Source organism: Carassius auratus, chromosome 35, assembly GCF_003368295.1.
Source record: "Carassius auratus strain Wakin chromosome 35, ASM336829v1, whole genome shotgun sequence".
Classification (NCBI taxonomy): Eukaryota; Metazoa; Chordata; class Actinopteri; order Cypriniformes; family Cyprinidae; genus Carassius; species Carassius auratus.
The window spans coordinates 10,344,922-10,467,873 of record NC_039277.1 but is presented as its reverse complement, the minus strand read 5'-3'; the positions used below and the strand labels follow the sequence as shown (position 1 = coordinate 10,467,873).

Genomic DNA, 122,952 nt, shown 5'->3' with positions numbered 1-122,952 from the left:
TTATATCTCTGTCTCTCCTTCCAGTCTTATTTCAATACAAATATAATATGAACTCATAAACTATCTATTTGACTTTTAATGTACTGCATATCAGTTTAATATCTAACTCTTCTGAAAGCGTAAAGTCCTTTTACTTACAGCAGATGGCGCTTCATAGCAGTGAGTGATTTGAACAAAGGACTGGCTGAGGAAATGTCTATATTGTATTGTTAAGAGAAGATTCCAGTGATAAATTCAGAAAGATTAGATAATGTGATTGATTTTAGTATATATATATTTTTAGGTTTCAACCCCCCTCTCCCCCCTTTTTTTCTCTCTCCTTATTTTTTTGAGAGTTATATATTTTTGGGTTTAAAAAATCAGCTTTTAATGCTTTTTACCCTATTATATTTTTAATATATAATAGTTTCATTTAAATTTTTATATAATTTTTTTATTGTTTTCAGGCTGTAATGACAAAATACATTGGACCATATCCATAATGTTATTTAAAACTGATCATATTCATTGATGTAAGCTAGACATAAACAAATAACAATTGTTACATCACCTGTTCAGATGAGAGGCACGGGCAAAAAAATAAATAAATACAAAACAATGTTAGACCTCTCCTGCTGAAGTGACAGTAACCTTGAGTTGCATGCTGAATATGATTTTCCTTCCTTTAAATCTCATCAGATTTGCTGGCTAGCCATTCAAGGTGTCAGCTGATGATCTGTGATTGAAATTCAGCTGCAATTTTCAGCCGTTTTAAAAAGCTGAAGATGTGTTTGATGTCATTCTTTGTCTGAGCGTAATGTCTCATTTCCCCACCGTACACTCACACTTTCTCTATCAGAGCTCCCTTAATCAGCTTGTAGGTCAGTTACCATGACAACCGGATCTCTCGTGGATGTGGTGCTTCATGGAGAGGAAGATGATCACCTGCCCTCAGGTGTGTGTCCGTGTGTGTGTGTGTGTGTGGTTACATTTTGCCAGACCCCTACTGACATCCCCTCTTTACAAATTTATGATTTTTTTTTTCTCATCTGAAATGGAGATTATGTGCATCTGCCCTTCAATGAGGTCACTAAATGGCTTTTAGCAGAATAAAAACATGCTTACATAATTGCCACATCCCTGCCATATCATACAAACATCTCAGTCATCTCCATATTTGATTGACGGATTTCTTGCAGTTGTTATGTTCAGCTGGTATCCACTTCTGTCTTACAAAACAACTATATAATAATGGCTGCTGTAAATTAATAATTACTTTGCGCAGTGTAAGTATACAGTAAAGACAGTTGGGTAGATGGATGGATGAGCAGGTTAATGCTATAGATATAGGATAGATAGATATATAGACAGATAGATAGATAGATAGATAGATAGATAGATAGATAGATAGATAGATAGATAGATAGATAGATAGATAGATAGATAGATAGATAGATAGATAGATAGATAGACTGTATGTCCTCATTAAATGTGGACAGATGTCTTTATTCTCTGTAGTTTTGTCCTCAGGGAGCTTCTCTTACACTCCCATTACTTTCGAGTGCTCCACCTTCACACTGCAGTTATTAAGCCTAGACTTTCCATTATTTTACAGTGGGTCGTCAACACATCTCTCAGAGATACACAGTACAGCAAAGCACCTTTATGTGCACATCATTATGCGTTAATTAATGTCAGCTTCCTGTACTTTAAATGTACATACATTAGCATATATCACACATGCTGGGCCGACTGCACAAGGTTGAGTCCTATTGCCTGCTATTGACTGACTTCCCTCCAGAAGGATTCTTTGATGAAAAGGAAGCGGGCAGCATGTCACAGCTGCTGCTTGACCTTTTGGATTGTAGCAACACAAATGCAGCATTCAACACGAAATATGAACATTCTCATGTCTGGAATTAGCAGTCAGATGTTAGACTATTAGGCACTTTCTTTCCATGAATAGGGTACAAACACAGGGCCTGAAATGTTTGGGAAATGGGAAAGTCATTATTTCAGGAGGTAATTAACCTTTCGAAGATGATGATTGTCAACCTCAGGAAGTCAAATAAAATTTTATATGAGCTGTTTTATTTTCCTTTTAAATAAAATAAGGAATACAATAACAAAACTAATAAAAAATAAAGTATATTAAAAAAAGTATTATTAAATATATGATATAAAAAAATACAGCAGTATTGAAGGAATAGTTTAGCCAAGAATTTAAATTCTGTCATTAATCACACTTAGATTTTTTCCAAACCTGTATGAGATTCTTTCTTCTGTCGAGCACAAAGATAGATATTTTGAAGAATGTTGGTAACTAAACAGTTGACTGTAGACATTGACTTCCACATGGAAAACAATAATAAAATATTATGAAAGTCGATGGCTACCGACATTCTTAAAATATCTTCTATTTAAAAAAATTTCGAAAGAAGAAAGAAACTCATACAGGTTTGGAACAACTTGAGGGTAAGAACATTATGACAAAATGTTCCTTTTTTGAAAAACCATGCCTTTAAATGTAATTTAAAACTAGGTAATTTTCAAAATTGAATGGGGAATGTGATTTTCAAGCCCAAAAAAGTGCATCCATCCATCATAGAAAAGTGCTCCACACATCTCCGGAGGGTTAATAAATGCCTTCTGAAGCAAAGCAATGCGTTTGTGTAAAAAAAATATCCATATTTAAAACATTATAGTCCTTTCTAGCTTACGCTAACTTTCATACTCCTGTCCACTAGAGAGTGGTGTTCCAGCATATGTAGGACGTAGACATAGCGTAAGCTCCGGTGAGAAGTGACCAATGTGGAAGCAGAGAGGAGAAAGCAAAACAAAACATGGCTTAAGAATTACAAATACAAAACAAGGATTTGTGAAGAAAAATGTCTGAAGATTTTGATAAAAGCTAAGAGGAGACTGGTTTTCCTTTGCTGTGAACAAGCTTGGTTCCCCTGAGACTAGCATTCTCACCAGACATCCTACGTCATCCGCTGGAATGCTACTATCTCATTAATGCTCTGCTATATGCCTGGTGCTTATAAATAAGTGCACAACAACAAAGAAATAATCCACAATAGTCTTATATTGTAACACAGGGGAATCACCAGAACCAATGTTGCACAAAACGTAGATACAAACAACAACTGGCACCAGCTGAACAGAACAGAGAGTATAAATACAAAGGCAAGCGAGGGACTAATGACTTAATTAAAACATAGGTGAATAGAATGACATAATTAGGACAGCTCAGGAAAACTAGGTCACAACAGAGAGAACCAAAAATACAATGAGACAGCAAATAGAAAACCGCAGATACATTACAATTACAGTTTATAAAGTTTTAAATATGGATCTTTTTCTTACATAAATGCATCGCTTTACTTCAGAACCCCTGGAGATGTGTGAAGCACTTTTTATGATGGATGGATGCACTTTTTTTGGGCTTGAAAATCTTGTTCCCCATTTACTGCCATTATAAAGCTTGGAAGAGCCAGGACATTTTTAAACATGGCTCCGGTTGTATTTGTCTGAAAGAAGAAAGTCAAATACACCTAGGGCTTGAGGGTGAGTAAAGCGTGGGATCATTTTTTCATTTTTGGGTGAACTGTCCTTTTAAAAATTTGCAGGAACAACAGAATCCATGTGGGATGGGATTGAATTATCCTTAATTATTGTAATGCAATGTAACTAAACATACTGTTTACATTTCCCTCTAAACAGGCCAAATGAATTTAATTGAAATATGTGTGAAAACTGTGTAATTGCAAATAGTGTAACAGGGAATACTGTGTAACAAAGGATCGGCAGTGTAGCAGGGGATTTGTTTTTCTCTCTTAAAGTCACAAATCACTCTGCATTTGAGTCAAGGGTCGACCTAAAGCGTCTTCATACCTTAATGTAAAAACTCAACCACATCTTTAGAGTGACAAACAGCCTTGTCAGACGATAAACAACTCAAAGAGGTTATTCATTTATTTATTTTGACCATTTTATCTCACACTTTAATTAGCAATAACTCATTGTGATATGATATTTGCAGCTGCTTAATTGCACATTAATAATTCAAACATACTGATGACAACATTGTCTTCCTTCATTTTATAGCACCTGCTGATAATGCAGATGAGGTCTCTGGAAGTATAACGCTTATGAATCTTATGAATGTAAAAGAATCTGCCGTGGCTCCATCAGCATGGATGGAAATCCAGAACCCCCCGATCAAGCCCTCGCTGTCTTAAAGAGCCGCTCTCCCTCAGTCTGGGTTTGTGCAATGGCTGTGTGGGGAAGATAATCTAATTTAAACCATATCATCGTGAAGACTTTTCATTTCAGAACACTTACATACAGCGCTGAGTGAATGAATGAATACAGGAAATACATCAACAAAATATCTGGCAACGATTGATTACATAAATGATCTAACATGTAAACTCAGTCTGGAGAATTGATGAGACTGTATGTAATGTTTGAGGGTATAATAGGTAAATGTATGAGTTGACAGCTGTCTGTCTGTGTAATCTCTCCATCTTTACCCATAAATCCCTCTAGCCAGTAGCTTCAGTAATCAGACTGCTGTTGTGGTCATATGGGTTTGCGGGTCAGTATATGTGTGTATGTCAGTGAGTGTGTGATTTAGGAGAGTCTAATGTGTTTCCCTTGTAAGGGATTTGATGGGCCGCTGTGTGCCAGGGTTCAGGAGGGTTTGTGTGTTCCTCTGTAACTGTAAACCTACTTTCAGCTGCTGCACACGGTCATGCTGCTATAAGGGGTCTGTTGATGTTCATGCACCTGTGTGTGTATGTGTGTGTGTCTGAGAAGTGATACAAGAAGGTCAAACTGAGGTTAATACAACAAATATTTCTTGGTCTCACTCCTAATGTCACTGGATACAAATCTACAAGTTTTACATGTGCCATCAGACACTGTTAATATTCCAGCAGTTTGCTTAATTGTCACTTAATTTAATAGTTTACAATGAAGTAATTGAAAATTGCCTAACCGTATGACTAAAAACTGATGTAAAAAATGTTTTTTATTTGTGATATACTGATATTTTCCACATAAAAAATGTTAATTTAGAATTGTTACACAATAAAAAAATAAAAAAATAATTATAATAATATAAAATACGCGTATTGTAATATGGTATTATTATTATTAGTAGTAGTAGTATTTAATAGGCTTTAATAAGTTATTTTTGTATTTAGTGATTTATTAAATGTATATTTATATATTATAATGGTTTAATAATGTACTATTTAATTTTAATAATCTGATATTTAAAATTATTCAATTATTGAATGTTATTTAAGTCCTCCTTAAAGGCCACAAATATCATTAAACAATTGAATAATCATTGAAATTTACAGTCTTCCATGAACCAAACAAAGTCTGATGATGACTTGATGACTTTTTTAAACAAAAATATTTGAATATAAAATTCATTTATTATTTTAATTTATTAATAATATAATATAATTAACAATAATATCAGTAATAAAATAATAATCTGAAAAACTGAATTTAAATAACTTAAACATCATAATAATAATAATATTTTTGGGTAATTGTATTATTATAGGGCAATTATGTTATTGTTGGGTATTGTTGTTGTTGCTGCTGTTCCTGTAATTTCCTATGGTGGTGAACTTCATATTGAACAGCAAGTAAACAGGAAATAGAACAAGGGAAAATAACTGGCAACAGTTCATTGTGGTGTGTAAGTATTGTGTTCTTATATGACTGCCACTGAGTTTGTATCATATGAGCACAGACATGATGAGAAGAGAGACTTAATTTGAAACAAGAAACAAAAGTGTGTTTCCTGCCACAAGCCACAACACCAAGAGCCAACACTTTGAGCTCTCTTTCTCAGGCCCACACACACACACACACACTTACTTTCTGTCTCCTCTCTTTTCACAACCCATTTTTGTTAGAAAGTGCCCTGATATTCAGTCTGTCCACTGTGCGTATGTGTGTGTTGAGTGTGTGAGCATGACTCCAGAGACATGCCACGAGTGTGTATCCAGAGAGTAATCAGGTAATTGATCATACAGACAGGTAATCATTCCTGTGCCAGACTCTCTGGCTGCGAGTGGTCGGGCAGCATTAGAGAAACATGTCCTCAAACAGTACACAGAGAAAATCTGTCAGGCATGCCGGCGGCAGAAAACACTGAGAGAGAATTCGACCGAGGACACATTACAGATATAGAATCCCTAGAATGATTTGCAAGGCCAAAACAATTCTACGAATTCTACAAGTGCAAGTTACAGTCTAGCCAACAGTTCTTAATCATTAGAATGAATCATAAAGCTTCTTTGACACCTCTTCTGTGTAATGTTCTGAGCAGATGGCTGGTGAACCTAAAAAACAACCTCTTTTGACTATGGCAATATTTGTTCCGTGAAATGCCATGCACTTCTTTAAAACATTTGCTCAGATGAAGCAGAACAGAAGGCAAGGTTTTATATGAGTCGTTGTGGAAGAGATCTTTAGAGAGCTGCTGAGACCGAACAGTGATTTACATCGATCGATATTCCAGCAGAGGTTTATTTTAACAGCTGCATCAAACATTCCCATGGATGATAATGATTAATGTTGTGGTATCTTGGCAGTCATTAAATATTACATGATTTAATCGCTCAGGATAGGACTGTAATGGAAAATGATCTAATCAGACTTGAGTGACTGGTAAACCTGCTTTTACTTGAAGTGATACTCAACACACCCCAGTGACTAAGATATGCCAATATGAAATTGTTATGTGCAAAAAAAAAAAAGTTAATAAATCGATGCTGTATTTTTGCAGAACCTGACATTTACCCAGACCTACATTATTACTGAAAGAACTGAAGATAGAGAGGAAGAGTATATCCTCTCTATCTTCAGTTCTTTCAATAATAATACTAATATAGTTGTATAACAAAAACAGATTTTAAAGGTAGATTTATCTCGAGGATCCAGGCGAACTAGGCAGGCTTAGGGGAAGCAAAGTCTCTAGATCCCCAAAACTGAAAAACACTCACTTACATCCCATCATACTACATGAGAATTTCCTCCGGCTCACACAGTTGGTCAGACGCATCATCAGCTCAATGGCAGGTTCAGTCACTTCTTCTTGCGATGGCTCTTCATTTGCAGTGGGCTCCGGCTCTCCATGATCTATGCCATTACTTCTTTTCTTTTTGGATCTGGACATCTGTCACAGCTTTGCTGTTAACAATAAACGCAGGAATGTTAAGTCATCTTATTTCGATAATGCATCACTTTTTAAAGATTTAGATAGTAATTTAGGAGATGTTTATAGTCAAAGATGAATTGTATGGCCTATACTGTACATCTCCCGATTTTAAAAGCAGCCTCACACTGATATTTCCCCTGTGGCCTTAAGCATTAAAGAAGAGATCTGCTGGTTTCTCCATCAGCCCACATTTGCCCTGCATTTTTCCAAAGGTAAGTGAGACAAGCAATCTCAGCACATAGTATATTCAGCCTGCTGCATGCCTTATTTACGAACCACACGAGTGCAGCACTGCCCCATTTGTTTCTTGTCATTTCACTGTCTGTATAGTTCGGATGCCTTTATGTTCTTTAAGGAATGATTCAGTTCCTGGGGAAGGGTTTTTACTCTTACTGTCGGAGGTGAGGATGTATTGTGCGCACCATAAAAGACTTAGTGTGAATTTATAGTATATTCCTAGCTACTATTGTTGCCAGTATTTTGTACTTATCTTCACAGTCCAACACAATGTTTGTTAAAGACACAGATTAGAAGGAAGAAGGTATTTTTTTCAGGTTTTTTTTGTTAATAAGTTTGTATGTCAGAGGACTAGTTTTTCTTTTTCCCCTTCTTTTTCATCTTATTAGAGTTTTTCCTCATTCAGTCTCTCTCTCTTCTGGCACAGATTCCCACTGGGAGCATGTTCTTACAATATTTGACTGCAGGATAAGATCACTGTCTGCCAAACGGAATTGGCAAGTCTAGCATGAAACCAGGGCTATGGACTAATCACAAAGTTGAAAAGCAACAAAAGGAAAAAAAAAAGAAAGAAAGCAGCGCCGTCAAATTAATTTAGCCTCAGCATGCCGCCGCTGCACACAGGAGGGAGTAAGAATTTAGGGTTCGATAGGAGATGAAATATGGGTGACAGAAAGAAAAGGAGGGAGAGGGTGAGAGAATGGAAGATATTGAAAAGGAGTTGCTTTGTGTCTGTTCAGTCTGAGACGGGGGGAGAGGGCACCGGGGGGTCGTGTTTGTGTGTCATGAGAACCCTGTAGACGCTGCCCACTGGGGGTCTGAGACAAAGTTGAAAGGAGTGATTCCCTGTGTGTTCAGAGAAATAGCACACTCTTCATTAATTATGTATTTCTCTTACAGAAAGCCTTGCAAACTCACTCAGACACCCAGCACTAAGCCGACTTCCTGTAGCCATAAAGGAGAAGCAGGAAGAGTAAAGTAGATCACAACAGCTGAATAGGAATGTGGAGAAAGTGACTTTTGTAACCTTTTACACTCGTGAAAAATAATTGTAGTACAGTACAATCTGCCATGCTTTCACAGTAATTTTAAGAGTATTATTTCTACAATTTATTGCAATTAAATACCGGATGTAAATTGTGAAATCCATTATTATTAATTCAGCTTAACAATAAAAACAATATTATATTTTTTTATGTTTTCAAAATAAAATGTAATGAATAGTAATGCTGTATTATACAGTATTGTTATAATAACATTTATTTGATTATTACATTATATATAATTTACTGCAATTAAATGACACACATATTTTGAAACCCATTTTCTCTTCAAAGTAAAAAAAATAAAAAAGGTGTGACTTTATTTCTGACAGTGTGACAATTTCACTTTTATCTGATGGTTTCATTTATTTTTTATTACCTAGCCTGCAGTGATTTCTTCCAATAATAATAAATAATAAAGTTTTTAATAATAAAGATATTATCATTTAAGATTTTTTATTACAATGTTGTCAATATTATTACTAAAACTATATTTTATTACTATGTTTATTTTGCTATATGTTTCATAAATAGCTTAGTTTGATGATTTAAATTTGAATATTTAATATTTAAACAGTTTTTCAAAGTGAAGTTCAATAATAAGTAACTTAATTCATTTCACAAGAAAATACACTGTTTTATTGTAAGAAATTATTGTTAATTTTTTTTTAAGTATAATGCAAGGAAACAATGTTCTATCCGCAAGAAGAAGCGAAATAAAAATATAATAATCAGGTTTTGATGACAGGTGAGTTGTGCAATGCAGATCCACCGTGCAAAAGTTCCAGTGCTGCTGGAAAACAAGAGGCTGGGAAGATGAATTGTGCCCACAGAGGACGTGTTTCACCATATCCCTGACATGTTAAAGCCATTTGCTTAGAGGTTATTAGAGATTCCACTTTTCAAGGAAGATTGTACTGCCCTTATCTGAAAATGTTGTTCCCGTATCTCTGAGCTGCGCTTCATGCTGAAATGCGTGTGTCCCTCGAGCAAAAGTAATTGTTATGTAATCAGACCCACATTAATGGTTTGAACATGATCTGCAGATCCTGGCTGTGGACTGAACACTTCAATTGTTCATCAAAACTCTTGCAGACTGCTGGTGCTTCAAATCACACACACACACACACACACACACACAGACACACAAACACACACTGATGTTTTTGCTTGAGGGCCTTTCAGACTCACAACTTTCACAGAGATGGAGTTTATGATTTTTTAGGTTTTGTGTGGAAATGCATTTGAAGTAACTGTCAAAACATCATAAACATCCTGATGATGCAAATGGGAGTGAAAGCTTTATAAAATAATAATAATAAAAGGAGGAAATGCTGAAAAGAGAGAAGTTTTTGCTTACCTGCTTAAATAACAATAATAAAAATGAATATTTATCTAAAATTAAAATTATATAATTTATTAGTAACTGACATTAATATTCTTTAACCATTTTTATTATTACTGTACTAATATAACTAATATAATAATGAGAGATGTTAATGTTGTTGTTTTTGTAATAGTATAATAAATAATAGTAATATAAATAATAGTTGTAATTATTTTAAATATTAATTTTAATTGTTATTATTATATAAATATTATTGTTATTGGGTTAATAATAATTATACATATTTTTTATTATTCATATATTTTATATTTAGAATCAGAATTGTATGAATACAAATAATAGTTATTATTCTAAATGTATATTTTTAATTATTATGTTTTATTAATAATATATTAATTATTGTAAATTATTTTTAGAAGTACAAATTAGTTTTGTTAAGCTATAATGCAAATATAAATAAAATGTAAATTATAATCGTATTTAATGTAAGCTGGTGAAATGCATAAATTCTGAATTATTATTAATGGTATTATTAATAATATCAGCGTCAGAATTGTTTATGTTTGACTTTAGTTTAGTTATAATGCAAATATTACAATTATTGTTTTTATTATGTAAGCAGGTAGAGTCCATAAAATCAGACAGTACATTTTTTATATCATAAAGATGAACTCGGATTACACACACACACACACACACACACTTATATCATCATATTTCTATCAAGTTAGTATGAATTAATATCAAAGGTGACTTTACTCATGCAGTTATTAAAGCAGCTTACAGTACAGGGCTCTGCTGCAGCACTGATATGATCATGCATTATTCATAAAAGCTGAGCAAGTGTGTAAATTGCTTTGCCAGGGTGCATGTAGAAACAGTTTATGGTATATCTCTCCATGGCTAATGCTATAATACCCATATTGATTCCAACTGTTTTCAATTTTACACACACAGCATCAGATTGCAAATCCTTGCCATATTCTCCACAGAGCATATTACTATTTATCATCAGTGTTTATTGCACACTTGTCACACTTTATAGCTCTTTGTGTTAACACCGTTATATTGTGTCTTTTGCTATTGTGGTTTGACTCTTTCCTGCGGCCTGGTGCACAAGAAGTGTTTCACTGATTATGTGTGTGTCCACTGGCCTTTCAACTCCTTAAAATAAATACTCCAAATGTAATATAACAATCTTACAGTTCTACAGCAATTTAATTTGGGACACTACAAAAAAAAAAAAAAAAAAAAACTGTGTGAAAAAAAGAGGCAGCAGAGGTTGCAAGAGGGAACATTAAGTTTAAATTACATTTACAGTAATATATCTATAAGTAACCCAATTACTAAAATCAGTTTTTACCATTATAATATACTAATAGCCACCTTATAACAATGAAAAATTTTAGAAAGAGTTTTCACTCAGAAATTGCTAGTAAATTTCACAAATTGTTACAGCAACAAAGATACAGCAAGTTTCTTAAACAAACAAACAATAACAACAACAACAAAAATGAATAAGTATTTTATTGTAAAATGTACTGCAAATATTCCTTGTTTTATCCAAAATTGTATTTTTTATTGTATTATTTTGTTAAGTGCAGATGGATCAGGAGTATTAGGAAAAGCCAGGGTAAACACTAATTTATAAAAGGTGTCATACACAAATACGAGCCATGCTAACACACGACACTAAAATAACACTAAATGAACATCAGAACTATACAGACAATTAATTCACTGTACATTATAAGATTTTTTTTTTTTCCTTCCAAAAATTTTGTATTTAACAATGTTTTACTGTAAAATTACTCTATGTATTTAAAAAGAAAAAGATGTTTCCACAGGATACATTTATAATAAAATAATTTTTCAGTTTTTCTACTTCAAAATGTCATTTTTAATTCAGTGTAATCCATGTTGTTTCTTTGCAATTTCTGTTCTACACCTTTTTTTTTTTTGTTCATGAAATGTCCCATTAATCTATAAACGGTTTTTCAACATATAGAGTAAGAACTTACCTTTCATTTTAAATCTTTCTTTTACAGTTTAAATTAGAATTATTTTTTAGCTGCATGTTGGGCATTTTCCATTGTATTGGTGGATAATGCTGGATCATTCAGCATGCATCTCATATTGAAATGCTGTACGACTGTGGTCAGATGGCCAAACTGTGGCCATGTCCTCTGTGGCAGCCTCTGAGCACATAGATCCCGGTTCCCGGCTCCTCCTATAGCAGGCCTGCTTCTCTCACGCCTGTCCTTGAGGATAACCTGGCAAGGAGACGGCTACCGACTGTTTCATTACTAATTGGCAGCCCCTGTACCCAGACACAAGGTAGAAACTGCAACGTGTGCATGCTTTGATTTAAGACAGGACCGTGGTTTTCATTTGTCATTGATTCTGTCCTTTGAGACGAACGGAGGGAAAGCAGGGCCAAATTGTGTGGGTGGCTGATTTCTCAGTGTCTTGTTCGTTGTGGACGTCTCAGCATGTTTGGACTTCTGCAGGCTTGCCGAGGTGATGCCCACGGTGTTATTTCTGGATTCCACAAAATACTTGATGCGTATCTGTTCCCGAGTCCCCCTAGAGACTGCTGTTAAAAATGTAAAAAATTAAATATTCAAAATTTGAGGTTCTTTTTTATTTGACAAAAACTTCCATGTTGTTTCCCTATTATAATGCAATGCATTAACTTCATGCAATACTGGAGTCAATTCATGATGCACAACTATTTATACTTTAACTACAAAGAAAAAAAATGTTTTTGTGCCCATATTGTGTCAGATCTAAGCGTTGATGTGTTTATTGGTTGGAACTGCAGAGGAATGACAGAGTGAGCTGCCACAGAGGAATCTGCAGAGGTCAAAGTCGGTCTGCGATCCAGGGGCTGTTTCTGCTGACTCCCGCTTTTCAATGGTGCTCCTTACAGCTCCTCAGACGACAGAAAACACAGCTGAAAGGGAGGGGGAGAGGCTCCTTTCATTAACTCTCTATTCATATTGAATTTATTAATCTCATGCTGTTTCTGCAGCTTAACTAAAAGAAGCCGTGATACTGCCACTTTTCATCCATCTGCTCGTGGAGAGAGGGGAAGGGAGCGGGTACGAGAGGGAGAGAGAGAGAGACGAACAGAGTGACATGATTTCTAACAGTGCTGAAACGGCAATAGACTGCAGAGAGAGGGAAAGTGTGTCAGATTATTTGGCGGCAGGGATGTTCAGTTGTAGTTGTTTGCCACTGGGAGAGGCAGCAGCCATGCAGAACACCCCTCGCCCTGCATCAGGTGAACAAAAAAAAAATCATCTGTCATGTCTGCATTTGTGTACAGGGGAATGTTCCTGCTAAGCTCCTGTGTGTTCAACAGTGTTTTGAAGTCTTGCGACACTGGCTTCTACTGTATACCACAGCAGAACAAACAATCCAGGCTCCTAATGCTAAGTAATAGACACAGATGGAATCTTTTTTTTTTTTTTTTGACTTTCTGTATTGATTTGAGGAGCAAATCTGTGGAATTCTGGTAAAATTTGTCAAAGAAAGCTAGGATACACTGTACTCTTGTTTAAAACCGAACACATTAGGGTCAATGAAATTATGCTCTTTTTGTGTGCCTTCTATTCAAGGAATAGTTCATCCAAAAATTAAAATTGCTGAACATTCACTCACCCTCACCTTCTGCAGTGAATGGGTGCCGTCAGAATGAGAGTCCAAACAGCTGATAAAAACATCACAAGTAATCCACACAACTCCTGTCCATCAATGCATGTCTTGTGATGTGAAAAGCTGCATGTTTGTAAGAAACAAATGTTCAGCAAATTTTAATTTCATATCCTTTCATTTATTGATTCATATATACCATAAATTGTATACACCTCTTTTACAATAAGTATCTTTTAAATTTTTTAATTAAAAATCATTTTGAGTTTTGTTTGTTTGTTTGTTTGTTTTTTAGGTGTGCATAAATTCAAAAATGTCTGTGTGATGCATTATTGACTGTCATTTTTTTTGATCAGCTTCAGTATTCTTGATGAAGAATTGTTTCTTTTCTTTTTATAGAAAAAATACTAAATTTTGAACAGTATATATATATATATATATATATATATATATATATATATATATATATATATATATAATCCGATTTTAAGCTGTATGTATTTAAAGTGTAAAATATCCTATGCTTTATTGCCAACAAATATTAAAAGAAAAAACAAGGGGCTGAAAATGAGTGTTGTTTGTGTACCAATTCTAGTGATAACAGACAGACCAAAAAGTGAACAATGTTCCTCCTGCTCCTTGTGTGACTGAGTGAGATCTTGCAGCAACAAAAGAGAAGGCTTTCCCAGAGCTCAGCTGAAAAGGTATTGAGCTTGACTGACACAGTCTTACACGGTTCAGGGGAGGTTTATGGTCAGAGGCAGCTTCCGTCTGCGGGTCCTCTCTGCAAACAGAAACATTTTCAGAGATGAGAGGGGCAGAGATGCTTGTTCAATCCTTCAGTGTTTCTAAACAAGGACATCCAGCGGAGAACTCAGCCAGGGCCACAATTACCCCCTAAATGACCCATTCAGTGGTTTGGAGCTCTTACCAAAATAACCGTGAACCCTTATGTACTCTGGTTCAGCTTGAAGAGCTAACAGGGTATTAGGCTGATTGTAGTGGTGGGAAGAGCAGAGAGGTCCTCACCCTTAAGGTTGTCTCTGGTGGCTGATCCACGCACCTGATGATGGGAAAGAGTGCAGCTGAGATCTGACACCAAAAACCTTCATGAGTTACATGCATAGAGGATTATGCTGTAGCATTTGACAAAACGAAGGAAGTTATTCAAATGAATTAATATATGGCTTATTGTGAGAATAGACTAATTTCAAGCTGTTTTTTTATTTTTTGAACATTTAAACTACTGGTCAAAAGTTTGTAATAAATAAATAAATAAATAAATAAATAAATAAATAATAATGAATAAATGAATATATATATATATATATATATATATATATATATATATATATATATATATATATATATATATATATATATTAGTCTCTTAAGTCCATTAAAGTTGCATTTATTTGATCAAATATACAGTGGAAAGAAAACAGTAATATTTTGAAATATTATACATTATTTTGAATAACTGTTTCTATTTTAATATATTTGAAAATGGAATTTAGTCCTGGGATGCAAAGCTGAATTTTCTGCATTATTACTCCCGGTCTTCAGAGTCACATGATTCTAATATGCTATTTTGTTGTTCAAAAAATGTTTCAAGAAACAGTATTTGATATTTTTGTGAAAACTGTTATTTACATTCAAAAGTTTGGGCCATATAAGATTAAAAAAAAAGAAAAAAAAAGAAAAAAAAGTAATGTAGTGCATGGTAATATTAATAAATTGTAATGTTTTGTTTGTATATTTCTGTGCAGTAATGGATGCATGTCTGCATACATTTTTAAGTGTGTACTGAAAGAAGCAGTTAGACTGCTTCTGTATTTACACACATTACCCTTTTTGAACTTTTTGCTAAAAGGTGCAGGAAGGATATAACCACTTAGCCTGTGTAAACAACAGATCTGCTGTTGAACTGTGGCACTGAAACTCCTATTGACACACATTCCACTGACCACTGATGAGTCTCATGTCTGCTAGCAGTGTGTTTTTATGTGCCCTGCGCGACAGAGAGTGAAAGTGTATCTGGCTTTAAAAGGAACCTGTCTAGGAAGGACAGGACAAAAAATTTACATAAAACTAATAAATATGATAATAAAAAAAACATAATCAGAAGTAAAGAACAAAAAGAATTTGTGATGCTCAAGTCCCTCACTGTACTGTGCAGTTGCTTTAACTTTAATTACATTTGAAAACATTCAGAATTTATCACAATTTCTTAAAAATTGCAATAAAAATGAATATATATATTTTTGTCAATTTTTAAATAATCATATATGTTGCAAAAAAATCGATGTAATGGATGAAGAATGGGAATATATTAGACTGTGAAGGAAAGATGTGCATGCCATTCTTTGACAGATCTACTGTACTGCGTGACCTTGTAAATCAGTGCAGCCATCAATCCACTTAATTCTCTTTGGATCCATCCTTCCTCTTCACATCAAATGCCTTCATAATTTTAGCACTGACAAATATGCATTATCTAAAGTAAAAGTGTTTAATTTAGTGGCCGTATTATTTAAATATTTGTACAAATCTATAGACCTAAAGTAATTTATTGTGAAGCACCAATGTGGCTAATAGGTTTGTCTGCTCATCAATGAAGTTTTCATTTTCTAAATGCACTTCAACTAGACAAGCACCACTATACCATTAGAAAAGCAGCGAATGAAGCTGGCATCTGATTATAACATCCGTGGGAATACATCTCACTTAAACTCTTGAGTGAAAGTAATCTCATTCAGCCAGCTGTGTGTCTAACTACGCCTAACACTCCACTGTGTATTATATATTTTCTTGAAAAAAAAAAATGCAAGGACACATTCAAGGAGATGCTTAACTTTATTGTGCAGTTACTTCAACCTATTATGTTTCCATGACCATTTCCATGTGTGACTGAAATGAGTTAAAAGTTCCTATTAATTAAGTTTCTTATTGATGATTTTTTTTGTTTTTTTTACAAAGAGTTATCAACAAAAATACAAGTCAAGACTGTTTTGATTTAATGTGAACATTCCAGGTGTAAATACTCACATGAAGATATTTATAATTCCATATTGGGTACTTTTAATGTAAAATAATAATAATAAATAAATGAATAAATAATAATAATAATAATTATACTATTATGTATTATTATAAATATATACATACATATAAATAATAATAATAATAATAATAATAATAAATATTTAAAACGAAAAACATATATATATATATATATATATTATATATTATTATGAAAAAAAAGATTAAACAAAAGGGAAATATGCATTTATTTTCCCCACATTTGCGTTAGTAGAATATAAAAATAATGTGCAATTTTAATTTAAGCTTGATTAAATGGGTTAAGTGACCACTAGGTGGCGCAGGGTTAAAGTCTGCCAGTTGTAGTTGTGTTTGCTCAGCGGCGCCCCTAGCGGCAGCTCCCGTCACTTTACAGTGTTGTTACTCCCCTCATGACCGCCGAGCAGCCAATGGGCTCCTGGAGGCAGAGTTCTCCCTGTGGCCGCCATTAGAGAAAGGAATCCATGAATTCAAATGGAAACCAGCAGGAACACAGATCGAGTATACGCTTTTAAATGAAAATGAGCCATTTCGTGTAGTTTCTCGTCACCTTTCGACGCTTTCAACGCGGAATGTTTTTCGTTTTTAAACAGCTTTCGGCGGGGATGGAGGTATAAGAGAGTCGTTTTTAAGCTAAAACCGTTTTTAAGCCAAGGGGGAGGGGGGAGAGTTGCCTCTTTTTGCTTTCCTTTTTTTCTATTTTAACAGCACATTCCTCCTCTATTTTTACATGTAATCTATTCCCCCACAACCTCGTCGACGGTTGAAGCCGTTCTTTTTTTAAATTCTAATTCGGGCTGGACGCGGGAGGCGCGAGCGATCGAATGGGGCTGTTGAATTCCATTCCCCCACCGATTGTTTAAAAATAATTCCGTTCACATTCGACTCGAAATCGGAGAAACCTTTTTCTTTTTCAATGGAAAGCCCGCTGATGGGATGTTCGAGCGCGCAGTGAAAGGATGAGTTCTTGTTTCGTACCGAACGGGGCCAGCTTGGAGGACTGCCATTCCAATCTATTCTATCTGGTAAGAGATTTAAAAACTAAAAGGAAAAAGCAGCCATTTTTAGCCGCCTAGCATGCTAACATCAGCCTCAGTGGTTAGACAGAGCAGGATCAGGCCCAGTGTATGTGTGTAATTCAAACACACGCTGCTTGTTTATTTGCTTATTTGTAAGCTTTTCTAAAGAGATTACATGTTTGTACTGTTTTGCAGCAGATGGCTTAACGCAGACCGACTGTATGTTTTGATATTGTGTGTTTGGAAATTGCACGCAGCGGAGAGAGTTGACGGAATGAAAGTTAAAGTTTCTTTTTTAGCAGCAGTTTGTGCAAGTATAAATTAACGTTACTCTGCTGTTTTTTTAATTGATTGTTTTTAGGAAGTTTTTAAAATATATTATTTTAGGAGTTCAAACTCCACGTTGTAATGTTCGGCGGTGTTTACATAAATGTTTACACGCGTCTCCACAGGCTCATTTTCTGTCATTCTCCAAAAGCATTATTTTTTTGCCTCTCAAAAGTGTGACTTTAGCAATGAAAAACTATAATCAATTTAAAACACACAAACATTTTAAAAAAAATATTTATCATCTTCCATGTGGATGGTTTGTTTTGCCAACTTCTTGCTATATTGAAAAATATGTATCGTTAATTTTAATGTAATATTATACCTAGCATATAGATTCTTCATATATATAATAATAAAAATAAAATTTTGGACGCAACGTATTTAAAATAAAATACTATAAAAAGTTGTATCCAATGCTTAACTGTTTCCAACATAACTTCAACTTATTAAAATGATGTGCAGTCCTATAAATCAATATCATATCGTCATATTGACTTCTATATTTCATTTGTGTTTGTCAGTAGTCATGTTAACTTAAATATGAATACCAAGCAACTAATTACTGGAAATTGGATATTTATAGACTTGTCTGCATTAAATTCTCCATTAAAAATAATAAACATTTTGCAGAGTCATGACATTGAGACAAACTTTGACTTTGCATTTAAGGCAAAACTATGTTCCAGCATAACACGTAATACATTGTCAACATTTAAAAACGATGTTTAAAAAAGAAATTACAGTTTTTATGGGATCACCCTGTCACACCTGACAGTTTTGACAGATTTGATGTGTTTGCATTAATTGTGTGAGCCATGCATCAGTAGTTTGGCTTAAAATAACCAGTGCTGGGTTTGGGGTTTACCTCATGTCTGCAGTAAGAGACACAGGGTTTGAAATAGATGGGGCATTTCTGGAGCCTTTAGAGTTATTTACTGCACTTTTTTCCTGCTCTCTAAACACACATACACTTTTACACACATACTGGTGTCCCATTGACTTATATTGTTCTTCGATTAAGCTAAATATAATAACTGTGGACCAGCCCTGCAAAACAGATGTTATTTGTTCTGTGCATGCAATTTGTTCTATATTTGACGTGTTCAGAAATGTGTCCTTCACTAGTTTAACAAAACAAGTACACAGACACACTCTCATGAACAGTGTCAAGGCCTTGTTGTGAATTATATAACTTCAGCTTATCCAGTTTAATGCCTGCTCTGTTTTATTACTGTCACAGCACAATCTCTGATATTGTCTGAAGATTGATGGCTCCACTGGGAGCTTGTTTGCACACTTTGTTTGAATGTGTTGTTTGATTATTTGAATATGAATAGTTGCAGTTTTTTTGTTTAGTTACAGGTGGCCAACTTTTTTTCTTTTCCTCCTCACGTTTTCCCCTTAATGTCAGTTACATTTGTTTTATGTGAGGTCTGTGAAATGTTCAGATAATAAAAACCCCCACTGTATGATCATGCAGAACAGCCCATGTGCATATTTCTCTGTACATGTAAGCTCTTAAAGTGTTTGACCCCGTTTTGTTTTGCTTGGTGTAATTTTAGCACACCACTGTAAGGCTCAGCTCATGGGAAACTCTGTCTCACCTCAGCACACACATTTGCTGCCTAATAACACATGCTCATCTAAGTTTTAGTGCATAATATTAGCCAAGCAGGTGGTGTAAATATGATTTTAAAATTGAGCTAAGAACTTTTTTTTGTCAATAAATTAGTTTATTCACTTTATTTATGTCTAGCATTGCAACAAAAAATGTTTGCCAGAGGTGAGCTTTAATGTTGTCGGTTGCACATTTTCATGCAATACGTTGCAGATAAATTGTGGCTTCCTGAGAATGACATTTCACGTTTTGTTATACTGGTTGGGTTAGTGAGGTTGCTATGCTTGTGAAAATCTTTTGAAGATGAAATCTTTCAGTTAAATGGATTGAAAACAGTCACAGTTTTTATCTTGAGTACATGTGAAGCTATTTTCCTGTCATTGGATCGTCTCCAGGGTGCTATTGGTCTTCGGGCACTGATTGACTTTTGTGAGTGGCTGAAGCAATGTGAGACAGATGCTATTGATAATCATCTCTTGGGAGCAAGAGAAACAGAAAAGGCGTCCAATAGTTTGGGGCCATGAGACGTCGATTGTCTTAAGCAGGTTGTTGGTGTGACTTCACCTGTAGCTCAGCTGTTTGCTTTGATTCTCCTGAGAAGCATCTGCTGTCGTTCCTGGCAGCGCTCAGAAGAGTTCTTGTAAAACTCTAGTGAAAAAGGGAGAGAGAGGAAGGAGAGATGTTGTGACAAAGGGAGAAGTTATGTGGAGGGCCATGACCCAACCAACCACTCAAGTTTAAGTGGAAAGTCAAAGGAGCCAGATTCTACAAGCCAAACATGACTCCTGCCCTTAAAACAATCTTTCCATTGATGTTTTTGCATATTGTGGTTGTTTCTAATTTTATACCATATTGTATTCCCGCAAAAAAAGTCTCTTTTTGAAAAAAAAAAAAAGAATGTTGTGTTGGGCAAGTGGAGTACTTCATGAGGTTGTTTACATTACAGTTAAATTTCTGCCAATTTCTTCTTTATGCTTTTAAGGCCATTCTGACCCCCCCACCCCTCCATCAGCTGTCAACGGTCTACACTTCGACCGCTAGACCGCTTTGTCCCATTTTTAGTTTCAGAAACAAGTGTGTAACAGCTTTTGCTGCCTTATTTTATTTTCAGTGCATCCTCTGCAGATGTTCTCTTTGCATATTTTGCAGGTGTTTCATCTGCACTCCTAAGTCAGATGGAAATATTTCCAACAGCTGCAACAAGTTTTACTTTGTAACAAATGAGTATTATTGTGAACATGACTATAAACAACTGTCTTTTTCCATCTCTGTTTTTAGCTGGCAATACACATGAGAAAAACACAAGTCGTTAGTAAGGGTGTGCCGATCTGGTTTTTTGGAGCCGATCACGATTATCTGGGCATGTTTTTTTTTTTTGACATTTAAAAAAAAAGATATAATTCTCCCCTAGTATATGTTTGATCATGCAGTGCGTTTTTGTTTTTTACAGTGGGGAATTTGCTGCACAATAGCTTACACACAGTACAAGCCTGATTTTGTGAACTGTATGCGAGGCAGCCTAATGTGTGTGTGCTTTGTGTGTGTGTGCATGACGTCTCTAGAAGAGTGCGCGAGTGCTGAATGGTTTAAACACTGGCAAAACTTAAAAAGAAATGCAAATTATAAACTTTGGTGAAGATGCGACACTGCCTCGATTGTGCAAGTGACAATTCCTGTGTCAACTGTGCAGTGTGCAGCTTGCTTAAAGTGCAGACGCGATGTGGTAATTTGAAGCCATTTGCGCAGGATTGGGGAAGGATTGTGAAATTACGCCTCGCATAAAGTTTTCAAATTACTTTGATAGTTATTTAATAAATAGATAGGAATTGTACCTCACCTTCAGCATTATAATTATTATAACTGTGCCATACAGAGATTGAGTAGGGTGCCACTGCATGTCATGTCAAATCTCTTATAACATGCTGGGATGTCATCAGCTTGAGTTCGGCCTTGACAGAGACGGCCGATCAAACTTCCCAAAGTGATTATTGGCTGATAGCAATCAGTAGCCAATCAATTGTGGCACCCCTAGTTGTTAGGCTTGCCAGTGGTTAGGGTTTTCAGATTATAACAATTAATGGTTGTTCGGTTCACTTAAATGCAGCCGTCCGGGTTTATAAAAACTGAGGTCTGGTCTGCATGACCTGTCCTGCCAAGTCAATTAAGGATGTGCATTACATCACTCCATGTTTTATTTGTTAATTTGCTATTATACTGTGATTTTTGTTTTATCCTCTTCCAAATTTTTTTGTTCTTTATTTATTTTTTATTTTTTATTATTAAAGGCATGCTTGCTTTGGTCTTAAAACACATTTATTTTTAAGCCATTTTTTTTTTATCTATCCTATGCTTCACTCATTGTTTTTCTGTTCTCTCCTATCTGTATCGGTCTGAATGTGGCTGAGCATACAATGGATCATTAAGGCAGGATTAACTCCTGGGCTGGGGTCCATTAAGAATTTCATAGCTTGAGCGCTGCTGGTCTAGGATCTGTTCCATCACATCAATACCGTTTATCTTCGGTCTTAAAACCAGATAATATATCAGCACTAAGACTTTTAGATGCTGCTGAATATGTGTCTTTTCGAAAGTGGTGAGTAGCCTTACTGACAAAAGCTAACACTATCTCTATTTCTCACAGGCTGATTTGACAGGGATAAAATGGAAGAGGTACGTGTGGCAAGGTCCCACCTCGGCACCCATTCTGTTCCCGGTCACCGAGGAGGACCCCATCCTCTGCAGCTTCAGCCGCTGTTTGAAGGCGGATGTGCTGAGCGTGTGGAGGCGGAGCCAGAGGCAGGGACGCCGGGAGCTGTGGCTCTTCTGGTGGGGTGACGATCCCAACTTCTCTGAGCTCATCCACCACGAACTGACAGGTAAGCTTTTGAGCATAACTAAGTTTGTTCCAAAACCTAGTTGAGATGGTAACTTGGATAGCTTTTGTATCAAGTTAATATATACATTAAAAAAGTACCTTTTCGTGCTATCTAGGTAGGCAGCTCTCCATGTTTCACTGACTAATGAAAAAAAGTCCTTTTGTTTTGCGTTTTTCAGTTTCTTTTTTCCTTTTCGCCCACTAGATCTCTCTTTCTCTATCGACTGTGGTCTCTCTGAATTTCTTCCTCCTCCTTCCTCTCTCACACCCACACACTCTTTGCATGTGCATTTTAGTTACTTGTCATCAAAATGTGCCGTAGGCCCAAGCGAAGATCTTTGATTATTGTTTCTACAGTGCCAGTTTAGCAGTCAAGGTCTGTCGCTTGCGGATAAACCTACGACGTGTGCCATTTAGTTTATACATGCTACAATATTTTTAATGTTTACAAGAGCTGTTTGAGTGACAAAAATAGATCAAGAGCCTTCTGCTTGTGTTTGAACTGACTGGTCTGAAGGTGTTTAATCTCTGTAGAAGTGATCACCTGTGGATCTGTGTGGAAGGAATGATGTGAAATGCCTTTATAATTGTGTTTTCTTTTAAGATCAGTTCTCGCTCTGCTAACCTAGACCTGAGGGTTGTTGTTGTTTTGGGTTAGTGTTGCATTGTATGAAACAGAGCAGTAGAGTCTGTGTGATGCCATCACATCTCATCTGATGTGTGAGTGCAAATCCCTTGGTTTGACAAAAGACAGAAATAGGAAATATCGAAGAAGTTTGCCTCATTTTTATTTCTTAAGCTCTTTGAAGGATGGAATAATAATAAACATTTAAGCATGAATGAGCAAAGAGCATCATTGATGTCTGCGGAAAAGCTTTCATTTTCCACCTTTCTTTCCTTTTCTGTTTTTTTCACCTTTCTTTTATGGACCATGGAGATGGACCTGCCCCATCTTTATTCATGCTGCCTTTTACAGTGAGAAACAGAAGGAAAGAAAAATGGGATGATATAGAGAAATAGGAAGAGGGTTTTTTTTCCTTTGTCTATTGACCCTCCCTCATTACCGTTCATTGTGCTGGAGGATGGACAGAAATGGAGCCTTATGGGCAAAAGAATGACCAATTCACCCAATCTATAATATCCCTCTCCTCAAGGGATATTGCTGTATTTTTCATTTGTTTGTGGAGATGTTTGCTATAATGGCTGCATCCCAGCTGTGCCTCATGACTCTCAGAGAAGAAATCAGACACATGCTTTTCTCTTTCGCTTGATACCTCTTGTTTCTTTCTTCAATTGTTGGTCTCCAGAAAAGGGCTCACACAGTTCTGGAGACCACAAATATCAAGAAATTTTTTTTAGGGTGATCTTACATTTTTCAAGTTAAATCTAGTTCTAAAATATTTATTTGGCAAGAGTTTACTGATTGTGAACAACCAGAAAAGACAAGGAAGTTTTTTAATTGCATATAAGGTGTAGGGATGGAAAACTGTCAGAAGAGCTATGTTCAAGTGTAAATTTTATTGCAGATTAATTTGCATTTCATTTTATCTGAATGATAATCCAGATTTTCAAGTGTTGCATTAAGCAGTGTACTTTTAATTTGTTCCTCTTGTAGGCCTCTGTGGCTCTCTGTTCATCTAATTCAGGATCAGATACAGTGTCAAGCAGCCTGTGTTTCAGAACTAAATGTTATGCTTGCAGTCGTCTTGAGATCAGCAGGGTCATAGCCACTTGACCTTCTCTCCTTGCAGCAGACGTGTGAACCTGCTGCTCGTTCAGCATCTCTCTTGATGTCTTTCTCACACACGCATGCAGTCGTGTCTCTGCTGGCTCTCATACAAACACAACTGAGGCCTACAGGATGCAATAAACTTAAAGCTCTTAAGAAGCACACGTGTAAATATATGTGCTTGCGCTGGACCACAGAGCACCTGAATTAGATCCCTACTGGCACCCTGGCAGTGAAGGTGTGAATCAGTGAACAGCAGGTCCAATGAGACTTTAAAGGGGGTAGAGAAAGTGAAAGATGGCACTATCAGTTCTGTTGTACTGTTTACATGTCTCGCATGTCTCAGAAGGTTTCAAGAAGCAAGTGGATGGGCTGGAATTCATGTGTCCTGCCACAATTAAGTCTTGTTATAAAAATACATCACAGGAGACTCATAAAAGCTTGAAAATCTGAAGATTTGCATTCGACATAGCCGCTAGAGCTGCATCACCATATTCTCCACTCTGTCTCAGCTGTTAAAACTGTTTACACCTGGTGTTAACATGCATCTCAAATACATCTCTTGTGACCACTTGTCACATAATTTGGCAGTGTTACTTGATGCTGATAGTCAAAACATACTCTACCGTACTCAAAAGGTTTGGGGTCTGTAAAATTTGTTAAATGTTTTTTTTATTTATTTATTTTACGTTTTTTTATGCTCACCAAAGCTGAAATTCTTTTAATCAAAAAAAAAAAACAATAAAATTGAAATATTACAATTTAAAATAACACTCTTTTTTTCCTATTAATATATTTTAAAATGCTATTTATTCATGTGATGGTAAAGCTGAATTTTAAGCAGCACAGCCATTTTTCAATTTCTTACAAATTGAAGAGATTTCAAATGTTTTAGTCAAGTTCTTATATTAACTTTCTGAACACTGAATGTTTACATTACAGATAACCGTGTGGTCACATGATTTATTTAACTTTCTTTGAGTGTGGTTTCAATAATGTGATCCACAAATATTTTGAACCGTGTTTACATTTGTATTCAGCTTGGCCCACTTGCGATTGGTTGTTAATACAGTAGTGTAACTCAGAGGCTTTGTCTGGGGCTGTTTCAGCTCAGATGTTGGTGTCTCCACATGTTTATCTGTCCATGTTTGTTCCTTTTCATAGTTTACCCCTTCGTCAGATCTGTAGCTTGTTAAAAGTCTTAAAATTTTGTGGCAAGTGCCATTCCTGTCTGCTAACTAATCACACCCGTCCCAAGGGAAGAGCAAGTGAAAGAAGAACTTGACGGATCTTCTGAAGCCTTGTATTTAATCACCAAGCGAGTGGAAGGAAACATGGAGTGCTGTTTCGGAGATGTAATGAGACAGGAGACCATTTGTCTGATTTTTGAGAGGCAACTTTACCCTACTTTGAATGGAACGCAGGAGAGAGAGTCAATCCCGGTGCTCCGTTTGCAATGTGATGGAATGATCTGGAATAACTGAACTGCCATTGGAGTAAATGAGCATCTCCTCGGTAGACCACAGCCCTCTATTTTTATGTAAATGTCCGATCGCCTCCCCTCCCCCTTCCTGCTCTGTTCCCGTCGGTGGCGCTTGCTGATGTCAGTTCTATCCAGGGGCATCCACAGAACGAGACATGAATAAGGTCTTTTTTCCCCTCCTACTTTGTCTCATTTTCTCCCTCCCCTCTGCTTTTCCTCTCTCTCCCTTTTGCCTCCCTCCTTCTCTCTTTTTTTTCTTTCCTCTCTCTCTGATCTTTTTTGCATAGAAATTAAGGAGCTGTAGTCTGTCTGTAAGGGTAATTGCTGTAGGGCTCATTTCTTCCAAATTTTTCCTCTGACACTCGTCTGCTACACTCTCTCGCTCCCTCTCCCGTCTGCCAGTCTCCCTGTGGTGCGAGTTGTGCTGGCAGCTTCTCTCTCCCTCTCTTTTTCTTCCTGTTTTCTCTGTCTCCCTCCTCTGGGTTTTTTAGCGAGGGCTACCTGTTTACTGCATAGCTCAAAGACGGCTGCTGGTGATAACACATTATGCTGAAGGCTGATGGGCTTTCAGGCTGCAAAATTAAGGCTCATATTCCTACCACAATTTTTGTGTAAATTACATGTTTAAATTTATGATTTCAGGAAAAAGGAGAGCGCTGTTTTTTACTAATAGAGTACATCCATTTATTACTTTACAAAATAAGACAGTATACAGAAATTGGTTAAAGATAAAGTGTGTTTTATGAGGCAATAGTGGCTCTAAGATTTTTTAAAATTTGTTTCCCACCAAAATTAATCTTTTTTTTTTTTTTGGGCCTGACTTTCTTTTTTATAAACTACTACTATTACTTATAATTATTATTATTATTACTTTTACTGTTATTTTCTTTCACAACCAAATCATTTTTATTATTATTTCCATTATTTATTTATTTATTTTTACAACCAAATGTTATTTTAATTATTTATTGGTATGAGTTATTTTATTGTTTTGTTTTGTTTGACAACTATCCAATAATTCATTAATAATAGGGAAAAATATTGGGCAAACATGTTTTAGGTCAGTCTTAAGTTTTGCTCTGTGGAGCCACTATAAAACTAACTCTACCACGTAATACAGAAATTACACATTGGACCTTTAGTATGTGTGCTAGTATTAGTCGGAGCAGCCGAGAGCCTGTCAGACGCAGTAATTACAGATTGGCCTCTGAGAGTCTCCCACCAACATAACGACACAAGTTGTGATGAACGCACTTTATTTAGTATTTGTCCGAGTGTCACGTAGGCCATGACTCTGACTCTTTGGCACATTGGTGGTGTGCTTGCGGTTGGATTGGAGCTGTTTGTCAGGCACATGAGCCGTGCATTTAAGAGCAAGAATCTTTTATTGGCAAGCTGTGTGTAGTGTGAACCCTCTGGGCACAGAGCTGAGCCGCTCAGAGAAAAGGTTCTTTGAAAACATGTTGGATCCCATCGACACAGAGAGAACTGAGTGCGCTGGAGGAGATGATGTCTGCTGTTGGCTTTCTCTGACATCACTGCGTGCCTGAAGAGTGTAGGGGCGGTTGTGAGTTCATCTGAGGAAGGCCATTTGTAAATCCTCAGCATGCTTCAACCTTTGACCCGTGGCTGGAGAGCTTTGCCTCCAACAGGAAATGATGTCAGATACAAAAGGAAATAAAACAAGTTCCTTTGCTTCAGAAGGTGCTTTGTTGTCATTCTCAATTTCCCCCAACCTTCTGCCATTTCCTCAGTTTTAAACAGACTTTGGATACCATAACAGTCAAGCAACGTCATCAGACAGTCACACATTGTGCCTGATGTCTACCAGAAAACAGCATGGGTCTTGTACAAACACATTCTGTTTAATGATAAAAAAAAACATTTCTGGGTCACCTGATATTGGTGTTATTTCATTTGTTTTATTGAAGGAGAAAGATTTGGGTTGGTTTACACTGCTGGTGGTTTGCTGCTCGGCATAACGCGCAAAGCTCCTCTTTGTTCTTCTCACCGCGTGTGTGAGGTGAGGTCTGATTTGTATTTTTCCTTCTGTTAATCTTGTTGTGTCGTTTGACAGATAAAGGGCTTTGTTGCAAGACTGTGTGTTATTTCTGTAATGCAGGGCTTTGGTTGTTTCTGTTGAAATGTGCAATTGCTGTTGTCAATAACGATCTATTTTATGCCCTTACCAGAAATGCTTGCAAACATCAGTTTACATTGTGCTTGAAAGTTGCTTGTGTTTGTTAATGGTCAAGACCTGCAGACGTGAAATAGATCAATAATTATCTGTCCCTTTTAGCATGAATGAAACCTGGTTAAAACAAGTTTATGGTGGTTTTTGGGCAGTCGATGAAAAGCAGTTTCAATAGAGATGCACCAATACAGAGTTTTTGGCAATGCTTAGATAATTTTTTCCCCATTATTCTTTAAAAATGGAAAGTATAAAAGAACAGCATTTAATTGAAAAATATATTTTTGTTGCATAAAAGTCTGTACTGTCACTTTAGATCAAATTAATCTGTCTTTGTTGATAAAAGTATTCATTTCTTTTAAAAAACCATACTAACCACAAACTTATGAGCATGACATAAGTAAACTGACCGAATCATAACCATTTATTTATATTTTTTTATTTGGTGACAAACTAGAAGTGGTAATTTTCATAACTTATGAAATATGTTCATAATAGAAGAACTAGCAGAGATGTCATAAATGTTATTGGCTGTAATCAATATTGATGATTATTGTTTTCATTAATCAGTCTCTGAAATGAACATAGAATTTTCTGTTTGTTGTATCTGTGCTGCTGTAACTGGAGTGGTCAGACTTGTTCACCCTGTCCCAATGATGCATTGTCTTTTGTTAAATAGTTTTTAATTAATTTCTTAAACCAGGAAGAGGGGGAGCCCTTCCTACTCTTCCCTCCATCTTTATGCTTCTCTTTCCTTAGCATTTCTATCTTTCTTGCTGTCCTCACCTGTCATCTTTGGAAATAGTTATTAGTAATTGAAGCTCTCTGGTCCTTATAATGCCCTGCTCTCAAATTCAGAGAAAAAAAAAAAACAACTGCAAAAGAGAAAGAAAGGAAAGCCAAGGGCACAAGGAGAAGAGAAAGGGATGGGGGTGCATATATATATATATATATATATATATATATATAGAGAGAGAGAGAATAAAGACAGATTACAGCAGAGGATGAAAATGAGCTAGAGATAAATAAAGAAAGATGGAGGGAAATGGACAACAGTGAAAATAAGCAGGAAGAAAGAGAAGAGGCTCCTGTTGCGTACATCTCTTGCTCTTCCCTGGTCTGGCTCAATCCCCTGGGGCCAATGGTTGAGCAGACATTAATCTCTCTGTTTAATGACCCTACAGCTGATCTAATGACTCCTGCATAGGAACCTGTGGCTGTAGGGAGCAGCTCATTGTCCTGCTACTATGAGCCCATGTGTCTGAGGGATGATAATATGGTGCTCACTGCTAGTGTACTGAGGCCATCCTTAAAAATATTCTTGTTTGCCGTAACCTGACTGACCCTGTCAATTTAGGACTCAATTTCTTTTTTTTCTTTTTTGCTTTTAGTCCGACTGACTTGCCAGTTGTAAATTTGCGTTAAGACAGACCAATTATTTTTTTTACTCTTCAAACAACTAATACAAAAGCAATAAAATAAAATGATATATATATATATATATATATATATATATATATATATATATATATTTTGTAAGCATTGTAAATGTATAAATTGCCTAGGCCTTCATACAAACAAAGGCTACGTTCTTTAACAAAAAATGGAAGCCACGCGGTAGCGACGCGCAGGTGAAAACAGGCGTGTCCGCAACGCATAGAGTTAAAAACATCTCAACTTTTCAGAATGCCGCAAGCGCACCGCGGGTCATGTGACAAGAACTAACCAATCAGCTTCACCCTTTCCCTTAACAATGTTTGAAAGCTCAGCTAAGATGAAGGAACTGCTGATCATAGCTGTAAATGGATTGCCATTTTGAAAATAAGTAGCAGAGCTACTGAAAGCGATTTTTAGTGCTGCAAATTCATTTATCCTTTCCTGAAATTTCCGCGTCTTCATGGAGGGTGCACGTCATGTTTGCTTAGCAACGGCAGACATCCCACGGCACAACTCTTCGAGCGTTTTGGAAAGAAGGAGAAAGCGGTGCGACAAAATTTTTTACACCCATTTCTAAGTGCGATATGTGAACAGCCCCTAACGCTTGTTCGAAACCCGCAGCAACACAGACTTACTTAATTTTTTATTTTATCCTTACTTCAGTCGCTACGGGTGATCATACCAATAACTTGTTTACAAGAATATCAGAATCATGCAATGAGCAAGTCTGCGTTTATTAGACACTTAATAATATCACATCAGTTTGTACTTTTAGAATTGCCGGATCTGCTGCGGTCGTTCCATCACATCTGCAGCAGAGACCTGAACCAGGAAGTTGGTCACCAGATCACATAGTAACCAGTTAAACCGTAACACCAGAGAGCGCCAGGATGTTTTCCTCTGAAGTGCTCGTGCATCGCAGTTGTGCTGCCGTGGTACACCATAACGGTTTTCAAAGGGAACAAATGTTATGTTAAAAATTTTATTTGGCCTCTTTTTGAAGTATTCCCATACTTTTGATAACGGTGGTCTCTGATTTTGTGATAGAATGCAACTTTCTCCATTCCCAGTATGCCACTACGTGAGATGAAAACAGTGTGACACGTATTTTTGTAGTCGACGACGTCAACGTGTCGTTGCAGTATTACTATATAGCCTGCATCAAAATGAGGTTTGCAATTATGCGCCTGAAGGCACGGGTTGAAAACTCAGTCAGTGACCGCACGATATGCTAATTTGTTTAAATTCATACCTACGCAATCACCATCACCAAAATTTACTTTTTTTTTTTTTTTTTTTTACATTGAAACGTGAAAAAAAAATAGACATACCTACTGACCCTTATTTTTTTTTTTACTGTAACTTAGGCCTGTCACAATAACAAATTTTGCTGTACGATAAATTGTCCAAGAAATTATCGCGAATTGGTAGAAATACGAACATGTTGACTTTGTGTGGCTTAAAATTAATACATTTTGTATGTTATATTATGTGTGTATGCCAGTTAGGGATGCTCATATTGACCATTTAACCGTTAACTGAAAGTAAACATTTTGTGAATGAAGGGTGCCTGCTCATACAAAGCAACTTTACAGAAAATTACATTTCTACAATATTTAGTATAAGCTTAATATTTAGTAGTAGCTTAATATAATTTTATTATAATCATTTTTATATATTAAATTATATATACAAACTTTGCAGTTATTAATTATTGTAATAGGTAATATTTTAAACAGAAATATTGTGTCCAGTAGAATGAAATTGAATATATAAAAATTTAAATAATGTTTTATTAAATAATTAGCTTATTATTTATGTACAATTTTAGGAGTGATAGTCAAATGGTCATTTTCCATTTATACTTGTTTTTGGCGCCTAGTGTACTCTAATACTGTATGTACATAATATATTTTATCTAATGAATACAATTGTTTTACATTTTTATTTTCTTTTAAAGATATCTTCTTTCTTATATTTACCTAAATTTACCAATGATTACTCTTGCTAGACTGTGGGAACGATGTGGTTTGTGTGTGTGTGTGTTGTCCTGAAGTGGATTCAGTTGTTTCCTCTGATAACTTGAACTTTGAGTTGTTAAAAAAAGTTTCAGTATCTTACCCTTAAAAAACAAACTTAAGATTTAATGTGCACTCTTAATGTAGATTCAGTATGAATATGCATTTATCATAATGTAAATATACCTTTAGAGACAGAACTGTTTATGCATTTATGAATTACACCCTAATATTGTTTTGCTCTCCAAGCTTTCAAGGGTGTTTTAGTGCATTCTTGCAGTCTTTTGAGTGCTTGTTTCTTTGTAGGCTATCTTCCTCTCTTTGTGTCCTGTGTTATGTGGGCATGTAGTTACACCATAAGAGACAAGGTCGTAGGGAACGCTTAATAGAAACCAGGTGCCTCCTTTCCACAGTAGATATCGTGAACATGATGGTTTGGATTAAAGGAGGAGAGAGTTGCGATTGACACTTACAACAGCAGATTTTATGACAGCTGTTTATATAAAAAAGTGAGACACAATATTTGCCGTTATTGAAAGTGACAGTGACGCCTTAATCAGTTTTCCATCATCTTGATGCCATCAGGACATTCTACAATCTGAGAACATGCTTATTGACTGTAGCTGAGATTTCATATTAAAACATAACATTTTAAATCAAGGTTGTCATCTAGAAAAAGTGTGTAATTTCTATGCCATTTCTACATCATTCAACAAAATGTGTGTCGAATGCTCCATTGTAAGGCCAGAGGCATAATTATAGGTGTCTTTTGCGTATTAAACTGGGTTTTAAGAAATTACCACCTTTTAAATGGTAGGCATGAAAAGATCAATGCCTTTAATTTTTTTTTTTTTTAATGTTACATAAATGGGAGACTTTCATGAACTACGAGGTTAACATTTCTTAACATGAATGATTCTGTCAAGAGCGTATTTCTGTGTAAAGGTATAAAAGTAGCTGGCCCTGTACTTAGGTTATTGAAAAATGCATGAGACAGCCTAAACCACCTAATTTTTTTCTCTCATTCTCTTCCTCTCTTTCTGCTTTGACAAAAGACAAGGTGTTTCATTGTTGCCAAGCTGTTAGTCAAATCAATGACTTCCTTTAAAAATAAATTTGCTGCTTGCTGCCTTTTCAGAAGACATCAACGAATTATAGATTTGCCTTCTGGCCTGTTTCCCATCTCTTCACATGCGTCCAGTCTGTGATTATTTCACCATATGCAGACACACACTGACTGATTGCCCTCATGATTTGGAATACAATGTATCTATGGTGAATTTGTAGGAATTACCTAAATGTACTGGACTCTTAGGCTATGTTCGGCAAATGTGGACCAAATCCTTTTTTTTTTTTTTTACTCATATTGTGACTCCGTTTTTGTCATGACAGTGTGAACTGTACAAACCACATGGAATCTGATATTTTCAGTTCTGATTTGTGCCACTTCCATATTTGGTACTAAATCCCATACAGGTCAGATGTTTTGGAATGTAACCATTCACATGGATGGAGTGTGAACAGTCATATCGGAATTCCTGTGACTTTTACATCACTCTAGATCAGGGATTCCCAAAGTGTGGTACAAGCACCCCCAGGGGTATGCGAGCTGCCACCAGGGGGTGCGCGAGAGGAAAAATATAATGGCGGTCTGTTTTTGTTACGTGGGATTTATCCATACAATAAAAAACATGAACATTAAACATTTCCTTTGTAATTGCTTTTATTTTAAATAAACTAATTTATTAGTTTTTGATAAAAATGTAGAAGACAGCTGCTGTCTTTTTCTGCGCAATGCTCTTCTTTAAAGGGTTAGTTCACCCAAAAATTAAAATTATGTCATTAATGACTCGCCTTCATGTCGTTCCAAACCCGTTAGACCTCCGTTCATCTTCTGAACACAGTTAAAGATATTTTAGATTTAGTCCGACAGTTTTCTGTCCCTCCATTGAAAACGTATGTACGGTATACTGTCCATGTCCAGAAATGTAATAAAAACATCATCAAAGTAGTCCATTAAACATCAGAGGGTCAGTTAGAATTTGTTGAAGCATTAAAATTACATTTTGGTCCAAAAATTGCAAAAACTACGACTTTATTCAGCATTGTCTTCTCTTCAGGGTCTATTGTGAGCATCGCTCACTGCAGTGTCATGATATCCAGTTCGCAAACTAATCACTCGATGTAACCAGATCTTCTTGAACCAGTTCACCAAATCGAACTGAATCATTTTAAACGGTTCCCATCTCCAATAAGCATTAATACATAAATTACTTAAGCTGTTAACTTTTTTAATGTGGCTGACACTCCCCGAGTTAAAACAAACCAAACCACAAAAGAACCGGTGAACCAGTTTATTGAATCGAACTGTCCGAAAAAAACGGTTCGCTGAAAAGAACCGAACTTCCCATCACTACTGGTGATCTGAAAACCGATGCAACTAGTTCTTGACTCGAGAACGAGTCGATCTTTCATAACACATCCTCCTCCCCGTCTCCCACCCTCTCTCTCTCTCTCTCTCTCTCTCTCTCTCTCTCTCTCACACTACAGGCTGAATGAATTTTGCGCTACACTTGAAAAGTTCCAGATGAATCCTCTTTTAATTTTTTGGATGTTTGAGCCTATGCTCTTTGTTGCTTAATTATTAGGGGTGTAACGATTCACTCGTTTTCTGGATGCATCGATTACAAACCATGATGATTCATATGAATCGATCTTGAAACATGATTTTTGAATCGTGAATCGCCGATCTCGGACAGTAATCAATTTAAGACGCTAAGAATCGAATGAATCGTGATTTCTATAGCGATTCAATGCTTTCAAAATATATACACATTCAATTACTACATGCAAAATTAATGGAGACCTTGAAAAGTGTTTGTGAATCGTGCCTCTAATCTGTCCTTCACATGCTCCACTGTTTAGCACCTGAGACTGTCACAGGATTGTGCTCACGCTCCGTTCGCTCCGTTAACAATGCGGATGAACTGAAAATATGAGTGAAGCACTTCATTAACGAGCACAAGGTTTATCTGATAATCAGATGCATGAAAGTAGCGTTTGTTGCTATAGAAACAGACATCAAGCACGTTTTCTCTCAGAATCATTCGATGATGGAGAGGAAAAGTTACAACAGCTACTATAGCCTACCATTTTATTCAAAGTTTACACATTGAAAGAGAAGTGATTTCGCTCTCTCATAGACGTGCCAGGCTATATCTGCAGCTAAACTGAATAAAAGCAGAAGGAACTGATGAAACATTAAGAAAAAAAAACACAAAAAATTTAATTTATGAATGATGCAGTGCTAATTGACATATCATTTATTAAAGTACAGAAACTATAAAGTATATTTTCTGTGCAGAAAATTTTAATAATAGTTAATTAAATGTAGTAGCCTATATAAAACAATCATTAAATTGTCTTTAGGAAAAAAATATAGATTACAAAGTATTATTGTCGAGCAGTGTATTTGATTTCTTATAGCAAATTAAAAGTCATAAAAAAAGAAGATAATTCATTGTAATAAATAAATAAAAATAATAATTATGAAAATACATAGGCTACATACATAAAATGATTTTATTTGACATTTGTCACTACAGAAATGATGGCTACGCCCTTGGTGTGATAAAATATTAGTTGATACATAATACTTGAAAAGCTCTTTTTTTAAATCTTGGCTTAATTACATTTTGCCATGCCATAGCACCATTAAACTAGCATCTAACAATGGACAAAAGTTTATTTTTATTTTATTTTATTTTTTTATATAAAGGCTGCTGTGTAATTTGCCCCCTAACTAAGCATTTAAAGAATTTAGGGGAAGCATTGAAATAATCCTGTGAATGCACTTAAAGAACGCAGAATCGAACCGTTACAATCAAATCAAATTTAATTTAATTATGAATCTAATCGAATTGAATCATTCTAAATTAGCAAAAATTGTTCTTGAATCGAATCGAAAACCTATGAATCGTGAATAGAATCAAATCGCTATCTAACCAAAAATTCACAACCCTATTAATTGTTGTGGATCGTGTGTAGGCTAATTTTGTCGTCGCACTTGAAAAGTTTCAGATTTGATCCTCAATTTTATTTATTTTATCTATTTCAGAGCTTATTCTCTTTAATGTTGTGGATCGTTTGTAACTTCATTGCAATTTAATTCAAAGTACTGTCATTCTAATTTTCATAACCGTTGTGTTATGATGATGATGATGCTAGCTCCATGGTCATTTAATAGGCCTAGCCTATTGCTGCAATGTTTCTTTTACATGGCTGAAAATAACCATGCTTTCTGTTACTGAGCCTGTGTCTGTCACTCGTCCTCTTAAAAGTGGAAGCTTGTGCGTAGCTTTGTTGCATTATATTGAAACTTTGTTGATGTTTTTGTTATTATCATGCGTGTTCTGGTTATTTGCCTATGATTAAACTTTAAATAAATAAGAGTCTTTATATGGCGATAAAACAAAGCTTTGTTGCAAATTTTATTTTATTTTTTAAGTGGGGATTGGGGGTGTTCCAACCCGGTTGGGACATAGAAGGGGGTGCACAGGAAAAAAAGTTTGGGAACCGCTGCTCTAGATTAACATTCATCACAATTTTGCGCTCATGGGAGTCACTCCAAAGATTTACATACCCAAAGTTAAGACAGTTGCAAAAGGCAGTCAGTGGATGTACAGTGATGTCAGAACTCATAAGTATTGCAGTGCAACTCTATATACAAGCAATACATAAGGGCTTGTATCATAAGTTTGTCACATCCTTGACTTTATTTTTCATATTGCCTGTGCATAATATCACTGGCTTCTGCAGCAGATCACACTATAAATAAATACATAATCGCTTACTGTATGTCCTCCGTAGGGCTGTCACTTTTGTGAAAAAATTATTTTCGGTTTTTAAGACATAAGTGTTAATTGAATCGAATTGAAAATCGATTTTCCATGTTTTTAAAAAAAAGACGTTTCCTTTTTTAATGCCAAATAACGGACGAACGTAAAGAGAGCGCTGGAAATGCACAAGTCAGCAATATTTCTTATTTATTGGCATGAAGTTTCGTGCAGAATTCCAAACCGCAACAGGAGTGCAACATTCTCGAAAAAATAGATATGCAGAGGGGACGAAATCTCCAAGATTATTTTAAATATTGATTCAATCCATTTCAAACAACTGTTAAAAAAATTTAACTTTTTAAATGAACTTGAGAACAGGCCAAGTGTGTTTTCATTGAACGTATCCCACACGAAGACTAGGCGGTACTAGGCAGGCAAAATTAAATGCGCATAAAAAGGCTAGGGCCATTACAAATTTATCGGATAGGACAATAAGTCGATCAACATTTTCAGGGTTCAGAGGAGGTTTTTATGTCCAGCTGTTGAGAAGACGCGCTCCGACCACACTGATGTCCCAGGGACACACAGGTACTTAGGGTATTACTGCCAATTTTCCACCACCAGAGCTGGTCGCTGTCAGCTGGCAATAGTGGCTTCTTTTCATAACTCAGCATCTCCTGTAACTAGATACGCGAATGAGACGAATTCACGTCTACCGCGGCACGCTAAACGCCTAATTCGCACCGCGAGACCTCCAGACGCTCGTAAACGTGTCTTTACATTGCCTTCACATTGAAATCATTCACGGCAGATGCTTTACTGGCATTTGGTGTGAACACAGCATAAGAGGTTGCTTTCGACGTCACTGGGTCTTATAGGCGCGTAAAATTGCTGGTATTTTTTGTCTAGCATTCGCAACGCTTACTGCACTTTCGGAATTCTTTTTCTTTTTCTGCTTGTTTGTGAGTTTTGTTATATCTATATTTTTTATTGTTTAATTCTTTTAAAATTAATAGTGTACATATTTGCTTAAAATCAATTCCCTATTTTCATTTTCAAAACTTTTTTTGTTTGGTCCGATCGATTGTGCAATCGATTTTCGAACTAAAAGTGACAGCCCTAGTCCTCCGTGTTTTGTATGACAACGTGCTGTGCAAATGTTTCCAAGTCCACAGTATTCCTGCAGAATTGGGTTACTTTTTCATTGTTGCCACGGGTTGTTTTTTAACTACGTGGGTTATAAAGCAACCCCACTAAAGCGATATATAACCCCCAGAACGGGTTATATTTGAATTGGGATAGTTTTGGACTAGTTTTGAGAAGCAATTGGTCAGATTTTGTTGTGGAAACCTTGCAACCCTGTTCGTACTGTTCTTTTGCCATGCATGTCAGTTTAGAACCATGATCTGTTCACACTGGAAATCTGATATTGGCCACAGTTAAAACAAGCATGTGTACAGTAGGGATGCTCCTATCAGGATTTTTGCAGCCGATATTGAGTAATGATTTCTTGTCATGTTGATCGGCCAATATCGATGCAGATTGAATGTAGCAGCAAAATCTTCTCATGTAAAAGTTATTAGAACTTTGTCTAGGGACAAGCTGGCCATCACACTGCTCAAAACCTTATCATTCATTCATTCACTTTTATTTATAGAGCACTTTACAACTGCACCTGCAGACCAAAGTGCTGTACAATCAAAAAACACTTCATTAAAACACACAACTTAAAACAAAACACAACATATCAACAACAAAAACTAGCCCACCCTCTCAAAGGCTAAAGACATGTTGTTCTTTACTTTTTTACTCTTAGTTACTGAGGAAAACTGTTCCAGAGCCTCGGCCCCACAACAGCAAAGGCCTGATCCCCTTTTAACTTTAAATGAGTACGAGGCACAGTAAGCAATAAACTATTATTAGATCTTCGAGACCTAGGTGCTTGATGAACAGCAATGAGCTCAGACATGTAAGCAGGGGCCAACCCATGCACTGCTTTAAAAACATACACAAGAGTTTTATATTTTGTCCTGTAGTTCACTGGTAGCCACTTAAGAGAAGGTAAAATAGGAGTGATATGATGACTTTTCTTAGCACCCACTAGCAGCCTAGCTGCTGTATTCTGAACTAATTGCAAGCGTGAAATAGTGGTTTGGGAGGACTCCACATACAACACATTGCAATAGTCCAGACGAGACAAAACAAAGGCATTAATAACCTTCTCTAAGTCTTTTCTTATCAGTCTGTTTGTATCATTTAATTCGCTCTTGTCGCTTATGACAGAATGGCTAATCACGATGATCTTGTCTTTTGGAAAATATTATTTTACTAGCTTATGTCAGAAATAAAATATCTCTTTAAAAATTGCCTGTTGTTTTCACTCATTGCATTGTTTTAATTTGTAAAAGTTGCACCCTCCAGCTGGTGATTGACACTGTTACATGGACTCACCAATGCTGATTTTTACCCTCATTTGGTGCTTGGTGAGTGCTCGTTTTAGGCCCTGCATGCAAATAATCAAGTGTGTTTTTGTTGTCACCTAAAACTAAATGTGTCTGATTTAGTACACTGTGGCAGCAAATATATTGTCAGACGTCTGCAGTGTCGGGGAATCCTATCAGAGTTGTTTGTTACTGTTTTATCTAGTGGATATGCTGTGTTTCCATCTGCAGACCAGCGGGCGGGCAAGTGTGGGTGGGTGGGAGGTGTAATGTGTGCAGCCCCTGGGTGCTCATGGGAGCTGTGCTGCACAGAGACATGTTTGAAAGGAGCTTAAGAGCTGCCAGCTTTAAGCAGTGACTCCTAATGTGATTACTGAAGCATGGAGGCCACAGCCAAACGTGATCCAGAAACAAACCAGCACTCAGATTTACAGCCTCGTTGGACACTGTACCTGCAAGACTATTTGGTGCAAGGCAAGATGGCATGTGCTAGGATCAGTGCATCGGATTAATTAAGACTTGGGTAAAATTAAAATACAAGTAGAATTCTTTGTGCTTTAAAGTTAACTAGAGCTTCAGATATCATTTTCTTTTTTTTAAACTATAGGAACGGAGGCCATTGTTAAAATCAATTAATGGCCAAAGCTTTTAATTGATAAAAAATTCAGCAGGACCTCTGGATTGTGACTGACTGATTGGGTGTTGCAATGTTATTTATATTGGTCGACCGATATCAGTTTTTGACAGCTGATGCTGATATCTTGGAAAGCAGGATGGCCAATATAAAGCAGATATAATCTTTTTTTCATATATATAAAATCATATATATATTTTTTTCAAATAAAGCCAAGGTAACACTCATTTTACATACAGCACACAATGAAAATGACATGAATATGACAGTGGGCAAATGCATAACGAACAGCCTAATTTGAAATCACATGTTTGAAGTTTGTTGATCGGGTATTTTCAGTCAAGCAGAACTCTCCTCCTGTTGGCATTAAATTTACATGGACCAACTCTTACATGTGATCATGCAGGATACAAATGAATGCACACTTCACAAGATCTCAACTAGATCCAACTAAGTCTGCAAGTTTTGTGAAATTAAATGTTCATTAGTCATTCAAAGATTTGTTTAAATTATATAAATGCGTATTTGCTGAATGCTGACCGCAAAAGATTAAGTATTATAATGTTTGCCTTTCTATTACTAATAATACTAAAGCAATAGTTCAAAAAATTCCCTCCTCGAACACATCGACCAAAACCGATATTTGAAAAATGGCAGATGTTGCCTGATATATCAGTCAGTCACTAGTTATTTAGACTTAAGAAACAGCCCAGTCCAGCTGGTGTTTTATGCAACAACAACATTCATCCTTTTGCTGTATTGTAGTAAAAGATTTAGAATGGATTTTTGCCCTGGGATCTAGTTTATCTTCTGGCCAGTTACAAATTTTGGTAACACTTTAGAATAAGGTTCCATTAGTTAATGTATTAATTAACATGAACAAACAATGAATAATACATTTATTACTGTATTTATTCATCTTCGTTAATGTTAGTTAATGAAAATACAGTTATGGACCTTATTCTAAAGTGTTACCCAAATTTTAGCTATTGGTCTTTATTCTGGTGAGGTAGAATACATTTTTTTTGCCTTTTTGTGTAAAAAGAATAATCTGCTTCCTTTTTTTGTGTGCGTTCTTTCACTCACTTCTGCAAATTGCTCCCCCATATGAAAGGTACGTATGATGTTTATAGACAGCAGCAGGTTGGTGACCAGGTCTTTGTGTGTCCTCTCCACAGGCGAGGATGATGGTGTGTGGGAAAGCGGTCTGTCCTACGAATGTCGAACTCTTCTCTTCAAGGCCATTCACAATCTGCTGGAGCGCTGTCTGATGAACCGTAGTTTCGTACGCATTGGAAAATGGTTCGTCAAACCCTACGAAAAGGACGAGAAGCCCATTAACAAGAGGTAAGAATACTATTCCTGTTCAGATGTTCTTTCATTTGCTCACATTGTCTAAAATTGATTTTACGTTATCTGTAACTACAAGGATTCATTTGATCACTGCTTTGATAGAGCTTGCAATTTTTGCATCCTACACTGAGGTACTTGCATTAGAGAAGTGCTTGTTTATGAAGCTCAGGTTTCTATACTGAGTAAGATCTAGATCAGGTGGCCTCAAATCAACCACGCTTGCTTCTCAGTCTGACACCAAAACATGAATATCATTGCTCTCAAAGCATATTTACACACCATCTCAGTGGGGATTTGAATACAGAGATTGGCTACTTGTGCAATAGTGCAATAATAATTTATTTTAATGCCGTTCTCAGGCTGCAATATGCTCTTGTGTGTTTGTGTACATTAGCTTCTTGCAGGCGCGCAAGTGCTCCGTCTCCAGCGCTGGATTTCTCCCTGTCAGCATCTGTGCTCTTTGATAAGAAACTGAGATGACGTGTGTAGAGGTGGAAAAAAAAAGAGCAGCTTGGCTTTTCTCTGCCCTCTGTCACAGTTCTATTCTCACAGCGTCATTTATTTGTGCTTTTCTCTTATCTTGCTCAAGGTCATTTATGCACTCTATTAGCACAGCCAGACAGCTTTCAAGTAGGTTTAGAATACTTTTTTCTGTCGTGCAACAATTCACAGCAATGGTTGAACATCTTCAAATGCAAAGCAAGATATGTATTTGAGATATGTATACTGAAATTAATATTTTAATCCTAGAGTCTTTAAATTGTAAAGGATCAGAGGCTGTTTGTTAAACACGGTTAAAACACACATTCCTTTGAGGTCTGTTAACAAGGCTCTAACTGTGAGTCTGTGTGTTTTATTGCTCTGTCTGTCTGCAAATCACTGTGAAGTGACAGAAAAAAGGAACAACAGCGCTTCCTCCTTCAGCTCACCCTCTTTCACTCACACACTGGCACTTTCCTTCCCTCCCTCTTTCTATTAGTAGTTTCCTTTAGTCAGTGTGTTGAAGATACAAGCAGTCATGCAGATTGACTTTCTAATTTACTTACATTTTTTGTCACTAGCATTTGAAACCAAATGACCGTCATGACTCGACATGTTAACCACATCTTACAGACTCATTAATTATTAATTGAATACATGCATATTTCCCACATACTTTCAACTTCTTGTCTCTCTCTCCTGTTGTTAACTAATAAAATGTATAGATTATCATCCACCTAGATGATTGAAGCAAAGGTATGAAATTCAGAAATTTAATGTGGGGTTTGTAATATTTGCTGCTTACATTTATTGTTCAAAAGTTTGGGGTCTGTGATGTTTTTAAATATGTGCTGATTTGGAGCTAAAAAACATTTCTTATTATTCTCAATGTTCAAAATAGCTGTGCTGCAATAATGTTTTATACATATATTTATACATGTATTTACTGTCACTTTTAGTAAACATAATAGACTTGGCTGAATAATTAATTTCCTAAAAAAAAACAACAACTCACAATTCAAACCGCAAATGTTTGAACGATACTTTAGACAAAACCATTTATGTCAAAGCGGTGCATGATTTCTTTGTGTGAAAGTTTCTGCAGAGTCTGTTCTGTGGTCAGATTTAATTCATAACACCTAATGTCACAGACTGTGTGGTAAAACATCTTAATGTGTGCAAGTGGGTGTTTTGTACTCCCTATATCCCTATGACAAGATAATATGAACTGAAGGGATCTGATTCTCAATTTGTGCTCACTGAGCCTTTTAAATAACAGACTCCGAGGCATAGGAGCGGAGAACAAGGTGTAGTAATGGACTGTTTGGTGATTAGCATTTCTGCCTGCCACACTGATTCCCAAAGCCTGCTTGCATTTCTCTTGGTGCCAAATCCCTCAGTGATGGCTTGTGTGTTCAAGACTTAAGCATGTGTATTTTTTTTCCACCAAGGAGGCGTTTAATTTTGTCCCCTAAGAGCCATCCTAGCAGAACACACGTGTCCCTTAGAGGATATCACCTGTCACAAATATGGCAGTGGGTTCCTGCATGCCATAGAAACTCAGAAAACGTCTTATTCTTCACAGGCCTCCATTCATAAACTGGCAAGGGCATCTTAACAGATCCTTTTTCAAACCAGATATTATAATGTTCTGATTTCAACATTCGTTTGGAGCTCTGATTGATTTTATTTTTAAAAGTTACAAATTTTTGGAAAGTTTTTATTTAATTTAAGAAATGAATGCTTGTATTTAGCAAGGACACATTAAAATGATCCAAATTGATTGTAAACGCACAATAAATAAAAATAAAAATAAATACTGTTCTATTTAATTTTTACATTTATTGAAGTTTACAACACTTACAAAAATGCAGGCTTATTGAGCAAAAGAGACTTCTTTCAATAACTAATAATCCTACCAACCCCAAACTTTTACACCGTAGTGTAAATGTTTTCTGATTCATTGTTTTTATATTGTCTTTAACATCTGTGGACGTTTAGATTAGGTAAGGTGTGTATAAGGAGTGGAGCAGTGTAGACATACACACTTGTGTTCTCTTTTGAGGGATTACCATAGTAAACCTGTTAGACTTCTGTGTTGTCCCTACCCTTACTTCTCCTGACGCCAGTCCTATAGATCCTTCCGCAAGGAAAACACAGACAGCCTCTGCAGCGCCGCTGGCTTCCTCTTCCTCTCTCTCTCTTTCCCCGCAGGTTTTTTAAGAATTCCAGCTCATGAATAGACCCAAACCCTTCCTGTTCTGTTCTGCGCTGTGTTGTCTTGCATATGAGCTCACAGAGTTTTGTGGTTTCGCTATAATTAGAGAATCTGTGGGGAAGGGAGCTCAGAAGCTATGCTCGGAGAAATGCCAGGGAACTTGTTTTGTTGTATTAGAAGTGTGTATATATATATATATATATATATATATATATATATATATATATATATATATATATATATATATATATATATATATATATTTATATTTATATATTTATATTTACTGATAAATGGTTGGCACACTCTAGCCATATATAGAAATGCATAGTTTATGCATGTGTTTGTTGTAACTATGCTCAGTCACTAGGCAGTTATCTCATTGGCTGGCTGTACTGTCACACGGCACTGCTCTGTAACCAAACCCCCCCGATGTGTTTTAGCTGCTTACATCATCCTTCATACAGGTCAGAGCTGTGATCGTGCGCGCTCTCTCTCTCTCTCTCATGGTGGGTGTGAGTAGCAGATCTGTTACCATGGCTAATCCACAGATCCAGTGTGTTCTTTTATGGGCAGTGTTCACAGGGGAGCTTTGGTGATGCGTGAGGCAGTGCAGAACATGATGCATTCCCTGCACGTCACTGCACATTACTCAACAATTATTGTGATGTAATGTCGCAGTCATACTGTAAAGGGTATTTAAGATGCATCTGTGAATACTTTTTTTTTCTGTTTGTTTAGTAGGGTGGCGGAGGAGACAGACTGCAGCTGCAGTGCTGAATATATCCATTAGGATACCTGCATGCATGAAACCGCACACATTTATCCACATCTGTACACACCCACAGAAATGTCACCTAATAAAATCATGCGCTTACATGGGCACAAAATGATTTGCATGCAGAAATGCATGCACTGTCTCCCTTGACATGCAAACCCATGACAGACTACAAGCTAGGATGCTTTTATAGGGGTATGTACACAACTGTCACAAATGCATTCACACTCCACCAGATGCAACATCTTTTCAGTGACGGGATTCTGTTGAGAAAGAAGCGGCATGTGATCTGGTGTGTTAATCTATTATGAATGAACTTGCTGTAGCTATACTGCTAAAAGGATAAATTTGTCCACACCAGGTTTCTTGGGCACTCACAACCAGGCATGCTGAGAATCTTTGCTCTTATGTTCACGGAATTGGGACATCTTTAATTTGCAAAGTTCAATAGATCCAGTCTCCTAAAGAATGTGTTCGTTGAATTGGCTGAAGGCTGAACCTGAAAATACATGTTATATGATAATCAATTAGTCAAATGTATTTAATAATCAACACTAAAAAAAAAAAAAAAACAAAAAAAAACATGAGTTGTAAAGGCATTTAAGTTGACCGTATGGCCGTTTTGAAGGGTTAGTTCACCCCAAAATGAAAATTGTCATTAATTACTCACCTTAACGTTGTTCCAAACCTGGAAGACCTTCGTTCATCTTCGGAACACAAATTAAGATATTTTTAATGAAATCAAGAGTACTATCTGACCCTGCATAGACATCAATGCAACTAAAATGCTCCCAGTTCCAGAAACAAAGTAAATACATCGATAAAAAGATTTGGCCGATATTTTAAAGCCAATACGTAATGCATTATTTTCTTCAGAGACGCTTCAAATGCGTGCTGTTCACCATGATGGATGTTAATTGCTTGAAATATGATTGGAATCTCTTAGAAAAGGAAATTGCAGTCAAGTGCAACATGTGCAGGGCAAGTCTTTTATATTTTCTACATAAAATTATAATAAGCACATGTACTGTAAAATAATCTTTGTGCACCGGTTTGAACTTTTAAATATAAAGATTTATCTGTAAACAGCAAAATTGCATTCCGAAAGGTGCATCCCTTAATATGTAAAAAAGTTTCTACTAGTTGTTTTCTAGGCTATCAGGCTTATGTTGACTGTGTCACGAGAGTTGTTAATGTTTTATTACTTTTTATTTTTAAAAGTCAAATTAAAAAACAATGTGCATTGGTGAATCATTCACAATAACATGCATTTAGAAAACGCAAAAAAGAAAGAGGTCGTTGACTTTTAGTTACCAGTAGGAATTTGGTTTAAATACAGTTAACATAAGGCAACAGACTTCCTTCCTATAATGTGAAGTGTTTTTTTTTTTTTTTTTGCATATTCTGTCTGGGCTTTTCCTACCATTGCAGTTTGGATGGGAAATAAACCATAGATCCAGTGTGTGTGCGCACAGTTGTTTCATGCTGAAATTTCAAAGGCATGGCCAGATTATATCATTTATATCGTCTGATAACCTTTTTTTACCCATCAGTCCTAGACAGCCTCAGATAAACACACTATAGTAAATCTGCCCTGACGTAAATCTAGAACCCTGCTCAAACTGCAGCTCGTAGATCCTCTGCTGCTTTCTGAGCTCAGTTCCACAAGTCTGATCTGAGATTCCTGACATTCCAGAACTCCTACTCTCTCATTTCCCATTTCTGTTCTCCACTCACACACTCAGTAGCTGACACTACACACTGGTCATAGATGACAGCCAATGCTGAAATGTCAACTCTTTTTCTCTCTTTTTCCTGTTTCTTTGCATTTTCATTCACATTCACATGCTCACTACACTCTAACTCGCCTTGATTCTGTCTTCATCAGAAGCTCCTTTCTTTGCTGTAGTGGAGATGTGTGCGAATTCAGAGTGTGTCTTTTGGAGAGATTTATGATATGTGGAGATGTTCTAGGGTCTCTGTTCTGGCACCTTCACGTATTTTCAAAAAAGCATGTTGATTAAAATAGTATGTTTTTCCTGTAAAATTTCGTTTTGATCTTGAAAAATAAATGGGCAGTATATTGAGGTAGTTAAGGTGGAATGTCTTTTTTTTGAGGGGTGTGTTGACTCGAGGAGCATTATATAGTAAAGCTTGGATGAAAAAGTCCACCAAAAAAAATAAAACAGCTGTGGGAAAAAATAAGCAAAAGGGTCTGTATTTTTTAACCTAAAAAATTACAACATTTAAAGCTGAATACGTTTTTTTTTTAGCAAGCATCAGTATTTATTTTCTGTTTATTAGTTTTAAAAACAAATTTTGTTTTAAAGTGTTCTTCAAAACCCATCCATGTGCGGCTGTTGTGATAATCTTTGTAAAGATTGAGAGTCTCCAAGGCATGCAGCCAATCATGTTGTCTTTTAGTTCAAAATGTTGGCTTTGTATTTAGTGAAAGGCTGTTACATAAGATCAATAAAACATTTAATTAGCATAAGTGACTGTTGACTAACAATGTTTTGTTTGAGAAAAGTCTCGCCGGGTTTGTTCAGCTGTTATGACGAGGCAAACAGTTAAAGCGCGCAGAATACGAGCTCTAGTTATCGAGTCTAGAGGCTTTTAAGTTCTCTTATTGACTCTAGAGCGCTTTAAAGGCCACGCTTTATGAATGAATGAGACGGATGCTCTCTTTTGTGTGTATAAAGGCTTTGTTTGGAGGACCTTTGATGGATGCAGTAGACAGTGTATGTTTGTGTGTTAACTGCCATTGCTCTGTGGTCGACTGCTTTAATCTGAAGGTATTTCAGAGAGTCTCAGTTCTCTATTTGTGGCAAACACGCTGCTGTTAGTAATGCACTTCTTTACTGTGGCTTATGTCTTCCAGGGGTATGGTTTGGAGAGAGAGGGTGTGTAACGTCATGTTCTACGGTTGATCACCTGATCTTTCTACTACTGTTGGTCAGGTGATGGAAGACGGAGAGTTTGTCATGTGTTTTAGAAATGTGGTTTGTCATAGGGATAGTTCGCTCAAAACTAAGTATGATGTGAGGAATATATGACAGAATTTTTTGTCCTGACTGTTACCACATAATTTCTAGTTTAACATTAACAGACCGGTGTTTTTAAGTGTTTTCTATATACTATTACGGTGTTTGTTATTTTTTTAATTAGCTTTTATTTTTTATTTTCTGATTCTATTTTTTTTTTTTTTTTTTTTTGGGTAATTCAGCTTAAACTTATTTCAGCTATTTCGTTTTTTTTAATCTAATATTTATATTTAATTTCAGCTTTATTTCAGTTAACAAAAACTATTTTAATAGGTTTAGCTGTAGCTAACATTAATCACATTGTAACACACTCATGTGACTAAAGACAATGCAAGACAATTAGATGTAAATTGTTGGATGCTATTCAAACAACTCGGCCAAGGGGCTGCAGACACCTCCTGTTCATGTGCCTGGGTGTGATGTGTGTTTGTTAAGTCGTTGACTTGAGGTATGAAGTGTGTTTGTGGTTTTCGTAGTAGGAGTTTGCTACACCCTGACCAGAGCCACTGCTTTCAGGAAGTCAGTAACAGCCCAATACTACAGCTGTGGAATGTTACTTCTTTTGCTCTTATTTTCTCATGCTGTTTTTCTCATCACAAGCTGTTACTGCTCGTTATCTTTAGTCTAGTCCTTTTTCCCTCTAAACCTCACAAATAAGTTAACCTGTACCTGTACGTGGGTGCACTGAACTCTCTTTGTTTGCACGTGTCAATGTTTACGAATAGATTAAATGAAACAGGACAAAATTAATCTGGACAAAGTATATATATCATCATAAAGATCTAAGCCTCAAGCATTGACAACAGATTGCTGTTTTTTCCAATGGAAAGCTTATAAAGAATGTATTTGCTAAATTTGTGTAAGCAGTACACATCAAAACATGAAGAATCACAAAGCAGTACATACCAGATTTGTTGTAATAACGAGTCATAAACACATCTACAGCTGTAAATCCCGGTTTAGTTAGGAAAGTAAATGTCTACTGAACGAAATCTCATGGAGCACTTTTAGTCCAACGAAGCAATAACGTTGTAATATATCCTTTGTTTACGTTTCAGTTCTTAAGTTTATTAGGTTACAGTATTGTTTGTGTCCGATATGGAATAACTCCCGCTCAGAAAACTGTGACTTGGTAGTAAAAAACAGCATGGTTTTGTAGTGTACAGTGCCACAAACAGAATGAGACGATCCACAAAAAAAAAAGTGATAGGCTGAATATTGTTTATTTGAATTCTGGTGCTCTCTCGTAACAGCTTGTTACGCGCTCTGACGCACCTTAAAGTCCAGCAGTTTAACACTAATATTGGGCATAAATGAACACGTTAAATATAAAGTATTTAAAACAGGTAAGTTCATATGTTTGGAGTAAGTTTAATTGAACTGATGCATCAATCATACAGCTCTCCGGATCGCGTGCCTCATAACGAGACCGACGCACCGCCACAGAAACAAGAATGAAATGCGTTCTAACATAACGGTGGCATTAACTCAGTTAGTGAGGGCTCGTTTAAAATATTGCACATATATAGGCCGTTCAGATTACTTGTTAAAGTGCAATGAAATACCTTATGTCTGGAGACAATGTACGTCTGTTTGTGGATGGAGACTTTGTAACGGCCGAAACGATGCATCACATTATAGTTTGGAGTGCATGAAAATAATAACAAGGCGACAGAGCGAACTTATGGATGATAAATTTGCTCTGCCGCCTTGTTAATATTTTTTCTTTATTTGTAACGCCAAGAAAGAGTTAATCTCTCACTTTTGAGAAGAGCGTGATGCCGTGTAGCAGCCATTAAACTTACTTTAAACATCCTGTGCTCGCGGTGTGTGCGTGTGTGTGTGTGCGCGCGTGCGCGAAATGCGGGGATGAAGTGAAATAGCTGGGCAGTTTTATAGCTGAATTATAATAAGCAGCCTAATAAAAATAATAGTTATTATTATAATCTAATACATTAATAGGAGAATGAGCCTAATATCGTCTTGAGTATCGACAGAGAAATCTGCTTATGTCGATATCTCTGACTATCGTCGATACACAATACAATCGTCTATCGGCACAACCCTATGCTTAATTTCTAGCAATCTCAGGATGTAGACATAGTCTCAAAAAAATGGTTACAGGAATCTCATTTTTCATGGTATCTTCAGTTTTGAAATAGAAACTCATGACACACGTGACTTTCAACCCATTACTTTTCTAGATTGCTCCAGGACTGATTTCATGTATTTTTAGATTAAAATAAAATAAAAAATCAGCGTGGTAAAAAATGATTTTTAAGGCACTTGACCATGTCTATAACTTTTCATATTTTTGAGCATTATCAACTCAACAAATCAACGAAAAAGTAAAGCCTTCTTTCCAAAGAGACCAAAATTATGTATGTAATACTGAAGTGAGGAACGGTTGCAGTTTTAAGTTAGGTAGGGCACTTTCAACTGCATGTCCCATAATGGGGGGTCTGGTTAACAGGTAAATGTATACCGCTCCTCTTCCTTTCTTGCTTTTAAGCTGGAGATGTGCTGTCATCATGATTATCTGCTGTTATCACGAGAGGTGGTGTCCTGAGCTCTATTTTTGGTCTCTGTTGACTAGTGCGCAGACCATAAAATTGTTTTGCAGTTGCATTTGTGACACTGCACCACAAAACCAATTTTTAGCAACAGCCAACAAACATTGTATGGGTTAAACTTATAGATTTTTCTTTTATGACAAAAATCATTAGTATATAAGGTAAAGATCATGTTCTAAATTTCCTACCGTAAATATGTCAAAACGTAATTTTTGATTAGTAATATGCATGGCTAAGAATTCATTTGGACATCTTTAAAAACTATCTTCTCAGTATTTTTATTATTTTTTTCACATCACATCTACGACATCAGTATCATGCAGATACTGGCCCAGAACGCGAGATCAGAGGGGAGAAAAAAATGATCTGATACCTATGTCCGATACCTATCCAACGCAAACCATGGGAAAATCTAGTTTAAACCATTGCCTAAATGCTTGAATATTAGCATTTCCCTTGCTGTGACATCCAGGTAAGCGCGCAGCCTGTCACATGATAACAGTAGAAGCCAATCATAGTCGCATGAGTATGAGAGTTAGCTAACTTACAGAATAGCCATGTCAGCGGTGTGGAAGTATTTTAACCTTAAAGAGGAAAAAAGTCCAACGGTCATATGTAAAATTAGCGGCCCTTGCCCCTTTTAGGTCCGACGCTAAAGTGCTCTTGCGCTCGTTCTGCGTTTTCTTCCGAGGGAAGGGGTGTGAGATATGAATATTTTTGATCATGGACGATAAAAATGTCTCCACAATCTGCTTTTGGAGAAATATCATTGTATTATGCTGCAGCGCACATTCTGTCAGCTGCAGTTCTGGCACCATGGAATGAATATACTGCGACAGCCGACATATCCAGTTATAGGCAGGTATTTATGTCTATGTCCAGTACCACTGCTCCCTATACACAGAGTACGCAGGCACCAACTCCCAGGGGGGCACCATCCCAGTTGCTCAAAAAAAAAAAAAACTTTAGTTTTATATGTATATTAACGTATATGTAAATAAAAATTTACAGACGACTCACACGTGACGCGCCATTCCCGCAGCCGCTCCTGCTTGCTTGCTCTCACTTCATGTTTGCAGCTGTCGGCTGACTGCAAATGATCATAACTGATGGATAACTTTGCCCTGGAAAAAACAACCGTAGTCTGGCGCCGAGATGAGGGAAAGAAAAAAGTCCAAGATCAGGCCCATGCATCACTTTTAGGTACTTTTATAATCCTGTTAATCTTTTTTGGATTTTGATAACATTAAGTTAATAACGTGTTTTGTTTTAATGTCGGTGATATCACCGCAGCATCTGCCTTAATATCCTCTTAGACTTTCAATGTTCCGTTTAATTCAATTCAAATATCGATCTTTTATTTTTGGCCACCCCGTTTTGCGATAGAAAAACTAGCCTCTATAATTTCTTCAACAAAAACATGTGGACATCACAATCCCAAAACTAATCCTTGTTTTTATTGAAGTAAAGTTTTCATGTGTGTAATATCTGAATGCTTGAGACTATAAAATTAATCAGACAACAGTATTAGTAAAATCATAGCCATAGGCAACTTTCTAGCTACAATTGTAATTTTTACTTGTTCATTAAATTTTTAAAATGCTAAATAATATTGTACCTGCAAAACGCTGTTTATTTATTTGTGTATTATGTGTATTTGTAATGTGTATCTTTGTTTTATTGTTTTTAATAGTTAAAATAATGACATAGATTTTTGTTTTTAGGTGGCTAATTGAGCAAAGTGCTTCCTTTTATTTTATTATTATTAGTATTAATTCAAGAATAAAATGAAAATATCGGATTGATATCGGAATCGGTGATATCGGGACGAGTGGTATCGGGACATCCTTAATCACATTTTCAAATAGTTGTATCTCAGCCAAATATTGTCCTATCCAGACAAACCATAAATCAACTTAATTATCAGCTTTCAGGTGTTGTAAAAATCCCATTTTTGAAAAATTGACACTTAAGACTTGTTTTGTTGTCAAGGGTCACATTTGTTAAAAATACATAACCGTTTAAAAAAGTTTCGGTTTGGCACGATTTAAAAGCAAAATGTTTTTGGGAAAAAGTATCTCATGCTCAAGACTGCATTTATTTGATCAAAAATACAATAATTGTGAAATATTATGCAATTTAAAATAACTTTTATTTTTGTATTGAAATGTATCTTGAATTTTCAGCAGCCATTACTCCAGTCTTTAGTGTCACATGATCCTTTAGATATCATTCTAATATGCTGATTTGCCACTAGGGATGTAAACGATTAATCGATTATCGGTTAATTGTCGATAAGAGATGCGATCGATTAAGGTTGTCCTTGGTCAGTTAACTGGCTGTGGGACAGATACAACTCCTACAACTTGTTAATTCGTTCCTACGACTTAATTTGTGGCAATTGTCCACGTTTCATTTATTTTGTTCCCTAAATAACCCATGATTTAACTGAAATAAGGGAACAAATTAATAAATCGAATGAATTCTTAATTCATGAAATTTTTAATTTCCCTTCCCATGTTTACCGCACACCATAAGAGATGCAATTAAAAGTTAAAGATGATAAAATAAACCTGCAAAATTAGAGGGTTAGACTGTGAAGATATAAGAAACCAGAACAAAGCCACATAAATTAAGGCTATATCTCGAACGGCATCCAGAGGCATGGTACGATCTAACATTTTCCTAACCCTGCGAAAAGGTGTTTCTCAGCTGTTTCGATCGCGTCAGAGCCTGGAGCAAACGTATATTCTAGCGATTCAAACTTGCATCACAGTCTGTTCATTGTCAAAATAAAGTCAACTAAACATTTAAAAGGTTACAGTGGTCAGTTTAAATAGACCGTTGTATACCAGTTCACCCTAATCTATTCCGTCTATGTGTGAATGTGTGAGTAGTTTACATTATAAATAGTGTTTAAAAATTCAAATACATTGCAAATATGTAAACATTTGGATTTGTGTCAAATGAGACATGAGCAATAATTTCCAAATAAATCTAGCCAAAGCTCGTCCTCGTATGCAAGCATGCACTGTCATGATCTAATGCACTTGTATGCCAGATTTTTAAAAACAAATAGGCTAGGCCTACCGGAACGCAAAAATTCAACAACAGTGTGTTTTTGCTGCATCAGTGCCGATGGACACTGTTCGCAGTCGCAGTCACAGGCGCATCACAGTTACGTTTGGGATAATTTTATTTTAAATGTCATAATGTCAGTTGAAAACATTGCTATTGCTTTAAAATACAACAACGAGCACCACAAAAACCATTTAAAGAGGCTCGTTTAGCGGTCTCCGTGCCAGAAAACGGTCAACAAAGTAAACTTCAAACGTATGGCATGCTCTCTTCAATTTTTACAATGCTCATAATCACATCTATTCATTTTATAATTCTGCTACTAGCATTTTATTCAGACTAAAAGAGCATTTTGTGTGTGTGTGTGGCTTTTGCATATCCTATCATGCCGTTGACTGCGTGCCTGCAATAGATGGATTAACGATTAATTGATTAATTGATCGTTAATTTAAACGACAGTCGATCATAGAATTAATCGATATTTTAGATCCCTATTTGCTAAAAAATATTTCTTATCAATTGAAAATGGTTTTGCTTAATATTTTGTGGAAACCGTGATGATTTATTATTATTGTTTTTTTAAGAACACACTCAAAAAAATATTTAACCCCAAAAGTTAAAACTTATTTAATTCAATTAGATGTCAATTTTCCATCCAATGTAATCACATAAATCCAACGCAAAAGTTAATATTTGTTTATGCTTCACCTTTTCATGTTCAGTTAACATAAATGAATTAAATACATTTTATGAAAACTGATGAACTGTGATTTAAGCTTGGATAATACATAAACTTTACTCATTTTCAATAACTTATTGTTACTTGCTTTATATAAGCACCTTACATTTTCTTAATTATATTTAATAAATGGACAAAACATGTTACATTTTCAAACCTTTATTGTTGTAATTGAAAGTGACAAAAGTGAAAGTGACGTGACATTCAGCCAAGTATGGTGACCCATACTCAGAATTTGTGCTCTGCATTTAACCCATCCGAAGTGCACACACACAGAGCAGTGAACACACACACACACACACTGTGAGCACACACCTGGAGCAGAGGGCAGCCATTTATGCTGCGGTACCCGGGGTGGCAGTTGGGGGTTCGATGCCATGCTCAAGGGCACCTCAGTCGTGGTATTGAAGGTGGAGAGAGCACTGTACATGCCCTCCCCCCACCCACAATTCCTGCAGGCCCGGGACTCAAACTCACAACTTTTCGATTGCCAGTTCGACTCTAACCATTGGGCCGCAACTTCCCTATTTTTATAATTTTAGCTAACTTGGCAGGTCCTCAACCCAACCACAAGCTCCACACTTCACCACAACGGTAACTCGCACAAAATACACCAATATAAAGTCTTTTAAAATGCCCATATAATAGAGCATTAGACATGAAAAAGTCTCCTTATTATCACATTTTACTAAAAACTGCATAAAATAACACTTTATTTCAACATTTTCTCTCCCCATATCCAGTCCTGTGCAAAGCATGATGGGAAGTGTAAAACTTATTTTGAGGTACTTGATTGAAACATGTTCTTTCAAAATGAAAACTTTATGTTAAACCAACGAGTCACAGTTTTAAGTCAGTTTAACATGACACAATCATGTTGAACTGAAAAATAGCCAAAATGGCATTAATTCAACATGAATTGTTCAGGTAAAGTGAACAAATGTGAAAAATCATTTTTTTGAGTGCAGCGTTTATTTGAAATGCAAATCTTTTGTAACATTGTAAGTGTCTTTAGTGTCTCTTTTCAACAATTTATCACCTCTCTGCTGAATAGTAGTGTTCATTTCTTAAATTAAAAATACACTGTCCCTAAACTTTTGAATAGTAGTTTAAGTATTTTTATTTGGCATTGTTTTTTCTCTGTTTATATGTGACAAACAGCACAGTTGAAGATGGAATTTTATTAATCTTTTGTATCCTCTGATGATGAATTGCGCAGGGATGAGGTTTCTTAAAGTACTACATTATGCCTTTTCGACTGTTACCTTTCATGTAGTGTGTCATGTGGCTGTATGTGAACATAAACTATCTGCAAAGTTGTGAAGTCAACATTGCACAATAGATTAAGTTATTGTCTGTCAAAAAAAAGTCTGCTCTCAATTACCTAAATGAGTTGTCAGGAATTTGAATCTTATTCTGTTACTGCTCTATGTAACAAGGTAACACATTTGCATAATGTCTGCCCATGTTTTACATCGCCAACTTGCCTGCTCACAAATCTGTTTTCTGAGAAAAGTAACATGTTTTTTTGACCTTTGCATGCATGTAAACTTGTTTTAGAAGGCTTATAGAACAATATTAGCAACCTTAAAAATAGCATAATAGGGGCACTTTTAAGTTGCACAAGTTGATGAGTGTTGCTCCCTTTATTTTCTATTTTCAGTTTTTTACTTTTATTTATTGTTAGTTTTGGACCCTGGTCTGGTGTGAACTCGGGGAGGAACAGTGGTTACAGGTCATGTTTTTGTTTTGGGGTTGCTCAGGGATGCGCACACTAATTGCTCTGTCTGCCCCTGAATAGAGAACTTCAGGAGCATGCTGTTATTGAGCTCAGTGTGTGTGTAGACCATGTGATCAGATTTGATGGTGCAGCAGTATTGAGCTTGCTCAGAGAGCCTACTTTTATGCGTTGTTGTTGAGAAAGTTTAAGACTTGTGTGCGCCTGAAATAACTAATGCAATGGCGCCAGATTGCAGTTGCTATAATATCTCTACGGGGGCAGCCTGCTGTAAAACATTCTCAGAGTCAGAGAGCTGTAGAAATGCATGGGGTCAGTGTGGCGTGTTTACTCTGTCTAGATGTGACGTAGTTGCAAAACAGTGTCTGTCTCTGTGGGTTAGTGGCTGAACCTCTTCTATGGTTCTCTCACTCTCTAAATGCAGATGTTTGGCAAGTGTCCATACTGATGGCATGCTGCCTGTGCTTTTTTTTTTTTTTTTAGTGAGACTTTGTGTAATTTGAAGTTTAATACTTAGTTTCAGGGGGCTTGTTCAGATGTCTAACCTTAAGTATGAGTAATAGTTAATGCAGAAATTGTCATAATAAATGTAATTAATTCATGGAGGAACTTGACTTTATTTTACGAGTGTTTCCTTTTAAAGCTTCCTTTTCATGTAAATACAAGAGTTTTTCTGGTTTAGTAATTTCGCAATGGACTAGTTTTGCTTTATGATGCTTTAATGCCTGTGATGATTCCAGATCAGCAGAGCAACTCTAATGCGCCGTGGAACGAAGGATTTTAAGCACATATTAGGAAGCTGTCGTAGTTTGGACTGATTTTCACAGAGCTCAGGCTTTACAGAGTTCAGAGTGTGACTAATGTAGAAGAATTGTTATTGTCCTTTTACATACTAAAGGGCCTCATGCATGTTAATGAGGAGAAGGGTCAAACACAGTGTAATCCTAGAGGTCAAAGAGCAAACACTTGCACCTCAATGATGTGTGATGTTTCTCACGTGTTTGAGATTTTAACAATACTGTTTTTTATAGTTACTAATGAATCAGATTCTATCTTAGACATGTAATAATCACATCAGATGGTGATCAAAATGATTCACAAGAGTTCAGAGTTCAAGAAGAGTTCAAATCCAGTCAGATGATCCATAGTTGTTGGTTAATCCATGTTGTTGTTTTTTTGTTTGTTGTTGTTGTTGTTTTAGGCACATGTGCTGCTGCTTAACACTTGTCTCTCTCTCTTTCTCAGAGAACACCTGTCTTGCTCTTTCACGTTCTTCCTGCATGGAGACAGTAATGTGTGCACAAGCGTGGAGATCAACCAGCACCAGCCCGTGTACCACCTGAGTGAGGAGCACCTGACACTGGCCCAGCAGGCCTCCAGCCCATTCCAAGGTGATAGAACACTCTTTTCTTGAGATGCTTTGTAATATTTTTTCCCTGTCTGTCCTTCTTTGTTTCTCCTTTCCCTTTTTCTGTTTCCAGCATTTCCTTTCTGATCAGAAAGATGAGGTGTATTATTAGTAAAGCCCAGTGACATTCTGTCTGCCCCTCTGTATCTTGATAAAATTTCTAAATACAGAAATAGTGTTAGAGAGATTTTCCTGTTTTAGGTGTTTGAGGAAGAGGAAAGTGTTCTTCATTACTGGTAACATGAGCGATGTGGTAACATCCTTAAATCCTGAAAATGCTTAAACTAGGGCATGGAGATAAAAATCTGTAAAAATATTTAATCAGAATCACATTTTTTTCATGATATTGTTTATAATCATTTGTTAACTTGCTGTTGATATTGATGTATAAAATGATATAGCCATATTTCCCAGCCTTAGCCTAAACAGAAAAAAAACTGCAACTTTATTTTTATTTAACAATCTTTTAAAGGGGGGGGTGCACCGTTTTATTTTCTAGTCTTGATTGTGTTTTTGGGGTGCACTCTAACAAGTGTTAATGCTTTGTTAAAAAAAAAAAAAACACACAATATTTTTCACATAATTTACCTGTATTCCACGCCGCTCTGTCCCATCTCTGAGAAACATGCAGATTATGTCCTGCTTTTATGAAACCCCTCCCTCAGAAATAGGCGATGGGCTTTGATCGGTTAGCTAGTCCAGTGTGTTGTGATTGGCTAAACCTCCTCCTAGTGTGTTTCTAATCGTCCCACCCCACAGCTTAAACGGCATGTCCTCCGGTTGTATTGTAAACAATGGCGTTGTTAATAACGCTTATCAGTTTGAGCCCGATTGAGAAGCAGAGGATATTATTGAAGAGGATTGTGCAGAACCTGTATAAGCATGACTTTTAATGGTAGGCATATGTTTTTTGTTTGTCATCTCATACTTTTAGATATGCTGTTATTTGTAAATGCTACTGCTTATGGCTTTTAATACACTGTTATATCCTGATTAAAGCTTTAATATAGCATGCACATCCACGTTTAACTCTTCTCATAGCTGATTGAGAGAGAGAGAGAGAGAGAGAGAGAGAGAGAGATGCAGAGCAGGGGGATGCAAGGAACAGTATTAAGAACCATGAACCCGGGAAGTAACTTGTTGTAGTCCCTACCAGCCGTTTTTGTAGGCATTAAAATGTCAGAATTTTAAAAGATATCTCCTTTTGCATTAAACTTTCAGCTTCATAACTTTGCAAATATTATGCTCAAACAGCAACATTACACATTAACTAACGTTAAAAAAGTGAAATCACAGTCTACCACGACTTTTTTAGTAAAATTGTGTTAAGTTGGATCTCCAAAGGCCTTTTAGTGATGGGCATGTTAAAGAAAGCATTTATAATTGTGTGTCCCCTGAGTGGCAAATCCTTGCACTTCAGGAGATTTAGGCCTGTTTAAAGTCACCATAAAATCAAAATGGACAATTCTTTTTCCAGTCACAAAATCTTCAATCCAAAACAATAACTTCCGTTCCCCTCAACACCATCTCTTTTCTGATGACTTGTGTTGACTGGTGTGAAGGCTGGGCAGTAAATCCTCCCCTCCAGCAATCTGTCACTCACATGAGATCACAGCAATTAGCAAACCACAATGATCCAATCAATTACTGATGGGCAAAATCAAGTCCTACCCTCCTTTTTTTTTTTGGAAGCCATTTCATTTGGATTTACCTCACTGTAGGGAGGAAAATTCATTCACAATTTCCATTTCATGCTAGGTTTAAGACTTTTATGTGATATCATAGCCCCAAGTTGTTCTTGCGTATCCAAGGACTATCAGTGGGAAATATTCCTTATAGTTTTTGTTTTTTGATGCTCACTTTTAAATGAAATTCATTCAGTTAAATTAATTTTAGCTTGGATAGAATGCTGTATTGAACAATCTATATCCACAGCCGTGCACTAGATCACATCTGCCATTGTTTGTTTAATTGAGATTGTTTGCGGTTCCTGCAAATTAATGTTTTAAAACATAATTCATCCTTTTGATGGGGAAATAACCTTTGCAGTGAATCGGGGATGTGTGATGTGTCATTTGGAACCAGCTGACCTTTTTCTTGCTCGCCCGCTCTCTCTCGATCTCCTTTGGTCTGCTGCTCACAGTTTCTGACAGTCTCGGATTAGTTAGCATGCAAGTGTTGCGACTGTGACCTCATAAAGAGCAGTGAGAGGGGTGTAATGAACTCATAGCTCACTTAACCAAGCAGGAGAGTGAGTGAGAGAGAGACTGGTAGTGCACAGATTGCTTGACAAAATAAATGGGAGGTGAAGAGTGTGATATTGGAATACATTTGTTTACCTGTTTGTCTGAAAATTGCTTTAAAGCTGTGTGATGCCCCCACTCAAAAGCGGACCGGAGCAGCAGACCCCCTTTTAATGTTGGCCAGCTTGTTGATACCTCTTTAGTGGATTCAATACTTCAAGCTCCCCTGCCATGCAAATTCTGATCTTCTGCCTTACCGCCTACCTGAAGAGCTCAACGCTGGTCTTTCTTCCAGAGTCTTTTTTTTTTTGATGCATTGGGACGAGCTGGACATCAGAAGGCCAAACGAATTCCGCCCCCTTCAGCTTGGCTCGATCTAGGATCTGTCAGATATTAACGGCGACGGTTTTGTCTGCAGAGGTGGTCTGCAAATGAGCCGTGTATGTTTTGTGACATCTTTACAGCTTGTTTTTTTTTTTTTTTTAAATAATGCATTTTGGAGGTTTTAAATCCAGCATAACGACCTCTATTAGAGTGTTTAGATTTAAGATGCCGTAACTCATTAAAGATGAATTGTACCTCTTTCCATTTGTATGGCATTCCCATACCCCCATTCCCTCTTCCCATACCTCTTCCGGATGGATGGAGGTGTTCTTTGTCATTGTGGCTTTTATGGATTTATGTGATGAAGGCCATGGAATGAGCCGGCTAATGGAAGGACACAGGATGGATTCATCCACTGACAATCCACCCCCAACCTCACCCCCCCACCCCGACCTTTTCTCCCTGGAATCTCCTTCTTTCTCCTAAACCCTAATATGTGGATCAATATATCAAGGCAGTTACAGAAACACACAAGTACAGAATGACATTTCCTTGGGTAAATTTGTGACTACCTACCTCAGTGTTTAGTTATTTTTTTAGGCTTGCAAAGCAGCATGTAACAGAGAGGATCTTGAGAAAATGAGGTGTTTTGGTAAGATACCAATAGAGTGAAAAATTGATGCTGTTGCTTCCACATTTGTGCTTTACCTTGTCTTGCATACTGTCCTTGTCTTTTTTCACCCTGTTTCTCTCTCTCTCGCTCTCTTTCTCTCTCTCTCTCTCTCTCTCTCGCTCTCTCTCTCTCTCTCTCTCTCTCTCTCTGAGTGACCTGTTTATTTAAGTTGGTTTATGGGCTCAGAATGAGTGCTGCTTGGCAGTAACTGGAGGCTGTGTTGATATGAAAGGCTTTTGGAAAGTGTCTTGAGAGAAAGGAGGAAGGAAAAAGACCCGGCTGCAGTGGAGGAGTCATTTAAGACCACAGTTAATGAGGAACAGAAGTGGAGGGAGCGGTTGAAAGAAAGCCAGGCGGGAGTGTTTGTACAGTGTTCCCCGCTTCATAGACTCATTTGCTTTGGCCCTGTTCTGATTACATGCTCCTTAGTCTTCATGTATTTTTCTGCTACATACGCTGGGCTTTCCACGTTGTAAGAACCAGTTTGGGGCAACTTTCCAAGGACAACTTTAGATAAATGCCACTTTATTGTATTTTGTAGCAAAGGTTCTTTTGCCACTGTCATGTAAACACAAGTACTTGGATGCATAAACATAAACTAATTAGAATAATACGATAGAAGAATTACTCGGGCAAAATGTTTCTCCAACGATGCATGTTCAATATCATGACTGAGGTGCCTGATTAGGGTTGGAGCTTAACTTTGCAGGACAGTCGAACGCAAGGAGCATGTAAATTGTAAAATATTTAAATATTTTATATAACTTAAAAGTAAATATAAATTGTAAAATTTCTGTTGGTAATTTATTATTTTTTTACTTGGATGGCTCTTTCCATGAACACTGTTTAGTCTGTTTTAATTGTATTTTTGTAATATAATAATAATAATAATAATAACAACAGTAATAATTGTTAGTAGTAGGAGTAGTAGTAATAAATAATTTCCTTAAATTATAATTATAAAATTCCCTTATTTTAATGACAATCTGTGATTGAGATTAAAAGAGCACAACGATTCTGATTATTTCAAATAATCTCAGTTAGATTAAATAATCTTGACAGGCCTGTGTCCCAGATTCTTGACCTTTATGTCACTGCTGCCTTAATATCTCCTGTTCTGTTCTGTATGTAGTGTGTATGACTGAATCACTTCTCTTATTTTCGCTGTAGTGATTCTGAGTCCATTTGGACTGAACGGGACATTGACTGGTCAGTCCTTCAAACGGTCCGACCCTCCGACACAGAAGCTCATTGAAGAATGGAACCAGTTCTATCCCATCAGCCCGACCTCCAAGGAGAGCACAGAGGACAAAATGGAGGACATCGACTGGGAAGATGACTCTCTGGCAGCAGTGGAAGTGCTTGTCGGTGAGTTGGAACAAAATATATTTTACTTAAAAGGCTGGTTAATAAACCAGTTGCATTGTGGGAACATTACATATTCACTGAAATTACTGGTCAAATGTAATATATAGTGTGCATATAGTTTTCATCTGTAGTATTTTTTTTTGTTAATTTGTGGCTGTTTCTCCAGGTGGTGTGCGCATGGTGTATCCTGCATGTCTGGTGTTAGTCCCGCAGTCAGGCATCCCCACTGTAACACCTATGGGGTCCTCGCACTGCACTGCTGTCTATTCAAATGGCCATCAAGTGCCTACTTCAAACCGTGACCCTGCCATCTCTTCAGTGACCCTGACTCCTCCCACCTCACCTGAGGAGGCTCAGACAGGTAAACATGCCTCAACCTTGACACAAACCCATGCCCATCTCATGGCCAGCATTACACTCTCAAACTTTTTGTCTTTTTTTTCTTTCTCTAGTTCACTCTCACTCTGCACAGAAGTGGATGCGGTTGCCTGTGGCGATGGATGGATTCAGTGTTGACAGCACCAGTCATCACGGTGGCAAGATTCCACGCAGGATGGCAAGTCAGGTGGTTGAGAGTGTTTGGCAGGAGTGCAACATCAACCGAGCTCAGAACAAGTAAGTGTGCTCGGAAATCCTCAGAGGAGTTCAAAGTAAATCTTAATCAGATAATCACGTTTCAGTCATGATAGATCTACAATGCACTGTTACTGGTACAATGCATATCTGAGCCACATAATGTTTTATTACTGATAACTGAGGGGAGAAACAACAATTAGGAGTGATCAAGATTAGTTGTCACACAGGGAACTTTTCACAAGGGCTTTGTCTGTAAGGTTTAAAGTCAGATTTGCACAAATGTGTGAAAGGTTTGTGATGGTGAAGAAATTTTCCCACCGGTTAATCGGCATATGACAACACTGGCAATACCGGTATCACCATGGGGGCGTTCCCTCTTTTCCTCCGCTTTCAAATGGCTTTAAAGCGCCGTGTGCATTTTACTTTCACTTTTGAATTAGCGGCAGTTTGGCATCAATTGATTGAATGCAACAACAAAATACAACATCAAACTTGCTTTAGCCTATTTATAAAACATAGAGCTTACATTAACCAAACAAAAAAAATACACCCTGCTATATGGCAGGTTTTGCCTAATATAAAATAACAAATAACCTGCATAGTTTAAAAATAGGTATACAAAACTGGAAATAGGCAAAGTAAACATGCATGATATACAACCAAATAAATAAGAAGCGTAGAACGTTTATGAGCAAAATGAGGAATAAAGCTTGGAGGCACGGCATACATCAATAAAATACACAGTTTAAATACAGAAGAAGAAAAAAATCAGCAAACGTTGTGGAACCAATTAAATAAGAAACTAATGTTTTAACAGTCTTCCAAAATCACCTCAGATAAAGGGAAAAAGTCAACAGCTATTCAAAATCCAAAATATTGCCAAACAGGTGCTTTTGCATTTCCTAAATCATCCGCCATAGTCTTGTCTGTCTCACCTCACTCTTCTTGTCAGTCAGCTTTCCTCACTGGATACTGGTTGTTCGGCATGCTGCATTGAGCAACTGCGTTCAGTTTTTACTTGTAGTGCCTGTTCTTTACTGAACTAAATTATTTTTATTACTATAAAAAAAATCTAAACAATGCTGGGGGTCGGTGACGCGGTGGTCAAGTGATGTAACCACAGTGTATCTCCATCAGCATAGTCTATCGCAGCAAGCCTAATGTGTGATTGTTTAATATGCTTTTAAACGTCAGTTCAATCCACTTTGGGAACAGTTTTTGAAACTACAAGTTAAGCTGATAATCTTATCATTGATTGTACTACCTATAATGGCATATCTGCCTTTGTTCAAAAAGGTTAATGTGTTCAATAAAATCTTTTTTCCTGGGTAAATATTCATAAACATTTGTGTAACTATAACTTAGCAGTATGTATACAGAATTTGACATTCAAAATTAAACTGACGCTGGGAGATATTTACTGGAGTAAAACACAACTAGCCTCAGCAAAGTACCATAGATTTTGTGATTTAGAAACCATTCAGAAGATTCAGAGAGTTTGAATCCAATCTTGTTTCATTGTGTCTTTGCAGACGGAAATTCTCTGCTACAGCCTCCAATGGGACCAGCGAGGAGGAGACGCTGATGAAAGTGGGCTCCTGGGACTTTGTCGACTCCACACAGAGATCAAGCTGCAACTGTTCGAGGTACAGACATGAACATTTACTCAGTCCTGTATTCTCACAGGCTGTCGTTGTTTAACCATCCCACACTGCTGCTGCTGTTGCCACCACTAATCACTTTTCAGCCTGTGTAGTGTCTGTCACTCTGAAAATGACAGGCAATACATTTGTCACGGAGTATTAAATATGCTCTTTGTGAAAACCGAGTGATGGTGTTAAGGTGTCATAAGCTCTGCTCTGATTTATTTTATTTGCCTTTCTGATAAAGAGAAGAAATTAGCTTGCTTAGATATTCATAGTCTGCATGTGTTGTGCAGAAACAAGAAACAAATTAAATTATTGCTTATTTAAAAAAAAGAAAAACGCTCGAACCTCTCTTTTAAATACATGTAAAACACTGTGAAATGTTAAAAACTGAAGTTTTCTGTCTTTGTGATGTGAGTGCTTGTTGTGAAAGCCTTGCGTTTTTATGGGAGGGTTGAAAAGCGTGTATTTAAAGCCTTCATTTATAGCTACAGGCTTGTGTGTTGAGATACTATGGAGCTTGAGAAGGTGACTGCCTCTCAAGATCAACATTATAAACAAGACATTGTACAAGGAAAGCCACAGGGAATCTCTGGCAGCTGCTGTGCTTTACATGTCTGATAAAGTGTGGACACACGTTATCAGGTCAGACAGACTCTGATATTAGAGGAGCGCTTGTTGTTAAAAGGGTGGTTTCTTAAACCTGTCCTTGGACTCGACAAACAGAGAATCTTTATTCAAACTGTTTTTTCAAGGATCCAATAATAGTTTGAAAATTCTAAATAATGAGCTAATTAACAAACTGTTACATTTTCCTGTTACGAGTCTCAAAACATTAAACCTGAAAAGAAATGTTATGAACTCTCACAGTGAAAAGAGGGGAATATAAAATAAGATTTCTGGTAATAGGTTTCTTATTAATGATGTCATCAGTTCATAATTCATGTATCTGTTGTTAAAATATTTCTTTATCTTATTAGGCACAAAACGCTGAAGCAGAGAGCAGGCAGCACGCCTGGTCAGCCACCCACTGCCGGACAGACGCAGCAGTCAACCATCAAGCACAAAGCTGGGGAGAAGCCCGAAAAGGGCGACAAGCAGCAGAAACGCCCGCAGACGCCCTTCCACCATCGCAACTCAGTCTGTGAAGATGTCTCCATGGAAACCGATGCTTCTGCGGGCCAGCGGTTGGCTCTAAGAGGTCAAGAGGGTGGACGGTTTCCAGGACTTCGCCCAACTGATGTGAGCACTGGCTCAAAACCTCCACAACTGCACAGCGGGGGCGGGGCTACCATAGATAGCAATGGCTCGACGGAGATGGTCGGCTCTCCTCAGCCACCACCACTGAGCCCTCACCCTTGTGAACGTGGCGAGGAAGCCTCGGATGGCATTAAGAACCCCTCCACACCACACAGCCAACATTTTTACCCTCCTTCCGCAGAGCCATGCCTCCTGCCCCAAAAAGGCCCAGATGATGCCCGTTTGGAGCCCCTCACCCAACCTTTTCCCCCTGCATACCCTGAGCCCCTGGAACCCACCCCGTACATCAGTGCAGCAGTAAACCTGGATGACGATGGGAGTCACGCGCCGTGGAGATTCTTCAACCTGCCCCGTAGGAAAGATGCAGAGGTTCCCACGCCATCACTACCAGGAGATAAACTCAGAGAAGAGGTCTCACTTGGAGCTGAAGGGATTATGTCTGTTACTGAGTGAGTATCACAGATTATTTCACACACACACTTTAATGCACTTACTTGAAGGTAAATAATGTAATTTCTGAGCCACCGAGCAAAAAAACAAACTCTTCCCTCTGTCTACCATTGATTGGGCGAACAGACAACTATATGTAAATGATTTCTGGTATGATTAGACATTGTTCAACAGGGTGAGCCAGTTTACTGAATACTGAATCGATGTTGATATTGGGTTGTTATACCCATTGATCTGATAACCTGATTTCTGAACAGTCCATGTTTGCAGCTCTTTGATTGGGGAGAGACCTTTTGTGATCGTTGTGATTTTTGGCTGCAATGTTTTCAAAAGAACAAGGAAAAAAATTATGTTTTCCTTCATATATCCCCTTGTAGACGCATTTTGTTTATATTCGCTTTTAAAACCTCCCTGAAGTCTCAAACAATGCAGCGAGCTGAAAGTGCATATCTTTAGGATATAGAGGTCTTTGTAACCTGTAAAAAGCCAGGGGGATAGCATTGTGCATTTGCGTTGTGTTATAATGGCTTAAGTAACAGTGTTTCTAAGTGAGAGTGGGACCACCCTGTGGACCCCCTTAATCCCTTTCGCTCACGGCTTTTTATTTCCAGCAGCCAGAGTTTGAGCCCCCAATACCAAACCCCAAATGCCCTTGTCCGTTTATGAACTGTTTGTTTGAAATGGCTATGATGTAGCCTCGTGCTCTGCATGCTCAAACAGACACATAAACACACTCTTGTTTTGTGTAGATTGCTCTTTCTCTGAGTGCACACACCATGTTAATCTCTCATGATGCGCCCTTTTGACATCATACTTCACTAATGTGCAGGCCCAGCACTGTTGTGAACTAGGAGATTATGGGCCCATTTCACACATGCATACAAACACTCAGGGGTTTAAGTGGGGATTTAGAGTAGAAATGAACATGGTATATGTTTAACTAGGAGTGGAATGGTACATGTTTTTCACTGTTTGTTTCATGGTTTAGTAGGGGTGTGACGGTTAGTATATAACCGTGAGACCGACGGTTATAGTTGAACACCGTCATTGGAACTCTATAACCGCCAAAACCGTGTCATTAAAATATTTTTTACAAACATTTTTTATCAAAAATTATTTTCATTTTTTAGATAAGATCATAAGATATATGATATATCGGGAGACATGGTTTTTACCACTTAATGAAGTTTTGTAAATCGTCAGACATGATATTTACCACTTCATAAAATTTTGCTTTGTAGAAAACCTTTCTTAAAAACGAATTTCGTTTTGTACAAATTTTATCTTAATTTTAATAAATGTTTCATCAACCAATTGCATGTATTTTAATAAATAAAAAGCAAGTAAAGCAGACAATGATAACCGTGACATGAAAGCACCAGCGCGCCGCGTTCACTTGCACTGCACTGTGAACTAGAGCGCATCTCATCGTAAATGAAACTCAGCGTAGGCCTATGCCTCATACTTTAGCATTAAATATCTTTGCTGCATCCTTTCTAGAACAGACAATGGCTTTTTTTTTTTGCGGCTCGAATCAGCAAAGCATTGCATCGCCATAGACCGCAAAACAAGCAGCGGATGGCGGGCGGGTGCGGCTTTGAAATTTGCTCTATGATTTCCATGAAGCAAAAAACGAGGACGGAATCTCGAAATCCAGTCATGAAAATGAAACTTGCATTTTAATATGGACAGTCATGGAATTTGCCAAAGTTAGCATAAAATAATCAAATCAAATCTCCATATGGACCAGTATCTGTAAATGTTAAGCCGCAAAAGTTGTTTAAAATATAAATCCGTGTTCTGTGCGTCTCTGTGTGAATTAATGAATGGCAGAGACGTTGCAGGTTTGTTTACTACATAGACTGAAGCGCATGACGCTTGCATTAATTTCAGCATCTGAGCTTCAGAGTTCTCTCTCCTTCAAGCGATCTGAACTTTTCAGCTCATCTCAATGGACAGACAGCGCACATGTATTTGACACTCTGTAAACTCTTTGTGAATGCGCATGACTCACCGTCACTTTACTGATAGCGCTGTTTCTCACACATGCAAAGAGAGAGAGAGCGAGACTCTTACCACGCTTAAACAACACGCTATATGTAAACTATTCTTTGTTGTCTTCTCCTGTCAAAATAATGGATTAAATTTAGAAATATTCATATTCATTTTCGAACAAGCAGAAGACATACCAGTTTCTCCGGTAATGGGCGGAGCTAATGGGCAAATGGCAATGGCTTTTTTTTTGCGGCTCGCATCAGCAAAGCATTGCATCGCCATAGACCCCAAAACAATCAGCGGATGGCGGGCGGGTGCGGCTTTGAAATTTGCTCAAAAAACGTTGGTGCGAATGATGAGTTTTGTGACAGATCTCCTTAATAAACGGAGGTCTGAAATCTCTGCCCCTTTACCGATCAGAGCGCGCGCTGACACGGAGTTAACCCGCTATCTCCAAGAACAACCAATTGACTTGGACCCCCCCCCGACGGTTATGTTATGAACCGTCACATTTGACTCACGTCATAACCGTCATCACCAATTCTGAAACCGGCACACCCCTATGGTTTAGAGTGACTGTTTCGGTACGGTTTGGTATGTGCTAAGTTTATGGAAAAACTATACTAAAAAAAGGAAAGAATAGTCTTAACTACAAGCAACAACACAAATAAATAGTAGAGTAAAGATACAAATAAAATAACCATGATTTTCAGTGTTTTTTTTTGTGAGGTCTAGCATTAGTTTTTAGGTACAAAAATGTAGTCATTTTCAAACAAGATTCAGCCAGCTTTGTGCCCGTTCTGAGGTGTGGGTTTGCGCGCTTCGGATGAGCGCACGCACAAATGTGAAAGTAATTTTTTTAAAAATTTTCTTGGAAAATAAAAAATCACTTTAACTTCTTAAAGTGACCAGCAATTTTAGCAGTAAATAAAGTAATGTCGCAAATCAGAAAATGTCATTTTAACATCAGTGTGAACATACAAACAAACAAAAAGATAATGACACTATAATTTTATATCATTGTAACTTTGCTTTCCATACACTAAGTACCGTGTTTTCCGGACTATAAGTCACACTTTTTTTCATAGTTTGGTTGGTCCTGCGACTTAGTCAGGTGCGACTTGTTTACCAAAATTAATTTGACATGAACCAAGAGAAATGAACCAAGAGAAAACATTTCCGTCTACAGACGCAAGAGGGCGCTCTGTGCTGCTCATTGATCCTCTAGTCTACCACTGAGCAGCATAGAGCGCCCTCTCGTGGCTGTAGATGGTAATGTTTTCTCTTGGTGCTTGGTTCTAAATAAATGCGACTTCTAGTCCAGTGCGACTTATGTTTTTTTCCTCATCGTGACGTATTTTTGGACTGATGCGACTTATACTCAGGTGCAACTTATAGTCCAAAAAAATACGGTAATTCTTCATATACCACAGCAAAAACTATTACACCAAACATGATTAAAGTGAACAGTCAATAAAAAAGCACAATTGACAAGCATAGATAAAATAAACAGTAGTATTCAGCTATAGAAATGTAATAATTAAGTGTACAATTACACTACATTGTACACTGTATTAAATTCAGATTAATCTTTGTTATAGCGGTTTTGTTATTTGATTAAAATTGACATATTCAGATGCATTTATTTATAGGGTACCGTCCCTTTAAAACTGACTGCAGGCATCCAGTATAATGATACACATCTGATTTCCGGAAACTTTTCATGGATCTTCGTCTGTGGAATTTTGGAAATATTCCAAGCTGGAAACTTACCAGGAATTGATGGGAATTTTGGGCAATGTATGGGAATTAATTGGGAATTTTGGGAAATTATATACAAACATGAATATAAACATTTTGTTTGATCTAAGCTGACATGCATGCAAACTAATACAAATTTTAAAAATAAAATCTTTGGGTTTTTGGGGGAATCTGTGATGCTTTTTTTCAAGATTTATTGATGAATATAAACGTAAGAATAGTGTTTATTCAAAATAGAAATCTTTTCTAAAAATGTTAGTCTTTACTCTTTTTATTAATTTAACATCCTTGTTGAATACAAGTTATACATTTCTTAAAAAAAGAGGGAAAAAAATTATAAATATATTTTTATATAAATATATTCTTATATATTCCCATTGAAAGTTTCCAGTCTTGAAAATTCCCATAATTTTGCAACACCAGTTGGGATTGATGTCAAAAGTAACATGAGAATATAAAGTCGATATGTGTGAAATGGACCTATAATTGCATAAGGGCTAGTTTTGGACTAGTTTTGAGAAGCAAGTGGGCAGGATTTTTGAAACCCTGGCAACCCTGATCTGAACGCACGTTTCTAATCACAGGAGCGCCTTTACTGACGAGATGCGTATGATAATCGCATTCGATTTTTTGCACAGCCATATTTATAACCGTAATCTTGGGGGGTAGACTCATTTAAAATAATGCACATATCAGGTTTTAGCCAGGTTTCTGTCAAACAGAGCACATCTAGGTTATGATCAGTGATCGTACCATTTACAAAAAGTGCTTTCGTAGAAAGGGACCTGATATTCAATAAGCCAAGCTTTATCACTTGTTTATCTGAATTGCATCTGTTTTTTATTTGTTGAACATCAATTAAATTGTTACTCTTAAATTGGTTTGGATGTTTTTTTGTATTTGTCCACAACATGGCGGCAGTGCAAAAACAATACTACAGCAAGAATAAAAGTCACGCTGCCTACGCTGGAGGGGGTGTGGACAAGTCTTAACTTTTATAAAGAATGTATTTTAGGATTTGAGACTCTAGTCTTTGGAACTTTACAGATCTTCTTTATGCACAAAAAGCTTGTAACACTCCAAAGAGAAGAGAAAAATTGAAATGCAGTTTCCTTTAATAATAAACAGTGCGAAATAAGGTTATGTTCATATGCATGCTCAGCACTAGGTGCGTTTACATGGACACTTTTTGCTTCCATTGGAATGAATTCATTCTGATTGACGAATTCGAATGTAGTGTTTACATGAACACTAAATCAGGTTTATATGCACATTTTTCACAAGCTTATGATCGGATTTACTCTTTTGACATGATCACACTGCATGAATATACAGAGTTTCCCACTGTTGTCACTTGCTGTTTTAAAAAGATCACGTGATATTTATATACTTGGGGTTCTAGTTAGGCGACAACCAGCACATGAACTGTTGTGCAGTGCTGCTTACTTAAAAAAATAAAAATAAATAGTTGTATGTTGATGAGAGTCTTATGCTGTGTTCACACCAAACGTGAATAGAGCGTCTGGCATGAATGATTTCAATGTTAAGTCAATGTAAAGACACGTTAACGAGTGTATGGAGGTCTTGCTGCACGAATGAGGTTTTTAGCGTGGTAGGCGCGAATTTGCCTCATTTGCGTGTCTAGTTCGCGTTATGTGCGAATGGTGCATTTGTGCAATTTATGTGTTTGACGCGAATTCGGGTCTGCCGCCCGAGTTGAAAAATTTAAACTTTGGCATCAATTTGCGCCGCGTTAACCAATCAGGGGCCTGCTCAGGAGTCACTCATTCAACATGGAGGAACAACTGATGTTGTCAGTGAGCAGTCAACCGGAGCTTTATGACACAAGTATCACACACAAGTTCATATTTCAGGAATAAAAAAGACCTCGCTTGGAAGAGTGTGTTGTAAATACACATTTAACTTTTGAGTCACGTACACGTTTATCGACCCGCGGCCTTTCCGCTGTTTTTTACAACTATTTTCCCCCTAATATAGCCTACAGCTACTTTTGGCTAACAAGATATTTATTCAGAGGATGTGTGCAGGAAAAAGTGGAAAAGCCCTGAATGCTCTATCAACATCAGCAATCTTGCAAACAGACAACTGCCTAGCACTTGCCCCTCCCACAAGAAGCATATTTCGTCTCGGACGCGCGTCAATTTCGCTTCAATCTTTTGCTTATTACGTGCGTCTATTTTGGTCTAGACACGCGAATGCATTCAAAATGTTCAAGCGGCAAACTAGATGCTAATTTGACGCTCTATTTGCGTTTGGTGTGAACACAGCATTAAACAAGGACTCTGGTGGAATGTTGTCCTGCTCCACTTCACAAACGCTGAGTGAAAGGAGAGTTTTATAATGTCGGGATACTTATTTATAACACTTCATTCACCAGGAAGAACAGCTTGTTCCGCACGTCATATGTCATTACGCTATTTCTACATCACTACGCATGCACAGTACTTTCCAGTTTCGGTTTTCAATCCGATCAACTGTTTAAATGTCCTCTCGCTCAGAATACTAAAGGAATAAACCACCCCTTAAAATCAGATAAAAATTTTTGTTGGATCTAGCCAATTCAATCAGAATGAAGTGAGACTTTTTTTATTCTGATTGTGCTTCTAGTCCTATTACAATCGGATTAGTAAGGTCCACGTAAACACAGCTACTGACACTCTTGCAACATGCACCAACCCTTCAGACTTCCAGGAAAAGCACCAAGGGAACTTGCCTCCCATGCGACTACTTTGATTTAAAAGCACAGTCATTTGACACCGGTGCCAGTGCTGTTTGATGACAGTCTCCAACATGTCACAGTCATGACATGTACACGTCGGCAGATATTCTTCACGCAAGTAAACATCTTATCTGCTTTCTCCAGAAATTTTAATCATTAAACGGTTACCCATACTGCAGCTTCCAAAAAACGTTAACTTGTTTTACTGCACCTTGATCTGTATTTGTGCTAATATGCATGATTAATATTCTTGTGCCTATACTTTTATTACTATATTCTGTGTTGCTTTGTTTCAAAAACAAAAACATTAGTTTTTTCATATAGTCCAAAATGTCACATCTATTAACATTAAATTGGGTTTGCTGAATTGGTTTAAGGGGGAACATTTGTTGGTTGTACTGATATTGGCCCTGTGTGAGAGTGTTTGGACACATTTCTGTGAATAATGTTTGTGTAGTATCAACTTTTCCTCTAAACCATTGCGAGTGAGTGCTATTGAAAGCAATGACTTTAGGCCCTCATAAATTCACCAAGCAGCAGTGTTATGACACAATGAAGCGTACACATTGCTCAGTCGTGCCGTTGTCTTCCTGGAAGAATTCTTGTTGATAGTATTAAGTTAAAAAAGAAGTGCCCCTAATCCCTCACTAGAAACAAAAAATGTCTGGTTTGAAAATGTTTTAGCATGTGTTCTTCATAAATATTTGATGTTTTAAATAATTCACATTCCTTCAACAATTTAAGATGTACGTTAACATTCCAGTACTTTGCATCTATAAGATTGTTGTTTGCCTGGAGTTGCCCAAGATCAGGAAAAAGTTTAGAGAGCTGTCACTGTGTTGAGATGTAATGGTATGCAGTGCAATCCCACTACGCAATTGGCTAGTGTCCTCTTTTGTCTGTTCTGCTGTTAGATGGCCAAGTGTAATCCCTGTGCTCTCTGGGGCCTCAAAATGGGTTTAATCTCTGGCCAGCACCACTGTTCGCTGTCACCCCCCATCAGAGCTACAGTGGTCTGATCTGTGTGAGATACATACCAATCAACCAACACAGTGGGATTTTACATAACATACATACATTAACAAATGAAGATTTGATGAGCAATAGAACTGTTTTTAGAATTTTAAAACTTGATAAAACTTTAAAGTGTTTAGACAGCATTATAATTTAATAACAGAAAACTGATATAGGTTTTCTATTATGCTATGAATGTTAATTTCACTAAAAAATAATCTTTTAATCCAAAATATTGCCCACTTGATTGGTCTGAGTAATATCACACACATCATCAAAATGTTTTTTTTTTTTTTTTTTTTTTTTTTTTTTTATGTATCAGTCGATATCAATAACTGTCAGAATAAATTTACTTTTTCTCTTTCAAGTTTAAAGTGAAAATTACCTGAACATTAATTGTGGTTTTGAACTACTATTTATGGTTAGGACACAACACTTCACATTTTATTTATTCTTTACACTCTTCTTGTCATTAAAAAAAAAAAAAATCTTACTAGAAAAAAAGGATTTCTTAGTTCATGCGTGTTTTGTCAGACAGCACAACAGGTTTGTTTTGCCTGATTTTGACTTATATCATCAGCAGTTTGCGGTGCAGGCTGCAATATAATTATATTTTTTGTACCTCAGAAATTAGGGATGCAATGATTCCATTTTTCAGAACCGATCCGATACTGAAAATTCTGAGTATCTACTGATACCAATTCAATCCGATACTAGCGCTTTTTTTTTTTTTTTTTAATCAATGTAGAATTTCTATACTTATCTGTGTTGACCTGATCACCACTCTTTGGTGTTAATCACAATCTACTACATATAGACAAATTAATTTTAATGAAAAATAACAAATTAAAATATATATATAATTATAATCTATGACAAAAATACTATACAGCAGCAAGAGATACTCTATATTCTAGAAAAGTCACGGGTGCACAATAAGTTTATAAAATCTGGTAAAATGTTACACATTGCTCTTTGTATTGTTGTAAAATACATTCATATAAAAACAAGTATATACATTAGGGCCGGGACTCGATTAAAAAAATTAATCTAATTAATTAGAGGCTTTGTAATTAATTAATCGCATTTTAATCGCAGATAAATATTTGACCTGAGAACAGTGAGAAGTAATTTTTTTTCACATGGATTTATAGTATACCATTGAATAATGACTGAATACATAAGCTTAAGCAACAAAATATTGTTTATTTTTGTTCAACCAAGTCTAGCCAGACCAGTGCAATTTTTGCCATGAAGTGTAGCAATAGCATATTCAGAAACAATTTAGAAATAGTACAGTTCAGAAATTCAGGAAGCTTATTGGTGCTGGAACCTTCTGTAAAGTGTTTTTTTTTTTTTTAAGTAAAACACAATACTGTCAATTACATTCAGAACATTGGAAACATTGACTATTAGAAAACATCTCTCTGTTGCTTCAGAGGCCATAACATACTAAGTCCAACTCTCAATAAGAGTTCAACATAAACTGTTGCACCAACAAAATAATACATAGTTCAACATAAAGTGTAAAGTCCACGCTAGCTGCTAAATGTTTTGCGTTGAGGTGATACTTGAGGCTCGATGTGCGCTGCGGTGATATGCGAACGCTAGTTGGTGCTTCAGTATAATCGGTCCGCCGAAACGCATCCAGTGAGAAACGTTCCGCCGTGCAAAAATAAGTTATTAAAAAATGCGGGAATTTTTTTTCTGTAATTAATTAATCTTAGTTAACGCGTTATTTTTTGTGTAATTAATTAATCTCAATTAATGCGTTAAAGTCCCGGCCCTAATATACATTTATATAGAAATATAAAATTTTTCTTTTAAATGTATAGCACAGTAATAAAGGCAGCAACATATCATAGATAGGACAGAACAAGAAAGACTATTAATAATCTTTGATTGCATATAAAGGTATTATAATACTAAAAGCGCTAACATATAGTGGCACAGAGCGCTTATGCGCATGCCGTGCTTTCTGTAGATATATTTATCATGTGTGTGAGACATGTTTTCACTTAGGTTTATTTTTGTGCTCTTGTTAAAGATGAGATGGTAGAATGCACATTGTGTTTGTATTCTTTATTTTATTAAAGCACAACATTTTGTTTATATTTTGAGTGCACTCAGATAAATGTAGACCCTTTGCAGTTACGAATGATGTATTACTCTTATGAGCAAAAATTACGGCGTATCCACTGAAAAAAATGCAAGTGATCACGCACATCTCCATGTCTTGATGTGTCTCCGCACAAACTATTGCTTATAGCGCACATTTATCTAGGTTTAACGTTTAAACATTGTAATATGCTTGACTGTTTTATATCTATGGATTTTAAGGCAAGTCATGATTATTTGAGAAGTCTAAATTGAACAAACATAGGCTCACTGTCTGCCGCTGGCTGCTTGGTTGTTACTTGGTAGTTGAAAATTTAAAGAAAACGTATATTTAACAACAAAAAATGCTCCAAACGTTTTTCTAAATTAACTAAAAAAAATAAAAGAATCACTTTGTAATTACACAAAACAGATATATTTTAATAGCTGAAACAGTAGTATAAGCTGTTAAGGAACTGTTTAGCCATACAGACCAGACACTAGAACATCCCTTCATTCAGACACAGTGGAAGATCTGATAAGAATCAGCGTAGAGGGGCCGAGTCTGGAAGAGTTAGCTGCCAGAGAGTGTGGCAAGCTGGTTTAGCCAAGGCCAAAGATCAAGAAGGCCAAAATACAGAGGTTGGCCATCCTAGGGGCATATGACTGCATTGGAGGATAGTCTATAAGATATTGAGCCATGAGATGTTCAGTTTGAAGCCCTTAAAACTCTTAATTTCGATTTTCTTTTTATTTCATTTATCTTGAGATGTTTTAAGTTTAAATTTCAGCTTAGTGAAGCACTTTTAGCACCACCACTTTTTCAGTAAGTTACCTTTCTTGTAGAATTGTGCTTCAAATAAAGAACTTTATGTTGACCAGAATGTTAGTTAATCATTTAGGCTAAAAGACAATATTGCCTATATGGACAGCGATCTAAAAAAAAAAAAATTCCCTTGTAAAACTGCGGTGTTAAATGCGATGAGGTCAAAAATTTGTGTGAACCCAACTTTTGTGCTGGTGTACCTAAGAAAAAAAAGTTTGGTGCAACAGTGCAAAAGGTTAGTCTACAACCCTAATAGATTTAGATCATGATTACCACTGTTAAAACCACACATATAGCACCTCAAAACCATGGTAAAAATTTTTACTACTGGTTTCAGGTGTTTGTATAAGAAAAACAGTAGTCTAAATATATTTAGTATAAATGGGTAAACACTATAGCTTAATCTAAAAATATATTATTTTTATATTCTATTGCTCATTAAATAAATGTCTATGTTAATGATATAGGCCTAATAAAAATACAGTAAATCTATGTTAAATGATGGCGATTTGTAGATTAAAAGCCTTAAGACTGTATTGCCATGGACATTGTTTCTCCTGTTTATCAGCATGGTTTCATCTGGCTTTAAACTAATTTAAATCAACGAGTCATTTGTGTTCTTCTACAAATTTAAGTGCTTCACACTAGATCCCACAGCGATGTTTAGTGGTCGCTTGACCGAGACACATCAAGTAAACTCGTCTGCTCTATTAAACCCGTGCTGCACTGCTGTTTGATCTTTGATCTGAGTGGATAAATGGTCCGTGGGGCAAACTCTTGTTATCGTTTTGAGTAAAATTATAAAGCCCTATGATGGTGTACAAGAAGTGTTATAATATTTTAGTCTAGGTTTGATCTATTTTTCTTTTGTCCTGTCCAGGTTAATGGTTTCCTCCAAAAGACCGCTCAAGGTCTCAGATGAACGGATCCAGACGTACCTGCAGCGACAGAACCAGCACCTGGCTGCAGCCATCACAGACGGCGACCATGAGCCTGAGGTCGACCCCTACGCCTTTGTCGATGGAGATGTTAAGTTCACCTTCTCTGATAAGAAAGACAAAGCGGGGGGAGATAGAGAACCAGGGAAGAAACACAAGGTGAGCAAAGTTTTTTGCTAGAGATCCCATTATGGACTACTTCTTGGGTTAAACTAAAATTTTGGGGTTAGTAAGATTTTTTTTTCACGGTATTTTAAGCTCACAGAGGCTGCATCTAATTGATTAAATATACAGTAAAACAGTAATATTGTCAAAAATGATTAAAATGACAATGTTTTTTTAATTTTTATTTATTCCTGTGATGGCAAAGCTGAATTTACAGCAGCCATTACTCCAGCCTTCTGTGTCACATGATCCTTCAGAAATTATTCTCAAATTTTGATTTGGAGCTCAAGAAACATTATCATTGTTGAAAACTAGTTGTGCTGCTTAATATTTCTGTGAAAAACTGTGAAGCCGTTTAAAAGAACAGCATTTTTAAATATAAATCTTCTGTAACATTATAAATGTCTTTACTAGCACTTTTGATCAATTTAATGCATCCTTACTGAATAAAGGTATTAATTGAAAAAAATAAACGTAAATGTAAGGGTGCTGTTACTTTTCACAAGTTAGTTTCATTTTCCATTTGTTACAAAAGTAAAAAGGGTTGTGAATACCATTTCATCACATGGACTATTGTTCTATGCAAAAAGGATTTAGACACTGCAGATTCTCCATTGACAGTGTAGCATGTAATATGCTGGCGTCATGTCTGCTGTCTTCAGCTCATGGGAGATTCCCATCTGAGATCTGAATCTGACACCCTCAAATGTGGAGGGAAGCATAGAGGGGGTGATCAAGTCTCTCCCGTTCCAGTTGGATTTTCACACATACTTAAAGCGTCTTTTTGGCAGCTGCGTAGGATTAACAAAATTCAGCTTTGTGCTTCTGTACTCTGTTACTTTTTGGTACATACTCTGACCTACACATCATTTGTATGCCTTGGTAACCTTATAGCCACTTTTTTTCTGTCACTCGAGAGGTTTAAGTAACCAAGGCCATATGGTGTTGCACAAACTCATTTATAACACACGTGTTTCTGTTACGCGTAAACATAGCAGCATTCATTTGTTTAAAAAAAAAACAGTCTACATAGAAAATTGGCTTCTAAACTCCTGTACTCCACCTCAGGGTTCTGCTATCAATTACGGGGTGGGGGGGGGGGGTGTGATTTGCATGTATAGGCTTTTATTACGGAGTTGGTCATTATTACGTAAAGTGTGTGTACAGAGCAACAGATTACACTCTTTTTGCAGAGAGATGGCCTGCAGCATAATGAAATTATGCACGGCGTAATGAATCTCTGCATAGCATGCTGTTTGCATTGTAATGGTTGCTCTGAGATGTGGAGGTTGCATGAGGGGCATGTTAAGGGTCTGTGGTGGGTTTGTAAGGTGCTGAGGGAAAGCTGCAGTCTCATTAGCATGCGCTGTTATCTTATATTACAATGTTATTTATTCTGTGCTTGGAAGATATAATTTGGTGGTAAAATATGAATATGCTTTCACTCTCTCTCTCTCTCAACATCTTTTGTTTCTTTCTCTCTTACTCGTCGTCTTCCGTTTCTCTCTTTCACACTCTCCCTCACTCTTCTTTCGCTGTCACTTTTTCTGATATTTTGGCTGCTTCTGGGTGATTGTTAACCAACATGTGATCACAAACTGACACACTCTGGACGGTTTTATCTTATGTTTTGTGGAAAAGTAAATCAGTGTGTCCCTAATTCTTAAATACTGAGGACTACTTTGTCAAAAATGTCGAAAATATGTAAAAAAATATCACCTAAATACATTAATCTGTACCAAACAGAACTATTTTAAGGGTTAAATCAAGTATAAATAGCTCTTTAAGGTAACATTTGGAGGTCACCATTTTATAGTGTATGTTCTAGTTTTGTCTCGACTCATTTGCGATTAAGTTTCAAAGTACGTTTTGGACCCGGCATATCTAATATGCATAACTTGCGTAACCTTTGTGTGTCTGTGCATTATAATGTGTTATTTTAAACCTTTGCTTTTCTTTTGCTCTCACAGGGAGAAGATGGCAGTGCTGCACTATCAGATGGTAAGGACCGTCCTGTTACACTCCACTGACTCTCTCATGAACCCCTCTCAAACCCTGAGTCCATTAATTTTATTTGAAATTGTTTCCCTGTTGACAGGCTGGGCCACTTTAGTGTATTGTTACCCATAAAGGTTAAATGTGTCTGCTGAGTGAGGAATAGGGCTCGTCCTGATATGGTCTCAAGCCCAGGCTGTGGTTACACTAGATAAAGCTGGAGAACAAGCTTGTGTGTTAAGCTTTCACTCTCTTTCTCTCTCTCAGATGCTCAGCGGGCTGCGGCCCATAACCGGGCTGCTTCCACCAGTCTCATACATGATTCAGACCTTGCAGTCTCCTTCAAAGACCTGGACAACCTCTTCAACTCAGATGAGGACGAACAAACAGTTAGTATCAAGCTGTCTTTCTATTATCTCTTTCTGTTTTGTGCCCACTTTGTGTCACTGTGTGAAAATACATTCTGCTGGATTGGCAAATTTTCACAATGACTTCTGGGCATGGAGCTGATTGCCTTACAAAATTAGATGTTAAAATATATCATCAATATGTAATTACTGTTAAAACTACCATTGCATGGCTATTTGAAAATAAGGGTATGTTGCAATGAAAATGTGTTTTTGCCCATTTTAGAGAAATTGCTGTAATTTTAATGAAATCATAGCTCAGATTTTTGGCTAATTTGTGTATTTCTCCATAGCCTGGAGCACGGAGAGCTGTAAATGGAGCAGATGAGAAGTTTGGCAGCAAAGAGTCGAAGCCAGCCACACTGGACCCTGTCTCCTGTATAAGTGAGCACAGTCTCTGTCTATAAATATACAGGGTTTACTTCTTCATTCAAACTCTGTATACTGCTCTCTGCTGGCCATTGTGATAACTCTTACATTGCTCGGAGACAAGCAGTAACATCATGCACATATTTCTTTGAGTGGGAACAGGGGTCTTTAACATGCAAAAATGAAGGGTTCAGAAATTCTATACGCTTTTTAATAAACCAAATCAAAACTTACAAAAAAAAAAGTTAAGTCCCCTGCATCCTTCCGTTTACATGCCATCTTTCCCTCTGCTCATCCATCCCTCAGGCACGGCTGATCTACACCAGATGTTCCCTACGCCTCCGTCTTTAGAGCAGCACAACATGGGTTACTCTCCCATGAACAAAGAGTATGGATGTATGGAGCCAGGCTCTGGCCTCAACACTCTAGATGGCCCTACTGCTCTGTGTGGTCAGTTTAAAATTGAGGTGGAGGAGAGTTTCTGCAGCCCCAAACCTTCTGAAATCAAGGTGAGACGAGTATGAAGACTGCTTCGCCATGTTCTAACCATGTGCAGTGCTGAACGTATCCAGTGCCAAGTCTTCATTGACAGCGAAGTACTTTGAAGAGCAACACAACTACAGCCAATCAGAATGCACTTTTTTGATATGAGTTTTTTTTTTCTTTTTTTTTCTAGTTAAATGTATGACCTCTAAACTTGTTGAAATTAGCTTGCATGCATTTAATTAAGTACTTTAATTCATTTGTTCATAGTTGCTATAGAACTGGAATGACTGGAACAGCAAATTGAATATGGTTTTCTCTCTCTCTACCCAGGACTTCTCATTTGTGTACAAGCCTGACTTGTGTCAACCGTTTGTGGGCTGTTCCATGTTTGCCCCCCTGAAGTCTTTGCCCAGTCAGTGCCTGCCCCCTATCAAACTGCCTGATGAGTGTGTTTACAGGCCAAGCTGGACAGTGGGAAAACTAGAGCTACTCAACTCTGTACCTGCTATGACCATTTTCAGCAAGGATGGGTAAGTTTCACATTTGGGGTGAAATATACTTATCCTACTTTATGAACCACATATATCTTTACTTTTGTATGCCCTCAGAGGGTCTCACTAAGAAATGTCTGGGCCATATTTCCCCCCGAATTCAAAATGAAGATGATAAAATAAAATGTATTGTGCAATTAAGATTTTGTTCATTCTCACAGTAAAGCACAAAGCCTTGACAAATTCTCATTCAGCCGTCTATTTGTCTTTAATTGTCATAAATGATGGCACAATGAAAAAAAAGTTTATTTTCTGTGAAATTTCTTTCCATTTAGATTTTTTTAGATTCATTGTATGTACAAACTAATGCTCTGTGTAATCAGTTGCGCCCACACACCTTTTGTTTTTTAGTAATGGTGAATAAAGAATAAAAGCAAAGAACAGGTGCTAACGCGGGTAATTAGCCTGTCAAATCCATCTGCTGCCACTGTCCTTTTATTCTCTTATATTTAGAAGCTGCTTATCTCAGAGCTTCTTTATTGTCTACACTCAAGCTACTGTTTCTCGTGGACTGGTTGATTTGAATAGATAGTATTAGCTCAGATGACCACATCTGACTGTTATTCACGTGGTTTTAATTCATAATCAAGTGATGTTATGAACCTGTGTCAGGGTCAACTTCAGAAACACTTTCCTTCTGTTAGTCTAAAGTTAGACTTGAGTTATGCTGCTTGTATTGTCTCTATACTGCTGCTATATAAAAGAGATGAAAAAAAGAATCTCAGACAGCAAAAAGAACACACTCTTCTTAAACATTATTTTTGATGTCGGTAGAAATTCAGTGAAATCGAGAGAGGAGGGGGGTGTTGTGAATGGTCGATGACAGGGTGATAGGTCTGGTCGTAAAGTCCACATTTGTTTAAGTCAGTCCAAAAGCCCTTTATGTTAGTTACCTTTTATAACCCACAGCAGCTGGGGGATTGGGCCACGACTTCAAATAGGGACCTTCAAACACCTGCCTGTTTTTAAAGGCCACACTCGGCATTCTCACACTCGCGCACATACATACGGTCCATGTGGCACAAGATGTGCTTTCATTTCTTGCACAGCTGCCTGTTGGACCGTCTGCCTAAAAATAGTTTCTCACTTCCTCCCCCCTTGAGGTCTTCTTAGGATACAAGTACAGTAATGCAGCTCATGATATATGTCCACTCTGTAATACTCATAATCTATGGTAGTGAGAATAGATTAGATGTTTTAAATGTTGGTTATTTGTTGTAGGGTTTGACTTCAGTAATGTCCCAATTAACCTCTTGTCTTTTTTCTGCTTTTTGCACTCTAGTGAATGCAATGCTATGGAACAAGAGTACATCCAGACGTATACCCCTCAGACCCACACGCCATTCTTGTCCAACAGCGCTCCGCCAAGCAACAGCGGCACAAGCATCCTACCATCCCCTGCCACACCTCGCTTCTCAGCTCCCACCCCTCGTACCCCAAGGACACCCAGGACCCCCAGAGGCCCAGCTAGTGTGCAAGGTTCTCTCAAATATGAGAACTCGGACCTGTACTCGCCAGCCTCTACACCCTCCACCTGCAGGCCGCTCAACTCTGTCGAGCCTGCAACGGTTCCCTCCATCCCCGAAGCCCACAGCCTATACGTCAACCTCATCCTGTCGGAGTCGGTCGTGAACCTGTTCAAGGACTGCAACTTCGACAGCTGCTGTATCTGCGTCTGCAACATGAACATCAAAGGTGCTGACGTGGGCATTTACATCAACGACCCAAACATGGAGGCCCAGTATCCCTGTGGGTGTGGCTTCAGCGCTGTCGTCAATCGGCGCTACGGTAATGGCTCTGGCCTTTTTCTGGAAGATGAGCTGGATGTCATTGGACGGGGTTCAGACGTGAGCCAGGAGGTGGAGAAGCGCTTTGAGGTGATACGGAGCACGTCGCTGGAGAAGACAGGGGGTGGAGGCAAGGATCGAGTCCCGGACGAGCTTCTCTCTCTCCTGCAGGATCAGTGCACTAATCCCTTCTCCCCTATGCTGGCTTTGGACCCTGAGGGTCTGTCTTGCCAAGGGCCAGGGGGCACCACTGTACCACCATGTGTGCGTGTGGAGGAAAGGGACTTCCACAATGACTGTTACCTGGCTCTAGAACATGGGCGGCAATTCATGGATAACATGTCCGGTGGGAAGGTAGATGAGACGCTGGTGAAGAGCACGTGTTTGCACCATTGGGCCAAACACAGCGGTGAGTAATTAGCACATATTCGCCATTTGTTCACACTTCATTTCTATTTACAACAAAAATCAATACTCCTCATTAAGCTTAATTACCACAGATAGAATCATAAAAGAATGAATGCATTCATATTTACAAAAGAAGATATTTATTTATTTATTATTTACTTTTAGGGCAGGGTTTAGGTTATCGTGTTAACGCATTAATTGACACAGTTTTTTATTATTATGAAAGTCTGTTGCTAACTGGCTCTGAAAACACATACAGACAAATCATGGGTCACAGGAGGGGATGCTGCCAATCAAATTTTTTAGGCTAAGCATCAGCATTCACAAACATCTGTCCACTGTTATTTTTAACAAAAAAGAATGCAACGAGCTTGTAATCATGACTTAAGTTGGAAATGGGAAGTTTCCAATAACACGTGAAAACAGCAGAGAAGCGCTCTCACTCAACACAGTGGAGTGAATCGTTATGTTAACTTTGTGGTTTGTTATTTTGAGTCATATGGGACGCGGTAACACACTTTTGTAGCTCAGAAATATTCCCTTCAATCATGCAGCATGTATGAGAAGATCTGCGATCCGGCACGGTTAGCGCTCACACTCACTGATCTGTATATAACTGAACCGCGCTCTTTTCCACCTCTTCTAACCGAGACAGGCACTGCTAAACGGAATGATCACACTAGTCAAATGAACCAGACTTTGGGGTTAAGACTGCTTAGTGTGAGCACACCCAAATTATTCTCCAGCATCTCACACACTCGAGTCTAAACCCGCACATCAAGTGTTGTCCCCTGCCGCACTCTGCTGCGATGGATCCCGCGTATGTGGAGGTTTTTAATAGGAAGGTGGCTATTACAATGTTATGATCAAGTCTCTTGTTATGTCCCGGCAGTGACAAATAGCTTATTTTATGTTTAATTTAATTTAATCAATGTTATAAGTTGAGACTCAGGCTACAATAAATATTTTAATACTGCTGTAAAAAGCACATTTTTTGTTTAAAGTGTTTGCAAACAAATTATTACACTTTTGTTCATTTAGCAGTAAGCCTACTTTAAATGAAAAATGTGCATAATAGAATACTTTTGAATGCATTATTAGTTTTGTGCAAAACAATGCGTTTAATTGCTATTAATCGCAGACAATAATGCGATACCGATAGCTAGGTTGGACCACACCGATATGATTAATCAACCGATACTTTTTAAAATTGATTTTGAATGAAAAAAGTACTAAATCATACATTGTAAATGAATAAAAATATTAAAATTAAATACTAATGATATATGTTACCCTGGACCACCAAACCAGTCTTAAGTGTCAATTTTTTAAAAATGAGATTTATACAAAATCTGAAAGCTGAATAAATAAGCTTTCCTTTGATGTATGGATTGTTAGGAGGACAATATTTGGCTGAGATGCAACTATTTGAAAATCTGGAATCTGAAGGAAGAAAAAAAATCTAAATACTGAGCCTTTTGAATTTCCCCAAATGAACTCTTAGCAATGTATATTACTAATCAAAAATTAACTTTTAATATGTTTACAGTAGAAAATTGACCAAATATATTCATGGAACACGATGTTTACTTAATATCCTAATGATTTTTGGCATAAAAGAAAAATCGATAATTTTGACCCATACAATGTTTTTTTTGGCTATTGCTAAAATTATACCCCAGTGACTTAAGACAGGTTTTGTGGTCCAGGGTCACATATTGATTATAAAGTTCATAGTTCATTAACTAATATTAACAGTATTCTTAATGTACACAGGCCAAAGCACTGAAATAAAATATATTTTATGCATACTCACACTTTATTTGCTTCTATTTTAGAACACTTGATGATTATCTAATCAAAATAACAAAATATGGCAGTTGCACAAATGGACAAAATGTGCAGCACTGCTTCGTATATAGGACAATCACAGGTATCACACACACCGGAGGTGTTGCATTCAATTCAAGCAGCAGCCCAAAACGGTTTATTTAATCACCAAATGGGCAAAAGAGCACTTCAGGAATTAACAAAGTGGCATTGAGTTTGAAATTCAGTTTTTGAAACAAACAAAAAAACAATCTGTAGCTCTCTATATGAAGCAAACAGACTTTATTAGTGCCACAGAAAGGTAATATTTTCACTGAAAAAAATGCACAATACACAGCCTAGGTTACATACATTAACAATGATTTGGGATGAACATAATGTAATTTAATGTAAAACTATGAGTGGCGCCGCAGGATTCCTTTCAGCTGTATTCATATTAGTGTGCTTTCTCACATCACTAGATGTAAATATGCAATTTCGCTGGGTAACAAATGCATTAAAGTAACCAGCTGGATAGAAACTAATGCAAATAGATAGGAACAATCATGACATTAAGTACTTGCGTGTGTTTTGGTCACATTGTTTTAACCTGTTTGAGGTGCTGCTAATGTTAGCTTCCTCTCACCCTGTACAGCAAACTACTGCTGTTCTTTCTCCTCTAATGCAGAATCTAGTCAAATTTAATGATAAGAAAACATGCACTATAGTATACTGTATACACACCATTTCGTTGTGTCTAAGTATTCCACTTGTCACAAGTCTCACGTGTCAAAACAAACCGCATGAGGTGTCAATTATTTTGCCTCTAGAGGCCTTTCTCGTACTGTATAATGACAGCGGACCCTTCTCACCCGTTCTAGCAACGGACACAACCTGGCCTAGGTTTTTGCTGATAGTTCCAGCAATGGACTATCGGTGCTGATTAATCAGTCAAAATCTATTATATGTGGTAATAAATCTTGAATATTGATACATTTGAATGTATATATTAAACACCCTTTTTATCTCTCTCTGTCTCTATAGCAGTGGATGTGAGCGGGCTGTGCTCTCAGGATGTGTTGAGAGTTCTCCTCTTTCTTCAGCCTGTTCTTCAGGATGCCATCCAGAAGAAGAGGACTGTTCGCTCATGGGGAGTCCAGGGGCCTCTCACATGGCAGCAGTTTCACAAGATGGCTGGAAGAGGGTCTTATGGTGAGCAGCAAGGGCAGTTGTTGAGCAAAAAGATGATCAAAAAATGATCAAAATTACACATTAACAAAAGTGGACTTTGAAATTGATGCCAGGGGCTACCTCGATACCACTCACCTCTTAACTTTCACTCAATGAACTTCTTTGCTCTTCTCTAGGCACCGATGAGTCTCCGGAGCCGCTGCCCATTCCTACTTTCTTGGTTGGGTATGAGTATGACTTTGTTGTGCTGTCTCCCTTCGGCCTGCCATACTGGGAGAAGCTACTGCTGGATCCCTTTGGCTCCCAGAGAGATGTGGGTTATCTGGTCCTCTGCCCGGACAGTGATGCTCTCCTCTCTGGAGCCAAGAGCTTCTTCAGAGAGTTGACAGTGGTCTATGAGGTGAGAGATTATGTCAATGGTTAGTTTTCCAAAAGGAATTTTGTCTCACATGTTCCACCGTACTTTTCAACACCGAAGTAAGCTATTTCCTGTGAATGGGAGAGACTTCCTATTCATTAGCCATAAGGGTAAATAACTAGAAGAATGCAGCAAACAGCAAACCAGTGTGCTCATGATTACAACAATAAATAAAAAAAAATATGATAAATGCCAACATCAAGCAGCATAACTGAATGTTGTTGTACGGCCAAAAATAACTGTGTAAATGTAAATCAATGAAGTGGTTGACACTGGAAGCCTTGATAATGTAAGTAAAAAATAAGGTGTATATATACAGTAAATACATGCTGCACACTTTTTTTCCAGATATGTACCAAAATGGATAGTTAATGATTTTATGTCGCCTGCACTTTTTTTAAAAACATTTTCTGGCTTTTCTGTGCTGCTTTCTGATTGGTCTTTTTTTGTTTCTGCCCAACAGTCTTGTAAGCTTGGTCAGCATCGACCAATCTCCAAAGTGCATGCTGATGGCATTGTTAGGGTGGGTGGAGCTGCTGCCAATAAGCTCTCAGAGCAGCCAGTCAGTGATTGGTTCCTGAAAGCAGCTGGTGGTAGCAGTGATGCGTTTGCCAAGCTGAAGCTGTTTGCCCAAGTCTGCAGACATGACCTCGGTAAGACCCATGTCTCTCTTTCTCGGTTGTCCCTGCTGTCATGGAAATATATCAAAGAGTATAAGAGTCTCACTAATCTTCATCTTGTTCCCTTTTTCTTTAGCGCCATACCTCGCTACACAGCCATTGGACAGCACTCTCTTCAATCAGCCAACCCCTGTCCCTTCCTCCACCCAGTCATCTTCCTTGCAATCCTCAGGCTCCACCTTATCCAACTCCCACACCTCAATGGCCTCCGGAGGCTCCGCCCTCAACAACAACAGTGCTGCCAGCAACAGTGGCTCAGGCCTTCCAGGCAACACCAATAATACCCCCTCCTCCTCAGGCCCTCAGGGCAGCAGCATCCAGTCTGCCAAGCCCAGCTCGTTCCCTCCCTTTGGAGGCATTGGAGTCCAAGGTAACAGCTCCCAGTCTGGGGCTCTGGGCCAGCAGGCTGTCACCCAGAACTCAAGCCTCTCTGGAGACAATTCAGCCGACAGCAGCCAGACTCAGGGGCCATCTGAACCACCAGAGAGGTACATAATGTATTTGTTGCCTTTTCCTGTATTAATTATGTATAATTTTAAGTTGGCAAAATGTGATGTAACGCGTAAAATTTTTAAAATACTCTGCCTCATCAGGTTTGGGTTAAAAGCACATTAAAGTCCTTTTCTTTCCCCTTTTTCATCAGCACTATGGGGAGAGAAAAGGTCGGAGTTCCTACAGACGGAGATTCCCATGCCATCACCTACCCACCTGCCATTATGATTTATATTGTGGACCCTTTCTCATATGAGGAGGCGGAGCCAGGGGTGTCACAATCTAGCATGTGGACTCTGGGACTCCTTCGCTGCTACCTGGAGATGCTGCAGGACCTTCCAGCTCACGTCCGCAACTCTGTGTTTGTACAGGTAGGTACAACAGCTGATACATTGCATCCTTTACAGTGGACACATCTTTAAAAGTCAGTTTAACATTTCAGGGTGATGTTCACATGCATATGAATGGAAGCCAATGCAGCAAAATGTCTAGTGCAGTGGTTCTTAACTAGCTCGACCCAAGATGACTTGAAATAAGACAAAACAAGCATTAAAATATGCTAAAAAAAAAATTATTTGAAGATCCAAGGTTCCCATTGTCTTTAACCTGGATATGACAAATACTAATTTTAAAAGTCATTAATCAAGTCATTAATTAAATATTTAAAATTCCATGGGAAAAAAATTAAATTTTTCGGGTTTTGAATTGCAAGTACAAAACAAATAAAAACCAGTCTTATCCATTAAATTATGAACAACTGGAAAAGTCAGGTAAATTCATTGGTTAATGAGAGTAATAACCATGGAAAACATTTAGCTCTAAAAACTCCTGAAATCCTGCAGTTAAATATATGAAACTAGGAGTTTTGGGTAAATATTGTTGTGAATAGTGGGGGGTCTAGAAGTCAAAAGGTTGAGAGCCACTGATCTACTGTGACTTCATTTCCTCTGGGTTCAAATAGACACCTATAGGAAAGAGCAGCAGACATGATGTAAAGACAATAGTAAAACAAATCACTGTTTTACAACTGTTCACTTGGTGTTTTAGATTGTTCCCTGTCAGTACTTGCTCCAGCCTGTGAAGAATGAAGAGAGGTACCTCTACTCCCAGCACCTCAAGTCTCTGGCCTTCTCCGTGTTCACCCAGTGCAGAAGACCTCTCCCAATCTCCACCAATGTGAAATCACTGACGGGTTTCGGCCCCGGCCTCGCCCTCGACACTTCCCTCAGGAACCCAGATGTGAGTGAGGGTTCAGCAGATTGATTGGTTGGCAAATTCAAAAGCAGTTGCCTTTTGTATAGAAATTGGTAGTTCGACAGTCTCCAAAGTATATTAAGTATTAAAAATAATAATATACGTTAGCATTGCTGAAGCTCTGCCATGTTGAAGTGCCAGTCCCTAGTGCCAACAGTGTAAAAATGAACACCCTTTTTTGAGGCTCCAAGAGCACATGCTTCTGACCTCCTCCATAGAGCTTCCGCCCTGGCAGCCCATTCAGGCTCTTTAATGGCTCTCAATGCTGTATGAGAACTCAGTGACGTGTGGAGACTGTTATACTGACCTCCCTGTCCTGGAACAAAACCAAAGGGGAACTCGCACAACCCAACAGTTCTCTTTCCATTATCTGCTTGGGCAGCTCCGTGAGACCTCCCTAATGGGATCCAGCTTGCATGTTTTGGCAGAGGAATCCGAAAGCTCAACTTGCTCTCCTTTCTTCACAGAACTATTTGTAGAATCCAATTTTCTCACTATGCTCACTAGCACTGTTTCTCCCACCCCACTTCCTTACAAAGGAAATGTGACTACTGTGTGGGGATTATTGATTTCATAAGAGAGGAAAAGGTTATGTTGATATGCCCAGGTATGGTCACCATTAGGCTGAGGTTGATGGTTTGACCTTAGCCCTTCATTTTTGTCCTCTTGTCCTGATATTTGCTGTTTTTATGGAAAAAGTGACAAGTTCTGACGCTATTTTTCTATTTTAAGACATATGACTTTCTTGCCACAGAGACCGGAGTGTCTGCGATTTTACACGCCACCCTTCATCCTGGCTCCAACAAAAGACAAGCAAACGGAGCTGGGTGAGACCTTCGGAGAGGCATCTCAGAAGTATAACGTCCTGTTTGTGGGCTACTGCCTGTCACATGATCAAAGATGGCTGTTGGCTACCTGTACGGACCTGTACGGAGAGCTGCTGGAAACCTGTATCATCAGCATAGACGTACCCAACAGGTGAACTAGCCAAAAGTTTTCACTTTCATCATTACAGGTGGTGCATAATTTATGCAGAATTAATTATTCACTCAACACATCAGACAATTTTAATATTTGGAACTGTTATCACCACCATAGCCATGACAAGTGAAAGACCTGACACGTTTGTAACACTTTTACTTTCATCTCAATGATGTACCTTTAAATGTTATACAAATTTACACATTTAGCTAGTTTATAATTTAATTAAGGATGTCCAAAAAACATTTGAAGATTTTGTGACTAGAGGTTTTAAATATGTTCGTTTTTTGTTATCTCAGAGCAAGAAGGAAAAAGGGATCTGCCCGGAAGCTGGGCTTGCATAAGCTCTGGGATTGGTGTCTGGGTTTGGTTCAGATGACATCATTGCCATGGAGAGTGGTGATTGGCCGGCTTGGACGAATAGGGCATGGAGAGTTGCGAGGTAATGCCGATATAAATGTTTTCTTAGGCCTTTAACCTTGACAATACTCACAATAGAGCTTTAACAAGTTTAGAATTGCTTTTATAAAATGATTGCTACATAAATGTTATTTATAATATTAAGGGAAAATTAATGAAATTCATTAAGTGGCATACTTTTAGCCAACTGACCGATCAGTGTCCTGGAATGCCCATCCAGTGGACACACTGAATTTATTTTGTTCCATTTTATTTATTTTTTTCTTATCTCAGACTGGAGTATTTTACTGAGCAGACGGAATCTGCAGTCAGTGTCTCGGAGGCTGAAGGAGAACTGTAGGCTGTGCGGAATCTCAGCAGCTGACACTCCCAGCATCCTTAGCGCCTGTCTGGTTGCCATGGAACCCCAGGGCTCATTTGTCATCATGCCAGGTAGAATCACGCTTCCTGTTACTCTCCGTATGGTGTGCATGTTGTCATCCTTATTTTTATGGCTAGTTTGAGGCATTAGCTGTAATTAGTGTGCATAGTTAGTTTCTGCTCTATTTGTGGCACAAAAGGGAATTGTAAAAATAAAGACTCTTTTTCACACAGGTTTTCCGAAAACTCCCCACTTCTGCCATTGTTCAAACTCCTTATAAAAATGTATATTCAACCAGATTGGCATAGGATAATCAAACATCAAAAATGTACCTTTAAAATATAACCCCACACTGCTGTAGTTGCAAATCTCTTGCTTTGGATGTGAACGATAGCCTCTGTGTGTCATAACGCGTGTGTCTCCTGTCCCTATCTGATATACACTCCTGTGCGTGTCTCTATCTCATAAAACACTTTTCTGCACTCCTATTGATTCCTGTGTTGGTGTGATGATACTGAAAATCGATGACTTTATTTGACAAAAGCTTTTCATTCTGTCATAGTATCAAGATGTATTGTATCTGATGGATTTTGCCCATCACTCAGAGCTTAGAGAGTGACAGTTTTCTTTTACTTTTTTATTATTCCATATTAGAATGCCTATACAAGGAAAAGCATGTATAATTCACATTAGATTCATAGCTAGAACTTATTAGAAGCGATTTTCAATTTCAGTCAAACCTGATTACTAATGAAAATACCATCGTTTTCTATTTACCAGCTAATAATAGCTTGTACTTCCATCCACCAGTCCTTGTTTCTCTTGATGTCATTTTCAATCTTTTAAGTCTGTCATTTTAATCTTTTCTGTCTCTGTCCTTTGTCCAGACTCTGTGTCAACAGGTTCAGTGTTTGGTCGCAGTACAACTCTGAACATGCAGACGTCCCAGCTGAGCACCCCGCAGGACACTTCTTGCACACACATCCTGGTGTTCCCCACCTCTGCTTTTGTGCAAGTCAACAGCTCCAACTACCCACACGAGAACATTGACATTGCCTTTAACCCTTGCAATGGTGAGAATTTTTTCCCCCAAGTCTTTTTTACTTGGTAGCCTGTGTTTTGCCATATTAATCATTGGCTTGTCGATATAAATGAATTATACTGAATCCTTGCTTCATCTCCAGATGGATCAGATCTTTTTGACCTTCTGGAGCAGGAGAATGACCTGGTTGATCCTGACATCATAAATATCCTCCCTGCCTCACCCACCACGTCACCCGTCCACTCACCTGGATCCCAGTACCACCATGGAGGAGATGGGAGCAAGGTAGCTGAGAATCACCACTAATAAGGAATATTTAAAGTATTGATCCTCTGCTTTTTGCTTAAACACGAAGACCTCGCAGACTATGCATGACCACATTAAACATTTTATTGGACTTATCCCAGTTTTAATGCAAGTAGAAAACTCTATGAAGTACGCTCACTCAGGGACTTTAGTAAGATTTGACCAGAAAAGATTTTAGATTTTTTCATCACGTAAATTTAAATTTCAGTTTCTTGTCATCATCATTTTAACTGCTGTATTTTTGTGTTTGGTTGGTTTTTATTTTGTTTGATGTAACTTGTATTATTAAAAAAATATTCTTCTCCTTCATGTATTTTTGGAGCTCATCATATCTTTTCTTATTTTTCAGGGTCAAAGTACAGAGCGCATGGAGCCTCATGAAGAAGCTCCCAATATCCTCCAGCAGCCATTAGCTCTGGGCTATTTTGTGTCCACGGCTAAAGCAGGTCCACTGCCTGACTGGTTTTGGTCCGCGTGTCCTCAGGCACAAAACCAGTGTCCCCTTTTCTTAAAGGTAATTGATCTTTGCTCACAATATATAATTTGTTTTGCTTGGGATATGTACATTATTGCTTCACATTTACTTAGAAAAACTTGATTCATCCCCAAGAAATACTGTAAATTAAGGATGTTCGGCAACCGAAATTATTCGACCGAAAAAAGCAAAAGGCTATTATTATTAGAATAAGTGAAAAATAAGACAGAATAAATTGTACCTAACAATATGATGTGATCAAATAGCAACCAGCGAAGAGTCAGAGGCGTGCACTCTTTATAATGCAGCACATATATGTCAGCTGTGTAAGCATTTAAAACTGTCAAACAAGCAAAAATCATTACAAGCACCAACAGCAAGACTGTTTGGGACTGCATCGCATGTCTTTTATGAGAAGAGGAAGGAGTGTTTTGTTGTTAGTTACTGTATGATGATTGAAATCGCCAAATGGCCTTTAATGGCTTCTAAATATACTGCCATTTTCTACTGCATGTATTGCATGTATTCTGACAGCGCTGCTCATGGCGCTATCTGCTTGTTAACCATGGTTGAAAGTCCAAAGCGCAAGGAAAATCTGCGCTGAAACTGTTACTCGTCAGTTGCTCAGTCACATTTTTATGAATTTTTACAAGGCATGTGATGTGACAATGTAATATGTACAAAGTATTCGTAATGAGACTTGTAATGAGATAAATCTGCTATCAAGTAGTTGTAGTACTCATAAAATTTCTTCATGGTTGGCAGGTATGCAATAATAATGATACTAATTACAACAGCTCAAATATTATTTTACCAGCTTAATTTTAAATTAAATTGTGCTTTGTTGGTATAATGTCTGCTAGAATGTTAAAACAACTTTAGTGTTAAATATTCTTAAATTGTTGTTTTGTAATTGATTATTTTTCTTTGAAAAGCAAGACAAAACAGTAAAAAGCACATTTTGGCCATTTAATTTATACAATGGGGAACGAAATTGGCAAAATACATGGGGAAAAAACATTTCATTTTGTTCGGCTTAGGCCAAAAAAATTGGCATGGTGTGACTGCACCTATATACCTGTCGTGCTTTGTCCAGGTCACATGACCTTTTGTTTCCTCCTCATGCAGCATTCATAGAGAATCCTGCAATGGATTTTTAATAATTCATTACGCAGGGATTGTGCCAGACTGCTGTTGGTGTGTGCAAGAAAGAGCAGGAGAGAAAACGGACTCGCAAAATGTGTTGTCATGAAAGCAAAGCATTTGATTCGATAAGAAGCTCTTTGTTTATTTCTGACTTGTACACAATTAAAAAGTCTGCAGCAAACCGTTCCCTAATAAAGGAAACTAAATGGATATGAATGTTTCTGGCGTCTCGTGATACCCCATTTATGGGCTTGTAAATTTAATTCATAACATGCCCTGAAAATGAGAGGAAATGCTCGGCTTTGTAGTTTGTTTTGGGTGGGCGTAGATTAATGGATTCTGTTGACTAAAAAAATTCCTCTTGCCTCTTTCTCTTTCCCAACTCCCAGGCCTCTCTACACCTCCATGTGTCTTCAGTGCAATCGGATGAACTTTTGCACAGCAAACATTCTCACCCTCTAGACTCCAATCAGACCTCTGATGTTCTCAGGTAATGTTCCAATAAATGTCCGAGAAGCCATTTTCTAGTGATATAATTCATTTTAATGATAGTGAATAGTGAATACTGAATGTTCCAAAATGGTTTCCCTTCAAAGATTCGTGTTGGAGCAGTACAACGCCCTTTCCTGGCTGACCTGTGACCCTGCGACCCAGGACCGCCGCTCTTGCCTGCCTATCCATTTTGTGGTGCTCAATCAAATGTACAACTTCATTACGACCATGTTGTAACACTCAAAGAGAAGAACTGAAAGCAGGATCTTATCAGGGAATGAAAAGGAGAGGAGAATGAAGAAAAGGTGGATCTGAAAACAAGCCAACAGATAACTACAGTGCTGGACTTTATATGTACCCGAGTTACAGCGGAGATGATCTGGGTAGGCCATCACTACACCTGAGACCCAGCACTGTGGAGGAGAATCAGGTGTCTGGTGTTTATAACACTCACTCGACTAGAAAGAGAGGAGAAATGAGGCCTTGAATGAGTTTTCAGCAGTGTGGAGGCCAAAGAAGGAAGACGGAAGTGCTGACTGGTGGTGTTCTACATCCTCGGATAGCATGGATTTGGCCAGTTCTATAATCAGTGTGTATGGAGAAGTAATCTGTATAGAATCTGATGGAAAATGACTATGATGCTCTATGAAATAAGAGAATGAAATCTTGGTTTTAAGACCTCTAATTCCCTGTTTCTTTTGGATTGGATAATATCCAAATGAAATGCCTGCATCTGTCTTATTTATTGTACGTTTTTAAATGTATAATTTGTCTGATTTCTTAACCTCTTTTATATATAAAAGTTCTAGAAGGTTTGTATCGCCTTCCTGCTTTAAAGCAATTGGTCAAAAATAAATGTAATCGTCTTAATTACAAAAACAAGCCAACAAAAAACCCACTAAAAAGATGAATAAAATAAAGTCGCTGTAGGTTGCTTTTAGAGTATTATTTTTTGTAAGGGAGACAGATTATTTGTATTGTCACGATGTACAGAGGAGACCGGACGGGGGTTTCTGTCCACGCCTTTGCGTGTGGACACAATTACAGCTAAGCTTTAGCTGCACGGGACTTGTACAGCAATGAAGTTCACTGTGTTTAAAAATAAAGAGGTACATTGTCGTATATTGTATTTTATACCACACATTTAGACACAAAAATGAAAAACTGCAATATATAAATAATTATATATGAATGCCGCACCATCCTTGGGTGGCACTGCTTCTGTTTTAGGAATAAAGAGTCAACTTCATGTTTATTCTGTGCTTGTGTTTTTTGGGGGGAGGGACTGTGGCGTGAAATCTGTTTGTAGTGATGGAGACTTCAGCTCTGATGAAGATATCAAAGACCTATAATATACTTCTAGACCCCCTTTAGAAGTTCATCCATTTCACTTCACCTCACCCTCCCTGATTGGCTCTCCTGTCCTGTTTGCACCATTTCCGAGTGACACTGGACACTTTTAGACCAAAATCACTTTTCTTTTGAGTGTGACAAAGAAATGTGTGGTGTAAATGAACTTTTCAACCCAACCGTATATGGGTGCCCATTGGAAATGCAGTGTTTGTGCACAGAGAAAGATCTATTACCTGTATCTTACTCTGTTCAGAATAAACTGTATGCTGATATTCAAAGACCCTGGGATTTCTCTTACCTCCCACACCAGTTCTACATGCTTTCCAAATGCAAGTGCGTGATGTACAGCATGTAAAGAGCTATAGGGTCGAGGACATCTCAAGGTCAGAGTTTACCCTTACGAAAAATAAACTACAGACAGAACTATATTATTTCAAGCAAAGAATTCATATTTTAAGGAAATAGTGATAACTGGTCTAGTAATATTTTAACAATGCTCTTTTCATGACACATACCATATTTAGCTTTTATGAAAGAATATAATTGCATTAAATTTTGTGTACGTAGGTTGCATCTTTGTTTACTGCAGTCTTATTGAATTGTAGTTGAATGCTGCATTTAAAATATAAAATTGTAAAAGCATTATAAAAGGTAAAAATATATGTTCTATAATTAAATAATTGTGATTATCTGGAATACAATAGGAAAAATAGTTGAATAGGAAAATGTTTCTGAAAAAAAAAAGTGTTTCTTGCAGCTACCATGGTTAAATAATCTTCCTTGTTCTCCTAATTGTCTCAACCCTTAGAGAGCTTTTTTGGGCATCACAGACACGTTGGATTTTTTTATCTTTGTAAATATTATATTTTATATTTATTGCAATGTACCATATTTGTTGCGCTGTTAGGATAATTTAACTATGAACTTGCCTGTGGTTGCCAAACAATCAGTGGTGTCTAAGTAGGCGGGGCTCACTAGGTTTTGAGACGCAGCCAGTCAGAGTTCAGTACGCACAGTGAAGGCAGATGAGCGCTAGCGCTTGACTTGTCCTAAAACAATTCACCATTATACCTTCTATAGCTTGCTGTTCGTAAACAGTCTTGGGGACGTAGATGTTTTTATACAGAATAAGTCAATTATGTGAAGCATATAATTATTATTATTGGAATTATAGTGCTTTAAATAGTTACATCTTGATGAATGGATCTCCAGAAAAAAGCTCCAGCACCTAGCCTGTTAGCTTACCGGTGAACTGAACTACCTTGAACGGCGACGCTCAACTTCCTGTAGGCGTGAGAATCACGAAAGACCGCGGTCTCGCGGGCCTCATCGGGGTTTGTGTTTGTGTTTCTGTTTCTGTTGTAGCCAGCGGCTCTGGTAAACTTCAGGTAGGTCGGTTCCACTACTGTTCTACGGTCCCTAATGATACAAAATGACATTTTATTAGATTCTGTTAAGAGTTTGATACATTAAGTATACTTTTTTGATTGTGCTGTGCATCTAAGGGCAGTTCTCTCCACAGTGAGCACTTAAAAGTGTTTTAAATAGTATTTTTTTTAAAAAACATTTCTAGAGCAACCAATGTTAAAACTAATGCTGGAATACTGGAATAAACAGTACTATAAAAACACCTAAAATCTAAATAAACTCTTTATTATACTGTGGGATTGTTTCATTACCATATTCATATAGTATTTACCGACGTATACCATATTCTTTGGATATAATATTACCATCGCGCACATCCAGACCATAGTTTTGCCAAAAACATGTTAATACCACAATGGTGTTTTTGGTGTGGGGTTTAGTCCTAAATGTAATTTTAAAATAAATAAATAAAAATAAATGAAACAAAATAATCTACTTGACTGAAAAAAAAAATCATTAATTATGATTTTACAGTAATAGCAATAGTTGTAGTAACTAATATTGTGTAAAGTATGGTTTTATATATAAATATGTGTGTGTGTGTGTGTGTGTGTGTGTGTGTGTGTGTATATGTATACATGTAAACAAAAGTTTCCTTTCTCGGTCTTCCCCTTCATTCTTTGAAGCAGAATGGTGGACAGTGCCAGTCTTCAGTTTGTGAGCCCATTTGCATTTGAGGCCATGCAGCAGGTAGATGTGGCCAGATTAGCAGCTTTAAGTGACCCAGAGCTCCGGCTCCTGCTGCCCTGTCTTGTGAGGATGGCTCTATGTGCCCCTGCAGATCAGAGTAACGCCTGGGCGCAGGACAAGAAGCTCATCCTGCGACTGCTGTCTGGCGTGGAGGCGGTGAACTCCATTGTTGCACTGCTATCTGTGGATTTCCATGCTCTGGAGCAGGACGCTAGAAAAGAGCAGCAGCTGAGGTGGGTTCAGAAGCATGAAAGCTTTCAGGTAGCAGTTGTGTTGGTTAATTTAATTGGCATGATAAATCTAAGTTAATCTTGCTTTGAGACACTGAAAGATATTTTGGAGTGAAGTTTTGGTTAAATATCTGATGATTCTAATGATTCTAATGTGTTTACAGGCATAAGGCTGGAGGCTCTAACAGCGAGAGCATCCTGGTCTCTCAGCTGCAGCATGGTTTGACTCTGGAGTTTGAGCACAGTGATCCTCTCAGGAGACTCAGACTGGCTCTCAGTGAGCTGCTAGCCATTATGAACAAGGTTTGGAATGCAATTATTTACTTCTGGATAATGATCTTTGCTTCAGTTTAAAATCAAATTGTCATTTTTTACATTTGAAAATACTTTCCTCTAGATGACTGTTAGCCCATAAATATGTAATTATTTTAATATATATGATTTCAGAACAAATATATATTCCACAAAAATATTAAGCAGCACAACTGTTTACAAAATTGATGATAATAAGAAGTGTTTCTTGGGCAGAAAATCAGCATTATTAGAATGATTTCTGAACAATCGTGCAACACTGAAAACTGGAGTAGCTAATGGCTGCTGAAAATCCGCTTTGCCATTGCAGCAATAAAATATAAAATAATATTATTTAAAATATATTCAGATATGTGTTATTTTAAGTTAAAATAATATTTAACAATATTAATGTGTTTTTGTTCAAATAAATGTAGCCTAGGTTGACATGAGGCTTATTTTCAAAACAAATGATATAGGTATTGTGATCCTTTTAACAAGCTGAAAGAAAGGAAGACCTAAATTAAAAGGCTACATTCAAGTTTTCCTCAATGTTTCATAAAGATCTTTCATAAAAATGTTATCCTTAATTTATTCTGTCACTAGGGATGTAACGATCCACTCAATTCATGATTTGATACGTTTTACGATACTGATTTCACAATTCGATTATCTCACAATTTTTTTTTTACAAAATTAGATTTATATTATACAAAAAGATTTCCTTTTATTACTGTTTGGACAAAATGCTGAACATTTCTTTGTGAATTTGAAACGGGGATGCAAACTCTTCAGTGAAATCCGCTGTTTTTTAATTCAGAATTGGTTATTTGTGCGATTCGTGGAATGACAAATGTGAGTGTAAAAAAAAAATTATGCAAGTTGCTAAATTGCTCCGCAAATCATTGCTTTGATTGACAGTGATAACATCTGACAAGTCAATGTCAAAATAGAGCTGTGCATTAAGGGATGTGGAGTAATAAAACTACCGGAGCAACAAATGTGTTGGCTGAAAACTTAAAACACTCTTCTTGATGTGCCCTTTTTTAAATTACATCTAATACATTATTATTTAATTGTACTTGCTATACTTCAGTATAATAAAAGTACAACATCTTTTATAATAGTAATTTTATATTAGCTCAAAATGCTAAAATCAAACAAACAAAGGATTCAAAATGGCAACTGAGCTAATGGGTGATCTTCTGCTGCCCTCTACTAAAAATAATAAATTCATGTCATTTTCATTTCATCTTTGTTTTACACTACATTTTTTTTATGTCATCTTCATGTATGAAAAGTGAATATTTAAAGTGAATTTCACTTCACAATTGTAGAATAAAAAAATACATTGTTGAAATATTATGTGTTTATTTTTTTATTTTATGTATTTTTTTATTTTATTTTGCGGGGGGTGGGGGGGGGGTTCTTGGAAAATAAGGCTTTGTCTGTGCTCTTTCCATTCACTTGGAAATCACTCGATTTTAATCATGATCCAAACAGATTCTGCGTTCGTGCTGCATGCTGCAGTTTTTATTCTAAATAAGATTGTACAATTTCGATATTCGAAGCAAAAACAGAATGGTCTGACTTTAACTTTGTGAAATTATGCTACGTGAAACATATGAATGAGACAAAAAACATCAGACGGGCTGAACGAGAGCGCAAATTCACTCTCTGACAGCAGGTGGCACTTATGGAACAGCAGCAATACATGGTTTCCTTGGTTAACACTGTAAACAAAGCAGTGCAGTTGTTGAACAAAGACGCTTTAATGCAAGTCATGTCACTTGGTGGCCATCTACAAACTTCTCTCGGGTATGTAAGTGCAGCTCCTGTTTCTTTGTATGGGGAAACATAAAATTCTCCAAAACTTTTCACCAAGCTTAAGATTAAATTTCATTTTTTAAAACACCAATGAAATCTGACAATAACGGTCTCATAAATGTTGTTTCTTTTGCTCAAATTGTGTTAAAAAAGCATATTTTTCAGGCTAGACCAGCCAGTGCACATGCACAGTCCTGAAATCACATCTCAGAATCCTGTTTCTATCCACCTTTTTCCTGCCCTAAAAATGGGTGCCGCCATTTGTAAATTCTATGGGTCTAGCTTCCGGTCTCATTTGCCTCCAGCTATTTTTAGATGTACAAAACAGTTTGTTTTGTTGCTTGACAATTGATGTGTCCTATCGTATTTTAATCTGTTATCTTAATGAAGAACACACTGGTTTGTACTGCAAACAGTTTTACCATTTACTGCACGTTGTTATTCTCCTAATAGCGGCTAATGAAATGGAAGTCTTACCCATAGACTTATTTCCGCGTTCGGGAAAAAGGTGGATAGAAACCGAGACTTCTAATGGCAGCTGCAGTTACTGTACAGTTAGAGATTGGCTATTTTACTCTTTGTTCGATAGCGGCCATATTGAGCTTTGCATTTTACCCCTTTCAGAACTATACGAGTGACATGTCTTGGGTATTCTACAGTCTTTGGCTTGACCCTATTGATACCCTACTGCTTTCATATGCATTATACAGTCAAGATGAAAAGAAAAAAAATTAAAATTTTTCTAAAGACAGCCAGTTCCCCTCAGAGATACATTCTTAAACTCCTACCCACAACTGTATTGCGATTTGTTTAATATTTCAACCAATTTGAATCTTCACATCTGCATCGATTTTCATGCATCGCTACATCCCTATCTATCACACATAAAATAGTGTTAAAATCTTTTCCTGTTTTTAACAGGTGACTGACTCTAATGGAGAGTTTTTCCTCAAGTCTTCTGAGTTGTTTGAGAGTCCCGTGTATCTGGAGGAAGTGGCTGATGTTCTTTGCATCCTACAAGCAGGTAAATGGTGTAACATTTATTGTGTAAAAACTTTGCTCGAAGCAATTGAAAAAAAAAAAACACCATTAAACTGTGCTATGACACAATCATCTTTATATCAGTAAACATTTCCCTCAGCATGACAGAAATGAAATCCTTGGTAAAATGATACTTTAGCTGCCTCAGTTATGTCTTTGATGTTTTGTTCTTAATAAATCCGTCTTAAACATTTTTTAAATCAAATTCCTTCTTGATTTTTCTGCTTTCAACAGAGTTGCCTTCTTTGCTGCCCATCATTGAGGTGGCCGAGGCCCTGCTTCACGTGAGGAATGGAGAGTGGTTCCTGTGCCTGCTGGTGGCAAACGTCCCAGACAGCTTCAGTGAGGGTATGTCCGTCATCTGCTCAAATAAAACAGTTATACATGTAACCTTTAGTCCATTAGCTTTCCTGTTCTTTTAAAGACAACATAAAATCATTATTACTAATTACTGGTCTTACTGTGCACATTTCATCAGACATGTTCATTTTGAAATATTCCACATTATGAATATTTATCCAGTTGCATTAAGGTGTTTCTGGGTTTTGGATCAGGGAAATGTACAATTGTTTTTGTTTTAATGCAACAAAATATAATATTTCTTTTTTCTTCTCTCGCTAAAAAGCCACATGAAACTCAGTTTTATTTTACATTTTATCTGCCTTATGTGGCCATTGCATGATCATCTGAGAGGCACTGCATTTCCATTTTGATGAGTCTGATTATGTGCAGTTCGGGCATGGGTGTGTTTGTGCGCCTCTTTATGTGCGTACGTGGGTTTTCCACACAGATGCTCTAAATGGAAATAAAAACATCTCTGAGTCTCTGCTATCTTTCATCACTCCCAGGTCCTTGTTGAGTCAATAGCTTATTTGTGTGAGGCTCCATTCAGAGCCCAGTTTGAAATGTTTCATATTACTGAATGGCCAATTCTCAAGGCTCATTACCTAGACAGGATCTTTCATCGGGAGAATATTCCGCTCAAGGCGGAATCATTAAGGGAAAGAGCTTGTCTATAGCGATACACTGTAATCAGATGCAGCATGAATTGTGACGGACTTTTCATATGAGGCTATTGAAACTAATATCATTCCAGCACTCAGTCATAAAAGATTCTCTGTAATTCGAATCATTCTGTGTGGCAAAATAACATCTGTGGTTAAAATCGCATAATAAAAGGTAAACAGGTATTTTAATTCAAGGTGAGCACTCGAATCAAAGCCAAATAAAGACCGATATTTGTGGAAAATATTTTAAAATAACTCTCATGAGCCATAGCGTACTAGTTGATTCAGTCAAATTTAGCTATGATGCTCACATGGACACACAGGATCGAATCTGTTTTACATCTTCTTATTTAAGGTGGTCTATATAATACTTGGCTTCCTATTCCTAAGCTGAGACTAATCCATGTTAACCAGCTCATTCTTGACTCCAATAAAAAAAGGTCAAAATATATATATATTTTTAAAGAAAGTAAAGAAGTGTCTTATTCTCACCACGAATGCATTTATTTATTTGCACAGCAAAACAGTAATATTGATACATATTATTGCAATAATAATAAAAAAACTGTTTTAATTTATTCCTGTACTGACAAAGCAGAATTTTCAGCATCATTACTCCAGTCTTCAGTGCCACATGATCTTTTCGAAATTATTCTAATATGTTGATTTGGATCTCAAGAAACATTTCTTCTTACAGGTGCGTACAATTTGAATATCATCAAAAAGTTGATTTATTTCACTAATTCCATTGAAAAAGTTAATCTTATATATTATATTCATTCATTACACACAGACTGATATATTTGAAATGTTTATTTCTTTTAATTTTGATGATTATCACTGACAACTATGGAAAATCCCAAATTCAGTATCTCAGAAAATTAGAATATAACTTGAGACCAATACAAAGAAAGGATTTTTAGAAATATTGGCCATCTAAAAAGTAGTTGCAGTTGTTTGTCAAGTCCTGTTGGAAAATTAAATCTGCATCTCCATGAAGTTCCTGGTATACGGCTGTGTTGGAAACAACTTGGACCAACACCAGGAGATGACATGGCACCCCAAACCATCACTGACTGTGAAAACTTTACACTGGACCTCAAGCAACATGGATTGTGTGCCTCTCCTCTCTTCCTCCAGACTCTTGGACCCTGATATCCCTGCCGGCAGCCATATCAACCTGGAGAGCAAGACCGGTTGCCCACTGAAGCTAAGCATGGCTGAACCTGGTCAGTACCTGGATGGGAGACCTCCTGGGAAAACTAGGTTGCTGCTGGAAGAGGTGCTAGTGAGGCCAGCAGGGGGTGCTCAACCTGTGGTCTGTGTGGGTCCTAGCGCACCATTGTAGTGACGGGGACACTATACTGTCAACAAGCACCGGATGAGACATTAAACCGAGGTCCTGACTCTCTGTGGTCAGTTAAAATCCCAGGATGTCTTTCGAAAAGAATAGAGTTGTGACCTCGGCATCCCGGCCAGATTCACCCATTGGCCTCTGACCATTATGGCCTCCTAACAATCCCCACTCACCTCTCCACCAGTAAGCTAGTGTGTGGTGGGCGTTCTGGCACAATATGGCTGCCGTCGCATCATCCAGGTGGATGCTGCACACTGATGGTGGATGAGGAGATACCCACTGACTATGTAAAGTGCTTTGAGTGCCTAGAAAATGCTATATAAATGTAATGAATTATATCCAAAGGAAATGCCAAATTTACTTTCATCAGAAAACATAACTTTGGACCACTCAGCAGCAGTCCAGTCCTTTTTGAAGCGAGACCCTTCTGACGCTGTCTGTTGTTCAAGAGTGGCTTGACACAAGGAAAGCGACAGCTGAAACCCATGTCTTGCATACAATATGTGTGTAGTGGTTCTTGAAGCATTGACTCCAGCTGCAGTCCACTCTTTGTGAATCTCCCCCACATTTTTTAATGGGTTTTGTTTCACAATCCTCTCCGGGGTGCAGTTACCTATTGCTTGTACACTTTTTTTTTTTTCTACCACATCTTTTCCTTCCCTTTGCCTTTCTATTAATGTGCTTGGACACAGAGCTCTGTGAACAGCCAGCCTCCTTTGCAATGACTTTTTGTGTCTTGCCCTCATTGTTCAAGTTTTCAATGATCTTCTCTTTGACAACTGTCAAGTCAGCAGTCTTCCCCATGATTGTGTAGCCTACAGAACTAGACTGAGAGACCATTGAAAGGCTTTGCAGGTGTTTTGAGTTAATTAGCTGATTAGAGTGTGGCACCGGGTGTCTTCAGTATTGAACCTTTTCACAATATTCTAATTACCTGAGATACTGAATTTGGGTTTTTCCTTGTCAGTTATAAACATCAAAATTAAAAGAAATAAACGTTTGAAATATATCAGTCTGTGTGTAATGAATGAATATAATATACAAGCTTCACTTTTTGAATGGAATTAGTGAAATAAATCAACTTTTTGATTATATTGTAATTATATGATCGGCACCTGTATTATCATTGTTGAAAACAGTTAAGTTGCTTTAAAACTTTTGTGTAATGCATGGTAAATTTTTCCAGGTTACTTTGATAAATAGAAAATTCAGAAGTACAGCATTTATTTGAAAAATAAATCTTTTGTAACTTTTTTTGGATACATTTAATGCATTCTTCCTGAATAAATATATTAATTAAATTACTTGTCTTGCTGACCCCAGACCTTTTTAACTGTAATTCGTGTATGTAATGAAAATACAAAAATATTAGTATATTTAATGTGGTTTATATGCTGCTTAAAGTTAAAAGCAGCACATTTAAGTTTGTTTCTCTTTGTGTCTCCAGTGTGCAGGGGATTGATAAAGAATGGAGAACGGCAGGATGAGGAGAGCGTGGGTGGACGGCGCAGGACAGAAGCTCTCCGGCAGCTGTGTCAGATGAACCCTTCTCAGGCTCTTAACATCAGGGCCATGGTGGTGAGTCTCCAGCACTAGACCAGCTGTCATGCTTGCTAATGGGCCACAGCTAAATTGATCAGAACGATGTGTCATATTAAAGTCAAGCCCTTGGTCCTTCCACAGGTGGAAGAGTGTCATCTTCCAGGTCTGGGCGTTGCTCTAACGCTGGACTATAAGCCAGACATGGCAGATGAGGCGGTCAGTCCTCTTGTGTCTTATGTCAGCGGCCTACTTCTGGGCACCAATGGAAAAGTCCGTACCTGGTTCAGTATGTTCATTCGCAACGGTCAGCAGGTAAGACGCAAAAACATTTGCACTCAGACACTTGAGGATCAGCTGCTTTGTAAACATATGAAATTCATGTGTCTCATTTTAGAGGAAAAGAGAGAGCAGCTCAGTGCTGTGGCAAATGCGGAGGCAGCTGCTGTTGGAGCTGGTTGCCATCCTTCCCCGCTCGCGCAGTACCCATGTTCCCAATGACACTGATATGGACTCAGAGAGTAGCTCGGGGTACTCTGGCCTGCGGGAGGAGCACGTTGTGAAGGCCAGCGCACTGCTGCGACTCTATTGCGCACTTATGGGGATAGCTGGTCTTAGGTGTGCTACAATTGACCCAATTAAATGTTTTTAAGTATAAATGGGTGGTATTGTAGTTTTTAACCACAAGTAACTTTGACTCTTATGAAGCTTAAGCAAATTTTCTATACAGGGTTTGGAAATGAACTCCAACTGTTAGATTATATTCAGTTTCTGATGACACGTTGCAAAGTTTTCAAGGTGGTTATAAATGTGTTTTCTTTCCACAGGCCCACAGATGAAGAGGCGGAGCAGCTGTTGCAGTTGATGACCAGTCGTCCACCAGCCACACCTGCGGGAGTGCGCTTTGTCTCCCTGTCCTTCTGCAAACTGCTGGCGTTCCCTACCCTCGTCAGGTACACACTTAGACACTAATACTCTAATAACTCCACCTATTAAGATAAATTATTTAACGATTAAAATGGTCATATCATAAATGTATAAAATTTCTCTCAGTGAGGTACAGCTGTAATTAAAACAATTATACTTTATTTTCAGACAATGTTCCACCTCCATTTTAAACTCTGACATCAGAAATCCAAGGATTTCTGTACAAAACATTTTAGCTGCTGATCTTTTTGGACTTCTAAAACACTGTTAGATATTTAATACTACTGTAGGTACAATGAAATGTTTTTGATAGTAATACTTTTATTTAACAAGGATGCATTCAAAATGAACTGATCAAAAACATCGATTTTTACAGAGGATTTCTATTTAAACTAAAATGTAACTTTGATCTTTATCAAATAATCCTGAAAAAAAAATTGGGTTTCATGGTTCCTCAAAAATATTTTTACTTAACATTGATAATAAGAAATGTTTTTGAGCACCAGATCAGCATATTTCTGATTTCTGAAGAATCATGTGACACTGAAGACTTTAGTGTATTGAAGGGGTGCTATTATGCCCCTTTTATGATGTCTTGAATTAGTCTTTGTGGTGGACTAGAATAGTTTTTTATTTTTAAAGCATGAAACAGTTTAGCATGATATTGCTTCTTGATGTAACATTAGCAAAGTAATTTGTTTTCAGTAAAACATCAGCATTAATGTTCTATCACTCAGTTATGTTCAATACAAAGTTCAGTTCAGTTAAATTGATCTTCAGTGTTTAAATTGACTCAGTCTGGAGTAAAGCCTAGCTGTGTCATCATTGCTGTTGTTTCTTCTCTCTGCAGTACTCCAGAACAGGAGCAGCTGATGGTAATGTGGCTCAGCTGGATGATAAAAGAGGAGGAGTATTTTGAGAGGTACGGAAGGCCTGGATGAACGAGCCCTTCAAACCCACAACAACCAATAAATGTATTTTACAACATACTAAAAATGCCAGTTATTTTGTGATCGGTGAGAAGGAAATCTTCCGGAGAGGTTTACGGGGGAACATAATTGTTCTGCTTTTGTACCAAGCGTCTGTTCATCCTATAATTCAATTAGTTTTATTTAAAAAAAAACCATTCAAGAAGTATTTGGAGCTACATTTTGATTTATTTTTCTTATTCTTTGTGTCTGTAATTATTATTCCCCGGAGGTCTGCCCAATGGAGAGCATTCAGAACCATTTCAGTTATAGATATGGGTGAGCTAACTGCATGCGCTTAAGGCTAGCTTTTTTTTTTACTTTGTAAACTCGCAAACAACATTTGTAGTAAAATGTGGTTAATTTAATGCTTAGAAAAGGGTAGGGGGGGCATGAATGATAAAATGAAAACAGATGGGGTTATAAAGAGGTTAGGCAGTGGCAGGCTTTTTCAATTGAATAACTAATAAGCAGCTGATGGGTTATAAGTCATCTCTCCTGTAGCTTGTGCTCCTCGTGACCCACTGTGATTGGAGTGCTTATCCACACTCTATAGATTTAGAGATAAATGTCCTTCGATGCAAGGCTGTGCGTGTTCGTGGATAGGGTTATCATATATGTGAAGCCCACTGTAACCCTGGGGGTTGGTGTGTGTGTCTACCTGATTGTTCTGTGTAAAAGAGGGTTTGAATATTAACTCTTTTAATGCATTTTCCCCTCCTCTCTTTGTCTCCTTTCTTCTCCTCTCTTATTCTTTTCAGTGCCGCCCGTGTCTCAGCCTCTTTTGGAGAGATGCTATTACTGGTTGCCATGTATTTCCATAGCAACCAGCTCAGTGCCATCATCGAGCTGGTTTGCTCCACCCTTGGGATGAAGGTGAGTTTAAGCAATCAGTCGGTCAGCGCTAGCAGCCTGTGAACAAAATAATAAGATCACTTTCGCCCTATTCTGAGAGGATTAGTTTTCTAAATGACATATGAGTTCTATTTATTAACACTGGATGCCTGTCGTTTCATGTACTTTATTAAGATGAGTGTCTCTTGAATGAATGAGGGTGTCACGGAAGTTTATGCTGTGTAGGCATGCATCACAAAACCCATTGAATTAAACTGGACTTCTGTGTGAGATTAATGATATTAGTATAGTTGGTGCAGTTTTTACGAAAAGTCTCTTAACACTCACCAGGGCTGTATTTATTAGATCAGAAATACATTAAAAACCGTGTAATTGTGAAATGTTATTACAATTTAAATTATTAATGCTTTTTATGTATTTTAAAATGTAATTTATTCCTTTGATGGCAAAGCTGAATTTTCAGCATCGTTACCGTATTTTCCGGAATATAAGTCGCACTCTTTTTCTTAGTTTGGCTGGTCCTGCGACTTATAGTCAGATGCATCTTATTTATCAAAATTAATTTGACATGAACCAAGAGAAATGAACTAAGAGAAAACATTACCGTCTCCAGCCGCGAGAGGGCGCTCTATGCTGCTCAGTGATCCTGTAGTCTACACTGAAAACATAGAGCGCCCTCTCGCGGCTGGAGACGGTAATGTTTTCTCTTGGTTCTAAATAAATGCTTACTTATAGTATATACTTATAGTCCGATGCGACTTATGTTTTTTTTCCTTATGACGTATTTTTGGACTGATGCAACTTATACTCAGGTACTCAGGTGCGACTTATAGTCTGAAAAATACGGTACTCAATTCTTCAGTGTCACATGATCCTTCAGAAAGCATTCTAAAATGCTGATTTGCTGGTTAAGAAAAATTTCTTTATTATTATCAATGTTGGAAATAGTTGTGCTGCTTAATATTTCTGTGGAAATGGTGATAAATTCATGTAGGATTCTTTGATTAATAGAAAGTTGAAAAAAAAAATATTAATATTTGTTTATAAATGTCACTTTAAAATAATTTAATGGATTCATTCTGGATATCTGCATGTTTATTTCAGTAAAAAAAAAAAAAACATACTGTCCCCAAACTTTTGAACAAAAGTGTATATGATTAGGGAATTCTATAATGAATAGTGCATTTAGTGAGAATTGTCTTTTAGTATACAGTAATGTGTCAATGAATAAATGAGCGTTAAAAATACATTCCACAATCGCAGATGTGGTTTTAATTTCACAAAGGACCCCAAAGATAGCCGATAAAGAAGTAACTAATACACACTGTAATTTTTTACGAAAGTTGTACAAGGACAAACAGACTGGAATTGAAATCACAAAGTACATCTGTGAAACATATTTAACAAAAAAACCCTGAATAGGTAGACAGCCGCTTTGAGAATTTTAATTTGAACATTTGAATCTAACTTATGATCATAAATGCTTTATCAATAAGATCTTTTTTTTTTTTTTTTTTTCTATTAAAAGTCAAATTTAGAATCAAACGAAGGAAGTACATGATCCTGTTTACTTTGGGCTTAAATGCCAACATTGGTTAAATTCCAGAATTAGTCCTCTAGATGTAAACATCCATTATACTTGGTGGCTTGCACTGTAAAAGTCACAGAAGAGAGGGTGTTAATTGGTGGATTTATTGATTGTTAGTGTCTAGGAACATGCACATCCCAGAGAAGGCTAAAGTACGTCTGTGTAATATGTAATTGCCCTTAGCTGAGCCGTACATTATTGATGTGGTACAGTTAGATGAGTCATGGAGGGTTTGTTTAGCCAGAATGAGTCACTTTGAAATTTTGTTGAAATTAGTTTTTGGAGTTTCTAAACCTTGCATAGAGTTTAATCAACTTGAGAAACATATTTTGCTAATTTAAACTCCTTATCCTTCCACAGATCGCCATCAAACCCAGCTCACTGAGCAAAATGAAGACCATTTTCACTCAGGAAATCTTCACTGAACAGGTGCCTCTCTCCTTACAGTGTATTCATGGTGTTTTAATGCAAAACAGTCGTTAGCTTCTTCTAATAGGAACAAAGTTAAAAAAATAAGAATTGTGTGCCTCTGAGTTTGTGAAATCTGTTTGACATATTGCAAGAACTGTGTAGGCACCATAGCAATCATCTTAATTACTAACAGCTTGTCCTAATATTACATGCAGTCTTATAGATATCCTGTCCTCGCAGATATCTATAAGAGCTACATACTTGCCATCTGTTGAACATGGCAATCTAGCAAATGGAAACAAAGGACTTTTTGTCATTATAGATAAGACATCTGTTAAATCTTAAATGTAATGTAGCTGCACAATTACGGCATCAAGACAGATACTGTAATAAGTGGATTTTTGTGTTGTCACAGGTGGTCACAGCACATGCCGTGCGAGTGGCCGTTACTAATAACCTCAGTGCCAACATCACAGGATTCCTCCCCATCCACTGCATATACCAGCTCCTGAGGAGCAGAGCTTTCACCAAACACAAAGTGTCCATTAAGGTAATCCGTTAGGTTGGAATTCTGTCCTTTCTGTTTTTTTTGTTCTGTCTGTTAAATTCTATTGTATTGTAATCCTGTTGTTGCTTTTGGGGACAGTTTTGTTATGTTTCCTTTCCTAACTTTTCCTGTTTTGTCTTTGTGTTGTGTTCAAATCGGCTCCTTGCTAACTACACTACATTACTCTGCTGATTCTGTTCAGTGCTAGTATCGACTTGAATCCATTGGGTTCTATTATCTGTTTGACTGGCTGGCTCCTCTCCTTACTCATGGAAAACACTCCATTGATTTAATTAAGGATGTGGTTTTTGAATGTGGTAGTGCATCGCCCGGCTGTTTAGAATGTTTCCTCACAATTACATCGTCAGCCTTAAAGACTGGAATCTGCCTCCCCTAGAGTCAGTAAGCCATGTTATAGCTATTGATCTGCTCTGCTGGAAAGATGATTTAATCACCCAAGCGCCAGAGGTGGATTATTGGGTAATTCACTTATTCTGAATGTGTCTTTCTTTCTGGATTTTATCCCCCTTTTTTCTTAGGACTGGATCTTCAGACAGCTGTGCGAGACGAATACCCCACTCCACACTCAGCTGCTTCCATTAATTGATGTTTACATTAACTCCATCCTGACCCCTGCTTCCAAGACCAACCCTGAGGCCACCAACCAGCCAATCACAGAGCAGGAGATCCTTAATGTTTTCCAGGGCTTGGGAGGGGTGGGTGGATCTTAAGCATCTTTTCGATCATGTTGACTGCAAAATCTCAAAAAAAGAAAGAAATAACTGCGCTAAATTGCCGCCCTGCAGTAGCAAAAGTCAGACTACTCAAATCAGTCACATAGATATTACTGAAGGTTATTTTTAGACCAGCAAAATCTAGATATTGGAATATGTTCAAGTCAAAGATTCAGATATTAGAAGATTAGTAGAAGCATAAATTATGTAGATCAAAAGACACTTTGGGCTTAGTGGTATTAAAGACCTGTAATGATGTGTGGTATAGTCACTGATACTGAATGTTAATTGTCTTTAATGTAGAAATGAATATTATAATTGTAGCTGCAATGACACAGATGAGAATTTTTTTTTAACTGAATTCAGCTGGGAAATGACACTAACTTTGCAACCAACACTATTTTTAACTGTATTGGATCGACTTTAAACTGACATGAGCTGAATAATGACACTTGTCTTATGTAGAGCTGCTTATAGCTGAATTGTAATCGTTTTTTATGAACTTTGCACTTTTTTAACAGTTTTTGAATGAAAAGTTATTGAACTGAATTGAAACAATAATCTAAAGTAAGCTGAATTATGGTATTATCTTTTGTGAAGCTGCTTTACAACTCAAATTAGATTTATCTAGTAATGTATACATTTTACAATTTTAACACTGTTATTTACATGTTTATTAATGTGAAGCTTCTCTGAAACAATCTGTTTTGTATGAAATACTATATACATAAATGACTTTGCTATACACTGTATATCTCCAATTGTATCCGATGCAGATCAGAACATTTATTCCTGTACTTTCTGTTCCTTTTAACCTCTGTTTGACCTCTTTTCATTTTTCTGTCTCTCTCAGGGAGATGGAGGGAAAGCCCGTTCTCAGTACACCATCACCACCCAGTTGCTCATTCTCTATTACATCCTGTCATATGAGGAAGCTCTGCTAGCAAATACAAAGACGTTGGGTAGGTAGATTACTGACATAATATTTGAAATGCTCCTACATTTTTACTTAATGTTCTGATTGGCCCATTCGATTCAAACTAGATCAGTTGAAAGAGATGCAGTTTTGCATTATTATTATTCTATTTTCTGTTTTTGTCTTCTTTTACATCCGTTTTCTTTGTTTAAATTTAAACAATTCAGTTTTTAAATGATAGTCTCTGCACAACTGGACTTAATCAGTTTATCTACAGTTAATCTGGTGTTTGCTCACTTATGTAAGTTCCTATCTTGCCACCCAGAGTGCTGATATAATATTAGGATGAGAGCGATACAGCTTATCTTCCTGCTCTCTCCTCTGCATGTTAAATTGCTTCAAACTCACACCAATCACCTGCAGTTTGGCTTTGCTTTGGAAGCCTCTCATCGGTTATTAGAGCGCTTACTCTTCACTGTTTATGCACACAGCTCTTCCCAGAGTGCTGTGCTTATTTAATCTCTCTCTCTCACTCTCTCTCTCTTCTTCTCTATCATTCTGGAGTAATGATGCCCTTTGGCTGTGCTAATGAACTGGAATACAATGAAAAATCACCTGTACATGAGCTGCACCACAGAGGCCTATTTTTAACAAACAACCTGATAAACACACGTTCTCTCTCCTCCCAGCACTTATGCAGAAGAAGCCAAAATCGTACTCTCCTGCCCTCATGGACCAGATTCCCATTAAACACCTCATCTGCCAGGCCCAAGGACTGCAGCAGGAGCTGGGAGGTAAAGGACACCCATTTAACCTCCATTGCACTTATATTCAACAGAGTAGTTTTAAAAATATGTGATGAAACAACCATCGTTAGTTGCATCACTAGATGCGTCTTTTTCTCATTACGTGACACTGATACTTGAAATCTTATGTAAATGCTTTTATACATTTTTATGTGCATTGATTTACAGGTTGTATACATGCAAACCGTGAAATGTTATAGTGCTGTAATACTAAATAGAATAAAATAAAGTTGAATTTAGTTTTGCACTTAATATTTTGTTTTATTTTCAGGCCTACACTCTGCTCTTCTGCGTCTGCTGGCCACAAACTATCCTCACTTGTGCATGGTGGAGGACTGGATCAGTGAAGAGGAAGTGACGGGTACTCTGCCTTTACTGAGGAAGATGTTGCTGACATCATCATCTTGCAAATACTCACAGACACAGCTGCGAGAGGGTACAAGAAACTCCCACTATCTCCCACTTAGTTAAGAAATCACATTTCTGATATGACATTGCATTAAAGAGTTTCTGCCATTTACTACATTTAGAAAATTTGATTCATAATTTAAAACTCATTTTGATGGATAAAGACATTTAGACATTTTTTCCCCCAGTAAAGAATATTAATATGGATTAAAAGTGAAGAAAAGGGAATACTTCAAAAGTAAATTTTGGTTGTATCAACACAGTCAAAATAAGAAAATGGAAAGGCATATGTCTATAAAACATTTTTACTATTATTTTACAAAATGTACAGCCACCATGGGTAAAAAATTGAAAAGTTGTTGCTCAGGTGGATTCTGCAAAAGCAATTAGCACATCTCGGGTGTACAGTGTATTTCTCAAGCAATTTTCCCAGTACAGTAAACCAGAACACTGAATTCTACATTGAGATGCATAATGCCCTTTGGCACTGGAGGAGATCACAAGTGTTTATTATGGTGTATGATACGAATAGTTTGTTGTTGTAGTCTGACCTTTCATGTGCATGACTCAGTTTTGCACCTGCGGAGTAATGAGCCTGAAGGTGTTTCGCTGCTCTGACAGGCATGTTTCTCCACAGGACTCACAGACGGTGACGGGCTTGTGCTATATTTAATAATATGGGAATAAAACAAACAAATGTATTAATGTCAACTCTAAATGTTTTACACTTGTCTTTGAATTAAATATAATCAAATAATGCAAGCAACTAATTGTAATTATTATTATTTATTTTTTATTTTTTTTCTTAGCTTTCCAGAACGTTCTTTCTGGTGGGCCCAGGCTGCTGCGTATCCTGGAGCATCTGACGTTGCTCTCTGCGGGTGATCTGATCCCATACGCAGAGGCTCTGACTGCCAGCATGGGGCTGCTCTTAGAGGACGGCGTCTCTCGCAGGATCCTACAGACTGTTAACAAACTCTGGATGGTACTTAATACAGTCATGCCGCGCAAGTGAGACTTCCTCTCTGTTTTATATGCTGTAGTAAAAATGGAATGATATCTTGCACTTCAGCACTCGTGCTAAGTCTCTTCCCTCTGTCAGGCTGTGGGTGATGACAGTAAACGCTCTGCAGCCTTTAGTAAAGCTCCTGCGGCAGCAGAGATACACTCAGAATGATCTGATGGTGGATCCTCTCATCGTCCTGCGCTGTGACTCCAGGGTCTTCAGGTATTATCCGCTTAGAAATGCCTGATAAGAAATACCCTGAAGAAATCCTGTAATTTGTGCAAAATTTTTATGCTGATAATATATATAAAAAGAAAAATGAACTATACAATTGATGAAATGTTTATAATATTAAACTACCGTTCCAAAGTTTGGGGCTGGTAAGATTTAAAAAAAACTTTTGTTAAGGGCTCAGTTCACACTATTAACTAGTTGTTTATTAACTTGCATAGTACTTGTATATTGGCTGTTTATTAGTGCTTATAGAGCCCTATAAATGCCTTATACTGTATGTTTATATTATAGGTGTCCTCCACTAATGGACATCACTCTTCACATGCTGAATGGGTACCTGTTGGCTTCTAAGGCCTACCTGAACGCCCATCTGAAAGAGACGGCTGAATTTGAGCGACAAGCTCAGACCGTATCCAACCTTGGGCTCGGTGGCCAACCTGACACACCTGAGGTCACCAGAGAGGAGCTGAAGAATGCTCTTCTGGCTGCTCAGGTAGACACATGCACACACTTCTCTAATACTGATCTCTGAATCATCCGTTTGAGCATTTGTCACAAATGTTGCTGTCTTTGTCCACCTTCAGGACAGCGCAGCAGTGCAGATCTTGCTGGAGGTGTGTTTGCCGCCCCCTCAGGAGGAGCTGCTGCTGGGAGGAGGCGGAGGAGCAGACAGCCTGTTGAGGAGCGTTCAGTCTGCTCCAGGTGTTCCCATGCGGAAGCAGGTGGGCCACACGGGGGCTGGGAAGGGGGCCCAGGAGGAGCGTGAGGCAGAGGGCGGGCTGCTCAGTGACCTGAGGGAGGTACAGTGTCTCATCTGCTGTCTGCTGCACCAAATGTTCATCGCAGACCCCAACATCGCTAAACTAGTACACTTTCAGGTAATTGAGTCTCTCTGTTACAGTACTGTCATCACCATTATGATACATGCTTTTTACATACATACATAATAATCGTAAATCTTAAGACACAGTACACACACAATGTACTATTGTACTATTGTTTAAGTCTGTAATATTTTTTTTAAGAATTTAATACTTTTATTCAGCAAGGATTAATTTAATTCAAAAGTGATAGACATTTATAACAATCTAAAAGATTTAATATTTTATGGAGTAATGGCTGCTTCTTCAGGGTTATCCGCAGGCTTTACTCCCTCTGACGGTGGCAGGAATTCCTTCCATGCACATCTGTCTAGATTTTATCCCAGAACTCCTCGCTCAGCCTCAGCTGGAGAAGCAGGTAAGCAGCTATCAGTTTGTTCATGCCCATTATCATCCAGGACTAAATAGACCAGTTGTCACTCTCAAATTCTGGAATTAATTTAAACAGGGTTCCTAGGTATGGAATTTGTTTTTAGTCATTTCTAGGGTCTGGAGAAGTATGGAAATAAGAAAGCGGAGTATGGAAAACTATTTGCATTTCCAGACTTTTGCCCCTATTTAGTTTTCTTTAACAAAAAATATAAATTTAAATTTAAAAATATAAAAGAGAGACACAGATGACCATGGTTCAGTGAATTTAATATGTAAATATACTCTGTGGGATACAAGACTCTTTATAGTGTATAGTGTATACAACTTCATTTAGAGCTGTACAGCTATAAGTTGAAGTATTAGAGTATGAATTATACAACCTGAATCAGAGACACATGGTGAGCGCTCAGGGTTGACCTCTGGGCTTGATGCTAATGGCAGTTTTGTTTTGTCTGGCACAGATCTTTGCCATACAGCTGTTGTCCCATCTGTGCACCCAGTACGCCCTGCCCAAATCCCTCAGTGTGGCACGTCTTGCCATTAGTGTGATGGGCACCCTCCTCACAGGTAGGAATAACTCTTCCATCTGTTGCTTTATCTCTTTATTTTTCTTCCATTTTCTCTTTACCTTTGTGTCTGTTCTTATTCATTTATTAGGGCTGGCATTTTATTAAAGAGTGTCTAAAAATATCATTGATAATTGGAGATGTCAGACCATTACCTTGAGGTTTTTTTTTTTTTTTTTTTTTTTTTTGTATCAAAAACCACCTTGTGCAAACTTGTCCCATTATCTTTGTACACACTGCCCTCTGCTGGCCACTTGTTACTGCTTATGACAAACCCTCATCTGCAGTGTTTATAAATTATGCATCAGCCATCCATTTATTGTTTTATTGAATGGAGTACCAGAGGAGTCTTGAGCACTGTTAAATCCTGCAGTTCCTGAGCAGTTTTGTATTGGATCATTTAGGTTTTAGGTTTTCTAGTGCATCTAAAACTGCATGTAATTTATTCACGTTTAACAAGGAAACACATTTTTGGTATCTTTTACAGTGCTGACCCGTGCCAAGCGCTTTGCATTTTTCATGCCGACGCTGCCGTGCCTGGTTTCATTTTGCAAGGCTTTCCCCCCACTCTTTGATGATGTCATGTCCCTGCTGATTCAGGTGGGACAGGTGTCCGCTGCTGATGTCACCACCAAGACCAGAGATATAGACCCTCTCATTGCCAGTGAGTGTGTTCTTGTTTTATTTGACTTAAATGTTTTTAATTTGTAATGATCAATGGCGATTGTATGGGACAGGGCAAGATTTAAAAATATTTTACTCTGTTTATAGTCTAATTGAGTGAAAAAGTGAATGCTCACTTTTTCAGGTGCCTTGGTTCTGTATATATTTTTTTCTATTTATTTTCCCAAAGGGAATTACTAAAAGCCTTAAGAGCTAAAGTGTTAAAACCCATAAATATTTCAATATGAAGGTTATCTGTTTTTCAATTCATTTCTCAGTATTTATTAAGATATGTTCACAATATGATGTGGCCAAATCATGTAGCCCTGGAGTGGATTTAGATCTAACAGTGGATTAGATCTAAATCTAATCCACTGTGCTCTTGTGTTTAGGGCTCCAGTATCTGGGACAGAAGCCACGGGAAATACCGCTATCAGAATCCAAATACTCTCTACGCAAGAGGTCTGCAGAGGAGCTGGGTAGAGCCGACCCTGATGTAGAGCTGTGCTATCAGATAGAGGCCACCTTCATGGACATCATCAGCTCCAGCACACAGGCACTGTGACAACACAAACAGACTAATAGAAATATTAATGGGATAGGCATAGGTTGGAATTAGTTTTTTTGTCCCATATATAAGTTAAGCCTTATGTTACAGGACTTTGGGTTGCAGAAATCTGCTTATGAACATGTTTAGCAGTATAATGATAGATGACTTAAATCTGTTGGACTAGCGCTGGGACCATTTCAGTTTAAAGTCAGTCCACTCAAAACACAGAACATGAATTTTCTCCTGCATTTTGGCATCCCAGTACCACAAGCTATGAAAACATCTGGAATGAAGGTAATGAAAGAAATTCTAATTTTATATAGTTTTACATAAACTGTACTTATATGGTATATATGAATAGTCAAATCACGGGTGCCATTTTTCAAAACAAAGGACAAGATGTACCGAAAGATAAAAATATAGATTGCAATTCTATGTTCTGTTGCCAGCGAAAACCACCATCTATATTTGACTTTCCAGGAAGCGTCTTTTAAGTCTTAAGTGAGCTGGACGTTCATTCTCTGGGCTGTCCTGAAGGATTGGAGGAATTCGGCTCACAAAGCAGCTTGCTGTATTTGTAGTAGACATTTTCCAAATGGTGTGTTAGCTTGTTCGTTGAATGTGTATTTGAGTGTGTCCAGGGCATTTAGCAAATTATTGGTCTGTTTTCTAGACCACCATTTTAAAAAGTATTTTCTTGGCTCAGCTTGACATCTGAATTATGTTTGTTACCTTGGTTTTGTATACATGTCAATCTTACGCTTTGAACATTTGTATTAAAACATCTTTTTGGAAACTCTTTGTTTTCTCGGTTTTGATTGTAGCTCACTTATAGTTCAGTTAAGTTGAAATACATTATTATTACACACTTCAGCATTGTTTAGGACAAATTGAGGAGAACATATGGCTGGCATTGTGTCCAAGTCACAAAAAACACCTACAGTTGGAGCAACTGGATTCTGAAGATATTTGCATTAATATTATATGTATTAGACATTTATTATTTATTTATCTGTAAAAATTGTTTTAAAATAACATATCATTTAGATCCATTTGGGGGCACTCTTGTCACGTTTAGAAACAGATTCTGTAGCATGGGGTACACATGGAAACGCTTATGCATGTTCAATGATGACATGATCAATGATTAAAACATAGCAAATGACTTGGCCAATCACATGCTCCTTTTGCTCAAGAACAATGGTTTTCTTTGTTAGAGCTTTAGAAAATGCTCTCAATTAATTTGCTATCAAATTTGGCCCATGATACTTAACATTAAAGTTGAAATAAAATAATGTACTTTTTTCAGAGCCAAATTACACCATAAAGCTTGACTCAACCTTTTTTTTTTTTTTTTTTTTTTTTTTTTTTTTTATGAATTTTCAGTCATCTGTCATTCTTACCCTCATGTTGCTCCAGCCATGTATTGACTTAATTTCTTCCGTGGAAACCAAAATAAAATGTTTTGAAGAATGTTGCCAACAATTTCGGTTCTCACTGCCATCTATTGTATGGTCAAAAAATATAACATAAGTCAATGGGAAACAACATCCTTCAAAAAAGTCATACAGGTTTGCAAAGACTTGAGGGTGAATAAAAAATGACAGATTTAGGCTCTGATAAATTTTTTTGCCTCATTTGCATTGTAAAAAATAGCATTAATAAACATTTTATACATATTTTGTACTGTCCCTTTAAGAAGCTACATTTCTCTTGTCTCATGTCTGACTTCTAAAGGCACATCTGCCCATAGGGTGATCAGAGATATGTGTTTGTGATAAAAGTGGAAGAAAACGCATAAAATATCCATCCAGAGTGTGTAAATGGTTCTCACCGCAGGTCTTTTGCCTCTACAGAGCTCTGAGTCTGAGCTGCTGTGAACGGCCTCAGGCTAGCGAAGGCGAAATCACAGCTCAGTTTGTTTCTCCTTTAAGGCACTGTCAAGTTTAAACACCTTTTTTGCACACAGAAAAAAAAAACCTTCAGTGCTCTTTTCTCTCTTTCACCTTTCCTTGCACCTCTATTCTTGTGTTCTGCAGAGAGAATTGGAGATGTTTATCACCTCCCTAGCAGAGCTGACTTTCTCTGTCCCAGGGCCATTTCTCATTACTTGCTCATTTGACCTGCGATTGAGTTATTTTCCTCACTTCTGGGTGTCTTGAGTGGAAAGTTTGCTGTTTGAATTTCCTTGCACGCATCAGTAAATCAAATTGACTTTGTGCTGCATGACGAAGGTCTGCTGAAATAAAATAAAAAAGCACCAATGTTGTAATTCACGCTTTGATTTGGTAATTGACATCTGTTTAGTGTTGTGCTCCTCGCTGAACAGTATCCATTCGTGAAATCCGCCGTGGCGGGTGCCAGCTTTCCGTCTGGCATGTGTGCGTGATTAAATCCGATACAGATCTTTACAGTAAACTTCAAGATCGTAGGTTGCGTGACATTCAGCCAAGTATGGTGACCCATACTCAGAATTTGTGCTCAGCATTTAACCCATCCAAAGTGAACACACACAGTGAGCAGCCATTTATGCTGCGGCGCCCGGGGAGCAGTTGGGGGTTCGGTGCCTTGCTCAAGGGCACCTCAGTCATGTTATTGCCAGCCCGAGACTCAAACCCACAACCTTAGGGTTAGGAGTCAAACCCTAACCCTAACTCTCTAACCACTAGGCCACGACTTCCCCTTGCAGTTTGTTGTGAACACTCAAAGATGGAGGAGATTTTCAAAAGAGTTCAAATCGGAATGTCAAGTAACTTTGCGAAGCCTTTGGTGAAATTCAAAACATTTTGCTTCAGAACGTGAGGCTCTGCACTGAGTTTGTGTGTTTTATTTCCCACCGAATCAAAGAAAGCTGTGCTGCAAATCGCGTCGTCAGCGTAGGCCGACTGAACTGGCAAAAGCTATTTACAGACGCTTGTAATCAAATCACCATATTTCAGCTCCGGGCCCCACAGGCTCCATCTAAATGCAATATGCCTCGGCATCCACGGCACCCTAGAGCCTTACATCATGTCTTTAGTATTTTTTATGAGATTAGAGATTGCACCATGTAAAATACTCCTTCCTTTGTTAGCTGCGGGCTCACAGTTGAAAGGTACCATATGCCAGCATGCGGTCTGCGGTGTGCTCGATCTTATTACCCCCTCTATTACAGGCTGAGCTGTGTGGCCCTGGTATGTAACCCTCTGCTCCACGGTCGGCATTCCAGGCCGAAATGGATACGGAGAAACCTTAAGGGCTCTTCGATGCTATACCATCTGGAGAGACGGGAGAGTGTATTACATCCCACACCTGGTGAATGTGTGATTACCTTCTTGTCTAAAGCATTAATCATTTGCAGCCGGTTGCTCTGGGCCCACATTGACTTCATCAGTCGCTCTGGGTAACTACGTTAGTAAAAGCAATAAAGCTATTGGAGAGATCATCTGAGGTTACAGCTGTGCGTTACAGGTGTTCATCAGACTCAGACAGAAGAGACTCTCGTATATGAGCTTAAGAGCAGCGTTGTGAACTAACTTCACCGTGAGTGGGAGCATGAAATTATCGATTTAGCAGCATTTTTCTACATATAAGTGTAGAAGCGTTTATTGTGTTCAAGTGTGTCTTGCTTATTATCCTAGTTTGGTCTGTGTATTTAAGTTCCTGTCGGTTCAGTTTCAGTTTGTCAGGTATCGTCAATGTTATGTGTGTCTCCTGACTTCTCTTGCTTGGATTTACCTATATGTTGATTTATTAAAGACTGCTTATTGTCATCTTAATCTTCGTGTGTGTTCATCGATATGGTTACGTGACAATACCCTAAACAAATATGGTTAGGGTAAACATTTATATTAAAAAAATTCATCTTTGTAGCCTATATTTTACTTTACAAAACATTGTGGTCAGTACATGTCATGATTATCCTCATACTGTAAGTAGTCATGAATTTAATACAGTCTAAGTCATATGTCTATGATGATGGTTTGCAGCAATCTCACATATAAGTCGCATCGGACTATAAGTCCCATTTATTTAGAACCAAGAGAAAACATTACAGTCTACAGCCGCGAGAGGGCGCTCTGTTTTCAGTGTAGACTACAGGAGCACTGAGCAGCATAGAGCGCCCTCTCGCGACTGTAGACAGTAATGTTTTCTATTGGTTAATTTCTCTTGGTTAATTTCTCTCGGTTCATGTCAAATTAATTTTGATAAATAAGTCGCACCTGACTATCACAGGACACAGCCAAACTATGAAAAAAAAGTGTGACTTATAGTCCGGAACTTGTATACATTTAATCAAGTGACATGAATTTGCGCTATAATATTATTATATATATAATATATAGTTTAGAGCAGATGCAGAGCATTTGACTTCAACAGCAAAAGATATTGATAGTGTTTTCTTCTCACTTTTTAAACATTTATAAGCCTGTTTATTTTGCTGCATTGATTATATGGTTTGTTGCACTGAATTATTTAGATTTCGCATAGTTTTCTCCAGGAGAAAGAACTGATTTACCTTGCATTGTTTTCCTAACAAAATTCTGATGACTGCATATTTTTATACAAAATAACTTGTATTATAAAATATTTTAGTGTTTATGTTGAATCTATTTAGCATTATATAACTGGCCCTGTTGTTGAAGTAATTTTTCAAAAATGTCAAAAACACACCCATTATCATTTGCCAGAACAAGGGACCATCTTTGGTGACTCCAAAGCTCACTTGAATACACTGTAATCTTTAATTACCAGTGCTGACATGGTGTATTACTTTTCAGTGTTTCCCCTCAGAGAGTAAATTGCTCTTAACCAGCCAACCAGCCATTTAACGCCCTCATTATATACACATTTGACCTCGATCCGATGGCTGTAAGATGTGTGATGCGTCCTCTTAAAGTCCTGAAGAGCCCTTGAGCACCTCTCTCTCTCTCTCTCTCTCTCTCTCTCTCTCTACACAACAGATGGCTGCAGTGCTGAGAGAGTATACATATTAATAGCACAATTACAATGCACTACATCAAGATTGTGTCATTATCATTGTGATTGAAAAAGCAATTATGGTTCTTGATTATCATCAGCCACTGTAAATCTCTTGTTATTTTGTTGTTGCCTCTGGGCACGATCCCCCATCCGCTGTCAAGAAAGCAATCTCTGTGGTGCAGGGTTTGGGAGACTAGCGCTCCTCTATGACTGCAAATTAATTAGCTAGCCTTGCATTTGCATAATCAGCTCCTCGGGTGGTTTCGGGAGATGGCTCAGCCTCGTTCTGAAGCTGTGGTGACAACTTGAAGGTGTAGATACTGTTCAGGGATCAGGAAGTCTTCGCTCAGGCTGGTGCAGTTCCTCAGGCAGGATGTTTTGAGGCAATCGCTCGAGCTGTAAATGTCAAATCTTTGCCTCCACATTGTACATTAAAATCTGCATGCTTGTGTAACGATTATCTCTTACTTAAACATTTATACATGTACATTTACATAAATCATTATTACAAACTGGAATATAATTATGAATAATCATGATATTAGATACTGAAAATATATAAGTGCTGGTACATAAATCATTTGGGTCTACGGCAGTACTCAAATGACTGCTGTAGATCCATTCAGAGGATATGTACTCTTTTGTGATGGGAGGCGGGGGTTGCTCAAGGGGAGTGTGAGTAAAGTCACAGATCCAATCTGTAACGCTATTGTAACCTCAGGTGTGAAATCTCGTCCAGCCCACAGCTCAGTGGATTTAGCAGCTCAGCTGTGAAATTATATCTGTTCTAGCTCTTGAGAGCTCCAGAGAAGTGGGATGTGTGTGTGTGTGTGTGTGTGTGTGGAACACTGTTCAAGTCAAGTCAAGTCAAGTCTGCTTTATTGGCAATTCTTCCACATGTACAGTACATACATACAGAGAATAGAAACTGCGTTTCTCTCAGACCCCCGGTGCATACAGATAACATTAACAGTAGAGCCTAAAAATCTAGATCAAATATAAAATATAGATACAAATATAAAATAAGGAA

At 37.5% G+C, this 122,952-nt stretch overlaps 2 protein-coding genes across 4 annotated transcripts; both read left to right on the top strand.

Moving 5' to 3' along the window:
• Positions 1-17,556: 17,556 nt before the first annotated feature.
• Positions 17,557-95,017, top strand: LOC113054348 (mediator of RNA polymerase II transcription subunit 13-like). Its single transcript, XM_026219834.1, has 30 exons — positions 17,557-17,622; positions 22,206-22,440; positions 40,389-40,557; positions 56,457-56,602; positions 61,030-61,227; positions 61,394-61,588; positions 61,680-61,842; positions 63,336-63,449; positions 64,430-65,158; positions 76,473-76,689; positions 78,666-78,696; positions 78,958-79,079; positions 79,391-79,481; positions 79,773-79,975; positions 80,283-80,482; positions 81,786-82,699; positions 85,552-85,719; positions 85,875-86,098; positions 86,580-86,769; positions 86,873-87,284; positions 87,440-87,659; positions 88,336-88,527; positions 89,297-89,520; positions 89,823-89,965; positions 90,217-90,375; positions 91,192-91,377; positions 91,489-91,631; positions 92,002-92,166; positions 93,663-93,763; positions 93,870-95,017. The coding sequence occupies exons 1-30, from the start codon at positions 17,557-17,559 to the stop codon at positions 94,000-94,002; spliced, it is 6,453 nt and encodes a 2,150-aa protein (XP_026075619.1). The 3' UTR covers positions 94,003-95,017.
• A 1,097-nt stretch (positions 95,018-96,114) lies between these two features.
• Positions 96,115-117,596, top strand: LOC113054347 (integrator complex subunit 2-like). Of its 3 annotated transcripts, none has more exons than XM_026219832.1 (25): positions 96,115-96,506; positions 97,176-97,469; positions 97,631-97,769; positions 100,506-100,608; positions 100,860-100,973; positions 104,437-104,567; positions 104,673-104,843; positions 104,926-105,146; positions 105,356-105,481; positions 106,306-106,377; positions 107,185-107,299; positions 109,227-109,295; positions 109,693-109,827; positions 110,364-110,540; positions 111,412-111,520; positions 112,164-112,268; positions 112,552-112,716; positions 113,498-113,699; positions 113,791-113,916; positions 114,220-114,421; positions 114,513-114,806; positions 115,060-115,167; positions 115,643-115,748; positions 116,235-116,411; positions 116,803-116,975. In XM_026219832.1, exons 2-25 carry the CDS (start codon positions 97,177-97,179, stop codon positions 116,973-116,975), a joined length of 3,633 nt encoding a protein of 1,210 aa, XP_026075617.1. In that variant the 5' UTR covers positions 96,115-96,506; position 97,176. The 3 variants fall into 3 exon arrangements, with proteins under 3 accessions (XP_026075617.1, XP_026075615.1, XP_026075618.1); XM_026219830.1 differs by having other exon boundaries at positions 97,173-97,469; XM_026219833.1 differs by lacking the exon at positions 96,115-96,506 and having other exon boundaries at positions 97,177-97,469; positions 116,803-117,596.
• Positions 117,597-122,952: the final 5,356 nt, after the last annotated feature.

What these genes read in the sequence shown, in the direction of transcription:
- LOC113054347 (XM_026219833.1), top strand. Translation starts at nt 97,177, where the DNA reads ATGGTGGACAGTGCCAGTCTTCAGTTTGTGAGCCCATTTGCATTTGAG. An exon ending in AGCAAATACAAAGACGTTGG is followed by an intron (nt 111,521 to 112,163) that starts GTAGGTAGATTA and finishes CTCTCCTCCCAG; the next exon opens with CACTTATGCAGAAGAAGCCA. An exon ending in ATGCTCTTCTGGCTGCTCAG is followed by an intron (nt 114,422 to 114,512) that starts GTAGACACATGC and finishes GTCCACCTTCAG; the next exon opens with GACAGCGCAGCAGTGCAGAT.
- LOC113054348 (XM_026219834.1), top strand. Translation starts at nt 17,557, where the DNA reads ATGAGTTCTTGTTTCGTACCGAACGGGGCCAGCTTGGAGGACTGCCAT. An exon ending in GCAACTCTGTGTTTGTACAG is followed by an intron (nt 87,660 to 88,335) that starts GTAGGTACAACA and finishes TTGGTGTTTTAG; the next exon opens with ATTGTTCCCTGTCAGTACTT. An exon ending in CTTCCCTCAGGAACCCAGAT is followed by an intron (nt 88,528 to 89,296) that starts GTGAGTGAGGGT and finishes TTCTTGCCACAG; the next exon opens with AGACCGGAGTGTCTGCGATT.